This window comes from Sparus aurata, chromosome 9 (genome assembly GCF_900880675.1).
Source record: "Sparus aurata chromosome 9, fSpaAur1.1, whole genome shotgun sequence".
Taxonomy (NCBI): Eukaryota; Metazoa; Chordata; class Actinopteri; order Spariformes; family Sparidae; genus Sparus; species Sparus aurata.
The window spans coordinates 32,836,523-32,972,869 of record NC_044195.1 but is presented as its reverse complement, the minus strand read 5'-3'; the positions used below and the strand labels follow the sequence as shown (position 1 = coordinate 32,972,869).

At 43.9% G+C, this 136,347-nt stretch overlaps 2 protein-coding genes across 3 annotated transcripts; one reads left to right on the top strand and one right to left on the bottom strand.

Moving 5' to 3' along the window:
- The first annotated feature begins 20,577 nt into the window (after positions 1-20,577).
- On the top strand, positions 20,578-105,142 carry gli2a (GLI family zinc finger 2a). 2 transcript variants are annotated; one of them, XM_030429334.1, is made up of 14 exons: positions 20,578-21,112; positions 38,637-38,776; positions 66,683-66,788; positions 78,689-78,894; positions 82,136-82,345; positions 90,455-90,656; positions 90,765-90,963; positions 93,300-93,410; positions 94,084-94,224; positions 97,044-97,193; positions 98,444-98,608; positions 99,150-99,431; positions 100,460-100,826; positions 100,946-105,142. In XM_030429334.1, exons 2-14 carry the CDS (start codon positions 38,662-38,664, stop codon positions 103,249-103,251), a joined length of 4,560 nt encoding a protein of 1,519 aa, XP_030285194.1. In that variant the 5' UTR covers positions 20,578-21,112; positions 38,637-38,661; the 3' UTR covers positions 103,252-105,142. The 2 variants fall into 2 exon arrangements, with proteins under 2 accessions (XP_030285194.1, XP_030285195.1); XM_030429335.1 differs by lacking the exons at positions 20,578-21,112; positions 38,637-38,776; positions 66,683-66,788 and adding an exon at positions 70,647-70,730.
- Positions 105,143-119,633: 14,491 nt separating this feature from the next.
- LOC115587930 (sterile alpha motif domain-containing protein 9-like) lies at positions 119,634-132,199 on the bottom strand. Its single transcript, XM_030428071.1, has 5 exons — positions 132,001-132,199; positions 127,924-127,986; positions 125,929-125,991; positions 125,766-125,832; positions 119,634-125,573 (listed from the first exon to the last, which is right to left on the bottom strand). The coding sequence occupies exons 2-5, from the start codon at positions 127,944-127,946 to the stop codon at positions 121,056-121,058; spliced, it is 4,671 nt and encodes a 1,556-aa protein (XP_030283931.1). The 5' UTR covers positions 127,947-127,986; positions 132,001-132,199; the 3' UTR covers positions 119,634-121,055.
- Positions 132,200-136,347: the final 4,148 nt, after the last annotated feature.

Sequence of the window (136,347 nt, the reverse complement as noted above, 5' to 3'; positions counted from 1 at the left end):
GATCTGAGCCCTCGTCCTCCGGGAGATTCAGCCTCACCTCTTGTCTCTTCACCCTCTGCACGAGTGGTGGACTTGAGTTGTGTCTACAGTGTGATCGTGTCGTTTGTTAAGAGTCATGTCACGTGGCTCACGTCTGTTCGGCAGCACCTGCCGTATTCTTCATGCATGTTAAGAGTCTATAATTGTATAATTCTGATTGTCCATGATGTAATCTGTGCAGCAACATCTACTGCAACCAACAAGTTCTCACTCCCAACATGTTGACGCAGCAGCTCAAGTGTGTGGCGCCAGTGAAGGGCTCCAGGATCAAGTACGCAACGTTCGGTAACACTTTCATTTACATTTAGGGCATTCAGAATAAAGAATAAAGCTTACGTTGCGAAACGGTTGCAGATTGGTCAGGTTAAGGACGTTGGGTTAACTACATTCAGCATCATTTCACATAACATAAATACGTCACGTAAAGGTCAAAGTCATGTAACGTTAATGCATGCTAACTAACTTACGTAACACAACTCAAAACAAGTCACTCTTGGTCACAAACGGGACATGAACTCCACCTCCTCTCTCCAACTCCACCTCTGAGTTTTCTTGCTCTTTAAACTACTTTGGACAAGTAGAAGAGTGACTACAGCGTCAAACTTGGAAAGCGTAGGATCACTGACATGTCTGTGGCTGACATGTTGGTCAGTCTTGAAAGAGGGAGCCTTCCTCTGTTGCTCTTACTGAGGTTTCCTCCTCTTTTTCCATATTAAATGCTTTTCAGGGAGTTTTCCTCATCTGAAGTGAGTGTCTGACGATGCAGGGTGTCATATGATCTACCAGTCCAGCCAATATGATAAAATGTTGGCAGTTAGCACTTCTGCAAATGAGGAATATATTCAAATTTGGAAGTGTCATATGAACCATATTGACATTTATATATCACATCCAGAGCAACATTCAACATTTCAACATTTGTTCTTTCAAGGAGACCTCGGGACATTTTCCAGGTGTGTTTGTGTGACAAAAGCAGGTATTTTAAACCAAAACATGATCTTTTCCTCACAGTAACTAAGTGGTTTTCGTGCCTTAAACTAAATAGATAATAAACCCGGCGTTTTAATGACATTAAAAAGAAAATAGAACCCGAAGAACCGTCAAGTAACAACATAAAGAAATGTGGAAAACATATTCGTGGTTTAGCAGAAACTCACGTTGCCAACATTTATTTTGGAGATTGAGTTGGCTGTATGAATCCACTCGAGCCCCTTGATGCACATTTGTGATTTTACACTGAATGAAATAAACTTTTGGCAACCAAACAAAACACATTTTTTCAGGGGATATATATCGACTGGATTTCAGCCAGTTTACTGGGGGTGAAACAGTGTCTTGTTACTGTTGATCAACGAAACAACTTGTCAACTCTTTTCATGGAAACTATTTGTGCAGTGGGATGAAGTTTCAATAGGAACGACTGTTCCAGGTAGTTGGGACGCTGTTCCTGGAAAGACGCTGCTTTATAAAAGAAGAAAAAGACGCAATATATTTGTCATTGAGGTGAACAGACCACTAAAATCCTCAGCTGCCCGGTTGAAATGTGTCAGTATAAATATATATAAAAATCTTTTACAAACCATAATCCAAACATTTGAGATGTGCGGCGAAAAAGAGATGATGCTCTTGAAGTTGTCGTGTGTGTGTGTGTGTGTGTGTGTTCATACATGTAGTGTATTTGTGTGTATACAGTAAATGTGTCCGTCTGTGTGTGTGTGTGTGTGTGTAAACTTACACCTGTCCGTCCTCGGGGGGGAAACACACACCGCCATGACACTTCTCTCTGAGGAGTTGCTGTATATTGAAATCTGAAATATGTGTCGCATCATGAGCTAAACACAGAACAATGGCTTTATAATTCACATGTTATTGATACTACAGGGAGACACAGAGGAACACGAAGCTAAATAATAACAGTATAGAAGGTGTAAGCTGGGCGCTGTTTCACAGCAGAGACCTCTGTGGCCTCTCACACGATTGGAACAAAGACAGACTGCATCGCTGCTGGATAAAAAAACATACATTCATATCAGTCGGGATACATTTTTAAATGTATCACAGCTTTTGTCGGCTCTGGGAAGATGAAGAATACATCTATAATGGTCAACTATAATAGATAAGATAACCAGAACTGTGGCCAGAGATTATTCCATATCACTGATGATACTACGAGGACCCCTGCGGTAAATTCCAGCCAATCTTCTCAGAGTCCGCCGCAGTGAAACTAGCCCCCGGGGCAAAAATGACTCAAGTGGAGAAACAATGCAGCCTTGCCCCAGTATCACCAGTATCACCAGGACAGAGCTAATAGATAGCAGGTGAAGGATGAGAATGAGCAATGTCAACACTGCAATCGGAGCTCCCCGTTGGCAGGCCTCCAGACCTGCTTAGCTCTTCAAATCAAGTGGCACTTTACTGCTCCGTGATGCCAACATGTTGGAGCGGGGAGGGACCACCGAGCCCGCCGTGTAGCCGTCAGTCGGCCGTCTCGTGTGGAACACATTATCAAGTGAGTATGTGCAGATATTTGGAGACTGAGTTCTGACCCTGTCGCTCCCTGTGAGGACACAGCAAACTCAACAAATATCAGGGAGCGATGATGATGATTTGGAGACGACAGGTGGATGTTGGGGTGGAGGTGGAGTTTACAGCACGCTATACAAACAGCGGCGGCAGCAGCAGGTGATTTAGATGAGCAGGCAAGGCAGATCAAAAGACAGAGCAGAGAAAAGACACCGGATATGAAACCCTACTGCTGAGGGTGAGCGGGGTGTTTGTTACAGAGAGTAAATCATGTCCTAGTGTAACACCCAGGCTGTCTCCTGAAACTGACTCGCAGGAGGCATTTCATTGGATCAACACTCAAAAATGCTTAATACTAAATGTAGGTGACTCTGAAAGGGTGCCAGGAAGCTCAACAGGTCTCTACATATTTGAGGTATCCAAGTTTCTGAGCAGAGTTTAAAAAGCTCAGATTTAATTGCAAATTCTTGAACGTGTCTCAAAGGCCTTTTTACTTTGAAGAGGGAGCCAGCATCGTCGGAGAAGCTGACCGGCCTTCAGTAACTATGGAGGATCGAGAGAAGACGAAAACTGTCACTGGAAGGATTCAGAAAAGATGATGTTTTCCAAGTATCGGAGTCGCGCTGCTCGTCAGTGTCACTTTGGCGCAGGTATCTTGCGTACGCCGCACTGCTGGACGGGCGCAACACGCAACCATCGGGCTTGAAAAGAAGAATCAAATAGAATTTTGTATGTGCTTCTTGTTCCTGGTCTAAACTCTGGTCACACTAGAACAAAAAGATGATAAAATAATAAAAAGGGGGGACACCACAACGATGAGACTTGTGCTCGGTGGAGCGTGAACACAGATGATCACCTTCTGGATCATCAGATCGACCTACAAACATCGCCGTCCTGCAGCAGGACAAACTCTATCACGCTCTGTTACATCCACTTTATAAAGCGCTGCCCGAGGCCGGGCATGCATTGAATGATTTACATTATCTGAACTTGCCCCTGAGGACAACGTCGCTGTTTTCAATTGTCCTACATTTCCTCGTTGTCAGGGAGCCGATGCCCTCCATTTAAGGACAGCAGATCATCACCATGAGTGAAAACACAAAAGGACGTGAACTCTTGTACACGGGGACAGTTTTATCTTCAGCTCGGCAGAGGAAATCCAGAACATTTTTCATCTGCCTGTGCTCGAGTTACAATGTGTCCCTGCGCTCTCTAATCCACGTGTTTGTCTGGAACATGTCCCGCCTCGCAAAGCACACTATTAAGCACAATCAATCTACTTTGCTGAGAAAAACCCAGAGGACACGTACTGATAGGAGACGGAGGGTGAAGGTTGACAAGCAAAAAAAAAAAAAAAAAAAAAAAGAGTCAGTCAATGAAGACAATGCATGTGCATACACGAATGTATAATGCAGCTTAGCGCGACAGATTCCACTCATTCATCTCTTATGTTGTATTTTTAGAAAGGCCGCAAATCCTCTAACCCCTCCGTCTGATATTATGCAGTGTTGATTTAGGTGGATTTTTGGATGGGGGTTGGTTGCATGTGTGTGTGTGTGTGTGTGTGTTTGTGTGTGTTGTGGAGGCAACCTCTTATAAATATAATGGCAGAAAAAATTCACTGAGGTCATTTATGAGCACAGAGTTTGGAGCGGTGCAGAGATCACGCTGTCTAGACTCCGGTAGGGCTATAATGGGATTCGGCCAGATTACTGTGATTACACTTGTAGTTGTAATACCGGGCGGCTTTCTGGGGTAGCCAGGAGGCTTTGGTTTCATTCACGGATGCGCCGGGTCGAATTCCTCAATGGCTGGGGGACGCATTCAACATGCAGGGGAGGATTTAGCTTTTTCCTACTCTTATAAATTTAATCCGAAAGATGCAGCCACGGAAAGACTACTAGATCGTCAGTTTTCCAAAAGATTGATGGTGTAAAATCAATCAGCTGATTCTGTCATGGGTCCAGTTGGACCCTCCAGGAAGGTATCTGATGCTCAGTTCCACCGATATGTGTGCAAAAGCATGGACCAGCTGTGCAGATTAAAACTGACATATACACTGATCACTGCCACAACATTAACAGGACGAACAGCTGAGGTGAATAACATTCATCATCTTGATGTAATTCAATGTTCTGATGGGTTACCATGGCTACAGAACCGGACCAAACATCCAGTCTGTGGTCAGCGTGAGGTCAGAAAAAGATATTTTCAGCTTGTGAAAATTGAATTTGAATAAATAGGATTAACTTTGGTTAAGATTAGTGAAATATTGTGATTCTGGTAATATGTTAACTAAAAGAAAATCTGTTATATTTTGAATTTATGAGCATGGTCATGAATTTAATTGTAAACTGAACTGCTGACTGCTTAGATGAAGAGAATGGACAATTCATGCCCATAGATTACATTCGGTAAAACTCTTCTGTTGGAGCTCTGTTCAATATTCTGTTCTCCTCCATTTTATTGGAAAAGTGGGAGAAATATCAGAGACAGAAATCGATCAGTATGTTCAGGTATAATTAGAGATAAGTTAGAAAATGTCTGTATGGGTTCACATGTGAATAAAAAGCAAAACGTGTACAAATATATGTAATTCTTATGCGAAAATATTTAATCCACATGTGAAAGTGTGACACGGTAAGCTGGTTTCATTTTGAACTTTGGCGCTGGCCCTTTAAGGCCGAAGAGGACACTGAGCCACAGGTGGCATCGAGCCACTTCCACAGAGCACACATGACTCTCAGGTGAGCGACTTCAGTCCTGCCAGGTAAAAGTCTTAAGATAAACGAGGGCGTCCAGCTCCCAGAGTTCATCCTGCACGCCCACTCGCTGGCTGTCTACCTGTGCTGACACAAGGTAAACGGGGTTAAGACAGTCGAGACAGTCACTTGGGGAATGAAAGTCCCAGACGGTGCCCCAGTCTGGCTGATTCACAGCAGAGATGTCTATGACCTACATGTCATGTTATGGAGGGAGACCTGCTTACTCAGTTTTCAGCAGCTTCCCCTCCACGCTTTAAGGGGAATAACACGTCTTTCAGGACTATAAAAGATGTTTTGTTCTCAGTATTTGTCCTTAAAATACCCGGTCCCACACAACACGGCATATGTGGGCTCAGGTAATACAATACCAGGCTTGTGTTTTGTGCTCTGTGGATATGTATCAGATACCAATAGGCTCGCTTCAGTCACTGCAGCCTGATCTCTCTCAGCCATCAATCACAACAGGCCCTCAAGATGTTTTTTTTTTTTCCACCTACATACTTCACATGTAAAAGTTCCCTGAACAACACCAGTTAAGTAACGTGTCTCTGCAGGCATGAAGAGCACGATACACACGATACGCAACCCTGTGAGTGACATTAAGACGTGGTCATTTGGGACTCTGAGTGCGCTCTTCAAGAAAATCCCCTTTGAGACATGCTCAGATGCTAAAAGGTGTTTTTACAGTAAGGCTGAGCCTGTTGACAACACAATGGTTGTTGTCTTTCATCATCACTCACCTGTGTGACTCCATCACTCACCTGTCTGAGAGAGAAACCTCCTCCTCCACCCTCTCCACCCTCTCCACCGCTGCTCTTCTAATGGCACATCAAAGCACCTTAGCTTAATCACCAAAGCTGCAGCGAGAGACCACAACAAAAGCAAGAAACAGTGGGGAAACTCCCCGACCTTTGACCTTTTCTTCCCTTATGAGACTTCTCAAGAGGAATCAAAGCGCTCAGATGTGGCACACATGAACCCCTTATTTCAATCCCCAGCCCCCACCTGCCTCTCTGAGCTTTGGTTACATTTAACTGTAGCCGCCCCTGTGACGGGGGGCTGCGACGTGGAGTCAGTCAACGGCAACTGGATCATATCTGAGCGGATCCTCTGGAGGATACCGCCAGAAGTGGGAGGCAGAGAGTCTTAGTCCAATTTCCTTGTCTGTCTCGACGCTCGAGGTTCCCAGACGGTTCGGTCATAAGGAACAAACAGCCTGGTTCTCTCTGTTGAGAGGAAGCATCAGGCCGGCCAGTCACCAAGGTTTTCTGTGTAATACATAACAGGCCGCCCATAATAAAAACAGAGGGAGGAAGGCATGTCAAAAAAGAATGGCCTTGATCTGCTACATCTGCAGAGCGTTCAGGCAGCAGCGCTGGGACAGGTGTCTGAGAGCTCTCAGATGAGGTTCAGATAGAGAAGGCAGACACTCACAGGCCTGCAAAGACAAGAACACAGTGTCACTGGTTGACTGTCGCATTAAGGTTTGACTGTTGTCAGCCATGATGATAACTTAGTGCGAGAAAGTAACTGGATGCATCAGTTCAGGAGACACTACAGGAGTTTGATGCACTGAGATTTTAAGATTTTGGTGTGTTTGCTTCGATAAAAATGTCCAAAATACACATTTGGTTGTTTGTATTAGTAGAAATGTTATGTACATAAGCACATATTTAAGTAGATATCCTAGTTTGCATATTAAATCATACAATTTCAGAAAATTTGAAAAATAATATTCTTGATGTCAGTAATCAGCTGGCGAACTTCTCCACTACAGCAGCTCTTACAGACTTTCCAGGTTTATTCCTCTCCATCTTCTGAAGGTTTGTACTGAGGGGTTTGTTCATATAACACTCACAGCCTGATTTATAGAACAATATAGAACAAAATGGTGAAAGTTTATTTTTTATGGCTGTTGACAGTATTTTCTATAGTATGGAGTGAAACATGGAGATATCTAATCTTTCCTCTGTTAAAACTTTTGTCGAAAATAAAAAACTGTCTTAATGTGATGTTGTCATGATATCTGTCAGTTAATATTTTCACCTGTCCACCTGCAGTGTCCACTTTCTTATAGGTTAAACTGCCCAAACAGTGTGTAAAGTGTAAGTAAGCTACAGCCTGTGGAAAGACCTGCCAGAGGATCTGAGGATGACGAGATTTTGACTGTTTTCACATTTCTTATTTAATCTTAATTTCCCTCTATTACACATGATATTTCCTTTCAAATATATTTGACTCAAATGTGTCCTTTTATGTTGAGCACTTGTTTTTGATGTATGACTATTGAACCCTGTGTAATAATGTAAAACTCTGACAGGATATGAGAATCTTCACTTTTCACACTGTAAGTATATAATACAGTTAACAGTTTGTCCAGCTTTTTCATTGTGGTATCACATGTTTTACCTAAGTAAATAATCGGAGAACTTCCCCGACAGCTGGTGAGAACAATCACTCCATTACTTGGTCGGCAGAAAATTAACAATTGAAATATTTGTTGGATTCGTCCTCTCAGATGTGGTTCCCTGCTACATTTCTCTGTCAAAATAAATTGAATTCATTTCCCTTTTTAGATTGTTGGTTGACCCGAACAATCAATTTCAAAAGTCAAAGTCTTGGCCTCCAGAAACTTGGAATATGGTGATTTTGGGACATTTTGGCCTTCTTTAAAATAGAATTAGAGCCGCAACGATTCATCTATTAGTCACTTAGTTATCAGCTATTGAATTAGTCATCATAAAGTGCCAGTCAACATTTTAAACATGAATATTTCCTGGTTTCTTTCCTCCTATGACAGTAAACTGAATTTCTTTGAGTTGTGGACTAAAACAAGACATTTGATGACGTCATCTTTGACTTCGGGGAAACATTTTTCATCATTTTCTGACATTTCATAATAGATCAAATCAAATAAGTCAAATAAAAAAATCGAGGAACTGACGACCAATTATTGTCCAGCGATGCCAATAATTGTTAGCCGCCTAAAATAAATGTGCTGCACACGTTGAAGCTGGTCGAGGATGAAACAACAGGGCGGGCGGCTGAAAAGGCCGAGAAGTCCCAGAGAAGCGAAAGAGTTACAAAAAGGAAGACTGAACACCGGCAACGTGGGAGAGAGATGGAGAGATGAGGGAGAGTTTATTCCTCTTCCCTCATCTGCTGTCCTTTTATTCTCCGAGGCTCAGACCAGCGATGTCTATCTCGATCTGGCCTGCATATTTTGGACTGATCTTTCCCTGGGGTTCCTCAAACTGCCCCTCTGTGTTTGGGCAATCTTGAAAGAGAGCTGATAGTATTCAAAGTACCATGACAAGAGAGTGACGCACACAGTCGCTGAGTTTTATCTCCACAATCGGCAGCTGGGAGCGCGGCTTCAACGCATGCCCGCCGTCTCACGTTTCTGCGGCGGTGGCCCCAGATGCAAAACGGGCCACGAAAGCTGCTTCATAGGTCAACGGCTCGGTGATTTATGAGACAGTGAAGCACCGCGTTAGAACAATGCGCTGCACGGCGCGCTCTGGTGTCGCCTGAAGAGACGCATTGTAGGTCTTGAAATTTCATCAGCTGTATCTTTGTTAAACCGCCGCCCCCGAGCCACGGAGAGATAAAAAGACCGACTATAAATCACCAAGTCTTGCAGAAAGCCTCGAGGCCCAGTCAGCTGATAAGTTAATTATGTTAATGTGCCAGCGGTTGGTCTAATTTCAAACAGATTGTTCTAGTCAGAGAACAACAGGATGTTGTAATTCAGACCAACCAAGACGCTTTTATTCCCACTGCGTTACTGTCAGGAAAGCTGGCAAACAAACCGCCACACAAATCAAACTAAGACAGAGTGGATGTCACTGATACGGACAGCACCGCGATCACCGAGGGCTGCTGAAAGGCCTTCCACACACGAGACTCGTCATCGCTCCACGTGCCGCAGATCTGATCGACAAAGATTGTGCTTGTGTGATTGTCTCCTCCGCGGGTTTAAGTCAAATAATGAGACAATTTATCTCTCTAGATGTTTCAGTAATCTTGTTACAGAGAGTCTGAAATAGGAACTTTAATCAAATTTGTTCCATTTTGAGATTCTTTTCCTAAAATGTCACCAAAGACGTCATTGTACAGATGCAAAGGTTCAGCGTGGTTTCACCCCACAGCGGATGATTTCAGGCCCGGCTGGCAGAACTAAATGTTGGCATTTTGTGTTCCTGCACTTGTATCATATGAGTATTTCTACAATTTTTGTCCTGTCATGTTCACGTAATACGTTTATGAGCTGACTTTCATGTCAAGAGGTGGACAAGCGAGAGACCACCACTGTTGACACAAAACCCGTTGGATATTGGATTTTGTTTTTTTTCCTGTCCAGTTTGTGGCATGTGAGCCACATCATGAGCTTTTTCTAACCCTAACCGAGAGTTTCTTACGTCTTAACCTTGACCAAATCAGGCTACATCCTCCAACAACCACGCAACAACATCCCCGCCTCCTCACGACTGGACGAACAGCTCAGCGAAATGTGTTTCTGGAGACATTTCAGGTGAGAAACAAGCCATGAGCTTCATTTTCACATGACAATATTTAGTTTCTACAGCGTGTCAGAAGTTTCCAGAGGCGCCTCATCCCGCCTGATGCCCCACAGATGTGGATAAAGCAGCCGGAAATCAACTAAATGCAAATGTGAAGTAGGCAACGCGACGCCCCATCTCTCGTAACGTGACGTTCCACTACTAGAATGCATTGCACAGCTTTCTACGCAGGCAGTGAACGTAGGTGAAAGATCCTGTGGTCACGTATCTTGAGTCTGGGGGAGGCTGGATGGGTCGCACACTGGACTTTCCATCTGGACACGGTGGGATTGTGTCTGACCAAGTGTCAAGAGTGATTTACTGCAGTTATGTTACGTAAGGAGGTTATTAAACACGAGTGACATAACTTAAGTTACGCGACGTGAGCTTCATCACGTACGTAACTCGCGTAACGTAACTTACGAGATCTTAACGTAGTGGTTTTGGAGCCTAAACCAAATGAAACCACATCCGTTTGACAACCAATGGACGTGTCGGCTCCGTTCCCGGATGAATAGTACATGTACAGTAAACCTGAGGATGTGGGGAAAAGTGGAAAATTGCCCCACAGGCCCTGGACTCTGAGGAGGCCCAGGTTTTGCTGAGCACCAGTTAGTTTTTGGCAACTGAGTGATATCTAATTTGTTTGCTAATATACAGCAGTAAAGCCTTGGACAATTACGAGATACTGGGCCCCTGGGCACACACATGTTAAAGGCTCCCCACTCTTCCTACACGGGAGCAAGACTTTTCACTTTGCATCTGTTGTCGGTGCTTTCACATTTCTCTGAGGACGTTTTACATCTGCTTTTAGGTACTAAAATGATAAAGATGTCAGTGTTTATACATGTTCCACACTCGGATGAAGATGGAAGGGAACGCTAGTCATCACAGAGCGAGGTGAGATGTGATGATGAAGATGGTCGCTTAAAAACCCTGCTCCCCTTCGTCACCTTCACTCAGCTGGTCGGTCGCTGTGGGCCGGTCGGGGGGTTCGCGTCCGTGACCTCTTAGCAGGGTTATCCGGTTCACTCGCCATCATTAGACGGAGGAAAGCGTGCAGGGCGGTTGTGTCACACTATGCAATTTGTACAATTAAAATCTGTCCGCTGGAGAATGTCATGGCCTGTGCTCTAATGTGTGTTACTGTATAACGGCAACGCTCCTGGTTTGAATAAGTTATCTTATCACGCTGACATCTGACTTCCATTACAGGTTTTTTTTTATAAGTAGCAGTAATGTAAATAACAGTTATGATGCTTTTTAGGCTGTTTAGGGCGACTTTTAACTGAGATTGCCCTGACTTAACTTTATCCTTTTCAGTTTCTCCCTCAAACAAACCCTAATTCAGGGATTCATTGTCTTTATATCTTGAATACGTTATTATCGTGGACATGAGGTCGTGTGAGGTGCTGTTATTGTTGTGAGCTAGCGGAACTGATGCATATTAGATTATGCTCCAAGTCTTATGATCGAGCTACAAGGCTGCCAAACCATTGACCGCAGTCCGAGTCTGTGGGGACACGTCCAACCGCTGAAGTGGTAATTTTTCATGAGGTGATCGTGTCGACCAAAACAGGTATTTGAAACCAAACTATGATGTCTTCTTTCCTCTAACCGAGGTGGTATTTGTGCCTAAACCTTACCAGAGCATCAGCAAAGTGTTGTGACAAGAAAGAGAGAGAAACCTAAACAGACTTCAAGTTGCTACATAAAGAATCGTTACGCATGAACATATCTGTGATTCAGAAGATTGGGTTTGAATCTTTGTTTTAAAGTTACAATAAAACAGCTTTCTGCTCTTGGAACGGAACTGTTGAGCAAGTCGAGGACTTTACCAGGTGAAACTGACAGACCCACGCCAATCATCTTCATTTTTGAAAGCGAGGTGTTCATTCCAAGTAAAGAGAAATCCAGTGATTGTTTCCTCAACCAGGACTGTTTTGGTTGGCTGGTTGGTTGGTTGGTTGGCTGGCTGGCTGGTTGGTTGGTTGGTTGGTTGGCTGGCTGGCTGGCTGGCTGGCTGGCTGACAGGCTGGTTGGCTGGTTGGCTGGCTGGCTGGCTGGCTGGTTGGTTGGTTGGCTGGCTGGTTGGTTGGTTGGCTGGTTGGTTGGCTGGTTGGTTGGTTGGTTGGTTGGTTGGATGGCTGGCTGGCTGGCTGGTTATTTGGTTGGCTGGCTGGCTGGTTGGTTGGTTGGTTGGTTGGCTGGCTGGCTGGCTGGTTATTTGGTTGGCTGGCTGGCTGGCTGGTTGGTTGGTTGGTTGGCTGGCTGGCTGGCTGGCTGGTTGGCTGGCTGGCTGGCTGGCTGGTTGGTTGGTTGGTTGGTTGGTTGGTTGGCTGGCTGGCTGGCTGGCTGGTTACAAAAAAATACAAAAAACGGATGAACGGATTTCCACAACACTTGGATGGAGGATGGGTCTTGGATCAGAATGGTGCTGATGCAGATAAAGAGATGGATCCAGGACATCAGGGCTGTTTTTTGACATTTTCATTAATTTCTCAGAGAATGTTAATGGATCTCCATGAAGGATTATCAGGTTTATCTACGTGGTTTGTAACTATGAGTAAATGTAATTTGATGTGGATCCTAGATCTGATGAGCGTAGATTATAGTTAAGTAGTTGTGGATGATATCCAGTTTGATATCGGATATTGGATTAAGTTTGATTGAATTAAAGAGCACTGGTGAGTGACATTGTCGTTTTAACTGCATTTTTAAAGTTATAATTACGTTTTCTGCTTTTTCTCTGAGAGAATGAATAAATGTCTTTTTTTGTTTCATATTCTCAGATCCTCTGGTTTTATTGACATTCTCAGTCTGTGGGAATCCAGCGTGTCCGCTGTTCACGTCCACGCTGCCACTGGACCAAAAGACAAAGACAAACAAACGCTGGCCTGAAAAACCATCACAACATCAATATAATAAGCAGGTAATCTTTTCCAAGCCATGCACCAAAAAGTTGTTGTTCCACTGAACCAGCAGGAAAAGCAGATCACTGGTTCCTCCTAGTGTTCGGTCCGGGTAGTGCACCTGACACTTGGGACACTTACTGTGAGTGAGAATCTAAACTCAGCACAAACAGTAAAAGCACATTTATTACTTCTTATAAAAGAAACACTGGCTCCAGCTGTAAACTTTCCTCTAATGTGTGATTTTCTTGCTCCTCTTTACCGTAACAGCGGGGAAACTTTTTTACTGGATCATTTGGAGACATCACAGAACCCTGACCGAGTCCTCCCCCAAGAGAGGGACCGTTAATGTGTGATTAGTGGTCGGGGTGTGTGTTGACGTCTGATGCGCTTCCATAGGCTCTGCGCCGCACGCTACCGTGACTCTGAGAGCCAGACTGAGGCCGTGAGTCAGAAGACAGGGCACTTGCGGGCTGCTGCACTGCCGGCTCACTCAGCCAGCTGTGACTGCTGTGGTGAAGGCCTTGGCTGCAGATCGCCTGACAGCTACTGTATCTGCAGCAATCTGCGGCCGAGGAGTCTGGACCTCAAGTGTCCAGAGCGACGTTCTCATGGTCTTCAGAGGTGGGGGGTGAAGGAAAGTCCCCGACCGAGTCACGGCCTTGTAATTCTTCCTGTGGAGGGAAAGTAAAATTAGTGCTGGAGTCTTAAAACGTCAGAAAATGACTTGTTCCCACCTGCTGGATTCTTCAAACCTCAGACAATGACGACCTCTTGACCACATCTCCCAGTTAAGCCAACAAACTGCCCGGACCGGATGTTATAGACCGGCTCCTTTGAGGTTGACCATGAGTCACTGAAAGGGGACAACACCCTGCCTCCCCCCTCCCTCCCTCGGTCCCCTCCCACGGCTTTGAAGTGGTGGCAGATTGTGCACAAACAACATAAACCTCCCTGCGACAAACGCTGTGATTTACCACCCAAGGCAAGGAAATGGCCACTAAGACAGTTCCATTCAGTTTATAGGGCTGTTTTGTAGCCTTTCGTACCTCCGGACGGACACACTCTTTTGTGATGGCCACTTTGAGAATGCTGGAAATGAGGATTCCCAAAGCGGGAACAGAACAAATGCCCCTCCGACCAGGCACCTAGCTGAGGCTTACAAGCTCAGGACGAGTGTGTCACGACAACACTCACACTCTCAGCGCTGTGGTCGAGAGATCGGAGGGCCAAATGTCACTGAGATCACAGGTTAGGTGATCCTCACGTCAACACTGAAGTCCTTTATCTATGAAGTCCTACAGCTTGTTTGTTATTGGACAGATTGGACAATTTGTCACCAAGTCAGAATCAGCTTTACTGGCCACGTATGCGTGTTTGACTCCGGTTTATAGAAACAGACATACAGCTGAGAACGCGGACGACAAAAACAAAGAGTCTAGGTGAAGAAGGTAAATAATGAAGCACTAACGTAACGTAAAATGTTCCTGCGTTACTAGGACTTTCACCTTTAATACTTCTCTTGTTTCCTTAAAGGGGCTGTATGTAGTTTTGGAGAAGAGATTCAAACTCTGAATTTTAATATTTACAATATAAACGAGGCAATAATACAAACTCAGAAATATTTATCTTTTCCATAACTGAATAAACGAGCTGTTCTCAGGAAAATAAGGTCCCAGAACACAGTTTGACGCTAGAAAGGTGGCAGGGTCCGCCACATATAAACAAAGTAAAACCTTTATTCAGTTTGTTCAGGAATAAAAAATCATCTTTATCTTCTGATTAAAATGTCTTTGCACCTTTAAAAAAGATTGTGCATGCAGGACTTTTATTTGTAATTGAGTATTTTTGTTGAAGTTGTTGCAGAATATCTTTTGTAGTTACTGCACCACGTTTCTTTGATTGGATGATATTCATGAAGCGTGTTGGAGCTGCTGGAGGGAACGATCAGAGTTTAGGACTGAAGCACCAGAATCAAGAATTCAGGTCCAGTCAGAGGCTTTGATGACATGTTCATAAAAATCAGTGTTGGCTGTAATACGCTGTTTAAACTGTGAGTAAACTTTAATTGATGTGGTCAACAACGTGATGTTGGTGCCAAACAAGCTGCAATGTCTCAGCAGACCACGAGAGGGCAGCATTCTCAAAGAAATACATGCCACCGCTTCAGACTGACAGATCGACTGAGTGCATTTAGTGTCAACTGAATAAGTTTGTTTATCTGAGTACATATACTTTGAAAAATATAATAAAGGGGTCAGCAGACACATTAATAATAGTTTTCAGATTTGTTGCTACTTTTTGCTTTTTCTGGGGATGAAATACTGACAACTTTCTCCTTCTGAAGATGCTAATTATGCTTCAAATGAGACAATCTGAAAAGGAAAAACTACTTTTTGGTTGAACTCACAACTGAACGTCCACATTAGTTACCTGTGGTGACTCCAACAACAAGACAGGACTTTATTTTGAAGGGTCACAATTCAAAAAGGTTGGAAACCATAATTTGTAGAAGAAAAATATGATTGAAGGTTTTACGTGTTTTACATCCTCGTCTTCTCTGATCTCAGATAATATTAACAACATCAATTATGTAATAAGACAAGTTCAGAAATATTTCTTGCTTAATGTATTTCCAGAGCTGTATAAACAAGTTATCCTCAAGAGGGAAACAGGTCCTGTGAACGGCGTCTGAAGATAAATACAATCCGGCAAATATAAACCGTTAAACAGCGTGAGATTTGTTGTCCTGGTCCTTTAATTGTTTATTCAGTCGTGAAAATTAATCAGTCAGTTCTGATAAAAATATCTCCCCTAAAACTACATACTGCACCTTTAAACCTGATTGTTTGATTGCACAGCTGATAAATTGACATTGTTTAAGTTTATGCTACGCTGCTGTCTCGGCTCGCCTCCCTTGTAACGGGAACATTCCTGGTAAAATGTTGAATAAACTTGACTTTTGCTTTTTTATTTCTGCCGCCTGAACACAACCCGAAGCTCCCTACCTGTCTTAAAGACTCAGGGGCAGGTTGAGAAAACAGTGCGGCGCTGTGGAGGCCTCAGAGTGTGTTTGAATAGACCGTCAGGAGCCCGGCGACGATCAGATAAGAGGACAAAGTCTCTACTGTGCTCCAGCAGAGGGCTACCTCACCTTCCTCACCTCCCTCACCTCCCTCACCCGCTCCACAGGGAGGTGAGTGAAGTCAGCTCTGCTTTATTGAGTCTAAACATAGAGAGTGTTTTGTGTGTTTTCACCTCCGAGGGGGGAAATTTGTGATTTGGAGCTCTGTGAATATTAAACTAATGGCTCATTCAGACCAACACTGTCTCACTACAGAGTTCAGCTCACATCGTGACAACAACATTCAACACATGTCACAGATTTTATGTATATAATGAATAAAACAAAACGGGAAGTAGCGAAGTATAAATACTACAGTAACAAAGTATAAATACTTTGTTACTGTACTTTTCCTCCCTACATTTCCAAAACAGGCTCATAACTTACTTTGAATGCATTTGAGGGGAATTATAATTTTTTTGAATCAGTACTTTGTCTTTTTGTTTACTCTTCATCTGTACTTCTACTTGAGTAAACAGCGTGTGCACCTTTGCCACCTCTAGTAACTAAGTATATTTACACAAGTACTGTGTTTGAGTGTAATTTTGGTATAATTTCCATTTTTCGCTACTTTATTTACTTCCACTCCATCCATGAATGTTTTACTCCCCTAGATTTATTACTTCACATATTGCACGCTGCATGACAGCCAGAGTAACACACTTTTAATTCATATATTTTATCTTTAACTAGATTTAAAATAACAAAAACACTTTCTGGTCATCAAAGCATATTGAATACCAGATCAATACATACAAAAATATATATTTTTAATCTACTCTTACTTGTACTTTTCATACTTAAGTACATTTAATATCAGATACTCTCAGATTTTTACTGAAGTACTTTTCATACGGACGATACGGCGGTGAATGAAAATTGAGTTCAGACTCTCTCACAGGATGACTTTTAATATTTACCAAAGTATATTTGAACCCAAGACCTTTACTTTTACTCAAGTATGACTTTAAGTTACTTTAAATGACGAATAATTTGAGATACTCTCTTCTTTCCCTCACCCAGTATCTGCAGATTTAGACACGATCAATGTGTTAAAATCTCTTGTGCATCAAAAACAGTTTAAAAGAATTAACATTTCCGCCGTCGAGCTTCATGAGGCTGTGTACTCTTCAATTATTAAACTCCATAAATGATCGATAACCTTCCAGCAGTTGATCCTGTAAGCGAGATGTCGACCACAACATCATATTTAAATTTGCTTTTGATTATCCAGGAACATGAGTGCTGACTTCATTTCAACAACATGTACCTCATAAACATTTTGGGGGTGAAATAACGAGCCGCGCCATCGCAGGCCGCAGATGTTATCGCACAAGAATGTATGAGGTAACATGATCAAACCATAATCTTACGCTCTTCCCTATCAAACCTCACATCTCTGGCACCGGCAGCTTTACTGTCAGAGCTCTCTGCAAGTTACATTCTTCTTTTTCCAATCAGAACACGCTCATTAAAATTCCTGCCTGTAAGCCCGTGCGAGCTCGGCGGAGAAGGCCAGCGAGCCTGACACTGGCATTCACCCTCTTTTGAGGACGTGCACAGGCTCAGAGGCGCAGAGGTCGCTCATGTGCACAGGCGTGTTTTGAGAGTGGGCACTCAGGCATGATGCAGGCGCAGAGCGGAGACAATAGGTGGCAGCACCTCCAGCCCTCACACAGACAATCCCTGTGTGAGTCAGGAGCTTTTCCATCCTCCACCTCCATCCTCCTCTTTTTTCTGTCTGAACTGCTGTCTCACACGGAGACCATGAAGCAATCTGTGTGCACTTCACATGTGATTCTCCCGTGTTTAAAAGTCCGGGCAGATTACAAACTGATTCTAGGACTCATTCTGTGCATGTGTGTGCAAAAAACACAACACAAGGAGGCCGAACACAAAGACGAGCGAGCACAATGAGAGAGTGACTGATTGAGTCCAGAGGCCGTGAAGGGAAACAGCCTCATTCTGAGGACTTTGAGTCATCGGCTGCTCCTGAACGAGCTGACAATGAGAGAGAATTTCTTTCTCTCATTTATCTAATTGTTTGCAAATGAATACAAGACAAAAGAATGAAAGAAATGTCTCACACAGGAACACAATTAAGACCTAAATAAAACGTTAAAGGTTCATTTGTAAGAAATAGTAAAGAAAATAGATTTTTGTGTCTCAACTCGTCAAAAACTGACAATTCTGACCTGCAATCTCAAAGCTTTGTTATTTGACCATGAGACTTAAAAAACTCATCTTTAACTTTAAATACAGCTGTGATGGTTTCACATTGTTTAAAAGCACTACAGTAACTGTTAACTGGTTATTAATTCAATTCCAATGCCTCTACATGACCTACAGGAGCCAACGAGACCAGCAGCGAGAGGACGGGATAAATAGCTGTTAAAGTTGTCAAATAAATAAATAAATGTGTGTCACATAAAATGGAATTATGGTGTTCTGGAAAATATGGTTCAGTACAATTACACTGATTAATTAAGTGTCTTATGTGTTCGTAAACCAATCACAAGTCAAAAAGTCGCTAAATTTGTTGTGGCACCAAATGAAGAGCTGCTCGACTGTGATGCCGTTTACTGTGTGAAATTAGAACTTTTGATGGTTTAACTTATAAAAGGGTTTTAATATCATACTTCATATGATAATAAATGAAAGAGCAGAACCAAACCAGAGGACTTCACGTTTAAATGTAGTGAATTAATGAAAAGGGACATTTTTAAATCATCTTCAGTATCTTGAATGATCTGTAAGAAACTGTGTGTTTACTGCAGGTCGTTTTATTTATTTACTGTGTTTCTGTGTGAAACATCTTTAACTTTAATTTACTTGGTTAAGATACACGTTAAATATTCTATGTTTGGCTGCAGCAATGATTTGTCTTCATTTATATCTTGTGTCCTGTAAATCATTCTGGGTTGTTTCAACCTAAAAGTTTAAGTCGCTGATTGTTTAAATTCCTCTTTTGAGTTTTCTTTCTTTGTAAACCACAATTTAAAGTTTTAAAACTTCAGTTTATTTTAGATATTAAGTTGAATCAACGACACCGACGATCTTTACAATTAGATTTGATTTCTTCACTTTCTTCTAGTGTTTGCATAAAGACATTACATTAGCCAATGAGCAATGATTTTATAAAGTGTAGGAGTTTGATAACGACTGACTTCAACACTGACCTTTATCCTGGTTCCTTTTTTTTTATGTTATTGTGAAAAAAATCTCTCAAAATGTCTGAAAGTGTTTCCAAAAACATGTTTTCTTCTTCTTGTATTAAAAAGAAGAGTTTCACCTCTCACACAATGCATGCTGGGAAGTCTTTGGGAAGAACTCACAAGACGTCTGTGAGTTGACTTGTACGTGTGTGCTGAATTCATTAGAGTCACAGTGAATGTGTTATTACAGCATTTTAAAGGAGTGGTGCAGGAATTAAACAGATATTCATGTATACATAACATTTCTAAAGCCACATACAGACATTTCTGCTCTGTTGAAGCACGTTTGCATTATTACATCACCTGACAAAAAGCTTCAGCCTCGCCGTGAATCATCTGTTTTATGTTAATTCAGCAGAAGAACACGATAAATGTCCGTGATAAAGATGTTAAAGGAGGGTCCAGCTTTATCATCTGATCCTGACAGGACTGCACTGTGTCCACGTCTATTTTTAAAACCCCCCCATCACTTCACTTTTGTGCTCTTGTGTTGCACATTCCTCAATAATAAAATCACATCACACACACTCAGCGCTCAGAACAAAAAGGGAGGATCATTTTCTTCTTTCCTCTTTTACTCCCACATCTTCACTTTCCTGGAGAATCACAATAAATAAAAAAAAAACACAGTGACAGGTCGCTGGGATGCACCGGCACGGACAGGGTTACTGGAGGTGAATTACACATGAATCACATAATAAATGCTGTTTGTCCCGCAACATATCACCGCCTGCTGCAAACGCTGCACGGCTGAATAAAAGGTTCCAGCTAAGATGAAAAAAAAAAAAAAAGGGCAGGATGGGAATAAACAAAGCATGAATTATGAAGTTTGTTTGCTGACGACTTTTCTTTTTTTTTTCTTTTTTTTAAACCAGCAACCTTTAAAACTACATAACTACAGGGTCTGGGTGTATTTTGTTGATGAATGTGAGTTTGGTTTGTTCAAGATCTTAGAAAAGCCCTGATTATCTGTCCACCCACTCACAGAATCACTGCTCCTGGAGAACTGAAGGAGAAAAAAAAAAAGCACAATTAGAGCTGCAAGAAGTCTTTTTTTTTTTTTTTTGGTGTCCAGCTGCAGGAAACTTGATGAAACAAAAGCTTCTGCAGCATTTGCAACTGCAACAACTGATGCAACAAAAATGTGTGCGCTTCAAGTGTGACTTATAAAAACTCTGGCTGCGATTACGCATTCTTAACTGTTAAACCCGTGAAAAATCGAACAATAAATGAAACTTTATCTAACTTTTCCCCCCCTCCTCCTCCTCCTCCTCCTCCTCCTCTCTCGTCTACAACTGCTGGATAGAGTTAGCCCGGCCCATCTGGTGCAGCAAATGGCCCAACTCACCAGGGAGCGAGGGGAGTGAGAGAGAGAGGAGGAGATGGTGGAGAGAAAGAGCGGGGGGGGAGGAAGGAGAAAGAAGGAGGGGGGTCGGATTGAAAACAGATCAGCAGCCTGAAGATCTCAACACCACCGCATGTCTCTGCTGCAGACTGAAAAGCCAAACCGCCGCTCACTTCCAAACTTTTACGCAGGAAAACAGAAACAAAGCGTCTTTTTTTCTTTCCTTTTTACGCACCATGCGCAGAAGCACGCACGACCCGAGAGCGCACCTCAGGGGAGAAGATGGATTGTAAGAAAAAGTTCGAGTCGACTTCTGCTCCGCACTGAGAGTCGCTCTCCGGGACAAGACGAGGGGTTTGGAGGCGGAGGTGGAAGAGGAGGAGGAGGTAATGCCGTGCAAAAACTTTTTTTAGCGTTTGAGCGTCTCCGAAACTTTTTTTCTTTTTCATGGAGTTTCGCGTCAAGTCCGGAGAGGCTTGTTTACGCGCGGTGCCAGTTCACTCCTAGTTTTACGGGAATCAGACTCCAGGCAAAGTTTTACCTCGGACAAGAAGAGAACGAGAGAGAAAGAGAGGGAGAGAGAGTGGGAGAGCCTCGGCTTCCAAGTGGAAAAGACGCGCAGAGAAGGTAAGAAAGTTTTGTGGTGATGCTGACGGAGAGACGCCGCTGTGAGGTTTTTGTTCTGTTCGGTTCTGTTACGTCTTCTGTTCGGGTTGAAAGAGTTTCCCTGCTGCTGGGTTTCTCTCTGCTGCCCTGCGTGTCAGCGGCAGATGAGGCTCAGGGCAGCTTCACATCTCATTTGCACTTTGAACTTATCTGACTCAGGAATCCAAAAAATCTCGGGCTTGCAACTTGATCCATATGGGAAGAGATGCGAACAGAACCCTCGGCGCCAATCCCCCAATTATTATTATTTTGTGTAGCTTTTTATGCTTCAACACAAACTTACTTGTGTTCAGCTGTTTACCGAGGCTGTTTTAACGGTTAAATCTCAGATAAAAATCTAATTAAACATCCTGCAAATGTGACTTTTAAACTGAACTTTCCATCATTGAGGGAAAAAAAACACTTTTCACTGTTTTTTATTTGTCTTTTTAATTAAAATAACTCCACTGACACACACACACACTCTCTTCACTCCTCACTTCACTGTTTTTAATCTCTTAATGCAACAAAGCAAAGAAACAAACAGAGAGTGTGAGCAGCTCAGCAGCACATCAGCAGCAGCAGCAGCAGCGTGGACACATCCACTGTGACAGGACTGTGGGAGATGTGTACTTATTGTTGAAAGATTGAAAGTTTGCTGTTTGCTCTCCAGCCTGAGCGGTCAACAAACACTTGACGCCTTTGTGGGGCCCTTAGGCAGCTATATTTGCTGTTGGCTTTTCCTCCTATCTAACAGGCGCTGCTAATGATCTCCAAACTCATGTGTGGACTTATGAGTCCCACTTTTTTTTTTTTTTTTTGGGGTTGTTGGTTGCTTGTTTTTCGGCCTACATATCACTGAGAACAAGCTGTTTTCTTTAAGGCCCCCTCATTTCTTTTTCTTCCCATATAATTCCACATTTTAAAATCAAACGGACCCCCTTCTTTTTTTTGAGAGCATGCTGATGAGAAACAGACCCAGAAAAGTTTTGGGAAAAAAGAAGAAGAGCAATATAAATAAAAGAAGAAGAAGAAGAAGAAGTTTTGAAGAAATGCACAGCAGCGCTGGTGATCTTGAGTGTGTGCATGTGTGTTTTTTCCGCTTCACATGATGACAACCCCGGTCAGGGCTGCTGAGGTGATTTGCATGAGAAAAAAAAAAGAAAAAGTTTTAGTGCATTTGCTCCATTGTGAGGAATGGAGAGTTCCAACAGTTAGGGCCTACGGAGAGTGAAAGGAGCGAAGAATGGATGAGCCTATTCAGCTCATTCAGCCTCAGTTTTCGGGGGCTCCGCTCTGCTAGCGTTCAGGGACCCATAGTGGCCATGTCACTTTCATCTCCACAGCCCTGCCCCTGTTGTATGTCCGCCGCTGTAGCTCCCCCTCCACCACCACCTCCTCCTCCTCCTCCTCCTCCTCCTCCTCCGTCTTCACACATCGCCTCTGTGCACAGGCCCCACTTTATTGATCTGGTTCCTCTTTTTTTGTTGTCTCCTTTTTCTCTGCTTCTTTTCTGGAAGTCTGCAGAAAATTTAATGAACCAAATACTGGAAAAGGAGTGACTGTGTGTGTGCGTGTGTGTGTGTGTGTGTGTGTGTGTGTGTGTGTGTGTTAGAGAGGTAAAGACCAAGGAGGAGGAGGTGGAGGAGGTGGAGGAGGAGGAGGAGGGGGTGCAGCTTTTTTTGAAAGCAAATACCGATGAAGTCTAGCGTACAGGGGACAGAGAGGAGGGTTGGAGGGTGAAGAGGGTGAAGTCTGAGTGACTCTGAGGAGGAGGAGGAGGGGGGAGGAGGAGCACCCCACCACCACCACCACCCTCCTCCACCACAACCACCCACTCCTGCTGAGTAAACCCAAAAAGTTGAAAAAGAGGAGAGAATGCTTTAAACCGAGCGGAGACTCTGTACTGTACCGATGAAGCCATTCAGCCGCCTGTCACCTCGCGATGGCAGCCGTAAGAAAACGGGCCGCGGGTGGATGAGCGGGCGGGCGGGTGGGGGTGATTCTGAGGCCTCGGCGGTTTCGGCTGAGAAATGTTTGCACTGGAATTTAGTGGCTGGGGATGAAGAGGAGCTGCTGCTTTTTCCCTGAAGCAGAGAGTAAACCTCTGACCTGCTGCTGAACGCTCCGGAGTCAAGAGTCACAAACTTCTTTTCTCGAAGTAAGAGTAATAAAGTACAGGCAACATAAAAAGCTAACTGATGTCACTCTCAGGTCATATTAATAGAATTCAAAGACTATTAAAGTTAAAAGGTAGAATCGGTAGGATTTGTCCCAGCTGTTCCTGAACGCACCAGTTGATTGTTGAGTCTTAAACAGACACATGTTGGGTTGTAAAGCGTCCCGAGCAGCAACAAAGTGAGAAAATAAGACACTCTGCAGATACGAGACACTAACACACCGTTACTTTCTAAACATAATGTAAGACAAAGAGTTTTACATTAACTGAGATGACAGCTGATGATTACTTTCAATTTAAAGAGATTGTTTTTGGGGCATTTTTGCCTTTTATTGGATCGTGACAGATGCAGACAGCAACCAGGGGAGGGAGAGCGGTATGAGGTGCATGACAAGGTGCTGCGTGGTTTTCTTGCTTTCTTATTTATTAATTTGTTTGTGTTGTTTCAGTCACAACTTCACAGAAATAAATGGAAAATTCAGATTTGCTCATTTAACATCCAGTGCATCCAAAATGCCAATAAACTGAGTTAAAAAAGGAAATAACGCACAGATGACACAGAAAACGCAGGATATCTTCACAATTGAGAAGCTGAAAAAAGAGACTCTTTATTATTTGATTGATCGATTAACAGACTAATCGTTTTAATCCAGATTTGTTTATTTTGTCTGATCAACATTAAACTGTTAAAGCTGCATGGCGGTCACAACGGAGCGTCTGTAATCAGCAAATGTTTGCTACTTTTACTCAATAATTTACTTTGTAAAATTAAAATTTGAGAGTCTGTCAGCAGTGGTCGGAGTGGGAGCGGCTGTCACGGCGTCCTGGAGCTCCTCAGAGGAGGCCTGAGACTTCCTCATGCTCGGGGATGAATTGATGAGACTTTAATGGCCGTTCAGAGGGCTGTAAAAGGCAGAGACGTGTTGAGCGATACCGCCGCCGTCCTCCACAGTCGGGCCTGCACTTCAGATGGAGGAGAAAAGTGGGAGATGGCTGCTTACATTCATGTGTAGAGCCCTTCACTGGATCCTCGGCCGCAGGACAATCCCCGCTTGTTTTAACACCCGTTGTTTCACTCCTCCCCCTCGAAAGCGTCCTGTCCTTTCTCCCTCAAGTGTGTGAGGTTAAATAGGCTCACATCATATCTGGGTCTCGCCTGCTTCTCCCTTCGCCTCCTTACACTAGAGCAGAGTGGGCACTCGAAGCCCAGAACAGAACGTGAGGTCACGCTGCTCCACGGCTGCCTTCAAAAGAGCCCGTTCACACTGTAGGGCCTCTGAAAACACACGGCGACGCAGCCTGATGTGCATTTAACAAGCCGTGTTCGAAATAACTCACAAGCTCATTACAGACGGGTTGACCTCATCAATCACAGGAGGAGCTCCCGGTAGTCTGAAACAGAAACAACAACCGTCCTCATGACTGCAGAAGAAGAAGAAGAAGAAGAAGAAGAAGAAGAAGAAGAAGAAGAAGAAGAAGAAGAAGCTCCAGATTCTCCAAAATGGAGGAAAACTCCAACAGATCAGTTTGTACACAGCGCTCTCTGCGTGATGCACGATGTGTCATCGATCGGCTACGCAGCGCACAGATCTTCCCATCCCGGCCCGGCCCGGCCCGGCCCGACTCCTCAGCTCAGCACACACACACTGACTCATCGGAAACCCAATTTCCCCAAAGCGTTGGGGCAGTAACATCATCATTGTCTATCAGGCTTACAAAGGAACAATAGTGCTCGTAGCTCCGGGGTCTTCTGGGGGAACCCGGCCCAGGTCACCAGAGGTCACCTCATTTGTAGGAGGGGGGGGGGGATGGGGAAGCTAATTTCATTATCTCCACACAAGATAAACTCTCCGGACAATGGAGAGTGACGTGTTGTTGTGTTTCTGCCGTTACTTTTAACACAAACAGTCAGTGTGAAGGTGAAGCCCCACTCGTTGTCGTTGTCGTTGTCGTCGTTGTTGTCGTTGACCAATTCTGAATTTCTGAATCAGAAAGCAAAGTTTTTATTCTGACATTTTCCTCTCACATCACACATTCAGAGCTGCAGTGACCAGACAGTGAACCATGAGTCAGTCGACCGGAACATGATGATGAATTGTTCTTAATTAAGATAAATAAATAATTCCAGTTCATTTCTCGAGTTCCAGCGTCTCAATTATGTGAGACTGCTGGTTTCTTTAGTCGTCCATGATGATGAATGAGGTATCTCATGCTCTTGCTCAGACAAAACAAGACAATTGTCAGCGTCACCGTGGACTTTGGTAGATTCATCGATTAGTCAATAAGCAGGAATTAAATCTGCAGCATTTCTGATAAATGTACTCCAGTCGACACGTCGCTCAGAACGCTTTACAACACTCGTCACGTTCATGCAAAGCGAAGTGTCAGCTGGAGAAGTTTGGGGTTCGATATCCTGCTGCAGAAAAAGATGTCGAACATCTCATGGTCGTGGACTCTTGCTCAGACAAAACAAGACATTTGTCAACGTCACCGTGGACTTTGGTAGATTCATCGATTAGTCAATAAGCAGGAATTAAATCTGCAGCATTTCTGATTTCTGATTCTGCAATTAAATCTGCAGCATTTCTGATAAATGGACTCCAGTCGACACGTCGCTCAGAACGCTTTACAACACTCGTCACGTTCATGCAAAGCGAAGTGTCAGCTGGAGAAGTTTGGGGTTCGATATCCTGCTGCAGAAAAAGATGTCGAACATTTGCTCGTTCCAGTTGTTAAACGCGAGGATTTGCTGCTTTTATTTTATCATTTATGACAGTAAACGAAGAATCTTTGGGTTCTGATTGATTGTTGCGAAGACGTCACAGATTAAATGATTCATTGATAATATTATATCTACCTGCGAGTTAAAATCTTTTACATTCTTCTTGTAACACATGTAATGAACCTCTCAGTGACTGCGATGTTCAAATGAATAAATAGGCAATTTTAAGATGCACTTTTGATTATTATTTTAAATATTCTGGGACGGTTTGGTCGAATCAGCCCGTCAGGAGGAGAAGGATCGGTAAGACGATCTGCTGATGTTTATAATATCTCTAAATCATGTGCAGCTGCTGTGCATGAAGCAACTCTACGGGTTTATAAACAACACTTACTTTATGATAAATAATTTGCCTAATAACAATGTTTATAAAACATCTTGTTGCTTGTTGACAGTGAGATAAGAAGTTTTATTCATGACGGTGTTGCAGAGGGGTAATGATTTCCCTTCAGCGCATCATTATCACTTCCTCATCAAACACCCGACAGGCCTTCTTCTATGCGGCTGCGAGCTTTAGAGATGAACTGACGGAGGCTCGCAGACAATGGCGTATTGTCTGCGCTGTTTGCCACAGGCCCTAATCTGATGCAGAGGCAGAGATCGGGGTCTGACAACGCACTGCAGCCAAGCGTCCACAGAGAGAGAGAGAGAAAGAGGGGAGTCTGTTTGTGTTTCTGACTTTGGGGTTTGTGTTGGGAGGGAGGAGAGGGTGGTGGGTTTGTAAGTTATGATTTACACTACGGGCCCTCCCGTAGCTATAAAGCCGGGGCTCCTTTTTCTTACGTTTCCATACGACGGCAGATATTAGATTCCAAATGGTGCTGACTCTGCGCCAGGCCACAGTCTCCTCTCTGATAGAAGCTGGAGACAAGAGACGCGGAGTTAGAGTTGAGCTTGGATATAGAGACATGTGGTTGTCTTTAGCAACAAGCTCCGCAAAAACCTCCTCCTCCTCCTCCTCCTCCTCCTCCCCACACAACATGTCTGTTGCTGCCATCATCTCCAGCTCTCTTTTCTCTCCCCCCCCTTTTTTTTTCTCAGCGCAGTGGCTCGAGGCCAAAATGAGGTTTGCTCGTGTTTTGTAATCAGCTCATCAGAGAGAAAGTGGGGTGAATAAAAGAAAAACTGCGCCGGTCGTACGTGCCGGGGCCGTCTTTGGGCCCCCGGCTGTCTCAAATGCGAGACTGGATAAAGTGAAGGCTGCTCTCGGAGTGAACTCGGGGTGTCAACAGGTGGTCGGAGCGTAGCGAAGCATTCCAGGGCGAAAAGGTGGTGAAGACAGCAGAAAGTCTTACATGCATGTTATTCGCATTCTGGTTGTGGAGAGCCGTGTGACAGCTACCGAACTGCAGTTGGAAAACAAGTTAAAGAAGCAGGTTAATTTTCAGTCAATCTGCTGGTTGTTTTCATCTGTAAATGTCGGAAAATGGTGGAGAAATGTCGATGAGTGTTTCCGAAAGTCAAAGATGATGTCTTGATGGCGCTACTCGGGTGGAGGGAACGGTTTTATAACGTCGCCTGTGGCTCTGGAGGAGACATCTCAACAGTTTGTATGTCTTCTTTCAGTTGTCGGCTGTAGTTAAACCTCTTTTCTGTCTCCGCAATCACCTTCTAAAGTGTTTTAACACTCAGGATTTAGAAGAATTAAAGAGTAATGTAATTGCAAGAGTTAGTTTTTGTTGCACGTACTAAATAATGATGCTAATTCTGGAGGGTTAGAGGTGTCAGAAGGTTGTTTTTTTTTTCACTTAACTGCTTCACAGCTCTCAACCTGTCTGAGCAGGCACAGGTCATACTCTTTCCAAAGGGTTAATCTCCACCGTCCACGTTTTAAACCACCGTGGAGGCTGAAAAAGCTCCGCTGTGGGGCCAGAAAATGTGGATTTAGTGTGAACAGAAGGCTAAAAAATGGTGAGAAGAAGTCGCATTTTCAGATTTCAGTCAGCTCAGTTGTGGACGTGGTGACAAATTACCAGGAGATCTCACCTGGTTACATGCGCTAACAGCTGCTACTGACACTTCACAAGCCAACGCTAACACACACAATAAACCGACATCCCCCCCGAGAAACTTCAAGGGAAGTCCCCTCCCCTCCCTCCGGTCACCAAAGGCCCCGAGATCTGCCGGGGGACGTAAGCAGCAGCTGCCTCGCACGGGCCGGCCGGGATCAAACCGCAGACTGTCGACTACCGCGAGCAGTCCGGCTGCAGCGGGGAGAGTTCACCGCAACAATGTGGAAGTTTCACCGCAGTGAAACCTGAGTGAAGCACATGCCAACATCGATTTGGGCCAAACCTTTACAGACTGGCTCGTAGGCATATCCGCTGTGGTTCTGCACAGGAACACACACACACACACACACACACAAACACACACATGGAGGCCAGTCTTGCTTAAGTAGTTGCCGAGGTTATTGACAGCTGAAGCAGTCGAGAGTGAGTGCTAACAACACATTTAGGATGAATGACCCGGTCCAAATGCTTCAGAGAGGAAGCTGGCTTCAGTGTGGCACCGGTGACAGCTGTGACTTTTACACACACACACACACACACCTCAGTTGCATGGTCACAGGGTGGGTTTAGTGTTAAGTCAGCTGTTTTATGTCAACAATAAACACATGACTGTTTTCAACTCAAGACTGTTTTTGAGCAGCAGATGCTCACATTTAGCATGTTAGCATTAGCAGCACGGCTCTTTCCCAAAACCAAAAAATATCTGGGAAACTTTTTTGGATCGATTGCCGTGAAATTTTATCCAGATGTTCAAGGTTCGCCTGAGATCCTGTGGATTTATTTGTAGCGCCACCATGAGGATGACATGCTCAGTTTCTCATCCACACACGTGCCGCTCGACTTCGGTTTGACTCTGCAGGGATTTCCATCTCTATCAAAACAACTTTACTTAACTTAGCTTAACTTTGGCTGCTAACAAATCTCTGCAAATTAACTTTTAATACCTAACATTATTTGATATCATGTATTTAAAGACTTTTACTCGAGCACTACATGTTTGAGTGACTTTCTCTTTCACCAAAGTAATATTTTTGGATAATTTCTGCCTGTTAACTTTAAAGATTTACTCATAATTAGAGTTGTTATGATTAAATTTTCTGTCACTTCACTCATTTATTAACCAGCTGCACTCCTCCTCCTGCCACCACAGCTACTTGTCTGTAAATCTGTTAATTTGTAGGTTTTACTCTACTCTTGCTTCAGTATCTTCATCCCGCTGTAGTTATTTGATTCTCTGAGGGCAAAAAAAAAAAAACCCAAATTGCATCCACGTAGATTCCTCCCTGCCCCGGGTCTGTGTGTAGGCCGTGAGCTCCACATCTGTTTTCTGTTGGTTGAGGGAGACGAAGAGATCAACCACAGGATATTGCCTTTACCAGCAGGAAAGGTCAGGTTCAGGGGTGGGGTAAGAACTCATCCACAGGGCTTTTCTCTGCTGTTTTAGATGCCTTTTATATTACATCAGTTGTTTGCTGCTCATTACTCTGTATCTTCTGCAAAACCACGGGATGGTTGGGGTTTTTTGTTGTAGGGGGATTTGAGTCCCCGTGTGCAGATTGTTAAGGTTTGGAAAGGACAAGAGATTAATATAATAAAAAAAAAAAAAAAAAAAATCCTGGAATGTGCAGAGAAAATCTTTGTTAAAGCCCTCGTTTACATGACATGTATGAACAAATTTATTTCCGCCGGTTGCTGAGCCGAGCGAGGCACTTAAAGTAGAAAACCTGAGCCCTGGTTTTGACAGCGCATATTGTGGCAACACTCTGCTTGACTGACCCGAATCTATACGCGTGTGACAGCCTGTAGTCATGTTGTTTCAACCCCCTGAATCAGACTAAATGGCTAATGCGTTGCTGTCAGACCTCTCGCAATCTACCTCGTGACCTTTTCAGACCCGAGCGTCGACTCCTCGCAGGGGGAATCGTTCCTGCAAAGCCAAGTGATTCACCCGCGGAGAATGTGCCCTGTCCGAGTCCAAACTTGTCTTCTCCCAGAGGTGTTTGAAACTCGCCGTCCATTGCTGTGTGTATCATTCGTCAACAAAACAATGACATGCAGTCAGTTCTGGATTCCTTTCTGGTGATACTACGATTTGAGCAGATTCTGAGCTCTTGAAAGTTCATGAAAGTATAAAAGTTTGTGGCAAGGCGTCAGATATTGTCGGTGTCTCTAGATTTCGAGCCTCTGCTCTTAAAAGCTTTTCTTTAAACCTGCTACAGCTGTTTTTTCGGAGTGGATCGAGCTGTAAACACAACATTGACATTATATATTTCTTTTATGGGATGGCAAACGTTTTAGCAGTCTTTAATTTTCAGCTAGGAAGTTGTTGGATGCTAACGTCAGCTAACGAGTGATCGATTGGGAAGCTGTTGATCGACTTGCAACCAGGAGGAAAACGGCTGCCGTGTGAAAACATCTTTATCTTCTGAGGAAAAGTTTTTTGCTCTTAAGCTGCTAAATTCTTCACCTTGTTCACCAGCTAGTCGCTAACTTTGTCTGCCATTTGGTTCTGGGTCTTGGACTTTGTGTTTTAAGAGCATCTTGATGAAAACCGCCGCCTGCTTGGCTCGAAAAACAACACTATGAACCAAAAGAAATTGCTGAAAGATGTTAAAAAATGGTCTGAGGGATCTGCTTTATCAGGGTTAATTAGTTCATCTGGTAACTGTGGGTTGCCATAACATTAAGAAACTGCAGACCAGTTGTCTCTATAAACGCGAGACGATTCCAAAATGAACAGAGAAGAGAACAGAGAGTTTATAACAAGCTTTGTAAGTGATTAGAGCAGATTTCTTGCAAAGATTTTCTGGAACCTCACCACGACCCGAGGGGCCTGTTAACGTTTTCTTCTTCTTCATCTCGGCCCAAAAAAGGCAGAAATCAAAAACTTAAGACATTCAGAGGATGGAAGCTGGCAGGATTACAAGTTTCAAATGTGGTAAACCAGGAGGTGAAAGTTTTAGGATGTGGTTTTAAAAACTAGAAAATGTAATTTCTGAAGCATTGGCGGTTTGATTGCTGCCTGATGAAATGCTTTGTATTGGCGGATGTGTAGCCGGGAGCTAAAACTGCGTTGCCAGCTTAACTTAATATGAAGAAAATGAGAGTTACAGAGCAAAAACTGACTGTTTACTGTCTGAGCTCAAATGTACAGAGAGCGTTTTTATTAGTTTACAGTTTTAAGCGGACTTCAAGCCGGCCGTAAGCTCCTTTTACCTATTGTGGCTTTTATTTTGAAAATCCAGCTAAATCCCAAAGGTTCATGGTGGGCTTTTGTGTGTGTGTGTGTGTGTGTGTGTGTGTGTAGGTGTGTGTGTGTGTGTGTGTGTGTGTGTGTGTGTGTGTGTGTGTGTGTCGCGTCAGTTAAGAATCCAGCAGTTAACTGCCGAGTGACTCCTGGCTCAGACTGGTCACATAACAGAGATTAACATGAAGGGGCAAAGACTTAAACTCTGGCTCGTTACTGTAAGGAAAACATGACGAAACAGTTTGTTACAGCACTGAAAGTGCTTAACAATCGTGCTTGCGGTTAAAAGAAGTTGAAATGTTTGTAGATAACACCTCGAGGTTGCTGTGAGAGGAAGTACGCAGCAGGAGAATCACAGAAATCATCTGTGAACGCTGCAGCTCTCGGATGAAACTTTTCTACATTTGATTGAAAAAATGTTGAAGAAAAAACCTTCCTGCTGCCGCCAGGAGCTAAAAATGTGCTGTGTTGTCTAAGGAAGGAAGTATTTGGTTAGTGAAAAAGAGCTCTCATGGAGGGAACATTTGGTTGAGTTTAAATTAAAGGTTTCTCATCAAACTGTCGCAGAGAGCCCGGCCAAAGGTGGTTACCGCCGCCCGTGTGACGGGGAAAACCAGCCGGATTCTGTCTGAAACAGCGGGCCGCTCTCTGGATCTGGATATAGTGAAGGTACAGCTGAAAGAAGAAGCCTGTGTGGACTCCCTCACCACCTCCTCCTCCTCCTCCTCCTCCTCCTCCCCCCTCTCTCCTCCACCTGTCCACCTGTAAATTAGATCTGACGGTTGAAGCATTCCTCTTCAGTGTATCATCGTGTTTTAGCCTTTTGCCCACTTTGGCTGCAAACTGGAGGAAGGGTTGAGAAGACTGGATGACTTTCTACGGCTTGAAGGACAACAGCATAAAAGAAAAGAGTTATTCGTCAATGTAGTCATCTCTCCTCACAAGAAATCTCTTTTATGTTTAAGTAGATTGATGGAAGGATAAGTTGAGACAGTAGCAGCAACGGAGACAGTAGACGATGTTGCTGTACGAAGTTAAAGGAAATCCACTTTATTCCTTTTCTTCAATGTTTTATAGGTTCTTGTGCAGGTAAAACATCTTGAAAGTTGAACAGATCAAAGTCTGCACCGACGAAAGCTCCTTTCTCCCACAGGAAACACTGCTCCTGAAAGCCTCGTCAGTTGTCCCGCCTTTAATTCAGTGACTTTGTGACATCACACTACGTCACCATGTCACAATTTTCCATGATTTCTTCAGAGCAGCTAGTTTGGTACATGAGAATTAAATTAGCACAGCTGCTCTGTGTTGTTGTTGTTGTTGTTAGCAGTGCTGGTTCAGGTGTTCAGGCGTGTGTGAGCCGACCAATCAGAGGAGACGAGGGCGGTGCCTTAAAGAGACAGGCTCTAAAAACAGGACAGAATGAGGGAAATAATGTGTTTTTTGAGCATTAAAGAATGTAAAACTATTCTAGTCAGCAAAAACTGTCTCCTTTTAAAATATTTTACATTTTTGCTTAAGTTACGTGGACAACAAGTTAACAAGTTGGATTTTTCAGTTCTTTCTTTCACTAATTTAACAATTTAACATGATTTTTTAAGTCTGTAACATAGAATAAAAGTCCAAAAAGTCCATTTAATCAATTTTATTCCATTCTTTGTATGCGTTAATCCATGTGAACGTAGCATACGTCAAAATCTAAATTTTGATAAGAGCACTTTTTTGCAATATATTTGATTTTTGGATCATTGAGATTAAAAGGTATTAAAGTCGAGCACATCTTCAGAACAATTGGCAATTAAGAATAACATGTAAATGAACAAATTGTAAAGATATTTCCCTTTTAAACAAGTGTAATACTCAAGTAAGGTGAAAGTCTCTCACAGTTATAATTGCAGTATTGTAGGTGAGTAACAGACCAAAATACTACGAGCTGCAGGATGAAACAAATCTGAGCCGGTTTTCAAAAATAACTCATCAACATCTAAGTCTATGACGAAGACGCGAAAGTATGTAAAAAAACAAACCGTATTTTGGCTTTTGATGCTTGTTATGTTGACCTGCATGAGTGTCAGCGTCAGAAACCTGAGCGGAGAGGTCTGCAGGTGGCATAGGGGCAGGAGACCTCACCTATCTAACTCCACCGTGGCTGCCAAGTGAGCAGAGTGTGGGACAGCAGTTGGTGTGTGTGTGCGTGTGTGTGTGTGTGTGTGTGTGTGTGCTGCCAGGAAAGAGAGCCTACCAGCATGCGGATCACATTGACTGAAAGATAGGAAGGAAGAAAGTAAGAAGAGCAAAGCCTGGAAATCTTCAAAATGAGCGGCGGGGCCTCTTTTGATGTGTGTTTGCATTCCTCTCGGTGTTGGTGAAAGGCGAGCTGTTGAACGGTAGTGGTGGAGAGGAACACTTGAAACTGATCGAGGCGCTAAGAAAAACACACACCAGGTCTCATAACAAAAAAAAAAAAAAGGAGTCTGTGGTGGAGGCGGAGGTGAATAATCGAGAGAGGAGGAGGAGGAGTTCAAAGAGGAGACGCTGACTTTGTCTTGTTTTAAGACGTGTGCAGAAACAAGTGATTTTTGCACTGGAAACAAGTGGAAATCATCAGAACCTTCTTATGATTTGAAGGCTGACCTTGGCAGGAGAAGATACAACAGTGACTTTCTCCCATTGCCTCAGTCTTTTTCCTGTGCCTCGTGTGGTTAAGTGGCATGTCTGGTTGGTCCATCAGAGCGAACGGGCCGCTGGAGGAAAATCAAGATGCGAATATCTTCGCTATAAACCGTTTCTCTCCTCTCTCTCTGAATATTTGCCATCCTGTGTGTTAAACCAGCACAGAAAGCTGCTTTTTTTTTCTCAGCTATGAATCATCAAATAATATTCATCCAGAATAAACACACAGCCCTTTTTTTTCCTGACGAATGTATTAAATACATATTTCTTGGCATCTGTTTTCACTCACGGAACAGTCGGACCGGAAGTCTTGCATTTGGGGGGGAGGAGGGAAAAAAGCAAAACGCACGAACACAGATTCTTCGGGCAAAACCTCACTTTGCCTTCAGTGATTTATCGCAAACATTCAAAGAGATTTCTCGATGGAAAAACATCCAGTTTTGTGGCCGTGTGGCAGGAAGGAACAAGAACAAAGCAGCCTCGCTGTAAAACTGGTTTCGGATATGGTTAGTCTCGCCTTACCCATGGAGAAAAAAAGAAAAAGCAGCTCTGCATCGAAATGAACTGTAAATCATTTAAAGCAGTAATCTGTAAGATCCTTGTTTTTGCAGACAGACGTTGCTCTGGTGGTGTTTTTGCGCTTCACTTCCCAGAAATCATGTGGTCGTCACACAATGAAGCTGATCCTGGGTCAGCTTCTTCTACAAGAGTAAAACCTGTTTGTTTTGAGGCAACGCAGGTGAAAACACACAGATTCTGGGCTGATTATCCTCCATAAAATGTCTCGTTTTCGACTGGTGAAGAGAAAATGTCCAGAAATGCACATTTAGGTGTTTATCTCTGCATGTTAATGAGCGCATATTTAATTAGACCGCCTCATTTGCATGTTAAAACCATAAATATCAGAAAACTTGTAATACAAAAAATAACTGTTTTAATGTGAACAACCAACTGGTGAAATTTCATGCTGATATCTGTAAGTTAACTTTTTTATCCTATTGACCATTTTTGGGATTTTCCATATATCTTTAAAGTCAGTTTTCTTGAACTCTGAGCCCAAAAATCTCCACTTCAGTCACACTTACATACACAAAACCTTCAAGCAGCATCCATATCTATATTCTGAAGGTTTATCATAGAGGGGTTTGTTCATATATCATTCACATCCTGATTTATAGAACATTTTATAGCTAAAAATGTGGCGAAAATGGATGATTTTATTTATAGGCTGTTGAACAGTATTTTGATATCATGAGCTGAACATTTCTCAAAACGTAAAAACATTTATTTAGATCTATCAGCAGATATGAGAAGTCATCATCTGATGTCTTGGTGACTGTGCGTGCTGTAAAATGAGTAATCCTGCGCTGCTATCTCAAGTCTCCAGCCTGTGGTGGTCACATGGCGTGAGAGGCGGGGGTACGGAGAGAAGAGGGGAGGTGGTGCTGGTGGTGCTGGTGGTGCTGGTGAGGAGGGGGCTTATCCTGTTCGTGTAGCACCGGGCTGCCCAGCCAACCAGAAGATGAGAAAAGAAGTGCACCCTTGTTGTTTGTTCGCCTTTGGCCCCTGCCATCTGTCCTCGCGGTTCCTGACACCTGTACCAGCCTGTCAGAGCCGGGCTTCCCTGTCATCGGGGGCAACGCGGGTCCGGCCTGTAGGGAGACACCGGCTAGAGGGGGGTAATGTAACAGCTCTGCAGAATTAGGGAAAGAGGTGGGTGGGTGGGTGGATGTGGGGGGGTCAGGGTGAAGTTGGGGCCACTTTCTGGGAAATGAACTGAGAGCTACAGAGACAGAAGGGCTCGACTGTATGTTGTTGTTAATATCATGATATAACACGAGTGTCGACTGTCCTGGCTTTAGAGGTGATACAGATTCAGATGGATAAAAATGTACAAAGTGATTGTGAGGAGACTTATTTTCAGTGTGTGAGCTTTTATTGATTCGATATAGTCTAAAAAATATCACAGTGGTATTTTAAAGGTGCAATATGCAGGAAAAATGATCAACAAAATGTGATTGGATGACAGTTTTTCATGTGGTGTTGCGGAGGAATCTACTTAAGTTAGCATGCTAACAAGCTAGCCCTTGCCTGTCCCACTCCAGAGCTCCCCAGCACCCACACCGGACCGCTAACTGGACCACTAACAGCTAGCAGTTAGCGGTTATACTCTGGTGATCTGTTTCCCACTTTCTGTTTTGAGTTTGAACTTCGACAGGTTGCCAGTTCTTACATGTTGCACCTTTAAGTCCGTATCAGCCAGCTCGACTACACATCAGATCCAACAGCCCACTAAACTGCACCTGCTGACATGTTTTTATTATTTTTCAGTAAATGACCTTTACAGGTGCTTGTACCCCAAACCTCTCTTCATCCAAACATTGGCTCGAGGTTCAGAGGCAATTGGAAAGCAAATAGTTGGCATGCTGTAAAAGCGTGGAAACAGCTATTAATGTGGTGCCAGATGTTCATCAGACGCTGATGTTAAGGGGAGGATTCTCAGTTATTTTTAAGGGGGGCAGGCTGCTTGGAAGCCAAGCGCCGTTGCTGCGAGCACTGGTGTGTTCATGGGGCACATCTTATCTGGGCCAAGAGGGTTCAGCACCAAAAAGGAGCCTGTTCGCGGGCCAACTCTGAATAAGATAAAAGCCCATGAAAGAGCACATTAAATTCTATCACAAAGGTGATGTCAGAGTGACGGAGTTCTCCGAGACGAGACCCGAGGACGCTTTTGGCACCGGAAAAAAAAAAAGAAACAGATGCAGCCTAAACCTGTTAGTCACCCACCTCTAATCGGCTTACATTGGCTGGGTGACAGGCGACTGGCACCTCCGAAGGGTCGCAGACACGGCTGCTAATACACACACCTCACAATAACGGATGACATGTTGGATATCCACATGAAACCAAAGACAACGCTTCACACGTCGGCTATAACCAGATCACCGAGCGGTTACCTTTGACAGGATCATCCTCCGTGCTCATTATTATCATCAGCATGTTCCCATTCTCTCCAGTGTTACTGCAGGGAGAGAATGTGTTTTTAATTTGTTCCTTTCATCCTTTTTTTTTGTGGTCTTTCTTGCAGCCAAAAATCACATTTGTTTCCCCGTCTCGAGCGATATTTAATTTCCGGATTGCTGTTTCAGGGTGTTGTTTGTGTCCGTTGGGCACAAGTCAAGCCGTAAACACATTTGTTTTATAAGACTTTTATTTTAGAATGACTTCTTTGGTATGTTCGTGTAAAGTTTTAATCAGCCGACTTCCCGTCGCCGCCAACAGGTGCGAGCGGCGAACTGAAGCGCCTCGCTCGGATGCCCCAAAGCGTTCAGATGTAAAATGTTCTCTCGCTCTTCCAAACATGGAAAGGTTTTTTTCCCCCGTCCGCACCTGTGAAATATGAAGTCAACCCCCTCCGGTTGCATCCAGTTGCTCGCTCTTCCCATCATGTCATCTCAGCGCTCCGTCAAAGCACACAGACATTTTCTCACCGGCGTCTGAAAGCAGGTGGAAAAGCGATGACCTCGCTGGAGCGCGTTGGAGGGGCCGCCTCTGCCTCCCAGGCTGCCGCGGGGGCTTGTTTGTTCTCGCCAGAGGATGATCTTGTAGGTCCCACCAAGTCAAACAAGTGGCGCGTTGCCAAGTCATCGAAGCCATTCACACAGACGTGAGGAGGTTATTGACACAGTGTGTGTGTGTGTGTGTGTGTGTGTGTGGCGCTGAGAGCCACTCACATCCACAATTGGAACAGAAGAGCTGTGTGAACTCATTACATCAAACTGAGGAACCTGCGTGTGTGTTCAGGGCTGACCTGACATCAGTTAGTCTGACTGCATAAACACATACACACCTGTTATTTTATTTATTAACTATTATTAATATTATTATATATGGAGCAGTCACAGGGTAAACACTGTAATATACTTCAGTCTGCTAAAAAAAGGAATCATTTCACTCAATAATCTGGAGTTTAACAGAAAACCTGCAACATTTAAAATAGTTTTTATTTGGTTTAAAGGGACAGTTCACCCAAAAATCAAAAGTACATGTTTCTGTTTCTTATAAAAGTGTTTTTTATCCATCTGTGAGTTTCAGAGTGTTGGAGATTTCAGCCTTTTATTGAATGTAATGAACTAGATGGCGGCACCCAAAAACATACATTTAAAGAACTCAACATCGATGTCTCTTTTCAGAAATCATGACCCGGTTTCTCAAGATAATCCACAGATGTTGTTGTGAGAAGTTTCATGTAGGAGCTGTTTTTCGTGCCGTATCACTGGAGATCTATCTAACTCACAACATAGTCTGTGGATTATCTTCAGTATCTTGAGCCTTTTTTGGAAAGAGACGTCACTGTTGAGCTTTTAAAATGTGTTTTTTTTTGCCACTTTTAGCCTCCGAGCAGAGAAGAAGGCAGACGACAGCTGATATCTCCTTTTTTGTATTGGACTTAATATTATTTCAGATGTTAGTGTTTATTTGCAACCGTCCGGACTTTAAAATCACATCTCTGGTTCTAAGAAAGTTTGCACAAAACCCTGACAACACCTCCAGGCTTCGCGCTGCTCCGAAAGATTCTATAACTTTCATTTCTTTTGTCTCTCTTGACTCTCCAGGTCGTGACAGGAACCGGAGAGCAACATGGAGACTTCAGCTCCAACAGCCACAGAGAAGAAGGAGTGTAAGAGTTCAGGTCTGGACGGGAGCAGCTTCTCAGAAATCCCGAAGAAGCCGTCGCCCACCACGCTGACCAGAGGTACGGCTCTTTTCCAGCGTCGCTGCAGAATGATATTCAGTCAGGTCTTTGTTTGTAGTTTGCTGAAAGAGGCAACACTTCCTCAACACGCCTGTTCTCTTTTAAACGCTAGCAGCGGAAAGCACTCTTGAATCTTTGTTTTTCTGTAGGACCGTGAACTCTGCAGTGCAGTGAACTGAAACATCACGGCTCCTCACATAAGTAGCTGGGTGGCACATGAAAAGAGTTAGACCAAGAGACGGGGGCCGCGTGTTTCAGAGATGTCAGGGAATGGGTGATGAAAAAATGTTATAATGAGGCCGAAAGACCTTGTTCTCACCTCCCGAGTGTAAATTTCATGAATTACTAAAAAAGGGCTGGCATAGCAGTGGACAACATGGTGTATCAGAGGCCCGGATAAAGGCTGGATAGATGGGGAAGCACCTTTGAAATGCTAAGAAGATGTCGTATGACATTGTGGCGTTAGCGGTATCTCGGCTTAATGATGGGCTTGGTGGCCTGCCACGAGAGGAGCCGCGAGCATTAATTGTTTAGGGATGCGGGGTGGGAAAGTAGGACGTTTCAGTGCACCCTCGCTGGCACCTCCACAAAGAGCCACAAGTTTTTCAGACCAGCAAAGAAGAAGAAAAATATTGCACTTGCCATGACATGAATTATTCAGCCGTGTACACAGATATGACCATTGTGTGTCACGGAGGCTGTGGGGGTTGAATTTTCATAACCTTGCAAGTAGCGCGCCACTAATCAAGGGTTTACTTTGTGGTTGTGAGGTAACACGGAGGGTGCACGCTGTAAAGGGGTCATAATTAAAAGATGAGCGCTCATGTTTTCATTAGTGAATGTGTGATGAAAACTCCTCATAACGAGGTTTGAGGACTTGCTCGGGCCTCTGAGGTACACAGCGTTATAAATTACTAACGCCTGCTGGTGGATCCGGCTGGTGGACACTGAAACCCCTCAGGAGGACGCGCTGGCATCATCCGAGGGGCCACCGCAGGAACGTATCATTCAACTGGTTTTACAGTTTAATGAAGGGCCTGGTGGCCTGCCATCACAAAGCTCACTTTGTCGCGCGGGAACAGTGAAAGTAGGACGCTAGCAGGTCATTAGATAGTTTTAATGCTCCGCTTTTGTTTCTCAATTTGATTATTCCTTCTTTTTTTATCCGAGCCGGTCCTCACATTAGTATGCACGCGGAGACATAAATATGGGGCAAATGTGAATAAATCACGTAGCTCGGAAACATTCTTTGTAAGATGTCTCAGTTGAAGGTCCTCTTTTATTTGTTTTTTATTTATTTATTCCGAATTTAATCACGAAGTTCTCGAAAACCCTGCAGACTGCTTTATATATGTTTTTTTTTTTTGTTCACCCAAAAATTCAACTTTAGTCATTATCTCCTGATGCTCATGGAAAGTAAGCCGAGGTTTTACGGTCCACAAAACAAGTCTGTTGTAGCCGAAGACTCACCAGAAGTCTTCACCGCTCATCAGGGGTCCAAGTTACATCTTTGCAAACTCAATTTGGGCTCTCAGGGCTTCCATAGCTTTAGATTTTATCCAAGCCGAGCTGTGTTGAAATGAAACGTTTTGTGGACTATCCGACCGGACTTTACATCAACTTGGGGACTAAATGTCCATTATTGGGTGAACTGTTCCTTTAAGCTTGTAAACGAAGCCGCACCACACAATCGTGTAACTTAAGCAGAAACATCCTGAGAACATCTTGTTCGCTCTAATCCTTTGTGTCAGCTGGACAGGAATCTCATAACTGGTTTCATGAGAGCTCGCGTTGCTTGTGTTTCATGGAGACACGCTCTGCGCCGCTGAACCCGTCGGCGCTCCGAGTGCGAAGACGTAACGGAAGAAAGCGTCCGCAGGGTGAGATCCAGCGGTCCGAGGGGGATGCTGGCTGAGAAGACGGGGTCCGGCCTGTATGATCGGAATCTGCTGCCTTCTCAGGACCTTGTTAATGGTTTTAAATGAGCGCCCACATTTGGTGTGACAGCCTGCATCTGTCTGGCAGCTACAGGGCGTGCTTCCACAGGCTCGGCCCTCGCAACCCGACTCCCGGGCCCCCCTGGGATTTACGAGTCTGTGTCGGCTTGTGCTTTACCATGTCAGAGTAACATGTGTTCAGATTAGGTGCCCGCTACCAGGACTGTAAAACATCTCACGGTTTCAAAGGAATACCTGTGATTGATGCACCTCCCCCCCTCCTCCTCCTTCTTACTTCACGCCAGAGACGAGCGCGCGGACGCTCAGATGTGCTGCGTTTCCTCCTTCGTCTGAGGACGAGCGACAGTTTCAAACACGGAGCTGCCAACTTGTTGTTTTACGGCCCTTATTATATTCAGAGAAAGTTTGCCAGAGAGAATATTTTCCATCATCCCTCACTTGGGTGTTGACTGTACGAGGCCAGTGGAGCAGACAAGCTCGCTAACACTCTGATTATTTCTGCCCGACCGGTGTCTTATATTCATCTTTCTCTCGGGTTTGGCCGCGGCTTCCCGATTCCAAGCGGAGATTGATGTTCCTCAGCGTAAGAAAACACATTGTCCGCGGATAATTATTCACAGTTTGATGTATCTGCCGCAGAAACATCTCCTCACTTTTGCCAACACTTGCCGTCTCACTTATACTTTAAATCACGCGACTTTCGAGCCTTTTTCTTCCCGTGAAAATGGATCGACTGCGAGTCCGACTGGTCAGCGCAGCGCAGACGGATGAAGAAGAGAAGTCTGGTGTAATTACTCTCGCGGGGAGGAGAGCGATAAGAAGCGGCGTGTTAATCACAGCCATCACGGGGAAAGTCTGGAGATGGAGCTGGAGTCTGAGGGGTCTCCACCGGGGTCTCCGCGCTGGTCTTTCTCTGGAGGGTGCTCCGGAGCGGGTCACGGCCCCCCTCTGGCAGAGAAAAATGTCCCAGAGAAAAATAGACCCCCCTCCCCTTCCCGGCTCCCTCCCCGTCCACAGACCTACTCCAAAGGGACGGCCACTAATCTTCCTGAGAAAGAGATTTCTGCCTTTCTTTCTATGTTCCTAAATGAGGCTCTTACGCTGCTGTGGTTCCACAGAGAGGTGGAGGAGTTGTTGGGTGGGTAGGGGGGAGGTAAAGGGGCTCAGTGGCCTGGGTTATGCAGGGATGACCGCATTCATACCAGACCCCTGTGCCCCCCCTCTCATTTGGGTTTAACTCCTTGGCCCTCCACCTCAGCTGAATCGGGGAATTTACCTCCCGATGCCTGACGTGTGCAGCGCAACTTCACGTGTCTCTCCTATTTAAAGAAACGGCCGCAGATCGAGTTACGAGCCTGTACGTACAAGAAACGCGTCCCCACCGGCTCCAAACCCTCCGGAAAACATGTCATGGATTTCATTTTTAACAGCTCAGAGTACATCTCCCCAGTGCTCTCTATCAGGTGTCATCTACGGTAACATTTTGTAACAGCGTATCAATAAAAGCCTCTCCTGATACTCGAGAAGACCTGCGAGCAACAAGCTTACAGGAAGGCCTATTGACCAAGTCTCAGTGTTGTTTGTGTTCCTGTCAGGGTCTATATAGCTGCACACTGTCAGGAACTCGCTCCGTCTCCTCCAAGAACCACTTCAAGAGATATTGTTTCTTGTCCCGGAATCACTTTCAATTTATGGCCCTTTTTGTTCGCGAACTTCCAGCTTCATCGTCTGCAGAGTCAGTTTACACAAAGATTTTTTTTGTGCCCCGTGTGTCCAGAATGTGCTGAAACATGAAGGGAAGGGATTCGATTGTTTTTATGGATAGTTGAAGTCCTGGAAAAGTCTCAGTTTTCTGACTGTAATGCTTTGATTTACTCCACAACTCGATGGCTGTATAAAAATCCAGTTAGCATTTATAATCAGAGGCTTTAAGTACAAAAGGATTCCGGTTTATTGCAGGAAATAAACTCTGTGGCAAACACAAATGCATGATAACTACAATTCCTTTATTGTGCATGAACATAATTCACTATAAACTGATCAATATACAAGTTGTAAAGTTGGAGGTAGAACAGCTTACAACTAAAGTTTGCCTGAAAAGACGGACGAGTAGATGAGTCTCCGCGCCACTTAGCCGCGAGTTAGCATCCACAAAAACGCTTTATAATTCAAACACAGGCTATTTACTGACATAATTTATCTTGTAGAAAACACACACAGACCTTATTTCAGACATTTTACAGAAAACCTATCATAAAAAAAACTCATGTGACTTTGCAAAAATGCTTTAAAAACGTTAGCAAGACTTATTTCTGCAGCTCTCAGTAGCTTAACGCCACTAAAACAAGCTGTGTGTTGTGAGTTACTCTCGTGACAGCCTCGTGCTTTACTTTAGTTTTTGCCGTGATGTGTTTTAAAATAGAAAACGGTCGATGCAGCCGAGCCGTCAGGGTTGAAAGAATAAAACATGATGTTTTAATAGTGCGAATGTTTAATCACTGCGTCCCCGAAGTGGACAGATCTAATGTAACACATCCATTTTCTTCTTCGTTCACACGTTCATATATTCCCGGCCTGTCTGCAGTGAATGGCTGACTGTCTGTCTCTCTACAGTGCTTGCATTAATTCATGTGGCTTTTATAAACAGTTAACTTGGTTGCTTTCCAATTCACCCCTCCACCCGCCTCCACCCGCCTCCATCCCTCTGTACGTCTCTCTCTCTCTCTCTCCGTCTTATCTCCAGTTTCACTCTGTGCACTGGACGGCCAAGACTGGATTTAAAGATTAGATATGCTAAGTGAAAGCAGAAGGGGGACATCTTGTTTTTACATTGGCCCCGCGTAAAAGCCAAAAAACATAGGTTTCTGAGCCGGCGAGCGCTCGCTGAAGTTGCTGCCTTCATCATCGCTCATGACAGAAGAGCTGCTGGCCTACATACTGAAGAGGCAGCGCGCTCCTCCAGTGATGTCAAGCAATTGTTCACACGGGGGGTTTTTGAAGCGTATCCTGTCTGTATCATCACTCCATTTTCTCACACTTGATTTAAAAATGAATTATCCATAATTTCGCTGGATTCTTTTTCATGTTTACTTGAAACAAGCGAGCAAAAGAAAGCTGAATCCAGACCAGAGGAGTTCAGAGGAATTCTTAACAAGTTGAAAGCACCGCGGAGACGCGTCTTCCATGATTTTGAAAAGGAATTTCTCAAGACAAATGTTTATTTTAGCGAATGCTTAGAAGACAGGCGAGTATTAAGCCGTCGTCAAAATTGTGCTTTCCGAAGGCCGGTCGTCTTTCTTCCGATTGCTTCTTCTGACTGAGCGGAGGACTGACAGCTTCTGGCACGTCTCTAATGTGGTTCTGAAACATGAATCAGGCTCAAATGAGAGGACATTTCTGATATTGGTTGCTTCTTTGGAGAGCTCTGCCTTCTCTTCAAAGCCAGCAGAGTTTTAAAAAAAAAAGAAAGAAAAGCATCGTGGTATGCTTTGGGCAATGTCGGCGAATATAAATCTCTCTCCGTACCAGAGGCGTCTACGCACACAGGGCCCAAAGACAACATGTTACATTCCTCGCCGTTTACAAGCAGCGGGAGAGGAGGTGGAGGCAATATATGGATGCTTTAGGGGATTAACCAACACCCCCGTCCGCCAGCTTTCTCTCCCCATCCCTCGAGTCTCTCCCTTCTCCCTGGCTTGTACTTCCCTTTTTCTTTTTGTGCTTCATCCTCTCTTAAACAGAAAGCTCTTTCCCAGCATGCAGAGTGTAATCCATGCCCCGGCCTCTAAGACACTTCCTGCCTGTTTTGTTTGTCGGACTGATGGGAATCCGTCCAATAAGGTGCCCCGGCTCTCTCCTCTCTTCTTTAAGGTGTCGCCTCAGGCAACCGCTCTTTTTTTCCCTTTTGACGGGGAGAAGACGGCCCTCGTTATTAAAGAACTCGTTGAAAGTCAATGCCTTTGAGTTTTTCTATGCTGCAAACTCTCAATCTCCCTGACCCAGCGTAACCCCCTCGGTGTCCGTCAGAGTCCAGCCGCCGGTCCGCCCGCCTCGACTTACTTTCATCTGCCTAATGTAGCCCCGACACTCACAGTTCAAGTGAAGCAAAATAAACGTCCGAGGAGTTTAGACGTGGTAAAACAAAAATGTGTGCTAGCTGTAAACACGGGCGGGAGGCGCTTATGTAAACAGGCCCGGTTCCTATGGCTGAGTTGGTCCAGAGGCGGACAGTTTGTGGTCAGGCTCTTCCGGTTCGCGTCCCCTCGCCCCCCTCGCCCCCTCCCACACCGCCACCCCTGCTCGGCTGCAGACACAGCTGTGGTCGGCCCTCGTTGGAAGCGCTGCTGGAGGAGAAGAATTAATCACAGCGCTGCACGAAGCAAAAGAAAAAAGAAAGCGAGCCCACTCACCCCGCGATGGGACGCGCATGTCTGCAGTCGCTCAGGCGTCAGTCGAGGATCTGTCAGACAATAAACACCTCCAGAGTTTGCATCTGCAGAAATATCTCCTGGGAAAATGTCAGCGTGTTTCAAGACGTCCACTGTTAAAGGAAAAGTTCAACCAGAAATGAAAATGAAGTTATTATCTCTTCAGTCCATGCTGCACGTCAAGTTTTGTAGTCCACAGAACATTTCTGGAGCTTCACAGCAAAACGGCGTCACAACTCCTGAACAACTGAAGTAGCTGGAGACTAAAAATGTCTCCGTACAGCTCGTCTGCAATGATCCAAGTCTCCAGAAGCCCTGAGATCCAAATTTGATTTGAAAAGATGTCATAAACACCCTTAAAGGTGTTTAAAGTGGGGTGCACGCTAACGCTCTTAGCATAGCAGCTAAAGCGGAGATTACTGCGTAAATAAAATCTTTTTAACAAAAAGATTGATTGACAAGATACTTTTTACACCCCTGAGGCATCCCACTTCTTGCTAACACGTTAAGAATAGCAACTGCACTGAAGGTTTCTGATTTAAAAAGGTGTTAGCAAAGTATTTTCAAACCAATTTGGGTTTCAAGAGAATTGGACGAGGTTTAAACAACCTGAAACAAAAAAACGGCTCCACACAGCTCGTTCAGACGTCCAGAGATCTCAGATTCTTTTTGAAAAGATGTTAGAAATCTTCACTGTAGCTGCTTTTCATATCTTATTTATCAGTATTTGTGATTTGGAGCTACTACGAACCTTCACCTGTCATCAGATGATGACTGAGTTTTCACTTTTGGGCGGACTGCTCCTTTAAGATCCCAGATAGCCAAAGTTGAGTTGCGTCTCAGTGCGATCACTGCCAGCGGACAATTACAATTAATGTCCGGTGTGATTATGTTGTGTGTCGCTGCAGAAGACAAGAGAAAGAAATTGATTTTTGCCATCAGTGGAATCCTTCCTGAGGGAGACGCAGCTTCTTGTAATCACACATCTAAGGTTTCACTGCCTCTGCTAGCATTTAGCAATTAGCCTAATCACTGAGAGTCACATAGAGCCAGACTGAGTTCTTAAACACCACCTGTCAGCCGCTGGGGCGAACGAAATAAAACTGTCCGGGGCCAGAAACAATACCAGAACTCCTCCTGCCCAGTCAGCAGCTGGGTTTGCAGCGGAGGCGGAGGAATTCTATAAACATTTATGGAAAAATAAACCTTTACAATATATTTTCATGGCCACATCTCCAGGAGGGTGAATCCTTTCTCCAGACCGGCCGTGACAGCGCCACCCCCCCCCCAAAAGTGGCCTCATTCCAGGGACAGGACGCAGGCGGGTCGCAGTAAACCGTGCGACCAGCAAAAATAAGCAGCCGAGGTTTGCCTGAGTAAATACAGCGGACGCAGGTATAACAAACAGAAGCTGCCCACAAGTCGTCTGCTGCTGGAAAAAGTCCTAAAAACGCTGGATTAGAGAGAAAAACTGAAAGGCTTCACAAACAAATGTGACAAATCAAACTTGGTGTCATTTTGGACACTTTTTGTGTTGAGTCTGTTATAAAAAATCACAGGTTAGATGTAGATTTAAGGCAAAATTATTTAATTTCAAACCCAGGAATCAGATTTAAGGCGATAAGATTGGACTTGGAGTTTAATGTTTTTTGTCAGACGTACAGTACGAATGAATAAAAGGATCTGGACGCTGATTCTCCTCCACAGTTCTTCTCGTACTATTCTTTACTCCAGTATATATAAATATATTTAAAGAAAAGGATTTTCTGCCAGCCATAAGCATCCATTTGCCACAGTGTCATATTCTTTGTGAGAAAGTGCTCCAGGACTGCGCTACTATTAGTTACACTGCTCTGTAATCACAGCAAATCCTGTCATGAGGCCGTTGTAGGGTTGTCACGGTCCCTCGGAGAAAGAAAGCAAACAAAATGCTGCCATATGGAAAACTGATTTGTAATGTCGTTCATCATACAGCTGCAGGAAACATGCCGGGAGAAACCAGGAATAAAGACAAGTGGCTCTGTAACAGCTGGGTAGCAACAGATGATTGAGTGCCGTCCCTGGCAGCGGCTGGCAGGGCACTTATTTTATTTTTGGGGGGTTTTTGAAAGAAGCCGCGAAGGTTTTCTAGAAACAGGATGTCTGAGATTTGAATCTTAACTCACTAACCTAAACATTACATCTGCCCTTTGGCTGATACTCTCACCCAGAGTGCTTTACAGCGCTGTTTTTAGCTTGGTGGACAGGCTGCAAAGTAGAGACTGACTTTGTGTTTGTGTCTACACTTTAAACTGTTCAGGACATTTAAAGATGTAAGTAACGAGGAGGAAATGTGAACTGGGCGATAAAAAAAAATCCTGTTTTCTGGAGTTAACGTGTGATATTTTGGTCCAGAACCACTAAAACCAAGCATTAAACTGCTCATTCATACAATAAAAATGCCCTCAAACCATTTCCTGTCATATAAAAATCCATAACTGCTGAATTAAACTTTTGTCCGGAGATATAATTACCCTCCGAGATTCATCGCTTTTTGCCTCGGCTTCATTGCGTCAGTGGACGGAGGCGACTGTCTAATAAACAGTCTACGAATGAAAAGAGGCTGTTGAATGAAAGCCTGTGTGTGTGCCAGTGTGTGTGTGTGTGTTAGCATAGCGTGTAAGCCTGTTGTGTTTTGTTTGCCAGGTGATTTCCCCAACGGTGTTAGCTAAGCCTGAGAATTTTTGGCTGCGGCTTCAAAGAGCAGCAGGGTCGTCCCCCCTCGCAGCAGCGAATACAGACATGTTCTCTGCAGACGCGGCGCTGCATGCAGGCGGCTTGACCAGCATCTTCCTGCACTTAGATGTGTAAAAGTCGCCGCAGAGGACCGAGAAGATGCTTCTGTACCCGTTTTATTTTATCGTAGCATAATGAACACTTGTAGGCGACACAGGGAGACACTTGACTCTGGGAAACTGTGTTGGTAATTTTCAGATTAGATTTTCAGATGGGCATGTTTCAGAACAGATTACTCAATAATGAAGCTGAAAACTATCATTAGATTCAGCCCGGTAGTTACATTCACACACAGTCAGAGTGCTGAAGCTGCAGCCGTCGTATTTAGTTCCTCTCTTTCTTTATGCTATAGCTACGCCGCAGCCCGCTAACTGCAACCGCTAACTGCTGCTGTTAGCTAGCAAGCTCAGTTAATCATGCAGCTGGACTGAGAACTCTGAGCACCAGGAAAATGTTGGTGTTGTTTGTCATCAACTTCTTGAGGCACACAACGACTAAGGGCTAGCTGGTTAGCATGCTAACTTCAATAGATATCTCTGCAACACAATACATGGATGTTTTTTGACATTGCTGACATGTTTCACAGTTCAGAGCGGAGAGACAAAGAGTTTTAACACAGCAAATCTTATTTGACTTGTGGAATATTAAATCATCCATCTTGGCTCACTACATCTCAGCCTTTCTTCCCCCCCAGATGTGCATAAACTACAGGTTGTGAACTTCTTTCTAAGATACAAAAATGTGAAGTTTTCAGTTATCGTGTCGGTATTTGCCAGGAGAAGCAGGTGATTATCAGTAATCTGTATCAGCTGATAAAGATCCATAACGTGCACCCCTAGATCTCACCCTCTGAGCGTTACCAGATGTTGGCTGTGATGCAGAGTTTTTTGTTCTCTGCTGACCAAAAGCAGGAGAAGAAACGGGAGATTAAGCCATCGCCCTATTGGTCAGGCCTTTCACTGTGTACATAGAGATTTATGAGAACAACCTGTGTGGACTGCATTTTTTAAAATACAGCCAGCTCAGCATGGAGATGTTCTCTCACAGTCTCTTCATGTCTCTGGCGGCTTAACACAGTCTGTCTGCAGATCGTTGTCTTATCAGAGATTACGAGGTTGGCATCAGCTGTCATGGTAAAATATCGTACTGTCTGGCATGTTGTTGCACGGTGCCTCGTCAGTAAACACACTCAGCTGCTAATAGATGCACAACGTGGCAGCCAATGCACATAACCCGCACATAGCTTTGTTTCTGTTTGTGCATTTTGCAGTACCATGTGCAGCTCAGCTGGAAAAGACACATATTCTAAACATGTGCACTGGCAGGACTCTGCGTGCATATCTGCGTTTGCTTTTTGCATGAGTGCAGAGAACATTCTCCGAGTGTTCGCCTTGGCAAAACAGGTTTGAGATGCTTAAGCAATAAAGGTACTGTAAATCCTCTTTATTCAGCGGAGTTGTAGTCTTAAGAGAGAATCTGGCCCGTCTGAAATTCCCACGGAACAAAGAGGGAGACCGGGGGGGTGGGAGGGTGGTGGGTGACGGAGAGGAGAGCGAGGGTGCTCAGCTGAAGAGGGGGTATTGTTTACATATCAAGACACTTCCTCTAACTCCCAGGAAAAGCAGTAATTTACCTTGCAAGGTTTTACAGTTTAATTTCTCCATTGTGCTGCGGGATAACCCTTTAATTACAGAGGAGGAAGTAGCCCTAAGCCCGGGGACAGAGGGTGAGGGCTCACAGAGAGCCCCTCTCCACCAGCCTCGATCTGGATTTCTCTCTCCCTCTTCGCCCTGGCCATTTTGCCTGTTCATTAGCACTCGTGGGGTGTCTGGGCGCTTGCCAATTAGCACTGCGCTCCAAATGATATTTCCTTCCGTGAGGCCAGACCAGCTCGACTGGTGGAGACTTATAGGCGTCTGGGTCCGATGTACGAGGAGGGGGAACTGGGGGTTGGCACAAGCTGCCAAAGCCCTGTGGACCCTCACCCTTTACAGACTGAAAATCACTTCATAAAATCATCCCAGCGTTCGGAAAATTTAATGCAAAAACCATCTCATAACAACTTGGGTAATTAACATGCAGACTTGCAGAGTAAGGCGTAATGACAGACGTGAGCAAATATTGACCCAAGTCATAAATGTTCCAAGAAGTATGTAGGGTCAAAATATATGGATACTGCGAAACCCTCCATCAACACGTTATTAAGTTGTGTGTTCAGTCTGAATAAATGTGCAGAGGGTTTGGGGGGTTTTCACTCCTTTTAAAGGCACTTTAACTTGAGGTGACAAGTGCCAGAAGCCTTAATGGAAGTTCATTTTTCTCAAGACGTTTTCACAAGATTAAGGAAAAAACTCTCGGGCTCGTTGGGTTTTATGGCAAGTGAGATTACCTCGAAACAAACGAGGTGAAATGATCAGCTGATCGACAAGAAATCTTTTAGTTTCAGCTTCTTATTGGGAGGATTTGCAGCTATTTTGTGAAAGATCTTGACCAGGAACGTCTGAAAATAATCTTTAATTATCTATACAATCATCTACACAAATGGGACCATCCCATGAGATCTGGCACCCCGGATCGAGGACATCGATTATTCTTGTTTGCACGCCAAAAAGTGAGCAGAAAGACTTTGTGAAAGCTTCATTTAGCATCATGTACGGCTTCTTATTGCATTGTCAGAGTGCTCCGAGTCATGCGAGGGAAGCTGTTTTTGCAGGTGTGCATTAAGCTAAGTCAATACTAGACAGCTTGTGATTTTGTGAAATGAGCCTTGTGCTGTGTGTGTGTTATCCCGACTGGTTAGCGTTTAGCTCCGGCAGCTTGTCGTAGCTGTAGAGACGCTGTAATTGCACCCAGAACTTGGCGGTGTGGCAGATGGAGTAACAACAATAATACAGGGCTTTCACTTTTTTTTTTTTTGGGTGACTCACCTCGAGTCGTCACACCAGGACGGGCGACGGGAGAGCGGCTCGCAAAACTAGTTATGAATATTTACTACCAAATTCTTGCGGCGTTTTTCAAGCCGACGGATTAGATTTGTGTTCCGGCTTTACGTGTCGCCTTTGTTACTCGCTGGTAACTCAATACTTTTTACACGCTGGCAATTTGCGCTGCAATCGGGAGAAGGAACGGGGGTGGGGGGCGTTCTGTAGGCTCATGTTCAGCAAAGATCGCCTGAGAAATATTTTCCTACATAAAATTATTGCTGGAGGCAAAACCTCAGACGGCTAACTGAACATTTCCAAATCGTTTAATGCAAACGATTCTGGAGAAGCATCCACTGCAGCATATTCTGAGACTCGATTCTTTCTACAATCTGTACGTTTATTAACCTCCGTCTCTCCCTTTCGTTCTCTAACTTTCTCCCTCCCTCCCTCCTCCCTCTCCTCTTCACTCTGCTGCCACACAGTTACTAGCACCATTAGGCTGTCATAACACGGCACATATAACCTGAGGTGATTCCAGGACTGAGTGAACCGAGCGTCCCTGGGGCCAAGGCGCTGCGGCAGCCAAACAGGATTGCTACCTCATGGTCTGGGGTGATGGGTACCACATGTAAGCAGAGGCAACCGCTGGTCCTAATAGGAGCTGACAAGTGGCGGTCTGACAGCGGGAGATCAGATGGCGTTACCCGGCCTATCGCTACAGAGACAGAGCTCCGTTTCTATAGGCCCAATGTCAGAGTGGTCTGCTTTAAATAGAGTCTTTGTACAGAGGAAACACTCGATCACGGCTCGCCTCCTGTTCGGTCTCTCCATCAATCTAGACCTACACTGGGATTCATATGGTCCCTGGTCCTTAACTAATCCTTTTAATTAAAGGCTCCTGTCGAGTTGTCGACCTCTGGTAGTGCCGTAGAGCTGTTTTTCTAAGAATGGGTCCCTGTTTTGTTTATCTCACACCGTTGTTCTGATGGACAGGTGGCTGTAACACACCGAGATGTGCCATCAATTTGTTCCTGGTGGCCGAGGGAACCCCCGTCTAAAGAATCCAATACCTTTTTACTTTTGACGCAGATTTAAAACCAATGAAATCTGAATGACTGTGGGTTTATTTGGATCACTTTATATTGGAGTCAAAATGACCCCAGGTGGTTTTACCATGTCGGAAAGACACAAGTTATGTTTACTTTAAATTACTGAATGATATCAGAATCAGAGGATGATAAATAAGCTTTGAATTACATTATTTGGGTCCCAAGTGAGTGTGAAGCCCAAAAAAAGCTCGACACTCTGGGTATAACATGACCCGGATCATCTGCAACATATGCCGACGACTTCCAGTTTAGCGCCCGGCTAACTTGCGTGGGAATAAAATGATTTGATCACACAACTCCTCTAGACTCTCCAAATGTTTTCAGACCAAATGGCTCAAATTCTCACAATGTAAGACATCTTTCTGGGCCCCTGTGCATCACATAACAATGCTAATTTGAAAGTCGTCACCAAAGTCTGGCGCTCTGAGGGTTTTGCTCGAAACCCAATTAGCCACAACTAGCATAACACTACCAGAATCTCAGACTGAATGGACGTAATGTTTGTCATCGCCTTTCTAATCCTATTTAGGCAGCATGATTTTAGTTTTGTTGTTATGGATCATGATTGCCAAATGATTCATATCATTTGTTTTTCTGATGTGGTTGCTGTTTGGTGTCTAGGCACAAATTCTTCTTGGTTAGGCAAAGATTGCAGTCATGGTTAAAGGAAACCAAATTGAACTGTTGGTGGTAAAATTGAGAAATGAACAGCGGTCTCCAGCGTCACAGTCACTTTGTTCACCGATCCGTCCAGCCCAACCTCCTCCCATACGATACCACGGTCACGCTATTTCTTCCTTTTATTCCAGTAAACAATCATAATTCACATGACTGTGGGAGGTCCCGGTCAGACGTCTAATCCTGTCGCTTTACCCGTCAGTCGTTCCTTCACCTGAAGATCTCTTCTCGTACTGGAAGTGTCTGTTGTGAAAAGTTGGCACGCAAACGTCCGCAGAACTCAGTTAAACGCTCCTCCTCGCCCGCTGTCACACTTGCAACACCACACAAGAAGACATGCCATCACCGATCCATGAGGGAATCTGAAAGAGTCACAGCTTTTATGGAGTGTCGACTGCTATCGACGCCTGGAAATAGGACAGTGTTGTTTTTCTGACACGGTGCGGCTCATGAAGAGGCTCCTCAGTGTTGGTGTGTGGCCTCACATGTATGATGAGTATGTTGGATACAGATGGCTCTTCTTTGCAGCTACAGTCTCAGGGCGGATTACAGAGAGGATCTTGTGGGCGACTGCCTTACAGAGATGGTTGGAAACTAGTTGTTGCATGCTGGTAAAGGGACAATTTACCCCATGTCAGCCAAAGAGATGTCGCCAGGATTTAATGTTAGCAGTTAACCTTTCTGTAAACCACAGATATGTCCAAGGTCAACATTTGTTTCAAACGTGGTGCACCATGTGTCTGTTATGTGTTTACTAGCCACAACGGTGGACATCTTTAAGGACAACTGGGGATATTTTTAGCAGGAAGTCGGATCATCTACATCCCTTTTCCAAACCCTAACCAAATGCTTTTTATGCATAAACACAGAAAGTCCAACCTAAAGAAAAGTTCAGCTAACATTTATTCTGGCGATTGGTTAGCCATATCACCACACCATGTCGTAAGTACCACATGCATGTGCTAGGGGCTAGCTAAGTAGGCTAGCTAGCATTAGCCGAGGAGGACGCCATCAATGTTTACATTCTGTGCTAGCAGGAGTTCGAGTCTCCGGTCCATTAGTAGATGCAGACTTCCTTCTGTGCAGGAATACCATTGGCAGGCAAAGTTCGGTAGAAAGAAAATAGCTCAGACATGAAACTGCACACAAAACATTTATTTTTTGAGCACCGCAAACCGAGCGCCAGCTCTTTCCACGACACCATCTCTAGTCTCACTCAGCAACACACACCAAAACAATCTAGATGGGTAACTAACTCTACAGGTCAGACGAAAAATATGTATTTACAATCTTGTGGTTAACTGTCCCTTTATTACATTCTCTCCATCTATGCCGTGTGTACGTGAAGTCGCCAAAGTCACAACTGCCTTTTCTGGAGTCATGAATCATCCCCCCCTCTCTCCTAAACCACAGCACAGAGTGCCACTTCACATGGTGTTTGTTGTGAGCGCTTAATGTGGTCCATTTAAAGAGAAGATTAAGAATAATACAGTGGCAGCATGTGGCACCCTTTTCCCCACAGAAAGAACAAGAGTTGGTTGATGGAGATCACAACTGCGCCACATGTGGATCATTATGGAGAGCCAGGCGGGGACTGTTAAACGTTCTCTGCGCTCTCAGATTGAAGCTTTGAAGCGAGGCGGAGGGAAAATGCTGTCTAATCAAGGGCCTCGCAAAAACAAAAGCCACAATGCCTCAACTCTTAAGAAGACCATCTCCGACCTTAAGGAGCCAGATGGTTTGTGTTTGTTTGTTTCTATTGAAAGTAAACTAAATAGTGCAAGAATCACATGATAAGTCAGTCTGCAGTCATTTGTTTGTTTAGCGAGCACAAACTCCCGCTGGGGATTTTTTATTTTTTTTTAAAGACATATAAATCAACATTTTCTAGGTTTAATGAATGGAAATTCAGCACTGCAAACAGACTGTGAAGAGGGTTTTTTGAATTAAATCAAGATAAGTGTGCACGACTTTACCCAGGATTTGCTCTGGAGCCTGGAGTTTGGCGCGAGTCCACGCTGTAATTGTTTCACCATGCCGCCGCTCAATCGGCCGAGATAGCGTTCGGCGCTCCGTCTTATTTTAGCCCTCCAAAAAATGTCGAGGTTTTGACGAAAATCCCACTGTTATCATCACTGTTGTAGTCTGAGTAAGTGGAGCTTAACTGACAGTGTCTTCAATTTATTCCCCAAATGTTTCATTTCGTGTGTTGATGGAAGCTCTCTGGCAGTAATTCAGTCTAGGAATGGGCTCAATGACAGAGTACACTCGTTCAGTACAAAGAACTACGGTCCAAAGTGGTCCGAGTCCAAGTTTTGGTCCCGGAACATGGGTATGTTGTAATAATACACTTCAGATGTTATATTTAGGAAGCAACAATGTTTTAGTTTTCATTGTTTAATGTAAAAAGATACACTGCCTCCAGTGATGTCTGTCAGTGGCTGAGTTGCATTGTGGGTAACGTAGGCACCAGGTTTCGGAAAGCGAGAAGCCGGAATGTTTGGTTCTGCAGTATCGATGTCGATAATTTGTTTTTAAACTGTTGACAATGAGTCCAGCAGCGTCATAGGTTTGCAATGCCAGCCCAGTTCACTCCATTTCAAAACCTGGTGCCTACATTACCCATAATGCAACTCTGGAATGTATTTTATCTAAACTGTCCCAGCCCGAGTCTGTCAAACTCTATGGTCTAGTTTTTAATCTCCAGGCTCAAGTTGAGGTTGTCGAAGCTTCTCCGGAGCTACATGACAATAATTAATTAATCGTCGGCGTATCCCTTTAATAGTTACACAGTAGAACAGTATTTATAATCAATTTTAGGTGGATTTTAAGGCTTTATACCTAAAATAAGTCACTCACTGAGTCACTTTCAGCTTTTCTTCGGTCGAGGCCTTCCCCTCTGTAATCACGGCTCAGTCGCCTTCTTCTCGTTTGGCTTCAGGTTGCACGAGGAGACCGAGGATAAAAAGCGAGTTCAGGCTTTAATCAAAACCTGCGTGCTTTAGCTACGTTTTCAACTACTTGATTGTATCGCTGTCATCGCCGTTCCCATTCTACCTCTCATTTTTCTGTGACCGCCTCCCCGAAGCGGCCTTTTAACTTTCCGACGTGGAACTGGCTTCTTTTATTTTGACATCTGCGCGCTTCGACGCATTAGCTGAAACGTCGTGAGGGTACATCTGTGTAGTTTTGAGCAAATTAACACACAATGCAGTCCAGATGCAGAGGGAGCGTTCGCTATGAGTCAACGGGAATCCAGTGGATTAATATGAGTCAGTTCCTTTATACGTCTTCCATGTGAGCGCTGTGAGCTTTACGTCCCCGTCGACATAATCAAAGGAGTAATTTCAACCATCACCTGTAATTGTTACATCTTCCAATTAAAGCTTCTTATCTGACAGGTGGATCTTTTGTGATCATCAGTGGGCTTTTCTTAGCTTTGACGGACGCTGAATAACTTGCATACAGTCCCATATTGTGTCCGGGCACCAATTATCATAAATTGGGACGTTTTATTACAGAAAAGAGAGGAAATCTGTTGAATTATTATCAGGGAAATTGCTCTATTACAAGTCTGTGCTGTCGAGAGAGGATGTAAGTCAAACAATTATAGTTTTACAATTTATAGTAAATGGTTCGGCTCCAGTTTTTGAAGGAGATCTCAACGATTCAACAAAAGTATTTCTGTTGAAATAACAAAAGCAAAAGCAGAAGCAGAGAAATCCTTAATTTTACTCAAGTAACGGCGCGTTTCATTTGGTCGTCTGTTCCTTTAAGTTTTAGGAGAGAATCAGTTAGAGAGGAAGCAGATTATAATGCAGAAAAACTAAACAAAAAAGGTGCTTGGGGTGATTTAAACTATTAAAGTCGCAGTGTATTTTACTTTTTTAATCCTCTGAGTCATTTTAGGCAACAAAATATATTATTAAACTACAACACATCCTTTATTTTCTGTCTTATTCATGTCGAAACAGGATAATTGTTATCCAGATAATAAAACCCACATGAGTGAAAGTTACAGAACCGCAGAGCAGCTTGCTCATGATGGAGAGCTCCTTCCTGACTGTATCCATTACGGTGTTTGTCAGATAAAGGAGATTCCCCCGCTGGCTTACCCCGAGGTGACTCAACGCTCTCCGTGTCACACAAGGGAAGCGGCGTGTCGGCTAATTTTATCACACAATGCGTGCTGTTTGTCAGCGCGGCTCTGGTGACAAATGATTCCTTATCTTGAGGGCTGTTGTTTGTTGTTGCTGAGTAATGTCCCGGCCACTCGCGCTCTCGTCTCTGGAGCCTTCAGAGGCTTCAGCCGGCCCCTCTGTCAGCCGTCAGGAGCCTCGTTCACAGAGCAGCCGCGAGCACACAAAGCTGAAGGTGCACAACTTTCTCCGATTTCTGCACAATCTGTTTTTCTGCGTTTGCCGTTTCCTCTCCAACTCGAGCTGTTTCCAAACAGTTCGCTGCATGGTAGAGTAACAAAGAGAAAAACTACTTTCCTCTTTCGATGTCACAAATCCCACTCCTTTGTAAACGGTTTTGACCTTATTGCCAGCGAGGGACTGATGAAAGCGACGCGTGTTACTCACAGGGCCCCGTGTTTATTTGACTGCCATACTAGCATTAAGGCAAAGTAAACAGATCAGCTGCCCTCCAAGCTGCTTTCACAGCGCTGCAGGGAGAGAGGCGGACCTAACCTGGTAATAAATGCACCGCTGATTAATGCCGTTTAACGCTGATATAGAGAGGGATTAAATGCATTTTTATATTTCAGAATAATCAGCCTTTGCATCTGGAGAAAATGTGGAAAAACCGATGGCTGGGACGAGGCAGAGAAACATTAAAATCACATGTTTTGTGACCCGACAGATCCCGGAGGTTGTGGCCCTCGTAATTCATGCCATTGTTGGCTCCGCATCCTCTTCTTCTTCTTCTTCCTCTTCTTCTTCCTCTTCTTCTTCTTCTTCCTATTTCCTTTCGTCTTTTCCTCAACCCACTCACTTCACTTCATCCTTCGCTCTGCTCTGAAGCCAGCCAGTCTTATTGATTGTTTCTCCAGCCCGTTCTCAATCGACATCGCGCCAAATGCAGCAGCCTGGTCAGTGGCGCTGCACGTTTAAGCTTGACACTGTAGCATCACTTGTATATAAAGTATGAAGAGTCGGTGGTTAGTCTGAGTGTTTGGATGGGTCACGATCAGGACTTTTCCTCCGTAGACAAGTGTTCATGTCCCGTTTGTGACCACGAGTCAAGAGTGATTTGTTTTCCCCTTGAATTATGTCACATTTGTAAGTTATTGTATGTAAAGAACGATGTGTTATGTAGGGTCACGCCACACTAATGTATCAGTTCGTGCTTGTCTTTTAATTACACTCTCAGGTGTTTCGTTCTCTGGCGTAAAAGCTGACAGTCTATTAAAAGACGGATCGCTCTCGAGTGTCAAGAAACTGTAAATTCGAGACACCTTTTCACAAGATGTTGTGTTCGTGTTCGGGCTGATAATGCAACCCAGAGCAGCCTGCGGTGTAAAACGCCAGCCGGCCAAGACACACTTGCTGTTATAAGCATCTTCATTCAAAACTACGAAAATATTGAATATCACACAAACAACCGCTCCGTCGTTCTCTTGTAGAACACAGAACCCTAAAATTAGGGTCACAGAAAAAAGAGCAGGGCGGCACTATCAGACCGGGGGCGGAGGCCCTCTGACCTGCTTCACAGCTGTTTCTTGTTAGTGCTTTAAAACAAATTCCCAGAGTGAGATGGTTTCCACGCTGAATCCTGCCCTGAAGAAAGAGGCCAGACCAGAAGGGGGTTTGTAAGACCCCGCTGCTGTGTGTATGTGTGTGTGTGTGTGTGTGTGTATAAACAGCCGCGTCTTAACGTTTTATCTTATCGGGATAGATGACCTGCGAGCGCGGGGGCCTGCACTTAAGATGCTCTGCCCTGTGTTATGAACGCCACCAACAGTCGGCTGAGTCCTCAGAAAATCTCTCAGCCCTTAACTGAGCTTCAATAACACTCAGAGGAAGTTTACAGTAATTTAGTGAGAGTCGACCTTTGATTCAACTGTTCCTGAATATAAACAAACGGAAGGCTTATCTCGGGTCGGTGCATTACACAGAGTACGAAGGAGAGACTTCCACAACATGGCGGGGGGAAAATGTTTTTGACGGTTTATTCTCACCTGTCAGCGGACTTTTAAAATACTAAGAGTTGGTGTGCTTTGTAATGCAAACACAGGCGAGGGGAAGGCAGAGGGATGTTCTCCGTGTCCTGCCGTTGAGTCTGAAACGGGCCACATGTTCCTGGAGCTGCTGTAAACTTTGCTGCTATTAATGTCACGGAGGAACTAATGGATATCGGTTGTTTATTTAATCAAACCTCCACGCTGATAAACACTTTTAGGGACATTAATTATGCTAAAGGTCCCTCGAGAAGAACTTAGTCCACTTGTGTTGACGGTGTCTTCGCTGAGACCGCAGACACATCTAACGCGGCGGTTTGATGAGGACCAGGCCGGGTCCGCCGAGGAGATCCTCCCCAGCCTCACCGCCTGGGCCTGGAGAGACGTCTCCCCGGGGGGGCGCCTCACCTCAGCCTGACCTCCAGCTGAGACGGCTTTAGATTGATGCTCGCTGCCTCCTTCTCCCACACATTGTGTGCTGTTTTTGGGGGTATTTCCTCTGCCTTTCCCTTCTCTCGGTTTAAAAGAAGAAAGCCCTGCTAACAAGTCCGGGAGTCGGGGGGGACGGGGGCGAGTGCTGAGCTTGCGTTGAGGATGTCGTCATAGGGCGCTGAGGACGCTCTTTGTGTGAACTGGCAGCTTCTCCGTCAGCTGTGTCTGAGAGGTTAAAGGTCGAGCGGGGAGACAGAGGAAGGCTCTGAGTTCCCGCCGTTTGAAGTGATTTTGGCTTGATTGGTGCGTTTACACTTGCCGGAAACTGGCAAGCGATTGCAGCTCCGAGAGAATGTGGAACAGATTGATGAAGTCACAGATGACCGCTGCAGAAATCACAGAGAAAACTCAATAGTGTCAGTGGACTTAAAAAGGAAGTGTGAATGCAGTCTGCATCTCCCCCGTACTACAAAACTTCTCCTAACTTTCTTTTGAGTTATAATGACTTGATTTTCATTTTTTAATTTAGATGGGAACTCCCTAACTTGCATCGTCCTGAAGTTTATTCTTACCAACCCTACAACAAGAACAAACCCGGTGCATTAATTGCTCGATCAGGCCTACACCTGCGCTCTAAAGAGGCCGGGCGATAAATCAGACGTCTGCACGGGAAGCTGATTATCCTGACACCTCATCAGTCTTCACGGAGAGGCCCACCGCCTGCCACAGGGAGAGGCTCGCTAAGCCCGGCTACCTGTATGCTAACATCACACAGCCAGCCCTGCTAAATGCTAACGCTCAGGCGCGGGTGATGCATGGCGGTCATTAGGACGTGATCCCCCGGTGCTGCTGCTGCTGCTGCTGCTGCTGCTGCTGGACACCAGTGATTACACCAACACCTCTTGTAACTCTGAGACCCGAGTGAAGATTTTGTTGTTTGGCTTTTAGAAAAGTTCACTCAACTATAATCTCAGAAATGCTGAATTTTAAAGGGAAATCACTGACATTGACAGAAGAAAGACTCTCCTCAAGCCTTGCCGCTTCCCTTGGTACCTATTTTACACTGAATGGACGTTAGCTTCACCAGCTAATGGCAACCCAGGTGAGATAAGGTCGTGGTAGCACTCGGGCTTTAGAACAATTAGGAGAGGCGGTGCGGCACCTCGTGGCCCCGGTGATGGATCATGGATCATACTCGCGGTGGGTTCGTCGGGGTTGACTCTGAGACTGAGGAGTGATTGGCCGAGGCGCTCGTACAGATCTGACAGAGACTGATCGCAGAGGGGGGGAGAGTCCAGCTGGGTCTGAGCGGGGACAGAAAAATGGAGGCAGCTACACAACCAGCACACAACACGTCCGAGGGGACGGATGAGGGCGACGTTGTAGCGAGATGTCAGCACAGGCGCGAGGCCCTCATGGTTACCCACCTGTTCAGATTGTGATCTGACACCGACAACCACACAGTTCGTCAGAAAACCACCACGAAAAAAGAGGTTATCGTTTGAAATCTTTTCTTTTAGCGTCTCTCAGCTTCTTGTTTTGGTTTAAAATCCCACAACTTTGGTCCAACTTTGATTTGAAATCACCGTTTACACTCGTTTACAGATGGTGAACAAATTGGAGACCAGAGCTGAAAAGAGTGTTGAGTGAGTGTGTATCAACAAGAGACAAGATAACCAGTTCACATTTCAGTACTTTAAATATAGGTTCTGCAGCCGACCCGACCGACAGTACCATCCCAAAGCATCAGTATTCTGAAGGACTTTGCTTTGGCTCGTGTCCCACAACTAACTTTCAGTTTTGGGCCTCCGAGGGGATAAAGTTTGGGCACCTCTGGCTGAAACGAAGCGACACAACCGCTAATCTGAGCATCCAACGTCAGTTTTGGGCGTTTCACAGTTGCGTGCACGTACTATAGAGGCGCATCCGTGCTGTTAAAGTGTTCAGGGTCAGTACTCAGCTCCCCCAGCTCCCGCACCACGGTCTCTTTACAGCGCTGACCCAAAACCTCTGGAAAACAACTGTGTCCGAGTCTCCGGGGAGCGAGCGTTTGATGTGTGTACATCCTAACATACGCAGACTTTTGCTCCAGTTCACAGGAACTAATGAATTTCCGCTCGAACCATCTCGTGTCACCACAGAGACCGATGGCCTAATCCACTTACCTTCGGCCCAAAATCCCACTATCAATAAAAAAGGTATCATTTTACGCTCCCTGAGGGCTGTTAAAAGTAAAGAGCCACTCTGTTAAGACTTCCTTTCATACATGGCGGCGGTTCCGTGCTCTCCTGTAAAGCCCGTAATCCCTCTGTCGCCATCACTCGCCCATGTACTGCCCTGGAGGGGAAGCGACGTCTTGCAAAACTAAACCTGCAGGTCTCATGTTGTGTGTGTAAGCGCAGGATTCCCGGATTAGGCTAAACATACACTTTTTTTATTAACCTTGGAGCACAACACTTGCCGTAGTGTGTTTTGTGCGTGTGTGTGTTTAAGAGAGGCATTTCTGTTCAACCTCAAAGTAGCACGTTTGTGTTTGTCTCAGTCGCTCTTGATGATTGCTTACCGAGAGTGAAACTGCAGAACAAATCAGTGTCTGTGTGTGTAATTGTGAGTGTGTGTGTGTGTGTGTGTGTGTGTGTGTGTATGCATGCTCATGAGCATTTGTGTATAGCCGTTGGCACAGCGCTGTGTAGTTAGGACGCGGGCCAACTTTTTCTGCTGGAATTTCCTGTCTGAATTGAGCACCCCCACCTCTCCTCGTCCTCCTCCTCCTCTGCTCTTCACTCCTCTCTCTCTCTCTCTCTCTCTCTGTGCCTTCCTCTCTCGGCCTTTTCTCTCAAAGCACGACAAAAGGCTTTTTTCTTTTTTTTCTCCCCCTCCCCGAAATTATTCCTGGCCTGGCCCCGGCCTCTCAGGGCATTATTATTATCGTTGAGTACTTCCTCGAAGACATGAGCCCACTCCACTCTGCACTTCAGCGTGGTCCTGGTCCGGGGCTTCATTTGGACATAATGAGAGAGAGAGAGAGCTCTTTCCTTCGTCTCTCTCTCTTTCTGAGTCATGAGACTCGGAGGGGCCTTTGTTAACATCGAACACCTGGCATTGTCTTTAGTGGGAGATCAAACCAGGGCTTTAAGATGCAAACTAAAAAGGGGAGAGAGAGAGAGAGGAGAAGACGTCGGGGCTCTAACCCTGCTGCTCGGCAGGATGTTTGGCACGTCTGGAGCCTCATTATGGGGGCGAGCGGGGCAAAGATACGTCGAGTCTTAAAACAAACACGTTATGAGAGATCAGAGCAGATACGGTGCCTGAAAACAACCAGTTAAAGGTTCCTGTGGGCTGGATTGATTTATGATATTAGATTACACCGACACAAAAGCCCCTCAGTGCGCGCTGCGCTTCAAAACGTTTGAGCGCTTTCCAAGATTTACTACCCGGACTAATGAGACTAACAGATTACACCATCACCTCGCTGAGTTAGCCACCCTTTACTAGGTAACTAATTCTGTTTCCTAACTTTTTGTCATCCTAACTTTAGTATACCGTTGGTATTTTAGGTGATCGTAACAGGAAAGAACGACAAACCTCAAAGTGAGACGAAAAAAAAGCAAAAAAAAATTGATTTCCTCCTTTTTTTCTCTATTTTCTGACATTATATAGACCAAATAATGTGTCGATTAATCAAGATAATACCAGGCAGATAATGACAATAATCATTACACCAGGGATTTACTTGCTTTTCATGTCCGCATACACATGATGGCTGCATCATGAATCAGGTGGTTTCCTCCAGTTGCGTGTTAGTATATCGGTAATCATGTGAAGAACTATGTTCAAGACCGGCTGGTTATCTGTGCAAATATGTGTTTAAAAAGCAAGTTTAAAGATACCGTGTTAAAAAAAGTTTCAAGAAGTCCAGTTTGAGCCATATATCCATGATTTTGGAGACATATCGGACACAAAAAGTGATTTTTACAAGCAAGGTGACCATTTTACACTCCGTCTCAAAGTCACATCGTGTTGTAAAAGTAGAGGCAAGTTGTTCTAATGTCAGTCGCTGTTTTGGAGATACAGTACGAGGCCCAGGGTGGAGTAACCCTGCATGCCGGCACACCCAAAGGACTCAGGACGGCGGTAAATCAAGAAACTGAGGCGTGTGAATCGCCCCGACCACGTACCTGTCCGTAGTTGTCCCTGCAGCCCGGGAAACAATGCAGCTGTCTGGGTGATGGAAGGGCCTGTTCAGCCCTTATCGCCCCCACATCCAGCAGCTCCAAGCAGGGAGAGGGAGGGGAGGGACTGAGGGGGGGGGATCAGCCTCCGGGGCTTCTGTTTGGATGTGTTTATTTCAGTGTTTGTGTTCTCACTAATGGGCCGATGGAAATTTAAGACCAGTCATGAATGCTTCTGCATCTGCCACTGTCCTGAGCAGGCATACGTTCATATAAGTTACTTTATAAGGAGTAAACTGAAACATAAAACTGCAGCACAGCACAAGTGCAATGCAAAGCAATGAGCAGATGAAACAAACCCGTCCTCGGTTTGACGGTTTAATTCACAAACTCTCCGTCTGGTCCAAAAGCAGCTCTGACTCCAGCACAAGCTGGCTGTCCATCAAAGTCTCGTCTCCTCGTCCCGTGCCCTCCCCGCCCCCCACCGGAGATGTGCCAGGCAGCACAAGCAGGGGGCACCTCGCAGACAAAGACCGAACTTCTGGCTCCACTTGTGAAACAAAGCTCAAACTCCTTTTCCCAGCTCTCACTCCCTCTCGCTCATTTACTGGGCGCCTCTTTTGGCTTTGTAACACACAAGTTGACTCGGAATTGGCCGCCTGTCTCGCGCACAAAGGCGAAGGGAGGTTCGCTGGCGGAGATCCAGCGGCCGGAGATCTTGATAGAAACACGAGGACGAGTGGAGACACCAGACGGAGTTTCTTACAACTCACTTTGGATCCACAGACAATTTTTAACTGGACATTTTTACTGCAATGCAAATCTGCCCTCCTAATCAAGATTAACTTTTAAAAGTCAGGTGTGGTTTTACAAATGTAAAATTCAACATAAATAACTATTCTGTTATAAGTTTAATAAAAAAAGTGAATGTTTTTATTTATTATTCCTCCTTCAACCTCACAGAAGAAGAAGAGGAAAGCAATAAGTGCAATCGCTTTCAAGATTACGATTGTTTAGTATGAGCGGGATGATAGTTTGATATTTAATGGCAAGAAAAATTAAGAAAATTGATTGATTTGATTACAAAACAATAGAAAAGCAAAGTAAACTCTACAATGTGCTGGTTTTTACATCTTTTTACATTTTTCTGTACAGATACTTGTTGAAAAAAAAGGCTCTGATTTAACTTCTTTACTCAAGTAAAAATAAGAGTACAGGCTCTGAAATGTGCTCGAAGTATACAAGTAAAAACCACTTTCTCCTCAGAATCTGCTCCGTCATCGTCGGCGGTGTCGTCTGGTTCAGTTTCATGTCACTTCCTTTGTCACCACACGCCTCCTTACTCATACTTTCTCCCAGTTCTCCCTCTCTGTCTGTTTCTGTCATGTAACGTAACGTAACAACTGATTTCATGGCGACGCATCAGTAACGGAGGCCCTGCAGTTGTCAAAAAAGGAAAAACAATCATTGTTCTTAAATTCCTCACGGTTCAGAGCCGCCCTCAGGTGAAACTCTCCTCTCCCAGTCGTGTGTAATCCCAGCGGAATTAACAAAGAACAAGATGGCACAACGATGATTACCCCAGTCATAGTAACAAAAGGCTCAATCAGGGTTAAGTAGCAGTAATGTCTGTCTTTGTAAACCGGCATCACCTAAAAACAACATGCAGCATTCTGCTGTAGCCCGCAGGCACGGAGTCCTGTTACGCCTTGTTTTCACTGCAGCGCGTCAGAAAACCCCCGAGGCTCCGACAGGAAGGTGTTCAAAAATGTCAGCTTTGACAAGAAAAGCCAGACTCACTGCACTTTATATGCAAATGTACAGTATTCAAAGATAAAATCAGCTCAGCGGCAGGTTTTGGATCTCATCGTCTCCTTACAAAATACAATATTTAGGTTTTTTGTTCATGTCTGTAAAACTACTATCAACAAAAAACACTTTCTGTACAGATGTTTCACATTAAAAGCTGTCCAGTGGCTGAATGAGCGTAATGAATCTCTTTCCTGGCAGGATTTTATTGTGAAAAATTATTAGGAAGTGTTTCATTGACGGCAGCTTAACAGCGATCAAAAGAAAAACTATAAAGTGGAATTGATCCAAAATGATGAAACTAGTATTTCTCTAAAAGTGGAACAATCCCAAGTTGCATTGTGGGTAGAAAAAAGAAAAGTAGTCTGTTGATTTATCATTGCACTCCCATTATAACACTGTTTAACTCATTATGAAGGGTTTAAAGACAAATGATCAAAACTGATTCAGAGATATCTTAATTTTCCTTCCAGGTGTTCTTCCTCGCTTTTACGGCCTGTTGCCTACATTACCCACAATACACCTCATCTTAACATGCAGCTTCCTCTTTATATTACTTCTCAAGCACAGTTTAATGTGTACAACTGGTGGAGTTGCCCTTTAAAATGGTACTCATTGCATACTGGCATCGCATTGGTGCTTTAAAAAAAGGCCGTTATCACTCCGTCCCAGTGGTCCTCTCTCGGATAGCGATAACGATCTGCTCTCCGTGAGCTTTGACCTTTAACCCCGGTGGTCTGCGCTCTCAGGTCATCCCGGGTTTACTCGACCGTACAGCCTGAGAATCCTAATGGCAACCAGGGATCAACCCAGGGGGATTAGCATCGCTCTGCGCTCTCCGTCTCTGACAACCAATGTGCTCTCAGGATACTTTTAAACTCATTTGGGTTTTTTTTTTTTCCTCTGTTTTTAGTTTCTTTCCCTCCGTCAAACATGCAAAACTGCAGAGAGAATTAGCCGGCTTCCTGTGTATGATTAAAGCTCTCCTCCTCCTCCTCCTGGTACAATAATGTCTCCTACTCAGCGGTTGTAATGACAGCAATTAATGAAGATCGGCTGTGTTGTCTTAATGAGACTTCCCTCGAGCCATCAGACCATTTATGGCAGGAAATGGCGGATTCGTGCATTCTTTGTCTGACACATAAAAACACATTCATTGTTGTGTAAACCCCGCTTTGGTCTCGTCGGATAGAGAGAGCCATTAATGAACGTACAGCTCTCGGGGCAAAAGCCACAGACAGTGTGGAAGGTTTCAATTACTGCTGGATTACGGGAACTGTAAAACGGTACAGTCGCGTCTCATGCTGCGTTCAAGGCACTAGTCAGGAACTATAATTCAGCCTCGGACATTATTTTAGAACAGCTCTAAGGAGTGTCTCATCGCTCGCTGTGTTTCTTGCTTATTTTCTGACCTTGTCTCTCTTCTTTTCTCTCGCAGGCGCCCACCACCTCTTCCCCACGTTTCACACACCCATCCCCATCGACATGAGACACCACGAGGGCCGGTACCATTATGAGCCGCACCCGCTCCACGCCATGCATGGGTGAGTACCGTCAGACGTCACGAGTTACTCTGAAATAACAAAAAAAAAAATATGATCTTCCCCAACAAAACAGGGGAACCACAGCCGGGCCGGTCATTTCCCAAACCCTGTTGTGCAACCAAGCATTTTTTCAAAATCCACAGAAACTCATATTGAATTCTAGCGGAAAACCCAAAGTTTCCAAAGATATGATGGCAAGTGACTCCCAAAACAACATGACTGTTGCAGCCAGACCCGTTTGGTTTGGTTTAAGAAAACATCGTGGTTTAGACTGAAGTAAGTGTAACTTTTATAACTAGTTCACAAGCGAGCGTATGTCTGTAACAATACGTAAACTAAAAGTTTTCACTGGTCTCCTTCTTCCCCTGACTTCCTCCTTTGCAGCTGTAACAGTAACGACAGCCACTTGAGGTCACCAACCAACAAAAAAAACATAAACATGGGTTGTAAAAAGCTGCTTTCATAGTCGACATATAGTCATTTTTCTGGACGGAGCACTTGTTGCTTCACTTGGTGATAAACCCTCATAATGTGCCAGAACAGAGGGTCAGTTGTTTTTTATATTCCCCTTGAAACCCTCAAAAAACAATTGTTATCCGTTCATATCCAAAAGAAACATGTCGAAAAGCAAACCCAGTCATTACAACATGAAAAATAAGGCTCAGTCCGACCCACAGGGATCGTTGTTTTTTTTTAATAATCTGGCATGTTGCAGCGAAACATTGTGGGATCAAACCTCAACTCAGATAAAGTTTGATCCACTTAGATTCTTTAATATTCTCTGCCAGGTCAGATTGGACCTGGAACACCACAGAGATAAGACCTGCAGAATCAAATCAAATGATAATATTTGGTTTTGTTGCGTTTATTAAGCTGTTTTTGAATCCTTGTTCCAACAGAGAAAATGACTCTATTTATGAGATATTTTGACTTGAAACGACTATAAAAGGCTGCAGAACAGTCCACAATCCCACTTGAAGTTTGGAGAAACTGTCTGTAAATAATGTATGAAAAGCAGAGGTGGCTCAATGTGATCTGTGAAGGTCAGCTGTCACTTCTCATTGCTTTCTCTTCTCGGCTTCTTCCCATTTACCGGCGCTGGAGGAGGACGGGCCGTCTCTCTCTGAGCCTCAGCGACCGAGCCAAGTTCAAATACATCAAAGCCAGACGAGATACACAGAGCGAGAGGGAGACGGAGATGAAGGGAGACAAGCCACATTAGCACAATACAACAGGCCGTTAACATTTCCTCTCCTATCTCGTCTCCTAACGCTGAAACGAGGAGCTCTGCCAAGAAACCCCGTCTCCGGTGAAACAACCTCACCGAGAGAAAGACGGCGTCGTAAGAAGCTCGTAGACGCTTCATTACATATTAAAAATGTGAACTCGCAGTATATTTGTTAGGATAAATAGGTTGCCGGTCCAGTTCTGCGCTTTTTCTTTTCAAACTCGTGTCCCGAGCTGACCTACAAAGAAACACTAATCTATTTTCTGACTTTATTAATGTGGCATTACCATAAAAGTCTGGCCTTTCCTCACACCGCCGGGCCTTTCTTGCGCTTATCTAAAATATTCGAAATCCAGCAAAGGGAACCCGAGAGTAAGATCAATAGAGGTTTTGTGAGAACTGTGCTGTTACATTTAAATTCAGCAAGATCAGGTGATACACAGCGGAGGCAGAGCTATTCATCACCTGCAAAGCGAGGGAGAGGAGCGGAGGAGGGGGGAAGTGTGGCCGTGCACCCGGCTTGTTTTGATTAATGTGATGTGACTCTGACAGAGTGCTCCCACTAATTCATCAACACCTTGATATAGCTGTCTTCTCCGCAGCATGCGCCAAATTCACCTAATTACGTGAGTGTCGTCCCGGGGAAATGGAGCAGGGTGCCGGCGCGGGGCGCTTGGTGGCAGCACTTCGTCAGAGGCCGCTCGCCGCGTGTCAGGGTTGTACTTCCTGTCTGCAGGACGGCGCTATACGGAGCGCCCGTCATCGCTGTTTGCGTGTAACATAACGAGGGCTGCGGGTCAGTCTGTCACAGCTGTCATAATGTAGATCCTGCAGTTCTTGCTGCTTTGTTATCTGCCTCACGCCCTGTGTGACAGTAAGAGAACAGACTGCGGTGTTCAGGAAACAACCGCAACCTTTTTTAATATTCATGTTTTATGTTTCTTATCACTACAGGCTGTTTGATTAAGCTGAAGTACAAAAAGTTTAGGGCGTTGGTGTTTCCTTGGCAGACTAGAAACTACTCCACAGACTGACCATGAACACCTTAATGAAAATAATAAAAATCAGTGCAGCAGAACCAAAGTTACCGTCTGTTTGATTTAAAGGGATATTCCGGTGTAAGAGAGATCAAGTTAGCAGACCGCTAATTTACGGAGTTTTATCAACCTCAGAAACGACCGCACGACAACAATACACTGCAGTAAATGGATCCAAATATAAACCGCCACCAAAAAGCCACAAATAATGCTCAGAACAGCACCAAACTTCAGCAACAGTACAAATAGGGTCTCAGCACATAGTCCGGGGCATCTAACCTCCGCTAGCTTAGCTGGATTTCTACTGAAAAGCTGACTAAATTTACCACTCTTCTGCAGCAGCTTCCTGTTGACGGGAAGTCCCGACGAGTCGATTACCGAGTGCAGTAGAGTTCCGCGGCTCATGGATGAAAATGTATGATTATGACTCCATGGAAAAGCAATCAAAGTTCATATGTGTCTTACCTGCCAGTTTATAACAGTTATTATCGAGAGCGGACAGGGAAAAGAACGGAATTGAGCATTTCTAACCGCACTCGGTAATCGTCGCGTCGGGACTTCCCCGACCCGGAAGCTGATGGAGGAGAGTTGAACTCTGTTTTTAGCTTCAGAATAGAAATCCAGCTAAGCTAGCAGAGGTTAGATGCCCCGGACTATGTGCTGAGACCCTATTTGTACTGTTGCTGAAGTTTGGTGCTGTTCTGAGCATTATTTGTGGCTTTTTGGTGGCGGTTTATATTTGGATCCATTTACTGCAGTGTATTGCTGTCGTGCGGTCGTTTCTGAGGTTGATAAAACTCCGTAAATTAGCGGTCTGCTAACTTGATCTCTCGAGAGGGAGTCTAACACAGTTTCACGGTGATTTAGACCATGGATTAAACTTACACCGGAATATCCCTTTAATGCCATATTCAACCCCAACAACAGAGATATGTCTTACAGACGTCCATAGAAAAAAGTTGTGAAGTCGAATGTCGAAGTCTCGCCAACGTAACTTCTATTTAACGTCCTGACGAAGTTGGCAGCGTAAAATCTAAAAAGTGACCACCAACAGGTCCGGGTTTGGTTCTGGTATGCTGGTAGTGGCTCAGCAGCCTCAAACCACCCCCAAAAATGAGCCTGCAGATCTCTGGTAAACTCTGGTTAAGCATTTTTTTTTCCTTTTTCAAACTTATGTGCAGCTCAAACAAAAAGCCACAAAAAGTCTTTGTACAACTCTGAAGATCTGTAAACAGGCTGTGATGTGTGAAGACAGAGCGTGGCGCTCCTCTGCAGGCTTCAGTAACCTTACACGATGTCATCTCTGCGACATACGGCCCGACGGCGCCGAAAGCCAAAAATGTTGATAGCTGATCCAAATGGTCAGACTCAAAGGCGGAGAAAACAGCTTGCTGTCACGGCCTCCTGCTGGCTGCGTCACATTTTCTCAGTGATTTCTCGCTAAGTGTTGGTTGTACTTGGTGATAAACAAAAAGAAAATGTGTTTGATGGCTGCATAAAAGGAAAGCTGCAACTACCATCCTCCTTCATAGAGCTCAACAGTGACAGTAGACTTTTTGATCAGCTCCAATTCTGTCAGCGAATTCTCCATTTTTCATTTTTCTTCAAATAAAGCTGATGTCATACTGATTTGCAGCTTCTACAGGAGCGTGTAGCATCTTCATCTCGTAGCTCGTGGTGAGTTTATCTTGCATTTTCACTTCCAGTTGCTCCCTGTTGGGCTCTTCTCTAAAGATGTGACAACAAAGGTTTGAATGGACAATTTAGTCGTGAAATGAATCAAATGAATATGCATTACCAGGGTCACAGCGCGAGTACATCATGCATCACTGCGTACGCCATCTTTCAGCACATTTCCAAGTTAAAAGTAGAAACCTTCCGGCTGCGGTCTCCCTGCCTTTCACAGATTTAGCATTCCAGAGAGCAGAAACATGCTGTATTCGAGCTGAAGCACATTAGGAAGAGCCTCTTGTCGGGGTGACAGTAGAACTTGGACTTTAAGACAGCACTTATGTGCGGCATATTGTGGAGTCGGGCATCGCCTGGACAAACCCACAAGCCAGGAAAGCCAGCCGGCGTGCCAGCATGTTTGACCGGGTAATTAGCATCCGAAATCCAGCCTTCCGTTCCCAGAACCTCAACGACAACGCAACGGATGAGAAAAACAGATCCCCCGCTCATTCCACAACCCGTATTTATGCTTTTTGGGAAGCAGTCGGGGGGCAAATTGCAGCGCTGAAAAGTTGAAATATGTCCAAGGTTTTTGTGTGGCAGAGCTGTGGCTTACACCGCCCCTGTACACAAACAGATGTGGTCCCTCTCAGCAGGCAATCAGCCTGTTCAAGGCCCGGAGCCCCACACAGCACGGAATGTGTTGATTAAATACAGTTTACAGATCAGCCATTTGGGTTGATGTTGTTTTTTTTCCCTTCATTGTTTTGGTTTGGTTAACATGGAAAGGAGAAGGGAGGGGAGATGAGAGAGGAGGTGGGAGGTAGAATAGAAAGGGGGGGCATATTTTGACTCCGGTTCCGACCCGTTTGGCTGTCCGTGGTTTTGACAGACATGTTGTTATCTTGCGTTGTTGTCGGGTTGGCTCCGGCCGCGGCGCATCGTCACGGCTAATGTTTGAATTTGGATGCTCCCCTGAGTTACGGCCAGGAATGCGCCGCCGAGAAGACAAGGGAGCCGTCAATCAAAAGACTGCAAAGTTGCAAATCAATAGCCGGGAGGTTTCAAGCTTTATCGCACGGTCTCAACGTAATTTTCCTGCGCTGGAAAAAAGACTAAATGGTATGTGACAGCGAGGGAGCCGAATAATGGATAATTACCCTGTGTTTAATCCTGTCTCATTTAAGTAAATTATCCCATCGTCTGACTTAGTTCTACTGGGCCTCTCCTTTGTACACAGGCCTCGCTGCTCGGGCAGTACAGTATCAAGTTGTGTCCAAAATCCTCAGCATCCTGATCAGGGCCCCAAAAACAACCGAGGCAGGATCTTAGCGCGTCCCCTGTGGGGCGGCGTGGTGATTTATCTTGATCGCCTTGGCTGCCCAGAAGTACAGAAGGGAGTGTGTCACATCATAATTCATCCCACCCTGAGCCAGTAGGGAAAATGCCAGAGAGGCAAATTCTGACTTGTTGGTCAGCCAGGAGGGCAGCGGAGGCAGGCGGACGGACAGAAAGGGAGCTTGAAGCTGGAGCGTGGCTCCAACGCCTCGCCTTGAAAAACGGGTTACGCGGGCAGCGACTCGTGGCAGCTGAAGATGGATCGTTCTCACAGTCGTCGCTTGCAGAAAGACCCATTCAAACTTTGAGAATTCGCGCTATGGTAAAACTAGATTGTTGGACTTTCATCTCTGAGGCAGCTGATAAGTCTTCTGAGGCCAGTTGGCGACAGGGAATGCAGTACCGAGGTGGTTTTCTTGTCAGGGTGTTTCTGAGTCAGCACAAAAATGACAGCTAACTAGCTACGGGAGCTATATTTAGCAGCAGTTAGTGGCTACTTTAGCAGCAAAGCTACGGGTATCTGTCCATCAGGAAACACCGTAAATCACCTTGGCACTTTAACTGGCCTCTGTCGTTTTCAGAGCCCCCGATCCAGAGGAGTTCACCGGGAGGCTGCTAGTTAGACGACGAAGTAAAGCCACCTCTCCAGAGCTGAGGGGCAGAACAGCTGACAGTGTTTTCTACACAAAACAAGAATCCAGTTTCATCCAAATCAGAGAATGAAGTTATAAAGTTGTTATAAAGTTGTGCTTTTGAATGACCCCTAGAAACACTCGCAGATGAGTCATCAGCATTTTATTGTGTCCAGGAAAACAGAATTAATAATACAGAGGAAACAACAGTTTTTTGCCATTGTCAAGCATATAAGTGAGATATAGAGCAAGACGTATGTGATCAGGACAAAACATTGATTTTGACCTTATGGGGAGATGATTCAAATGCACTAGAGTCCTTCAAACCTGTCTAAGGGCAAAGGGGAACACATCATGATGAATTGTAGGAACCAGCACACTTTCTGACAGTTTCTCCACAAAGGTTATTCCTGCTGTTGCTCTTGTTTGTACACTTTTACAGAAATCCTTGTGGGAAAGCTTGAGAGTTAAACACAAACCCATCCTTATTCTCACCCCTGCACACATGGCCAGTCGCTGGGGAAAAAAAAAAGCTTGCCTGATTGAAGATTTTGGGGGTTTTTTAAAGAGCGATTACGGACGCAGCCCCCTGAAAAAGATGTCAGGACGGCAAATGTCGTCCAATCGTCCTCCATAAACCAAAAAACTTTGCCTGAACTCTTACTGCGTTGGCTGGAATCCATTTCTCTGCATCTCACTACTAATCATGGTGCAATCTTGCCCCCGCCAGCGATCTAATGTACATGCTCTCTGGTATGCACTTACTCACAGGGTTACTCATATGCTCGACAAGCTGTGCCATGTCCAAATCACTTTTTCTCACAGCATAGTTTTAACAATGGAACAACAGAGGAGCATGTAATCACACAGTGCAGAACACAGAGACAAACAGCAATTACCTCGTTGAAAGCATGTCATCTACTGACTCGTGACGGCTTCCCGTCCCTCCGTCTACACAGATTTCTCCTCAAGAGTCTCACAAGGACAAACTTTTCTGCCACTTTTATTTGGACGAATTAGGAAATTCTGATCCGTATTTTTACCATTTCTCAGTTTCAACACACTGCAGTCGCCACCCGTAGTGTTCAGGTATGATGTAAGTTTCTTTAAATGGCTCTCCCAAGAGCTTCCCCACTCAAGCCTCTGGAAAACACACTTCAAGTAACATCTTGTCAGAAAGAGGGTGGATCGACAAGGCTTCAATAATGTAACCTGCCAAACAGGACTGTTATTTGCAGCCTCCTGACAGGCAGCAGCAGTAAATTTCACCTTATTATCGCGGCCTCGTGCACTCTCCTGGTCGTTTTGAGTGATTTACAGCGGCTGCAGCGATGTGTGTCGACACGCCGATGTTTGTTGATGGATATAGGATTTAAAGTGAGATGTTGCAGAATGGTTTTGGTCGAGTGGTCGTGTTGATTTCAGTTTATTTCAAACAAGATCAAACGTGAAGTTCTGATTATACTCACGATCGTAACACAGTGGTCTTATCGACAGCCTCATCGGACTAATTGGGAAGGTATTTTTTTAATTTGTTTCAAAGTCTGTGGCTGGAGATGTTCCTATGGGCTTTTATTGTCAACAAATACAGTGAGACTATACTGTGCTAACAGGCTCGTTGCTCTGTGCCATAGAGCTTCATTAAACTGTTGCATCGACATTTTACGACTTTTCTATGAACACAAACACAATACAGTGGCGTTTATTTTGACTAGATCTTACAAACGCTGTCCTGCTGCCAAAAATACTCCCCAGAGCACCAAATGTGTATAAATCTGCAGGTGAAAATAGTCCCAAAAAACACAAATTACTTCTGTCTGGTGAGTAAATTTCAACCCAAGGATGAATGCCAGAATAAATGCTAGCTAAGTACATTTCTGCAAAAGTGCAACGCTGCAGAGAACCCTAAAAGTATTGAGAGATATCTGCGTCTTTTAATGGGACTTGATGACAAAATAATTATACAAATATACATTATAATGATTCCAGCCATACCCGTTAAAGATGCATGAAAAACACCTGAACTCTACACACCTCTTATGCACGTTCACGCCTTGGAGTAGGGTGTCCTGATTCTTGTTGGGAAAGCAGAGTAGGGTGAAGCTTTGGGGGCTACATGACCACATTTTGAAGTACTTAAATGTTGCATTCCCCCCTTTATATGTCATATATGACGCTCCCAAAATGTAAATAAAGTCCAGCAGTGAAGTTGTAGTTGGTGCCGCTCTGCTGCAGACTCGGACTGTTGGTGTTAGCACAAAAAGCACTGCTAGCAGCTTTAATGATGACTTGATGAAGCCTGAAGTTGTGAATGAATTGCTAATGTACACGCTGTTTTTATCTCCATCAGATAAATGGCAAATGAACTGTGATAATATCAGAACACAAGGCCGTCGTTTGCACGAGTAATGTATGACGATACAAAATGTTAGAACCGCAAATTATTTTCTCAAAACTTAAATGAAATCTGGCACCAATTCGGATCCATTATTAAATCACCGTCAGTTCAGGATAGACGGAAAACAGGAACCATTACAGTCTAGATTGTGCGATATCTTGAGGCTTCAGCGACACAGTGGGAATCCCGGGGTGTGATTACTTCGAGGAGCTTTGAGTCTGATAAGAGAGGGAGCCAACACGAGTGCCAGCTTACCCAGGTATCCCTCAGTGAAGCACTAATCTGACCAGGCACTGCCAAAGCTCTCTGTATGCCGCTTCGAGGCGGACCGAGAGAAGCGTGTTTTTGTGTATGGAGCGTCTGTTTCTTCTCACTTCTCCCCTCCCGCCCAGAACAGAGGGCTCTTTATGGCTGTTTGCAGGGGGAAGAGTGGGCCTGACGGCAGAAAGTTGGCCCTCGGACAAGGCCAGCAGTCTGCAGGCGCTTACTGGAAATGGAGCGAGGGCCGACGCTCTGGGTTGGTTGGCTCGGCCCGAGTTGGGCAGGGCCAGGCCCGGAGCAGGTTGGCGTCCGCACAGAGACGGTGAATGAGAGTCTGAGCAGGGAAACTCTGGAGGGGGGGGGGTTGGTTCTGCCAAGGATTCTTGCTCGGTCTCAGGCCCACCTTTCATAGCCGGAGCCAGAAACTACAACCTGGACCGGTCACACTCATTTTATCATCAGAGTCAAACGATTTGACAACGCTGACTTGATTCCTTTCAGACGTAGAGCGGCGACGATTAAGAGGATTAATCTCCCACAATTTGGTTACTCAATAAATCATTTCAGTCGTTTGAAGCCAAGAATGTCGAAACTTTTGCTGCTTTTCTTGATCATTTATGACAGTAAATAAAGAGTCATGTGGTTGCAGACTGTCTGTCGGACATGAGAAGCAATTTTGCAAAATTTTGGGACAATTTATTAACATCTCAGCAATTTAAATTTGAAAACAATCTGCAAATTAATCGTCAGTGGAAAGAATTATTAGTTATTTTAGATATTAATTGATTAGTTCTCATCTATCAAATTAATCTCCAAGGATTTCGATAAGCGATTACTCATTTTGAGCCTTTTTTTTAAGAATAAAAAGTCCAAATTCTGTAAAGCCAGCTTCTTAAATGTGAGTGCTTCCTGTTTTCTTTCCTCCTCTTTGACGATAAACTGAATATCTTTTGGTTCTGGACAAAACAAGACTTTGAGGCGTCATTTTGGGACATTTTTCAACATGTTCTGACACTTTACTGACCAAACAGCTCTTAAAAATAATCCACAATGGAAAAATAATCGTTAGCTGCGGCCTTTTCCTTTCAGATTATCTATTCCTCACGCCCTTTTCTCACACATACACATACATGCTGTGTACCCAGCATGCAGTAAATGCTGCCAAGAGTCAAAACCACACATATAAACACTCGCGTGTTCGCAGCCGCCGCGGAGCTGCTAAAGTGTCAGATTTAAAGCATTTTGCTCTCAGACGCTCATAAAGACAACAATTCTGTTATTTTTATTACATTGTAGTGGCGTGCACGAGTGTCGCTGTGGTCATTTTTTATTATTTTATTTTTTTGTTGCTCAGGATTATGAGCCAGATTGAAGCGACACGAGACGTTTGTGATGTTTGACAGATTCTGGTGCAGCAAAGATAAACTCTCTGCATTTATAATAAAAATGTTGAGCTGACGGTGACGCGACCTCAGACTTGAATTCCTCTCTGAAAGGAGGCCGAACACTTTACTCACTCGTTACTCACTCGCATTGTGAAAGATCCTCCTCGGCCCCCACCGACGGTGTTACAGTGAGTCAGTCGTCTGGTCATTTCTGATAAAAGGAGGACATGTTTGCCTTTTAAAGGTTCCGCTAATCCCCATTTAGCTCAACCCTCTCCCCTTCCTGGCTTTAGAGAGATGGACTGGTTAGTTTGAGCTGCTTCCATCTGATACTTGTTGTATGAGCACATTATCCAGTTTCATCAACACGGTGACTGATGATGTCTCATTTCCTCGTTCATCCTCAATCGTTCGTTTTACATAATAATGAAATATCAGATGTATCCAGTTAGTTAAAGGGGAAACTAGTATTTTCAAACCTGTATATGTCCTATATTTACATGTTGGGGTGTGAATGATTCATATTTCCTGAAAGTTTAGGTAATCTTTTGGGGCGACCGTCAAAGTTATGTCCGCTAAAAGTGCCTGTTTTTGTCACTGACAGGCTGAAGTTGTTATTGTAAGTGTCGGAAATTATTCCTATGAAGTGTCATCAGAGGAGTAGTCTGTACAATCTAGTGAGAGTTCATGAAAGTCAAGGAAGTGTGAGTCAGAGTTGGAAGCTTATCAGTGAAACCGCACACAGGACTTTATTTTTAAAGTCACGGCTTTAAAAGCAAAACTGTTTCTTGTGCAGAAAAGATCGAAGAATTGTAACTTTGCCGGTTGCAGGTGATCCACTGGAGCGATTCGGAAGCTTTTACTAAATTTATTAATTCACACTCCAAAACATGTCAAACAATAGAGCCCAGGTTTGAAAATACTAGAATTCCCCTTTAATATTTCCATCAATATCAAACACTTCCTCTTACAGACGTGTCTGAGCCTCTCCTGTCTTATAAAAGTGTCATCTTCTGGGCATGGTTTTCTCCCTCTTCACCTCACAGTTTCAGCTCTTGTCATTCAGCCCTTTTCTCCTCTTAGTCATCGTTCCTCGAGCTTCGGTGTCTTTTGAGGGCTGAGTTTCCTCCAGGTGTTCCTACCACACACCGAGGGGAGCGACGGGCTGCTTATCAGAGCCGAAGCGCACGAGGTCGACATAAGTACTAGTGCCCCTTCAAAAGGGTTGCGCCACCGCCAGCGGCCAGCAGACGTTTTTATCTCAAGTTCAGCCCCTTTGGGGTTATTTTGAGAATTACAACACCCACTCGTCTGTGTTTCTGCAAGAAGAGCCGCCTGTTACCTGCCAGAGATGACAAATTTTCCTGTAAAGCCTGATGTGACCGGCAGGCTGTCGGAGAGCCCTCAGACGACTGAGAGACGACTTCTTCTCTTGCCAAAGTTGGCTGAAGGCAGCTACTTAAAGTCGGGAGCATCCGGTTGCGCTCTCTTATCACACACACACCTTATAATACCTGGTGGGGAGACAGACCCTGTAGGTTTGCCCACCCAAACAGAATCAAAAATAATAATACTCCTCCTGGTAGCCTCGCAGAGGAAAAGCCCTCGGTCTCGACATGTCTGTAGCTCCGGGGCTTAATAGAAGAAGGCGAACAAAAGGGGATTATTATGTATTAGCTGTGGGACAGGGGAGGGGAAAGGGTGTAAGTGGATTGAGACGGCAGACACTTTTGTGGAATAACAGAAGTTAAGGCTTGTCTGCGAACATACCAGTGCAGATCACTCATGATGATAAGCGAGCACAATGCAAGTAATCAAATTAACAGGCCGTCTCCACTCGCTCCATCGCCATCTATGTTTTTTGTCTATGATGCTCATCCTCCTCCCTTCACTTCATTTTCCATCTTTCTTTTACTGAACTAAACATGTATTTTTTCTTCCTCTCCGCAGACCTCCAGGACTGACGGGCAGTCCAGTCATCTCAGATATTTCCCTCATCCGTCTGTCGCCCCACGCGCCGCCCGGGTCGGGTGAATCACCGTTCAGCCCTCCGCACCCCTACGTCAGCCCCCACATGGAGCACTATCTGCGCTCGGTGCACAGCAGCCCAACGCTCTCCATGATCTCAGCGGCCCGAGGACTGAGTCCTGCTGAGGGTAAGATTCAAACGCTGCACGTAACCCTCCGCCAACTTTAACTTTAAAAAGGTTTTTCTGGAGCCTATTTGACGATTTTAAAGTTCATTTAAAGTTCAGATGATCGTGCAAATGTTCCCACTTGAGTAACACGGAGTTATGTGGCAGTTTTTAAACAGAACTTGAGACTGTTTGACTTCACTGCCTCCGTGTTTTTATGTTTGCTCAACATGAAAAGTCAAATTTCTCCCTTCTCTTTTTTTTTCATAACGCTGGTTTGCAGCCATCCTAGTGGAATCATTCTGGAAGATAATTTTCTTGCACAAATTCTGACTGGCCGGTAACAAACGTATCAGACTCTACACTTTCCTTGATCGTGTTTTCTCCTCACACTTATATCAATCCAAAAGCTCTAACCCAGGTTGTATTCATGTCCTGACATCAGTATAAAGTCAGAACTGGTCTCTCTTCATCTCCAATCCTTTATAATCCACATACAGAAGAGTATATTCATCCTTTGTCTGTTACACCTGTAGACAAATACAGTGCATCAACATGACTTACCTGTGACAAACCCCGTCATAAAACACGAGACGCTTCTCACTCACTTGTAACTTCAAATGCCCCAGCACATGTGTTCATCCATAAACACTCTCAGTGAAGTCAGGTTACCGTCACCGTCGTGCATTTTGCAGGGTGGAAACTCTCCGTCCTCTGATGATGTATGAATGCAGCGTACACAATCCGAGGAATAAACTGAAAGTGATGTGGAAAGTCTGTCGCTGCAGCTGCTCCGACCAGTTAACATTAAGGAGGTGAGATTAGAGTTGAGCGGGTTTAGAATTTATGTGTCCTGTTCACCATAAACCGACTCTGTCTGCTCGGCTGCAGACAGTTTACACAGTCGCTAATTTAACCGTCGGTGATAATTAGTCTCGCACCTTATACATTCCCCTACGTACGGCACTGAAGCACATCGAAGTGTTTTTGCATGTGTGTGCATGCTGGTGATTTGCAGGCGTATATATCAAACGTATTCTTAGCTTTCTCGCTCATGTGTATTGAATGTTTGGGGCAGACACAAACAAAACCCTGCCCCTGTTCAAGCAACAAAGTTGGAGTAGTAAGGAGCCACAGCGCTTCAGCCGGCAACGATAAATCACCAAGCACGCGCTGCTGGCAAGCAATGCCCCCACCACCACCACCGCCACCGCCACAACTCGACCACCTCCACCTTTCAAGAGAAGCAATGCAGAAGAGATGCTGTCACTGATAAAGTGGCAGGGAAGTATGGCACCAAATGGAGGACAGCCTGCAGCTCTGCAGAACATAAATAAAGTCTGTGGAGGCAGAGCGCTCAGCGAAGCGTATGTAAACCTCTGATAGGGATACCTGAGTGCCAGGCATGTGTTGAAGGTTGTTTGTGAAACCTCAACCGCTCGAGGAATACTAAATAAATTACCACGATCCGCGAGAGCGACGCCGAGTTAATTTTGATTTATTTCAACCAGATTTCACCGCCTGGCAGGTTCAGTGATGTTCACAGCTTCACCTTCAGCACTCAAATACTACACTTAAATACAATTAATAGGAACTTTTACTGTAGTTGAGGATTTCCATATCAAGGTGCTTTAACTTCACATGTTGCACCATCATCATCAGGTCAGCATTTTTACATCACATTCCCATCATCAGCCTCGTGCACACTTTGTGTTTAAGAAGATGGTTAACACGGTAAAATCAGCATGTTAGCATTGCCACTGATGTTAGCATAATGCTCAAACCATCTCTGCACCCCACAGAGCCACTAGCATGAGAAGCTGTGTCTGAAACCACCCCTGTTTAACGAATAGTGACCTCAAAAGTGAGTAGAAAGCGTCCGTAACATGGACCGTTTCACTGCAGTCCATTAAAACTGGAAAAACATGGCTGCTGCTTCTCCCCGGCGTAACCTTTTGTGTGCGGTTCTATCGGGACCAGTGGAAGTGTAGTGTCCCATCGCTCTGTGTTCATAAGCGAGGTCACACATGCACCAACACACTGACACAAAACGCAGCTCTTGCGGAGGAGGTAACGTGATCTGGCAGCCGTGGAGAAACCAAAGGAATATGGCCGGGTCGCTGCTGCTGGAGCCCAAAACGCGCTGCCTGTGGACTGTTACTGCAGCCATGGCCTAATAGGTTCTGATGGATCCAGATTTTTTGTTTAGTGTGTGTGTGCAGAAGGTGAAGGGGAGGCCGTGGTTTTGCTCCCCCCCCCCCCCCCCTTCGATATCCCACTTGGCCCCCGCCCAGTGATCCCAACCCCCATTTTTCCACCAGCATGCATATTAATCCACCCCTGTCCCCACCGCTCACCCTCACCCAACACCGGGGGAGGAAAAGGGAGGAGAAAGGGCAGGAAATGGAGGAGAAAGGGGGACACAGGCACAGTCCAATCCATCTCTCACTCTTATGGTTTCTGACACTTTTAAATGTGGCTTTACTGGGTGCAGGTGTTAACACATTTTACGTCAATATTACCCTTTGCACACGCGGCGTTTAAGGCTTCCTCAGCATTATGAGTGCATGTGTGTGTGTGTGTTTGCACCTGCACACTGTGTTGGACTTCAGCCTGTCAGACTTAACACACACACACACACACACACACACACACACACACACACACACACACACACACACACACAGAGAACAGCAGAGGAGTGCAGGAATGTGGTGTTCCTTCTCTCTGTACCCCCTCCTCCTCCTCCTCCTCCTCCTCCCATCGCTCCCTCTGCTTCCTTTTACTCCCTAGAGATATTTTCCCATAACCCAGCGAGCCTCAAAGACATCAGACATCTTTTATCAAAAGCCTCTCGCCCCGGGGCATGCACGCAAGCACAAATCTTCAAATCTGTGAAGCAGGGCACTCTTCTCCTTTGTTGAGTCCTTCTCACAACCTTTTCTGGTCTTCTTTTTGTCGTTCTGTCTCTGGATGTATCACACGTTTCACGGCCGGAAAAATGAAATCAGAATGTGTCGAGCGTCACTTCGTGGTTCGTGACCGCTGATCGTGTAAAATAAAGTAAAGCCAATGCAGAAGTGGCTTTAAGCTGCAGTCTTTCTAGTGGCCAGTAGGGGAGCACTCCACTGGTTGCAAAAAGAGGCTGATGTGTGTAAGCTTATGAGAAAATGACCCTACTTCTTGTTTCTGGTGAGTTTATGGTCTCAATCTTCAGACCTACACAGAATTAACTCCTCCTCTTGCTCCCATTCTTCTGCAGTGACCCACGAGCACCTGAAGGACCGCGCCCTGTTCAGCCTCCCTCCTCCACCTCCAGGAGCCAACCCCACCGAGTACTACCACCTGATGGCCAGCGCCAGCCAGCGGAGCCCCTACGGTGACCTGCTGATGCAGAGCAGCGCGGCGGCGGCGGCTGCGGCGGCGGCGGCGGCTGCGGCCCATCTACCAGATTACATCAGCCCCGTTGACGGTGAGGATGAGACTCATTCCTGTGTTTGTCTTTCGACGTACAAAAATACAATTTAAGATGTTTTCTTGAACACGATCTGTCCGGGCGATCATTCATTAACGCTGAAACACACGCATGTCTTTCATCCCTGGCAGCCAAACTTTACAGCCATCTTGCTCTTTGTTCTCGGCACCGGGCGTGTTGATACCGTCCTCTTATTCTTTCTCTTTCATGGAAGAGTTCCCCACATCAAAGCTCCTGCAGCTTAGACGTAGCATGGGGGCCACGGCTAGTTGAGTGTTGAGGGTGCATTAACGCTAAAAGCCCCAAGGCCAGGAGCTCATAAAAACACGTGTAACCTCGGAGTCTCTCATTCTGACGGCGTTTCAGGTGTGTAGGTGCTGTTATTAAGAGTAACGTCCCACAAAATAGATCCAGGGTGACCATAAAAGGGCAGCGTGGAGAGAATTGGCCATGTTACATGTTCGACATGTTCTCACTCCCAAAGGGTCGAATACAGCAGCTTGGTCAGTGGCCTTAAGCTTCAAACTGTGAGACTGCCCCTCCAGAGAGCTCTGCAGGAAAGACTTCAGACTTTCAAAATAAAGCCTGCTGACAAACAGTTGACATATTAGGACATGTAATAACTTCTGGACTGTTACGTAACAGTTTGGTTGAAGCCCTAAACAGTCATGAGTCAAACATATTGTTTCTTCCTTTCTCTCTTTCTGTGATAACAAGTTATTTGTTTCATCATCACAGAATAACAAATGTTGTCCCGAGATAACGAGACAACGTTCTCGAGAGATCTCAAGAAAACAAACTGTGTTCATGTCGTCACAAGAAGATAAATGTGGGTTTCCAGAGATAACGAGATAATTAAGTAATCATGAGAAAATGACCATGACATGCACACTCGTCTGTGACATCACCGCATTAACTTTTTATGAATTTTCGCCCATTTGTAATCATTATTTCTTAATCAAACGTTCTTAGATTACATCAGTTCATCAACAAGGATTAAGAGGGAACAACCTTTTGTTTTTTCTTGTGATGCCAGATTCATTCATCTCGATTTCTCGGGGTAACGAAGCTTGATTTTGTGTTTTAGATCCCAAGAAAACGTTCTCGTTATCTCGTGATTATGACAAATAACTCGTTATCTCAAGAAAACAATTAAATGATATGTTCAACCCATGATCGCTTAGGGCTTCCGTAGTGGGGCGGACCGGGTTAGGTTTAGGAAAAGATCACACTCAAGGTTGAAATAATATTCTGCCCCGCTAGATACGTAAAGTATTGGCCAATATACACCCTGTTTTTGCGACGATCCCCTCTTTTTCTCAGATCTTTGTACTGCGTTCGTTCAAGAAATGGCGCTGGATGAGAAACTTCAGTGTCAAACTGACCAGTGTGAGCGAGAACGGGCTTCTCTCTCTGGTCCAGGCAGGGATTAACCTTGTGGGCTGCACACGGTGTCCACTTAAAGGCGGGGATGAGGCAGCTTTACACCAACACACATGCACAAATACACACAGCAGCGCACACAAAAAAAAAAATTTAACAGCCGGGTAAATAGGCAGGCAAATGCTCACAAACTGGTACACGTGTTTGCACACAAACTCACAGAGACCGGCCTGTTCTCTCATGCCAGTTAGAGCCTCGGCCCTCTATCAAGATGACGGTCAGGCACCAGAACAGACGTTTGATTTCAGCAGAGAAACGCATCCAAGAAACCTTCAGCCCTTATGAATGGGGAATAGAAAGCGCCCAGAGTGGAAAACTGTCCGTGAAAGTCGGCCTTTTCGATGCCTGATAATCAAACACTCCCCTTGGCTGCGCTCTAGCTCCCTCGCTCTTTTCTTTCATCCCGTCCAACCACCCACCCTGAATATAAAAAAAAAAGAAACCCTGCCCCGCTGCTTTCACCGCCGCGGTGTCGCAGTCACTGCATGACACTAATGCAGGCGTCCTCACGCACAGGTAGAGGAAAACACAACAGCGAGGGGGGGAGAAGAAAAAACTGCATCAGATACGGGATCGCTTGGCAATCAATCTTTTAAATTACCTCAATCACTTAGCTAAACACGGCGGTGCTGGAGGGGAAGGGTGAGGAAGGTTAGGAGGCCTCGCAGAAACCTCCCCCTCCTCCAACCACCTCAGTGACCGCCGCTGTGCAGCCGTGCCCACACTTGTTTGGCGAGGGCTGTTTGCTCAAATAGCCACGACTCCCCCCCCCCCGACTCCCCCGCTCCCCAACGCAGCGTCCACACTTGCTGCCACCATCCCGGCGGCTTTTATTTAGTGTTCTGCGATGCTGGGAGTGATGTGGTCAGGTCTGGGCCACTCTGCCAGTCTGGAGGCTCTTCCACTGCGGCCTCCAGACACAGGGCCCATATTGACCGAGGCGGCCAGCTAATGGTCATCGCGGGCAGCCATCGGCCCGAATCAAAGGCTTCTTTTACTGCCAGAGCGTGGGGGGGGGGAGGAGGAGGAGGCGCGGCGGCGGAGGTGGCAAATATGTGCTTCATCCCTTGCCGTTAGTTTTGGAAAGCGGCGCAGATAAAATCCATATTAAAAATCAATTTATGCACTAATATTCAGCGGACCCACCGCAAAAAACTGGGAGCCCTCAGTGAACCCATAGTATGGCTCCTCACCCGCCTCCCCCCTCCTTCCCCGGTTATTCCCCTCTGGATAAGTGAATTCCAAGGCTGCTGTGAGGACGTGTGCTGGTGGAAAAGTTGTGGACACGAGCGTCAGTGAAGGTTTTTTGACAGGTTTTGCAGGTCTTAGCCTTCCACTTTGTGAATTTTAGGAATTACTGAAAGGCAAGTCACTTAAAAGCAGGAAATTCTCTCCCAAATACAAGTAAGACAGCGTTTAGAAGTGACTTTGTGATCTTTGACTGCCCTCGTTTTTCTGTAAAAGATCCACTGGGTCTTCTTCTGGGTTTTCCCCCCACAATCAGCCAGTGACAGCATGATGGACAGGACTGTTAGGTAAACAGGCTGGGAAGGCCTCGCTGAAACGCTCAGCTGCTTCTGTAAGTCGGCGTCTGTGTCTCTGGTGGGTTTCACACATTAATCACCGTCCTTATCTGACAGGAGTGACGGGGAGACTGAGAGGAACCGGCCGGGCTGAAACAACACAACTACATTTTGCTCCAAAGACACCCTGTTAAACAAATATCAGCTTCAACAAGTCATTAAATCAATTGTCTTGTTGCTTTTTAAAGACCGTGCAGCGGTTTAGGGTCATTCCAGTTGGTTCGACTCCTGCACGAGGCTCGTGTTGAGTTATATAAGTGATGAATCAGACAACGCTACATGTTTTTGTTGGTTTCTGTGTACAATTTGTCATAAACTCTTGCAGTGTGGTTCAGCCAAGTGAAGCATAACTCAACCATTCGTACCACCAATTACAATTAACTAAAACAGGCAATAGAAGAGTTTATTTTTCCTTCAATGCACCATTATGAAGTAAATATTGATTGTGCAACGTAGGCACAAAATCTCTGACTCGTAATTATTCCGTCTGCGATCATGTTTCAATTGTAGATTAACAGAATGAATAATGTGACGTTTTTGGTCGTTTCTACTCTGGGGAAAATGGAAACCGCGTATTTGTCATTCAGTCTCTGTTCTTCAAGAAATAAGCGGTGGATGCAAAGCAAAATTGTAATAACTGCGAGAAAATCTGTGATGAAAAGTAGCTAGCAACCAACAACTACTGCACAGTAATAGTCATTACTAAGTGCGCGCCTCTTTTAAATGTCAACTACACAAGAAAAGTTTGTAATCAATACTTAAACACCTCCACCTCCTCCCAGTTGTCATTAGTCTCCGACATAAGCAACAAAGACAAAGAAACGTTAATTTGAACGTTAATGAAAAGGCGTTAAGCTGGACTTGGCATTAACGCCGGTACACTGAGGATAAATAAAGTCACATTATGGTACTTCACATTGGGAGGCATTCAGAGGACTGTTTGTATATGAGTGAGCAGGTATGTAAGGGGCTGGGTGGGCGGAGAGAAATATCAGAGCGGCGTGCGGGGAAAACACCGAAGCTCCCACGACAAAAGCGGCGGCCAAAGTAAATGTCTGCCATCGGGGAGAAAAAGATTTCAGTGTTGATGCAGCGGAGGGAGCGAGCGAGATAGATCTGTGTACTGATGTGGTGGCGAGGACCGAGGTGAGGGGGTGAGGAGGGGGAGAACGTTCCCCTCAGACTGCATACACAAACACTTAACTATATGTTGGTTCGTGAGCACATGGGTGGAAGTGTGTGCATAAACACACACTGGCAAACACAACGGCGGCTTTGGGCTGGACACTGGGGGCTCATAGAGGATTGAGCACGAGCCCCCCTCGCTAATAAAATTCACAGTGTTAGTATTAGTGAGATTTAGCAGGGAAAATAAACATTCACCCACTCCGGCTGGCTGGCTGGGTGGAGATGTGGAGGCCCCGGGGCCCTGCTGGCCCTGTGCAGCGCTAGAGAAGCTCCAGATCATCACGGAGGCGGACTCTGCGGAGGCCTGCTTCACCCGAGTCAAGGTCGGGGGTTGACAAGCCAAAGATTATCCACCGAGGCCGACCGCTCCGTGCTGACTGCGTGTTTTCCCTTCAGATGATGATTTTAAAATTCTTGGAAGCGAGTTTGAAAAACATAAAAGCCTGATTCACACCAAAAACAGTAAAGATGTTCACACGAGGCCGCTTTCTTTTTAAGGTCAAGATAACTACAGGAGAAAAAGGCCACATACCATTTCTTCCCCCCCCCCCCTCTTCCATGTGTTTCGGGTCGGGACGACACTGAGAAGCTCGCTGCTTGTGGGGATTAGCACAACCCTCCAATTAAAGTGTTTTCATTTTCCACAAAGCCATTTCAGTTAAAACAGCACCGGCAAATGCCTAAAATAATCACACACACATTCCTCCCTCCCCATCCTTTTTAATACTCTTTTTTTTTTTCCTTCTCTCGACTGTATCGATGTGCACTGGAGCGCCTGTAATTATGACTCTCTATATAAATCCAGATCCCACAATTACAACCAGCCCACGATGCAGTCGCACACACACACATAGACACACACACACACACACACACACACGCCGCGTTACCACATACTGCCGCGCCGCCTCGGCCTGTGCAACATCTGTTTTCTCACTCCCTGCCGGAACCTGCTCGCCCTTTCAATTATAACCAGCACCTATAAAACACTCCTTTACCAAGTGGTGAGAGTGTGTGTGTGTGTGTGTGTGTGTGTGTGTGTGTGTGTGTTAGATCGATGACAATCACCGAGCTAAACAGAACTAGCTTAGCAATGCAGACGTTTCATCTTTAATGCTGCAGGCGCGCTGAATTCCTCCAAGCTGAGTTTGATGTAAAGATGGAGGAGGCTGTTTGACGGCGGAGGGCGGAGGGCGGTGTGTCCGGGCACGGTGCCGAGGAGGGTGAGGCAGGCGCCAGGCTACCAGGCCACCAGGTTGCGAGGCCTGTTTCCTGCTTTATAAAAAAAAAGGGGGAATATTAATACACTTATCTCCCATTAAATCTGTTGGCAGCGCTGCAGACTCGCCTCGCTGCAGAAATAACAAACCCGGCTGCAGCGCTCAAAGAAAACAATTTGACTTCAACTGTAACTTCAAGTATTTTAATTACATGCGATTTTTCCGTCTACTTTTAAAGGTTGAATTCAGCGTAAAGTGTCTCATCTGCGATGCAGAACTTTTCTGTTACATTACAGTAAAAGAAAAAGGTGTTATTGATGACATTCATCTTATTAATGTGGTATTCCATCTCCTGTTCTGCAGCTTTCTACTAGATTTAGTATTTTCATCTACATAAAGATGTCAATGTGACCTTTAAGGGAAATTTCTGCAAAAACATCATGTGTGTCTCTAGTGTTTATGATTGACACATTTTGAAATGAGTTTAGATCTTCAATCAGTCTCCTGCAATAAATCAAACATCCACACTGGACAATATGCCACTTCAAAAATAAGTTTGAAACATCAGCGAATATAAGTTGTTTCTTGCTTGTAACAAATAAAATTTGCCTCCAAAATGGTCAAATTAATCCCGGTGAAAATGCTACTCTCCAAATAAACATATCTTATTTATGGTTTATAACTTGTTTGTATGTTTATAGTACTTTGAGCTTCTTTTGAATAAAAATTATACTAATGCTAAGATTTTGAGTTTTTGCAGTATAGACATAAAACTTGAATTAGATGGAGATTAACATGTGATTTAAATACTTAAAATGAGTGTGTGGAGCAATGACTAACTTATCCGAGTGACCTCCTTGTCCATGACGCTCATGTTTGTGGACGACGGTTTGCCTTCACCTCCCTTCTCCTCCCCTCCTTCACTCCATCCTCACTCTTCTGTGTAGTTAACCAAAAGATGACACATTTATTTATTAGCCCTAAAGTTGCACATTCCCGAGGAACGTTTGTTGTTTTTGCCAACTCTTTCATTCACGTCTCTATCATCTCCACCAGGCCCCCAAACTACTGTCGTCTGAAGTTCCCGGGGGCCTTTTAACTAAGTGCATATGCCTCTGCTTTACGACTTGCCACCTCCAAAACATAATAGTTTTGGAAGTAAGGTCCTGGTTTATGGCTGTAGGTCTGGCGCGGTGATTACGGCGGTGCCTGGATTCATTTGGCTCGAGGCGTCGCGAGAGTCGGGGATTGGTTTCATATTGACAGCGGTGGCGGTGACGTGCAGCGAATGTGTGCTTAGGTGAGTCGTGATGGGCCTATTACGAGTTTCCTGCCTCTCACGCCTCCGGTAATGTCCGCTGTAAGACCTAATTACACGTGTGCAACAAAGACGCACAGGCCGGCGCTGCTCTCTGTCCCGTCACACCGCCAGGCAGCACCTGTTGGACACCGAGCGTCCGTCTCCGTCTGCGTGGGAGCTGCGGCGACATACCTTTGAAATTTTAAAAGAAATAAACTCACATGAACGACAGACCATCAGTACATGTGGAAAAATAAATCACCTTCCCTTCAAGTTCATGGGAAAGTAGTACCCTCCATCATTTCCCTGTGTTTTCTTCTATGAGATTGAGAAAATAATGCCACAACCAGGTCTAGTGGGAGGCCGTGAACTCTACCTCTGTGACTTGTTCTTTTTTTTTAGTTTTTAATGGTATTCTGAGATCAATTTGTTTAAATTGCCTCCATTTAACTTAGCTCAAGTACAGCGGTCTGAAAGAGATCGCTATCACGGTAATTACTGAGAATGATTGGGGGGCGATTCATTATGCATAAGAGGATGCGAATGTTAAATAGGGGGTGTGTGTGTGTGTGTGTGTGTGTGTGTGTGTGTGTGTGTGTGTGTGTGTGTGTGTGTGTGTGTGTGATGCAGGAGATAGAGCATAGCTTAGCATGGCTGTGACCTCCACGAGTGCGCTCAGGGCTGACTGCTGCTTCTAACGTGGTCCAGGCTAACCGCTGGTTTCTATTGAGGCCAGGAAGAGATTTAATGGAATTGCGAGGAATTTGTTCACAAAGCGGGAGTTACTGCCATTGAAGTAGCAGAGTGCCGAGTAGAGTTGGGCAACGTACCAGATTACGGTGGTCCTATCCTGTACTGATTTACATTAAATCTACCAGTGCAGGTTTCTGGTGCCTGTGAGCGCATCTTTACCAACTTACCAACTTACCAACTTACCAACCTAAGGATTTTTTAAATAAAGCCAAGTACCCACAGACTGTTTCCTAAATTGTGGAGACATTTAAATAGTGAAATAGTTAGGGTCTGTGCTCACAACTGCCCCGTTTGTCAGCATATGAGTGAGTATTAACACGTCTACCCTGAGGAAACAACTGTTCAAACATAAAATATAATTGAAATCTAAAGAGTGTAGCAGGTGTGAAAGCCAGGCGACCTGTAGCAGCCACAGCTGTGCTAACGTTAGCATGCCTGCAGCCAGCGCTGTGCTAGTTCCTGCACAGTTGAACCTTTCGACATTACTTTGATTCCGCTACTTGGGATTTTCAGGTTATCTCCAAAAACAACTTTTCAAGCTAGCCAATTATTGACATCAGTTCCTAACCATGATGCCGAGATGTCTGACGTCGTCTCTACTGTGTCTCTTTGTGTCCAGTGTCGCGGTTCTCCAGCCCTCGGCTGACTCCCCGACTGAGCAGGAAGAGGGCGCTGTCCATCTCCCCGCTGTCAGACGCCAGCATCGACCTGCAGACGATGATCCGCACCTCGCCCAACTCTCTGGTGGCCTACATCAACAACTCGCGCTCCAGCTCGGCCGCCAGCAGCTCGTACGGACACCTTTCAGTGGGAGGGATCAGGTACAAAGCACATGCAAACACACCTGCCGATTATAAAACACACATGATAGCACAAGAACAGAAAACGTTGGTTCAAATACAAAATTAAGTGACTTCTGTCCTTCTCAGCCCCTCGTTCAGCTTCCCCCCTCACATCAACCCCGTGGCGTACCAGCAGCTGTTGTCCCAGCAGCGAGGTCTCAACGCCTTCGGCCACACGCCGCCCCTCATTCAACCGACGCCGTCCTCCTTCGCTGCCCGCCAACACTCCCTCACCGTTTCAGCCATGACCACCTCCCACAACAGCTCCAACTCTGAGGCCAACCAGGTAGGATGTGAATGTTACACACAATATCATATTTGAATACTGAAGCTCTCTTTACAGCAGATTAATTTTCACTTTCATGTCGCGGATCAGATTTCAGAACAGTATGAACAGCTGCAGGCTGCGTAAACCTCAATCATAGCATTATAAAAGTATGCAAAACTTGATACTGAGGCAGATAAATGGGATGTTATACGTTAAAGGGAAATTTTGCCAGTGTTGACATGACAACATGAGGAGAGAATCTTCTGTGTACTGTAAACCAGGTAATTTTCAATTACCCTTTCCCTCCAATCTGATATTAAGTCCATGTCACCGATATCTGTCTCTGTTCGCAATCAAAGAATATATAGATGTAGAAGTCTTTATTTTTGTAAGTACAGGCGCACTGATCTTATTCACGCTTTCGTACAGAAAGACGGCGTCTTTATTCCAAGGAAACAGTCGATGATAGTAACTGACCAATGATTTTACAGATGTTTTAAAAGATCTGATGTGGGCAGTGATTCGGTGGTTTTGGTTATGTTGATAAGAACCCATAAAATCGTTTTTTATACATCTCTGTGCAGTTGATCGGATGAAGATCTGTGCCTGGTGTGAAAAGGCTTTAAGGTGCAGGTATCTGGCGGCTTGTTATAGGTGTTCTTCAAGAAAATGTTACGTTTTTCAAGGAAAATATGCAACGTCACGTAGTTATGGACCATATTGGTGTAGAGAAAACGCAAACTTCTGCAACGGAACTTGCAAAAGAAGACGGGCAGGTAGTAACTTCATCCTTCTAGAACTAGAAAAGGTAATTTAATTAGTTAGTTTGATTCAATCAGTTTACCTGGGGGTGCTGTACATAACCAAAAGATGTCTTTGACGATGTTAAAAAGACGTCCAGTGGAGAGCCAGAATCACGTCTTTCAGTCACTGTCGAAGTGACGTCCTGACAGGGGTCAAAATTAAAAGTCTTTACAATAGAAACCTTTTTAACTTTAGTTGTAGCTTTTGCTGCATGAAGTAAAATTTGGGCGTCATAAAAACTTTCATTCACGTCTGTAACTGACTGTAACGACATTGTGTGGACACTTGGACATCAATAGCGAATGCTCAAAAGACGTCAAATGGGACGTCGTCAAAGAACTGATATCTTTTGGATACGTCTGTACTCAGCGGTTATTATTACAGTGGGGAAAACAGTGTATCGCTGACAGCTTCAGATAAAAAACTCCACTAATTGTTGCAGCAGTTTCTTCAGAGTTCAGGACGAATGAGTAAATGTTTCCTCAGTTTACAAGTCGTCAGGAATGAAGTGTTTTTTTGCACATTTTCTCAGGTGGGAAATATGCAGGAGGCTCCTTCTCAGTTCCATCTGTCTTCCGTCCTACCGTCTCCTCAGCCTCTTTATCAGCCCACTGTATACACCGCAGCCACGTGTAATGTAAACTTCCCACTCGGTGAATCACTCCTCACGCTGCTATCAGCCGCCTCCGGCTCCGTTTCAGCACGTTTTCTTACTGACACACACACACCAAAAGTATCCGAGTATCCAGAGTGTATTTGCATCTTTTAAACAAGACACACCCCGATTCACACTACACACTCACTCGCTCACACACTCACACACATTCAGCTTTATTTCTGCAGTGATCAGAACCATATTTCCTTCCTGGTTTTCTGCCAACTGAATGAATCATCGAGGCCCCCAGAAATGCTGAGCTGCACCGTAGCGTCTGGGTGGGATTAAAAGACCCCCCTCCAATCCTGGACCCCCTCCAATGAGCCTCAATTTACACACACACACACACACATACACAATAATTTATCAGCTGCTTTAGATTTTATATCTTTCCTTTCTTTTTCGCCCTCCATTAGCGCTCGAGCGGGGGCCTTATGTGTCTGCGTCTCACTGTCGTCTTCAGAGTCTGTCGGCAGATCAAAGCTCGCAGCCCCCACAAACCCCCGACCCCGCCGCCCTCCCCCTCCGCACCGTGGGTAATAACTCCTCTTCTTTCAAATTTCTTTTTGCGGCTTCGGCGATCATAAGGCAGTCTAAACTGTTTAGTCTCGGCGGCGGGTCCTGGTCTGACGTACGGGCCGCGGTGCCTGGCGCAACCAGGACTCCACACAACTACTATCCACCCAAAAACAACTGCGCGCCATCTCTCTGACTCAGTTATCTGAGTCCCCTCCGCCGCTCCGTGTGGCAACCGTGGAATCTCGTGCTCAGCGTTAAGATTTCTGGAATGATTCAGCGAGGGGTAACGCATGAGCTCATGCAGAAAATGATCTCTGCCACAGCAAAATCCCCTCATCTTTCTTTAATCTCGTGTCTGTTCGTACCCGACCCACAGAACGCCAGTGGAGACCCGGCAGTGAGCAGCACAGTCAACCCGCTGAACACCAAGAGGTCAAAGGTGAAGACGGAGGCAGAGGGTCCGCTGCCCATCTCACCGTCCTCTCAGGTAAATCTCATCCCGGACTCCCTTTAAAATATGTACAATTTTGTGATCTGTGGAGTCAGGAGAAGCTTTATGAGCCGTATGAAACACCATCTCTGATGAATTCTGAATTATTTGAGCCTTCTTGTTAATTCGGCAGATGTTATACTTTATGTTCTTTCTTTCTTTGAGTAAAAAATAAACCCCGAACAAAAGTAATCACTTGAGATGGATTTTGAGATGCATATTAATGATCTCTCCCAATTTCAAAATCTTTGTTCCTTTCCTTAAATAAATTACTTCAGGACCTGCAATGACCTTCAAAAAAATCCTAATCTTTCATTCATCCAGCCTTTATTTATACACAAGAGCAAAAAAAAAAAAACTATTTGTGCTGAGAAGGTATCTTAGTTCATTCATTCATCTGTAGTTGCTAATTCAGCTCCAATTGATTATTGGTAGTGAATAAATAGTGGCTTTAATCAATGACAAGACGTGTTGTCGCGCAGTTAGATCAGGCAACAACTCATTAGGATGAAGAAGCCGATAAGATAAGAGAGATGCAAAACAGCACTGAATGCTTCTTTAACATATTGACCACAGATTCAGGTAAAAGATGTTTTTAACTCCAGTCGTTTGTACTCTTTAGTGGTTTTAACACATCTTCTGATAAATTGCTGTCTTCCTTTTTCTCCAGGACCACGGTGGAGGGATCTTGGACCTGAGTGAGGATCTGGATAAAGACGAGTGCAAACAGGAGCCGGAGGCCATTTATGAGACGAACTGCCACTGGGAGGGCTGCACCAAGGAGTACGACACCCAGGACCAGCTCGTCCATGTGAGTGATGGACCCGTTACTGAACATTAATCTGTGCAACGTACACCAGGAGCAGTCAGAGCCAGGCAGACAGTACACACACACCAGTGCTGATGCTAACCAATACTGAAATACTCATTCCTAATATTTGAAAGAGTTTCAATACTCATTTCCTGCAGTAGCAATACTTTCAAACCAGCTGCGGTTTCTCACTTTCTCTTTTCTCTGACAGAAAGTCGACACACATCTGCCTGTCTCATGGTGTGCTTCACACACAGTAGACAAGCCGTGTTGTATTTATCTTTTAATACAAATCTAAATTCTTGTAAAAACATTAATGTGCACATCGTCATCGTCTTAGTTACAGTGATCGGTCCCTTAACACTGGAAGTTTTGCTGAGAAAACACAAACTGCCCCATGTGAAGTTTCATCTTTCTGTTCTGGACACCGTCACCGTCATTATTAGTTTTCCTTTTCTCTGTTGTGAAATTAAATTCCAAACGATGCCGTCAGAGCCGCAGAGAGCCGCATGCTGTTGTGCAGAAAGTGAAAAGTTCACACAACTCTTCTGCTACTCGTTAAATCCTCACTGATTGAGTCGCGTCAGAAAGCTGTCCAGTAACTGATCCCTTCCTGTCGGGGCTGACACGCGCTTCGTTAATGAGCCTGCCGGCTCTCGCCAGAACTCCAGCCCAGGCCTTGCAGCTGTGCCCCCCGTCCCCTCGGTCCCATGACCCCTGACCCCTCACCTCTCACTCCTGGCAACACCCCCAACCCCTGAAACCCAGAGGGCCGACCATAAATCCATCGTCATGCCAGAAGCTCTGGAGTTATAGAACCTCGTGCTCACCCCCCTTTCTAGTCCAAGTTCTCTTCTTGCTTTCCGTCAGTCATCTCAGAGCGGTGGTGGGAGGGGCGTGTGTCACGTCCACATCCTCAGAGACCAATAGGAGGTGGCGGTGGTTTCTATGGGCCGCTACGTGTCGGGACGAGAGTTACCTTTATGAACTTCTGCCCGACCTCCAGCTCCCGAGCCACAAGACTCTGTGAGAGCTTGGCAGGATTAGCGAGCAGGCTAGCAGGGGCTCGGTGGTTTGATCTCGGGTGTGGATGGACAAAGTGAGGCCAACACATTCTCGAATCCTCGCAGGGCTGAGGGTTCTTTTTAAAAGGTCTCTGCTTTCTGTCAACTTCACAAAAAAACAACCAGTAGTTGCCGTTTTTTTTTTTTTTCCTGACAGCGTCTCCCTGAGCACGTCCAGGGTTTCACACAAGCTTCTCTTAATATCAGCAGAAAAAACACACCTGTGGCTTTCCTGGCTTCTGCTTAACCAAAATAATCCAGTTTCAAGAGCCCCCCTGAAAATTATGGATTTGCAGCAGCGTGTAAGCTGAAAATAGAGGCCTCCACTTGTGTCCGCTCCTCCACCTTCAACCCAAAATAGATCTCAGCAGAATCGCCGACCGCTGAGCTTTTTCGCTGGTGGAGAAGTGGCCACATAAGTGCAGCATTGTGGGCCGGGATGTCCTCAGGAAATGAAGTGGTTCCTCTGGGTGTGTGGCTATTTGCATGTGGTGCACGGGATGAGAGTTTTCAAGTGTGTCTGTTCGGAAACAGCAAGTGTGTTTGACGCTGACGGACATTTGTTTTATTTTCAACAGGAACTTATAAAAATACTGGAATTATACTAAGATGTATACGTTTTCAGAGAACCCTCTTTTTAGAGAAACCTCTGAGATGTCACATTTAGATGTAGCTGCAACAATCAATTGATTACTTTACAGATATTAAATTGCCCATTTTGATAATTGATTAATTAGCTTGTGTCATTTTTAAGATGAAGATTCCATCCTCTTAAAGCCACATTATTTACTGTTCTACCATTTAAAATAACATATTAAACATTTTGATGATGACTTGTATTAGGAAAAATGGTGCCAGCTGTTCTTGCACCATCCAACTTGTGTGTGCGAGTACGATCTCCTGAGTTTATGGTGCAACATCACACACTAACAACTATGCTGGTGAAAGTAGATCATGTTTTATAGATAAAATGTTTTCTTGTTGTCACTCCGGCTGCTCTGACTGGGAGCTCTGAGGACTGGCGAGAGCTTAGCAACGTTTTCAACTCACTAGTTTTCTTAGCTGATTTCTTTGGATGTGAATACTTTCTGGTTTCTTTCCTCCTCTATCACAGCAAACTAAATATCTTTGAGTTGTGGATAAAACAAGACAGTTGAGGACGTCATCTTTGGACACTTTTCAACATTTTCTGACCAAATCACTGTTCAGTTAATTGGGAAAGTAAAAAAAAAAACAATGGTTTAATGTAACTAGCAGACTAGCTGATAGAAAATCTATCCAAGCATCACACAGGAAACTCTTCTCCCCCCACTGACTTCCTGATCCATCCAAAGTCAGAGGAAACAAAGATAAATACTCTTCCTGAACACTTTTACTGCGATCTGAAGAAGTTCCTGTTCCTTGAGAAAACCAACACACACACTCACACACACACTCAAACACACACAAGCCTGAAACAACAGCCACGGTGCTTTTATAGTTTTTGTCTCCTGTTGACAGATGCATAATAACTGTCAGCCATAATGGATGGCACCGTCACTCACAATGTGTGTGTGGACACATGAAAGAGGGAGAATCTTCTGGTGGGAAAAAGACAAGAATTTGCTGACTCGTTTTTAGTAACACACACACACACAACACACAAACAGGTGCTCACACACATTCACTTGGTGTCTAGTCACCACTTCTGTGTCCCCAGACGACGTATGTTGTGATACGTTGTGACGATTGACCCGGATTGAATTGTCCCCGCAGCACATCAACAACGACCACATCCACGGTGAGAAGAAGGAGTTCGTGTGCCGCTGGGAGGAGTGTTCGCGGGAGCAGAAGCCCTTCAAGGCTCAGTACATGCTGGTGGTCCACATGAGGCGTCACACGGGGGAGAAGCCGCACAAGTGCACAGTAAGAAGATTGTATACCTGTGAAACACTGCAGTGAACTGTTGTTGGAGGGACAGATTGGTCAAAATCAACGCCAACTGGCTTTTTCACTGAGAGGTTAATCCCACGTTTCCCACGATGCAGTAATGTGAAATAGCAGAGCCCTTGATTGGCTCGTTTATAAAGAGAGCTATGCACTGATTGGACTAAACTTTCAGCAAGCGTGTCTGAGATGAAGATAATGTTTGACTGCAGGATCAACCTTTTCTCGAAGGGACAGCGAGAGTCTTTCCTTCTATAAATACCTTCAATTCTGTTTATTCAACAGACATTAACAACTGTAATCTCAGATGAACGATTTGTCAACAATGCGCACTATCAACTAGTATTTTTGATAGATGACGAGTCTGGTATCCTGTGAAACTCTGGTATTAACAACCACTCGAAGAAGAAGTCGGATCTTACTCGGCCACGTTAGCAGCACTCCCACAAATACTGCAGAAAAAATACTCCATGTGATTTTCTTTGTGCTGAGCGCCAGTGATATTTTCCATGTTGATAAATCTTGGGGGTTTCACTGAAGCCTTCATTTGCTGTGTGAAGATCAAATCGCGGGCCTGTTTGCCGCGCTTCAAAGCCCGCTCACAGGCTCTTGTGAATGCATTAAAACAGATGACTTGTGAGAGAGGGAGAGTTAAGAAAGCTGATTGACGGCGTGGGTGTGTAATTAAAATCTGCAGACAAGCAGGGGGCCGTGGGTCCTTATTAAGACCACGCCGTATATTCTCTGCACAAATCCCCACACGCATCTTCTCACAACACTCTCCTTTAAGGCTGAATCCTCTGACTTCTGTATCCAACTCCTGAGCTCGTCTAATTTGATTCTCTTTTAATTTCAAAGCCAATTACGTTCACAATGACTGCTCAGAAGGAATACCAAATTATAGCTTGTACAGTACAAGTGAATACAAAAAGCTAAACACAGACTTCTCTTTGTCTCAACAAAGCAGGCCAGACAAAGAGCTCCACCACACCTCACACTTAGTTTAGATATTTCGCATAATGGCCCTTTTTACCAAAGTGTAGCACTGCTCTGCTTTTGTGTGGCACGCCACAGTAGGTGGGCACGAGTCCAAGAGTAGATTACATTCGAAAACTGAAACACACACAGCTTTTTTTCCCCTCTCTCTACCCAGCTGCCGACAAAACAACAGAGCACTCAGTCAGTCAGTCTTACTGTCCGTCCGTCTGTCTTCTCTTGTGTCTCTGCAGTTTGAGGGCTGCGCAAAAGCTTACTCCCGCCTGGAGAACCTCAAGACCCACCTCAGGTCCCACACCGGGGAGAAGCCGTACGTGTGTGAGCATGAAGGCTGCAACAAGGCCTTCTCCAACGCCTCGGACCGGGCCAAGCACCAGAACCGCACACACTCTAATGAGGTACGTTCACAACACACACACATGCTGGTCAGCTAACACACCTAGTGGGGTTTTAGGCATTTGAGCAGTGAGGGATTGTAACTTATTTGATTGTTCATGTTTTCTGCTTCTTTTTACTTCCCTTTCACCACAGTTCTGAAGGCAATATCAGCATTTTCACTCCCCTACATTTATTTATTTACTTGAGTTACTGGTTACTTTACATAGTGCAGGCTACATTATCATTTTAAATTAAGCAAAGGAAATATTCTGAATATCAGATCTGATAATTGGCCAGGCAGGAAACTTGGGAATCCATAGTAAATGTATATTTAACATTTATTTTACCCAGGCAGTGACATTGAGATTAGAATCTCTTTTACATGTGAGACCTAACCAAGACAGGGTAATCAATTAATGGATATTAAAAAAGATCAGCACTTTGGCTTTGGTGTAGAATGAAATCCTCAAAGTAACTAGTCACTAAAATTTTCAAATAAATGTAGTACAATGTAGCAAAAATCTAAATCGTATCATCTGGGCTTTTAATCCCTCTTTGCAGAAACCCTACGTATGTAAGATCCCGGGTTGTACCAAGCGCTACACGGACCCCAGCTCTCTCAGGAAGCATGTCAAGACGGTCCACGGCCCCGAAGCCCACGTCACCAAGAAACAGCGAAGCGACGCACCGCCGAGACTGCAGCCGCCCAAAGGCAACGGGGAGAACGAGGCGAATTCCAAGCTCAGTGCGAGAGGCGTGGACGGCAAGATTGAGGCCAACAGCACCTCTAGAGGAGTGGAGGACTGTCTGCAAGTCAAATCTATCAAGACTGAGAACTCCATGGTGAGTCCCGATCGCTTAGATAACAAACAACCCTTTTTTATGGTTCATGAAAGATGAACTTAACTTTTCAAGTGCCACCTGTCGAGACATAACGAGAATATAACTGCATGGCTTTGGAGGAGAAGGACACTCATTTTCTTGCGGTTTTCCACTTTACTAACATTGCTATGAGATCAAATGTTAACTGCTGGTTCTGCCTGCATCCTTCCTAACATCTCTGGTTGTTGCCTAAACTTGCTTCTCTCAAGTTAACCTTCCTAATGGACAGACTTCACTGAGGTGAGCACTCAAACTATCTGTGTCTTCTTGCGACTCAGCATGGGAGGTGTGCGATTGTGTCCTCATGTTTCGTGCTACATAGTTGAATTCTTGCATGATCTTAAAAAAAAGTACCTTTTGCATGATCAGGACACGATTAATTGTATATGGGATGAACACATACACACTCGACCATTTAACTGGATTTTCACTGGCAGTCGCCCTTGGCTGTCGGCCGATGATAAAAGTCATTGTTGCATTAATATTCAAAGGCTGGGACTGTTTTAGAATGTGTGCTGAGCAAATAGTGCCAGTGTCAAGCTGTGATCAAGACTTTAGTACATTTCCGGCCAGTTTAAATTACTGTCGCCGCTGTGCTAGATTGTTGCTCACAGAACTCATCTATTATCTACTTGTTTTCTTGTTGTAAATAAATCAAACTCATCCATAGTTAATGAGATTATGGAACTATAGGCCTACATTAGTTATTACAAAACACCATCACAATCAGAATTTTTTAACTGTTGTAATTATTTCATATTGAAGAATACATAATGGAGTTCTCTGAGCTTGGCATGAGACATTTATTATTTTATTTTATCCATTTCTATTATTTAATTTCATTTATTTTTTTACACCGTGTTTGCCAGTTTTGCAGAACATTCATTCACTTCTGGAAAACTAAACAGTGTACCTCTATCATTTATAAAAAAAGCCTTTATGGTTTGGTTCATTACATTTACATCAAGTTCCTCCCTGCTTTCCTACAGACGTATCAGTCCAGTCCTGGCGGCCACTCGTCATGTAGCAGCGAGCCGTCGCCTCTCAGCAGCGCCAACAACAATGACAGTGGGGTAGAGATGGCCATGCACAGCGGGGGCAGCTTCGGGGACCTCAGTGCACAGGACGAGTGCCCCATGGTTGACTCAACTGTTCCCGCTGGAGGGCAGCAGGCTGGGATGGGGCTTCAGTTGAGGAAAGCCGTGGGCCATGTTGGCGCGGTCACCATCAAGCTGGAGAACATCAAGAAGGAGAGGTTGAAGACAGTGAGGGACTCCTGTCCCTGGGTCAACTCTGCACCACAGCCACTGCAGGGCCAACGCATCAGCATGAAGCTGCCTCCCATACCTGCAGTCGGTAAGTGTGGAAGGGTCCAAGAAATCCTTTACTGTGTGTTGAGGGTGGAAGATGGCTAATTGTTTTTAATTGTTAATTAGCTGCAGCCAATAAGTAATAATGTCCCTTGCATCTGCCAGGTTCCCTTCTGGAGAGCTCCAACGTGATGAGTAACCCCGGTTCGTACCCTGGCCAACGCATGGGTGACCTGTCCTCATGTGAAGTAACACTGCTGAACCAGCTGAACGAGCGCCGTGACAGCACCACAAGCACCCTCAGCTCAGCTTACACAATGAGTCGGCGCTCCTCCGGTATTTCACCCTGCTATTCCAGCCGACGCTCCAGTGAGGCGTCCCAGTTTGGCACTAACCGGCACAACAACATCAGTTCTGCTGACTCCTATGACCCGATCTCCACTGATCTGTCTCGCCGCTCCAGTGAAGCCAGCCATTGCGGCGGTGGTGGCGTCAGTGGAGGAGGTCTCCCAAGTCTCCTTAGTCTGACACCAGCGCAGCATTATCGGCTCAAGGCAAAGTACGCCGCTGCCATTGGTGGAGCTCCACCGACTCCTCTCCCCAATATGGATCGAATGAGCCTGAGGACCCGCATGGCACTCTACAGTGACTCCCAGGAAGGCTCGTCGCACCCATTCCACCAGCCGCCTTCTGGAGCTGTGCCTCGGCGATGCAGTGATACTGGATATGGCATGCAGAGCATGATGCCCCATGAGGTGCCCAACAACCTCCCTCGCCGTGCCAGTGACCCAGTGCGTCGTCCGACACTGGACCCACTTTCCTTTCCAAGGGTTCAGCGCTATAACAGCATGAACAGCATGAACCCCATGAATGGTCCATCAGCTGAACGGCACCAGGCGCTGGCTATGCAGGGATACACTCGCTCTGATGGCAGCTTACAACGCTACCCATTCGCCCCCAGACCGCCAAGCATTTCTGAGAATGTAGCAATGGAGAACATGGCAGTAGATGGGATGATGATTGGGGGGGAGCAGACCGGCGAGGATGATTTGGTGCTTCCAGATGATATGGTACAGTACCTCAGGTCCCAGAATTCTGGTCCTGCAGGCCACAACTCGGGTCAGGTGGACTACCATTCCAGCAATCAGACTCAGGGCTACCAGACAGGCATGGCCCCACCAGCATCATTTTATGCTCAGAGGAGGATGGCGATGGTGGATGCCACAATGACTCAGTCAGGTCAGGACATGCAATCATGCCAGCTGGGTCTTGGTGGCTCCCAGCAGCCCTTCTCAGCACCGTCGGAAAACATGAACAAGAACAACATGCCGGTGCAGTGGAACGAGGTGAGCTCTGGGACTGTGGACTCCACAACCAAGCTCTCCAAACAGCAGCATCCTCTCAGGGGGAACCTAGCTATTGTTCAGCAGAGACACAATTTTGGTTCCTTCCAGGGACATGGTCAGGGCCTGGGCAGTAACCAGCAGGTAGTGCCTATGAGTCAGAATATGTCTATGCAGGGGTATGTGAACCACAACAGCCAGAGGCTGATAAACATCTCTCACCAGCAGCATCAGCAACAGAGGCAATGCAACAATGTGAACTTTAGTGAGCAAATGAGTCCTCAGCAAGGGTTTGGCCAAGAGGCCATCCCCAATTCTCTATCTGGGAGCACAAGCGTTAGACCTACCCGGAACAGTATGGCAGATCCAGAACTGCAAAGTTACAGAGCAAGGACACAGGCTGATGGGTATTCTCATGTGAACCAGGTGGATCTGCAGCAGAATTACAGTGTTGTTTCCCAGCAGCAGCAGCACAATATCCATCACGGAGGCAGGGGAATGTTACAGCCCAGGCCTCCCGCAGAACCCAAGTCCAATGCAAGACAACACACAGGGTCTAGCATGATGCAACCGAGCCGAATACCCAAGTCGTCCGATTTGAGCCCCAGTCGTGCGACTGACACCTCAGAGGCGAGCCCAAAGAGGCCCAGTGGGTCAGCAGCCCACAATGGTAACTCTGAAAATCCAAACTCTGCTGTGTTCTACACGGCTCAGGTTCATATGTTTGAGCCAACTTCTGCCAACTTTGAGGCCCCCATGTCTCCCTGTGCCAGCCAGGCTCCTGCCAGCAACACCACTGCTGCTGCCAACATGGCCTCACCAGGAGTCAACCTGGTCTCCAGCAGCACAGTGGATTCTTCCACTGGTGGATCTGGTGGCACGGAGCATGCCCAGATCGACTTTGACACCATGCTCGATGATGGGGACCACTCCAGCCTCATGTCAGGTACCCTGAGTCCCGGCCTTCTGCAGAGCCTCTCCCAGAGTTCCTCACGTCTCACAACCCCACGCAATTCCGTCACCCTAGCGTCTGTACCGGCAGGGATTGGCAACATGGCCATCGGTGACATGAACTCTATGCTCACAGCATTGGCTGAGGAGAGCAAGTTCCTCAACATGATCAGCTGAGAGCAATCAAACACTTCTCATCCATCCAGTCTTAACCATGTCTACATCAGGAATATATGTACTAAACAAGAAAGCACTGATTGAACAATGCAAAACTGGCTTTTTCAAAAAAATGTTCTTCATTGTCCATAGGAATATGCTTATCTTGTAATATTTGCTTCAGATTATAATATGCTACATTAAGATTTTTAGTAAGTATAACTAGGATCAAGGACATTTTTTCTATCATTATTTGTTAAAAAGCCATACATTCTACCTACAAGTATATGATAGCCCAGGGTATCTAAATCCATCTACAACCAATTGCCATTCAGTATTTTCTGGTGTAATAGCCCTTTACAAAGTGGTGCACTGAGAGCAGTTCATCAAGGTTACCAGGAAATGGAACAGACGTGTAGATAACAGATACTATTTTCTCATGAAGACCTTTATGTGTATAGATTATACTGTATGGTACTTGCTTTAAGTTATGCTATAGACTTTTGTTGGTTAAACTAGGGCTGTCAACGTTACAGTAACATATGAACACCTACCTACATCAAATTCAAAAACATAAATGAATGAATGTTGAATTGAACTACAGTGAATGTAGAGACCTCCACTACCTTTTCACTTAACTGCCATAGTCTGAACCCAACTACAAACTGTGCATGTAGAAATTAATAAATGCTTATTACGGGAAAAAAATTACATTGTATGTACAAAATGTATGTTTCTCCATTATCTATTCCAGCTATTGGTTTAACCAGTGTCTAATAAGTAAAATCTGAATAAAGTTAAGATTGTCATCCATATAAGGACCTTTGTCGGTAACTGGAAGCCACTGTATAACGTTGTCAATTCAACTACCAAAGTAGTGCATTGTAAGATTTATTTAACTTAAAATTTTATTGGCAATCGGACACAGACACCACAGATATCAGTGATGGGTATGATGCTGAAAATCGGCCCCTGGTAATCTGCAGAAATGGCGTCAAAGCTCAATGGCAAATCAAACAATTGGTTGCTGGAATCGTATGTGTGGTGTATGCACTAATTTTAACTATCTTGCAGAACAGGAACAAAACAAAGAAGTGCGTTGCAGCAACCCGTCTTGTGCCAAACTGGTTTTGTGCCACTTTCAATGTCAGTGATTTTAAAATGAAGTTTATTTGAAAATGAGAAAATTTTGTTTTTTACAAAGTAAACGCTATTATGATTTTTTTCCTGAAATTCAATTTGTAATTGAAAAAAAAATGGGTGACAAATTGTAATTTACAAAATTAAGAACTTGACAGCCTTAGTTTAAACACATGGTTGTACAACGTTATGATCCAGAGATATTTAGTGCTTTTTTGATCATGGTCTGAACTCCTGAGGATGGTACTGTACAATCAGATTTCCTTCTTTGCCCTCTGGATCTGAGGCATTCGCTCTCCATGGTCCCATCTCACAAGGGTAAATGATTGAAAAGGACAAGGATACGCCTCTGTGTTAGTCTATCAGGGCACATGAACCCCTGTGTCTGATGAGGAGCGTTCTCTAAAAGAATATACAAGTACCTCTGTGTGTTCTCAGCAGAGATCAGATCCTAATTAACACATTCATACCACCAACCCCCTTCGCTGCACTCCACATTTCCCCTGGGCTCCGGATGAACTGCAGAGAGTCCAGGAAGGGACACAGACTTTGAAAATGAAATCCTGTTTCGGACAGGATTTGCGAACTAGTCCTGCAAATTCCTCAGTTTTATTACGTTTGCTGAATTTCTAAGTAGCCTTTAAAATGTTTGTGTGTATGCTACCATTCACTTTTACTATGCTCAGTGTGTGTGGGTTTGTGTGAGTGTGTGTATATAGCTTTTGTACATTTCAAATAAACTATCTCCTTTTTTTTTTCTGTTTTAAATCCCCGCATTGTGTCGTCTTTGATATACCATGTCTGTGATCCCTGGAGGACACGTGAAAGTAGGGCTAGCGTGCTACAAGTGCAATCATATTTGACATGTTCTCAGACTGCTGTCAAGATCGGCTCTCAAAGGGGTAATTTGTAAGATGTAGCCAGAGTTTTAGCTTAAAACGATCAAAAAGTGTAAAGAAAGAAGAGTGTTGACACTGTGTCACGGACGTCTATTTGCTATCTTGCAGGGATAGCTACTGAAGAAAGCATGCTAACAAGCTAGCCCTGGCTAGCCTCTCAGCTTAGGGATATATGTGGGAGGCTAGTTCATTACTTGTGTGTAATAAGTAAACAAAATACACTCACAGAATCTCAAAAAAAAGAAATATTCAAGATCAAGTTAAATCTCGCCATATAAACCTTTGTCTTAGCTCAGATTTCAGCCGTCATGTTACGGTAAAAACAAGGCACCTTTAACGTAAGTTGCTTTAACATAGATACACATGTCAAATTAAACCAATTTTGCACTCTCCTTCCTCTTGTCTTGGATTCAGGTCTCTTTAGATTGCCCCATGATAACCACGGTGCCTGTGCTTCAATAATAGAGGAGCAACGTTTGTTTAGCTTTGAAGCCCCCTGTCTTTCCTCTGCATACATTTGAGCATCTTTCTTGATGCTCTGCTGATGAAAAGATAATGTGTTGGATTCAGTATTTGAGCTTTTTATTCATGATTCTTAACTCTGCATACTAGAGCAGAAGACGAAGGAGCGAGCAGTCTGAATACCCAGGTGAAAAAGGATACTCCATACGCACAAAACGCACACAGAGCAGTTTCTAAACTTAGATGGCATGTTGTCCAAAATTAACAGTGGCAGGCCGGCCCTGAAGAAATGGGTCTGAGAGCAACATAAAACAGGAAAGAGGAGAAAGAAAAAGAGGAGGAGGGAGGTGGAGAGAGCTGCTGTGGAGTTGAACTAGTAAAAAAAAAAAGGTGGGAAGCAAAGAGTGAGATTAAAGAAAAAGAAAAAGGAGAGGGGTTATAAGTAAAGATGCAGAGTGCAAAAAGAAGGAGACCAAATCATTTTTTAATTTGACAGCAAATTCAGCAAGGGACTGGTTAGAAGTGGAGCCCGCTGATTGCTTTTGCCACAGGAATTCCTTATTCTCTTAGAGAGAGGATGGGAGAAAAATAGCCCCAGGGTAAGGAGTCTCACCAGAGAGGAGAACAAGAGGTTAGTGAGGCAGAAATGGGTGATTAGACAAAGCACACAGATGAGGAGAGATGGTGTGTTCTGAAGCACACGGCTTCATACAGTAAACAGGCTGCAGACGTACTGTACAGTGCAGCCAAAGTAAAAGACATGAACCGGTTTCCTTTACAATGCTTAACACTAAGTTAAGACTGGCTGTTAAAGACACCTGCTGTCCCCAAAGACTGTATTTCGTATGATCAGGAGAAATACAACACAACTGATGTCGAGTGAGAGCTGTGTTCGTATACTCGGCATGAAGTCAAACATGTTCCAGGTGGGTGTTGGACTCCACCAAGGTCGTCCCTTGTCCCCACTCATGTTGGAGATCTGTTGTGAGCAGCATCCAGCTCGGGTACCTCAGAATTGCGTCTCCATTTCTTCTAGATGACCCGGTTCTGACACCTTCGTCGCTCCGTGACCTCCAACAGGCACTGGGGCGGTTTGAAACTGCAGGACGAGGATCAGCACCTCCAAGTTTGAGGCCAAGGCTTTCTGCCTTAAAATGGTAGATTACCAACTTCAGTTGGGGGTGAGCACCGGTCCCAAGTGATGGTTGGAAGTATCTCGGGGTCTTGTTCATGAGTCACATGCCACCTGTGGTCATGAGCTGTGGGTACTTATCAAACTGATCATTTTAATTTCCAGCTAGTTTCTGTCTAACTTCCCCCTCAGCAGGCCAGTAGAGTGAAGTGAGTTGTTGCAGCTATATGAAGATTTTTAAAACAAAAATCACTCAAACAAAGAATGTCAGGAGCATTTCATTTGTAGACTGTCATCTGATGAAGTCAAGTTCGCTCTCCAAAATGAAATATATTAAAATACTGTCTGTTTATAAAGATGCACAGTCATGCCGTTGTTTCGTTGTCATCCGAGATCTGACAGATTTAATGAGTAGGGGAAAGGACAGACCATCTGAGGAATCCCCTTCCTTTCAGTTCAGCTGTTCCTAAGTTTGCCAACATCTCATTGTTGGGCTTTAAAGTGCTGTCGCCTGTTAAGAGAAAGGCATTCAGAGGCAGTCAGCTGTTGGTCCGTGACATTCGCACCCTGCACCATGGCTGCTACCAGACAAAACAACATGCGTCAGAGGAGCAGAAGGTCAAATGGATGAAAGATTGCCAACCTCAGCTGACTCACAAAGGAACAAATGCAAAGCATGAAGAAAATTAGATTGTCAACATTTTTCAGAAATATCTAGTTTAACATTTACAGTATCATGACATACCACCACAAACTGTACACGTGTGACGGATCCAAGCCCACAAAAAAAAGCGGCACCGCATCGTGAAAGAAGCATCTGTAAAACAGTGGACACCCCCACAAAATGACTGAGGCGTTTGGTGCCTTGCTCAAGTACCTCTGCAGTACCCTGATTTAAATGAGCAGCACATTTGGCCACGCAGATTGAAACTAAGCTGTGCTGATTTGCTTTTCCATGAAACAGTTTTATTCTCCCCCATGAAATTGATTCTGAGCTCAAAAACCTGAGAGTAAGACATTTTTAAAAGTCAGTGTTCAGCTCTCAGTGTTTTTGTAGCTTCCAAATGATTCTCTTTAGTTTCTCTCGTCCTGTTTGTTCTTTCAAACGTCGGCTGTGTTTTACCGTTTCATCTTGTTCACTTGCAGCTGTTTTGGGAGTCACTGCTGGTGAAAACACAAACCACTTTGTTAGCGATGATATGGGGATTGGGACAAACGCATCATCGGTTTAACACACACCCTCAAGCAGATAGTCCAGTTGTGGTGGAAATGCAAATCCCAGTCGCGCCGAGTCAAACCGAGTCGATCCAGGCTGGCAGATGTGATGGAGGCATGTCTGAACCTGCGGTTCCTCTCGTACCGAGCAGGATTACTATTGCAACAACACATCATCAGTTGGGTAAAACTAACCTTTCTCATGACGGTCTAATCCCAGCTCACGTTTCCTATTCGTGGGTGAACAATCCAACACTTGGTGAATTCTGCTTCACAATGATAGGAAGAGCCGACATCGAAGGATCAAAAAGCGACGTCGCTATGAACGCTTGGCCGCCACAAGCCAGTTATCCCTGTAGTAACTTTTCTGACACTTCCTGCTTAAAACCCAAAAAGTCAAAAGGATCGTGAGGCCCTGCTTTCAAGGTCTGTATTTATACTGAAAATGGAAGCTTGTCGATGATAATACTGTAATATTATACAGAAATGTAATGTAGTAAATCTATTACTACAGTAATACTTGTAATCCAGCAGTTTGAATATCTGATGATCCGATGTTGACCCTTTGAATGAATCTAAACTGATTTTGGTAACAAATTGGTCCTAAATTCAGTTTGAAATGCTTCCTGATGGATGTGAGGGGATTTTGAAGAGGTATCGGAGTGTGTCACATTTTGCTCTCTGGCCTTTCAGGTCAGGTCATCATAATAAAGCGATTCAGAGGCTGAGGCCGTTGTGCCTTTCTCCCCAGGCTTGGCTCGGTCTTTCATCAAAGGCTTCCTGCATTGAGCTCCGAGATCAGAGAGACGTGACCCGTGTCTGAGTCAGGGTTACCTACTGCTCCAATAGAGCTCTGGTACCATCCTGCTGCCGCTGGCCCAAGGGCAGAACGTGCCCCGCTAAACTGTGGAAGTGCAAGAATTATGATCAGCTCGCACAGTGCCTAGGGGACGTCTGTGATGAAGGCCAGCATTGTGGCCTTCCTCGGGGGTGTAGGAGTCCCGGGTCAGTCCCTAACCCGGATCGTGACCTCTCTTAGGTTATCCTCTTCAACCAGCCAGACTGGAGGTCAGATGCTCCGAGAGCTTCGTCGTGAGTAGGCCGCTGAGAAATGCCATCGTTTGATTGAAGTCAGGCGGATCTTCTGATTAAAGGCTTATGTGAGCGAGAGTGAGCGTTGGGAGTCGATGACCTCGTCTTTATGGTTTTTCTTCCCCACTTTTCCTTTTCCTCTTGTAACTGGCAGAAAGAATGTCGACCCATTCATCTCTCTCACCCACTGCAGCCACTTTTTCTCTGTGACATGAACGGTGTCACAAGTCGTCCTCATCATTGAAGCATGATTGTGCATCAATCGCCAAAAAAAACGTGTGGAAATGTCTCCACTGCTCAGTAAAAGACGAAAACAGGCTCCTTAAAAAACACCACATTTTTGACACCACCAAAATAGATCTTTTCCAACTTTTATCAAATGCTTCAATATTGATATGGACCGTCTCTGATTATCGTGACCAAAATAATTCATAATGACGATATAATCATGATAACAATTGAAATCAGGCCAGGCCTGTGTGGTTAAGGACATAGAACAAAATCATTTGTCTCTTTTGGAAGATAAAATACCAAATAATTAATACTCAAATTCTAAGTGAAGGTAGTTTGTATAGAGTTTGTTGCCATAATTAAGAAACAAAATGAATACAGAAAGAGAAATTACACTCTATTACTTTCAAACTGAAAAAAGATACACAAGTTATTGTGTATTTCATCAATAACGTGACACCGCTGATATTGTGCCAATATTGTTGGGATGACTGTTGGTACTTTCACAAAATATTAAAAACACAATGAGATCAGCAATGTGGATTTAATGACAACATGGGTAAAGACAAGTGTTAGAACAAGTGGCTCAGACTGGTAAGTTCAGAGAATGACATCATTTTACTTTAATAACCTTAAAAGCAGGAACACGTACGACATACCATGACGTCAATATATCCAATATGACACTTTATATATTCTTCTTGTTTTTCTTTTTAATTTCACTTTATTCTTGACATTGCACTTAAAGTGTTGCGCAGCTCTTTTTGAACGTACCCATTGTTAAAGACTATCATTGTGTAAACATATCAATGTGTTGAAGGTTTTTGAACACGTTTTGACTTGCTGTCCTGCCACTGGAATAAAACGTCTTTAAAATGTTCCCTGTATGCATTAAAAGGTTAAAGATACATCTGCTATTGCAGCGAAGAAAAATGTTCTGGGTCGAGACCGCAGGGAGTATGGGCAGGTCCGTTTCTGCTAATGTTCCTTTGGTTTGGCTTTCGCTTGCATTTTCTTCGACCCAAGAACCTCCTCGACCCTCTCTTCTCGTCTCAGCGTAGCATTTCTGCTTTTTCTTGAGCAAACACACCAACAGACCAGAGGAGGTTTCCCCACCCTAAACCTGAACCCTTGACCTTGTTTAGGGTTTGGGAGACCTGATGCTGCTGCGTAAAAAGCAGTTGTGGATGGAGGAGTGTTTTCATATCCACAACACTGTAATTATGGAGTGGAAATGCCAACTAGAACTAAGGTTTAAATAGCTGAGCACAGCTGAGAGACAGTGGAATTACAGAATTAACCTGTACAACCTTGCAAACAGATATTTTAGCGTGTTTCATGTCTTTAACCACACAAGACTGGAATCCTTTAAAACGGCTCAGCGCTGAGATAATCTTCATACCCTCATAAATCAATGGGAAAAAGAGGATTTTGGTGCCATAAGGCATTTCAAAAGAAACTAACCACAGCACATAAGGTTTTGGGGTCAGTTACCTTTAACTGCTGCGAGAGTCCCAGCTGGTGACTCCAGTTTAACATCTCACAAGTATCAGATATTCACCCGTCTTTTCCCCCCTCAGGGCTGGAGGCAGGAAAAGGGGGTCTGATGCAGCAAAAGAAATCAGCCCAGACAAAACACAGATTGTTTCCTTCCATACAATGCACAATGGTCCACTTGCCAAATAAAGTTCCTTTTTTTTGTGCACACACACAGCAGGTCTGTGTAGAACGGTAAACCACTGTGACGCTGTTAGGAGGGAACAAGTGTTGCATATATCCTGGACATAATGTCGGGCAGCACGTGGGATGTCGATGTCTATATTTAAGGAACAGCTGCTTCCCTCCTTCTGTGTCATCTTTGTGTTGTTTTAAACCTCTGGAATTTGGCGAAACTGCATCTCAAAACAAACATTGAAAGTTGCTCATGAAAGGTTTTTCTTTAAAACCATTTCCTGGAAGATAAAATTGTATACACCTTAAATATCCCATGAGACCACCAGTCAAGTCAGTGAGCTTTATTTACTCAGTGTTGTATAATGACAATTAAATTACCTCGATTTTAACGTACTTGTGTGAGGACTGATCAACACTTTATATTACGTGCAGTTTTATTAAAATATGAGGGATTGTTTCTGGCTGTAATTATTCATATTTATGCACATAGAGCATGTAAACGTTATCTTGTTGACCACCTTTACATTCATGATTATCCTGTTTCTAATATTGTATCTATGGTTTCACAACTAATGCAAAGCAGCTCTGTTTTCAGTCCATGATCTGACTGTCCTTTGGCGCCTTTGGACCACAAAGTATTCACTCATTAAACCAAGAAAACTTATTGCAAGCCCTGATCCTCCATAAATGAGTGCCACACACGTATTTGTCCTTCACTGCATCGTTATGAAATGACTGAAGGATAAAAACACTCTCGACTTTGCTTTTAGTGTAACTCAGGTACAGCGCTCAACTCCTCGCCGATATCCCGGCTTTTAGCACCCCTAAGTGTCAAAATGTCCCATTTTAGGTGACAATGGATTATCACACGTCTAATCTCCGGCTACATGGGTGGGGGTGACTAAGAGCATCATTTTGACTGACAACAGAAACACTCCTGCTAAATGCTCGAATATCCAACATGCAGCTGCACAGCTATTCTCAGCCAGACCATCGCCCTTGACAGACTTGAATGTGGATCAGAGAACACTGATCTAAGTGTGGACCACCAATGCAAAAGCAAAGCATGGTTGTCCAGTCATGGTAAATCCATCGCTAATCTTTACATGTCCGAGAAACCTGCAGATTTGTTCTGTGACACTTGTGGTCCTGAAAGCTTCTCCTGACTCGACTCATGTGGACTGAACGTAGTCGTAGCTTTCTGCTTTTGTTCAAAATGAAGAATCAGACTTTTGAGCCATTACAACAGCAGACAAAATATCGGTTTCCCTTCTGAAGCTGAATTGTGTCATGGTTTTAGTTTGGTTATTGCCTGTTATATTTTGTAAGAGTCTCCCCACGAAAGGGTTAAAGCAAACTGGTCTTCGGTGTCCTAAAAAGTGGTGGTGGGAATAAAACCCACAGTACACCTCAAAACCCAGAGGTGAAGTGGGAGTCAGTGAACAGGGGTTAAACAAAATATATGGAAACTGGCCAAAAGAAATCTCAAACCCACTCGACCAAGATCTTCACCAAAATAGAAAACCCAGAGGGCCAAATGATGGTGTCGACTCCCTGAAAACACAAAACCACCTGAACAGGTGAACTGCAGACCCTCTCTATAACCTCCCTCAGCTGACTGATTGCAGTCAGCTGAGGGAGAACATCACAGGTACACCCAATGGCTTCTGATTACCTGTGACCTAGATTTGGAGAAATCCCTGTTCACATCAGGATCTTGGGGAATCTCTGATCTGTCCATAACAGGTTCAAATCCAAGACAGTTACCATTTGGTATTCATATATTGATGCCTAAATCTCAGGAAACATTAAAGGTCCGATAAGCAAACGTGGAATCAGATCACTGAATAAAGACTCGACAGACTAAGTGAAAGAACGATGGGAAGTCCAAACAAACTTGTACCGAGCTTTGTTGCTGGAGGGAATGTTTCAGTATCAGTATAACTTTCTCATCCCTATATCTTGGACATATCCCTGATGAGCTAAGTAAAAATGATGTTTACCTCTTAAAGATTTTGCTGGCCTCAGAGAAACTGCCCTACTGCTGGCCTCTTTGTCAATATTGTTAAAGACTTGCATCTTTTACAGCAGAAGACTGGTTTACATTCAGCCAATCAGACAGAATGTTCACTCTAAAATAGGAAATTCACTGTTTTTACAATGTGGACAATGTGACAAATGTTCACAAATAAAGAGTCTTCTTATGTGCATCTTAGTGGTTGTTGGACTTCCTGACTCTGTGCTTTTCCAGACAGTTTTCTTCGTCACCTGTTGCTCGTCAGTTCATTAGTCTTCTGTGTCTATTTCCCCCCTTTCAGTTGCCGGACTGATTTAAAACCTGCTTACTAAATCCTATATCCCATTTATCCTTCTTTTCACAGTTTACAGATAACTTTTCATTTTGTTTTAAACATTCATTTGACGAGATCAGAATAGATATCAACATTTTAATAGTGTTTTTATTAAGCCTTATGAGTGGATGACAGGGAGATCTCGGTCTGACCTTTTTTCCTCTGAAGTCCAATGTTTGAACAAAGTCTCAGAGGAGGGGAGGCTTTTTGGTCCCGAGCCAGTTATTCCAGGGAAAAATCCACAAGAGTTTAATGAGAAGTGCATACGGATGTCAAGAGTGTTATACAGAATCTTTTGAAAGTACTAATCAGACACAGTGAACCAGACATCTCTACTTGTCTTGTCCTGCAGAGACAAAACCAAAAAAAACTAATCACTTGGAGTTTTTTTTGTATTCATTTTATTCTTTAACAAAATGTAAAACACACCGCTCCAGTCATCAAAAGTCATAAGTGCATTTTTCCTCTTTCAGATTAGTCTTGTTTTTAAATCCAAGCGGCCACCAGAGCATGAAAGCCACTGACTGACGGTCTTGATGGAGACGTCATGTGAGCTGGCAGCAGTACAGGGCCGCCTCTGATTGTAAAAGCTGTTCCCTGTTCAGAGTGAAAAACCTGCTTTGTGCTAAATCAAAAAGCCCTTGCTGGTTTTTCTATTCTCCTCCGGCTGCGTATCTCTCTGACAGCGGTTCCAGGAGCCAGACCCTCGCCACCACCACACTTCCCAACCTCAAAGCCCCCCGCCCGCCTCCGCCTCTCAGTTCTGTCCATTAGCAATCCAGAGGGGGAGGATTGGCTGAAAACAAACAACAACAAACAAAAGACCAAAGTGGGGCGAGGAGTGCGGACGGGGGGGTGTAGAGGGAGAACTTCTGTGTGAAATAATTGCGAGGAACAATTTCAAACAGATGTCTGTTTGGACTTGGCCCTGGGCTCGTGTCCCCGTTAAATATAGTGATTTGATTGGAAAACAAGCAGTGTGAGATGGGCTGGCAGCCAACCGGACCATTCGGGGGCTCTCTAATGACCCCCCAGGGTCGAGGGGTCGTCGGAGTAAAAGCAGATCAGAGAGGATGTGGGGCCGGCGGCCAGGACAGGGCCCATAAATCTAGCCCATTCTCAGAGGAAGCTATCTTTTTTCGCTTGCCATCAGAATTAAAATACAATCACAATCGTCACATTGTGCTCCCGCCAGAATGCAAAGGTTATAATTCAAATCTAGCAGACAGAACTGGGAGGTTGGGTTGGGTGGTAGTGGACTTTTGGAAGGTCAACAGGGTTGTGTATTTTAGGCTCAATGAGAACTGCTGCTCAGGGGGTTGTGGGAAAATGTCCTCCCACAGGTCCATGTATTAGAATATTTGGTTGGTTGAGAAAGCGTGACATTATTCATAAAAGCAAGTGTGACAGCACAATCTGTGGCACTAAGTCATATAAATGTTTATTCCAATCCTCTAAGTTCACAATCACAGCAATAATGTATCATGAATGGGACGCATTATTGCAGTGGGAACATTTGTGAAAGCGAAATCTCTGATGGCATAGCAGAGTTTTTCTTCCAATTTTCAGCCGGCTCAGCTTTTCACAGATGTGTTAATGTAGGCCGGACAGCTGCACTTTATGGCAGAATGGCGCAAGATGATCAGGATCATTTTCATCCCCGCTGACCGCTGAAGGAACACACGTGCTTTTCAGTTCGTCAAAAATAAAAACTTCATCGGGGCTGCCAAAGAAAGAGAGAGTGAGGAAGAATTTTTATTTCTTTCCCGTAACAAAGGGCTTAGTCAGACTTGACTGTGAGCTTAGATTGAGTGTCTCGCAGCTCTGATACGCTCTCTACAGGGGAGGAAGTAATGTGTCAGAGCTACACTGACACACACAGGCCACATTTTGTAAAGTTTTTAAATATCTAGATATGCCTGTGCCTGTGCTTAATTTCAAATCACCTTCTTTATGAATATTCATCATATGAATCTAGCAGACTACTTTGTCGATTATGGCACAGATGGCCACAAAAAGTGTTTAAATATTTTCCTTTTAATACTAAAGAGAACAGTGCTGTTTTATGATTAATGTAAGGATTTCATGGAAGGATGATGCTGGAAACAACTGAGAATGTTGTCACTGATTAATATCTATTAACTCAATAATTCAGGCAGAAATGTTCACAAATGAGGTGATGTTTTAAAATCTTATGTTCAAGTTCACCTTCTTCCTTCTTCACTCTCTGACTCTGTCCTGGAAGTAACAGTGACAGAAACCTAAAGGAAACATAATGATTGGACATTTGATCACATTACATCATAGCTTGTCAATAGTTACACTAAGTTAAATTTGTTTGATGTCTCACATTAGGCTGATCCAACCAAGGCATGCATTGGACTCAAGATGACGTTATGATAGAATTAAAATGAACCAGAAAGATTGAATATTACATCAGGTTAAAAGGGTTAAAAGATACATCATCAATATGTTTATAATGCTATATTATGAGTGAAAGGGTAAAATGTAATAGAGCTTAAAAAGATGACTATTATAAATGTTGTCTTTTATTTTGAAGCTCTCATGGTTGTAACAGGAAGTTTAATTATGAATATGAGAAATACTGATCGCTCATTGGTCGAGGAAACAGGAAGTACTGAGCTAAGTTTTGGTAGCTTGATGGAGTGCGTCAGAAAAAGTTGCAAAATAAGTTTGTAGTTGATATCTCAAACTTTCTGCTCGTCAGTCTGGGTCAGGATAATAAATCTAAACATTTTCTGTGAGCAGCTGAAGATATTTCTACTCAAAGTGTGTTTAACAGTTGTTCACCTGTTTATATGTGCTCATTAGCATACCTAACGTCTGTTGTTAGCATTCATTAGCATAGTGAACGGACTCTTAGCCGGTGCATAGCTAACCCAGCTAACAATTTCTGAAGTGGAAACCGTGAAGTTTTATCAGAGACTGTTACAAGCTGACACCAGAGGATGAAGACAGCACTCAGAGTTCATCAGAGGATGGAGGAGAGACGTAGCTGTCGTCGGGAGCCTGGCCGCCATCTTGTTCGTCGGGGCTGGTAAACCTGCAGACTCATAGCACCTGCGCATTGTCCACACAACAGTTTTTCCTAACACCAAAAACAGCCTTACTACCATTTCATTTTGTTTATTTTTGAATTTTAAAAAGGAATAATGAGACATTAGCTATGTTTAAAAATGTTTTATTTGTGTTTTTGGTAAGTTATACGTTATTGAGCATAGTTTATAGTCCTAAAACCTGGAAATCAGTTTGCATAATTTCACCTCCGTTCCCTCTCTCAAATTCAAAAGTTGTTTTGTTTTACAACATAAAAATACATAATTGAACGTCCCATATTTTAAGTATAAAACGCTCATGTGTTAACAGCGGTTCCTAACAAGTAGCCTATCTAACTGAGGCTAACGTTACAGAGGTTGTCAGGGACATTAGACATCATCAGATACTCACTAATCTTAACTAACCCGACTTTAGTGAAAAGCTATTCTAACTCTAACTTTACAATATGTAAATTGTTTACAGAAAATGTGTATTTTAATTGTGTATTATGCGTAGTGGTGGCAACCACAATGTTTCTGTATAACATTAACTTTTTACCCCTAGCTAATTTATTTAATCTTTGAAAATCACAAAAGCTGTGTTGAGTGGATCATAAACCTGTGTTAGCCACAGAGTTTATTTTTGGCGATATTCCAAAATCAAATTCAAATATACAATAGGCTTTTTGTTGAGGGAACCACGGCAATGCTAACTTCTGGGTTAGCCTGGAAAAATATGCATTAATAAACAGTTCTGTCAAACATCAGTCTCAAAAAGCTATAGGGTGGGACTGATACTCCTTACGGTTATAGATGTGTGCTTTGTGCTAATGTTACTTGGTGACAGTCTGTTGCTCCCGTAATAGAAAGCTGGGTTACGTCATCAGGAAGTGTCGATAGAATCGCGCATTCTCAGAGTGGAGCATTTTTTCTTTTCCCCAAACTCCACATCCATCCCTGGAATTCACTCTTCCTTAAGTGAAGAGACGTGTATCCATATTTTCTTCCAAAGCTATTTGGTTTCCACACCTCTCTCTCACTGCAATATACTACAGGTGGGACACACTTACCACCAGAATGACCTTTGACCCTCAAAAGATGACCCTGTGAAGATTGTATTCAGCCATGTGTTGCACCAACATCTGACTCAATCCATCTTGACTGACAAAAACTGAAACACTGAATACTAATGACTAAGTTCAATTTGATTTGAGATTTTAAATGTATTAAAGTACTGTACCTCAGAGGGACATGAGCCTTACTTGAGTACTTCCATTTTATGTAACTTTATACTTCTACTCCACTACAATTTATAGATAGATATAATTCTTCAACTAAATCTGATAACTTTGACTTCTTTGCAGACTCAGATGAATTAAACAAAATATATCTACACTAATACATCATAATTTATTTGTTAAAGATAAGACTTTATTCATTGAGGAAATTCACTGTGAATAACCCATAACTTTGAAGCCACATTAATGTCATGCACATATTAATGCATGAGTAATTTTTTAAGCATTATTATCCAATGGACAATTCTGCATAATGAGTACTTCAGTCAAGGTTAAATGTTGGAGGTTTTCTTGCAACACAGTATTTCTACACTGTAGTGTTGCAACTGTCACTTAAGTAACAGATCAGTACTCCATTTTGTAATGTTCTCAGATCAGGCTCACTAAGGCTTTCACTGATGAAATGGCATGAATATAATTGAGCAACTTTTTGAAATCACAGGCAATTCTATCAGCTTTCAGATTTTACCGTACTGTATCTGCAGTGCATGAATATTGTGTCCTGTGCTGAAGAAAATGGCATTAAAAGAGATCTTATTCCACTTAAAGACAAAGATATTGTCTTTAAGTGGAAAGATGTTTATGAACTTTTTGGTATGTGGCATCTCTCCTCAAATCTGAACAATCTCCTATAGATGTTTGTAGGGCTGCAGCTATCGAAACATTTTGGAATCGAGTATTCTACCGACTGTCCAATCGATTAATCTAATAAAAAGTAATTTTGCATTGTTAAACAACAATACCAAATAATGCATAACGAAAATAACAGGCCTGTTAAATAGACTAAGCAATTGGCTTTTATTCCTGAAAATCATACAGGTATTTATTCCAACTGTTCCTAACACCGGGAGTAAAGGTGTGTGTGTGTGTGTGTGTGTGTGTGTGTGTGTGTGTGTGTGTGTGTGCGCACCCGTGCGCGAGGGAGAGTGAGACAGACAAGATTCTTGGCTCTCCGTCATCGCACTGACTCAATTCTGAACGTAGTGGTGAGTGTCCACAATAACAGTCTGTGTTGAAAAATTGAATTATTATTGCTCTAGATGTTTGTCACTTGTTGAGCCAACTGCCTCTTCAACATCAGTGTGTTACAAACTGCTGAGAATCTGCACTCCGACAGGCCAGAAAGAAACATACAGTCAGTAACAGGATACACACTTCCCTAATCATCATGACCCTAAAACAGCATCAGCAGCATTTGCAGGATGGAGTTTGTGCAAGTCATATAATGGTCGTGGCTAACTGAGAACCAGAAAAAAGGGGGGGATGCATTGAGATGTTAAAAGTTCAGAGCTCAGATGGCACCATGAGTCACTGTCTGTCATCTAGGGCGGTGGAGTTCCTCTGTTTGGTGACCCTGTGGTTTTCTATCACCTGCCACTGGGCTGCACCAACCTCCTCCACCCTTAAGTACACTTACACCCATCCGTCTGTTGTTATTTGCTGTAATTGAGTACATTCTAAAATGCATTTTCACCCTCTGAACTGCTTTCTGCATCTCACGATTAGTGTCCAGTGGTTCGAAAACCAAAGATAATTTAGGTTTTCCTGAAATGAAACCGGCTTTTATTGCGTTTTTTTTTTTTACAACAGTGGAGCACAAAACACAACTAAATGTTACTGCTCTAATGTTATATTATGGGCAAAAACACAAAATAATTTCTGAGGTTATGGCGCCCTCCAGTGTGTGATACCGCTAAAATTATCCTTACATGGACATTGTAATGTGTTTTGTTAGTCAATTCAATTTACTTTGGATATTCAGTTTTAGAAAAGTGATGTTTTTCGTTATGGTTGGAATAGATAATAACAGCTAGTGCGCATGGTGGTAAATTTAAAATTCTCACATGGTCAGGTTACAGTACATCTTACATCTTTATTAGAAGGTGCATAGCTCAATGTTTACCATTGTTTTTCATGGAATGAAAAAAAGATATTTTCAAGAGAATCATTAAAGTATTGTAAGACAAAATGACAAAAAATAACAGCTGTTGTGTTGAAAACGTCATCAGTTGTAACACAATTGGGAACCAAAAACACACAAAATAGAAAAAACTAAAAGATACATTCAAAGATTATGTAAAAGCAAACCCATTTCATCATATCATTTGTATCATTAATGGACAATGCAAGATTAAGATACATATTAAAAAAAAAAGTAATCACACATTCTTACGTAGTAGTTGAAGTACACATTTTTTTTTCCAATGGTAGATGTATCATAGAACATATGATACAGATCGTTTCATTTCATGGAACAATATTTTTAAACTGCTTTTTATCACCTTTTATCATTCAGAGGATAATGCCACATTAAGATAGTTACAACAGGAGATCAGAAAAATCACAAATTCTTACATAGTTGTAAAGTACACCATTTTGTTTTGTTTTTGAACCAAAAGTAAAAGTACAATAGAATGTATAATGCAGATAATTTCATTTTACGGAACAATATTGTTTAACTGCTTTATAGCACGTGTTCAGTAATGCAGAAAATAACAAAAGGTAAAGCTGAATTCATTTTCAAATGTCCGATAAGGTAATTGTGAAAAAACATACCATATCAACGGATAATGCAGGATCAAGATAAATACAAAAATAATAGATAAATCAGAAAAATCTAAAATTCTTACCTAGTTGTTAAAGTACACTATAGGTGCAGCAGAACATGAAAATAGGTATCTGCTGAATTCACTTGAAAATGTTGGATAAGTTCATTGTGAAAAAACATATAATTTTCATAATTAAAAATGATTAAGAGACACATTTTTATTTAAGCAAAACATTCAAAGGTTATTTAAAGCAAAATTGTATCAACAATGAATGATGATGGATCAAAGGTATAAAAAAATCTTACGGCTGTAAAATTTTTACAGCTGTAAAAGTTTTTCAAAAGAAAATGTTGAAAAGAATGCATAATGCAAATCATTTCATTTCAGTTAAATCACAACATGACAACTTGTAACAGCTGGGTTTGTTTTAGGATGTCACAGAAGTGTGAAAAAATTTTTACATTTTCATTATTAAAAAAGGATTAGATTTTTCAGACTTGTGAGCTTTCAGAACACATTTCGGTTTAACATTTTAAAGAGATTTGATTTTAATGTTATACTTCCCCTTAGTGCAATGGTATCAATACGGTAATGAACAGTGCCAAGGGAACAGGCAAACATGTAACAGAATGACATTCATTCAACTCAATCCCTTTCAAATGTACACAGGGGTGTCTAAAACAGATGGATCCACATGTTCAGCTGAAAATACAGCATTTTCATAATTTAGTTAATGTCAAGAGCAACAGGGCCTCTCATTGAGAAACCTAGAAAGAATAACACCTTTGACCCCTGGGCATGACCACGAAGCTCACTTCGAAACACTGGAGCGACTTCGACCTTCAGATCTGGGATACAAGTATCTGCCAGTATCATGTTGTCCATTACCCTGCCACTGACCCTGCAAAGGAGCTCCTTCACCTTCTTCTCTTTCCAGATTCTGCCATTTTCCCACATGGAGGAAAACTGCTCAACCCTGATGCACTTTTTGATTTCTCCAAGGGGTACCAGTCGTTCATAGCCCCACTTCTTCCCCAGGAAGAAATGGATTACGGGCCTCTTGCCATTGTACACTTCCTTCATCACTGCATGATAAGACGTCCTCATCTGTGAGATGTAGTTCCCCAGACTTCTACATGCTGGACTATTCTGGCCCTGCTCTGGCCACAACAGCACAACTGCAATGAAGTGCAGAGACAAACTATCACTTAATGGGATTGGCTCCCGCAGAACTTGGCAGAGGAGTTGCATTAGTCTCTGGTATGGCAGAAGAAAGGGTGATTCCAGTTTCAGACAACTCAAAACAACATTGACATACAGGAAGTTGATTTTCTCCTTCACAGTCAGGTTATGACGAGGTTCAAAAACAAAATCATACTGTCTGGCAATCCTCTCCATTATTTCAGGTGGAATACCATTTGAGAGAAAGCTCAGAATCCCAGAATAGGTATCGGCTTTTTGCATCTCCAACTTTTGTCTTGTTTGGTGTAGTTTCAGCATTGTCTGCATGGTTTTGTACCTCAAAAGATCTGCAGAATCTGTCTTGCAGAAAACCTCTGCATACTGTCTAAAACATCTGAAAAGCTCATTTTGGGCTACTTGATCACGAATGTCTTTCATTCCAAATCTGGTTCCCAAATTAACAAAGAAATTGTCAAGGAAGTCAAAGTTAACCTTCATCCTGTATTTGAGGTTGTAAAGTAAATCCTCAAACTGTCTGAGAATGATGTAATAGGGTCTGTGTTTGTTGCACCGATCAGATCTCTCTACATCCTGAAGTTTAACATTCCCAGAGAGAACTTGACTCATAATGTCATGGCGGACATTGTCAGAAGAAAATATTGGGGTCTTTGCCATAACCTCAATGACAAGTACTCCAACCTGAATCTCTCCCAGGCACCCTGATGTGTTGAAAGGGTTGTTGTCTGTCTTGATTTTCAATCGCTGAAGTGATTCCTGCTTTGCGAGGCTCTGTGTTTCCTTGAATGCATCTATTGCTGACTGAGCTATTTTGAGAAGGATGCTCAATTTTTCAGGACTGATGGGCTCTTCTTTGCCATTTGCAATGGCATTCTTAAGCTCATGCTTGATGACCTGTGCTGATGTGTCTGCCATATATGAGCTGTCCTTGGAAAGATCTCTTGCTTTCTTTGCCCAAACTTTTGCCTCTGAGAAGCCCTTCTTTTTTAGGTAATAATACCTGGCTAACAACTGAGAGATAATGGCATCTTTTGCAAATCTTTTTGATGCATTTTGTAGCACCGTCTCTTCAAGTCCTGGGGTTTCCTTTGCAATCTGTTGAATTAATGGAGAAAAGTCAGATTCCTCCTCTAATGAATGGTATCTCTTTACCAAAATGTGGTGAACATCTTGCAGGAGTTTGTCTTTTCCTTGTGTGCTTTCATAAAGCTCGTTTGTGGTCAACAAAAGGTCGGCAATGTCAGCTTTGCGTACCTTGTGTGTTGTTATAAGTTCCTGCAAACAGTGCTTTGCAATACTTGAATGGATCATTTTCACAGCTGTGAAAACTACCTTGCCCTCCACTGAGCAGCTGGAAATTAAAGTGGAAAATTTCCTGAATCCGTCTTTGACTTTGATGGTTCCACAAAATGGTTTTGGTTGAAGACCAAGAAACTCCTCACATAGCGAGACAGAGAGGGAGGCACCCTTGCAGTATATGTTCAACACAACTAAAACTGCCAAGAGTTGTGCATGTTTCTCATTGATGTCAAAGCTCTTGAGGGTCTTGCGGGCCACACCCTCAACATACTCAGTGCTAAAGTTCTTCTTCATGATCATAAATCCATAGAATGTTTTTTGAGCGTTCTTGTGTGTTTTCTCTATTTCCACAAGTTTTCTATCAAACTGTTCCTGCTCCTTCTCAGAGAGATCGTTTCCAATGAATACTGTGTCTTCAGTTGCCTCAGTGTCTTCAGTGGACTCTGATGTCATGCAGTTCAGGAGGATTATTTGTGCAGACTTGGACTGAATGTCTTTCTTTGCACATTCTTTGTCAATGACCTGTTGCAAGTCAAAAACTTTTTCCTTATCATCAAAGTCATCTATCATCAGCAAAACGGGGACCCGTGGTACTTGCTCCTCATGGTCATACATCAAAAGTTTGACCACTTGCTCAGCTACCTCAGTGAAATCAGCATTGCAGTCTCTGAGGACAGCACAACGGAATTTGTCTCGAAGAGACCATAAAGTATGCATGGCCAGAGTTGTCCCACCACATCCAGGTACATGCATGAGGTTCATTAACACGCAGGCTTTTCTTAGGGAGCACAAATCAGGTATGATTGTGTTCATGATGAAGTCAAACTTGTCTCGTTTGATGAATGGTGTGGACCCAGGCTGCTCTGAGAAATAGAAATTCCACCATGATACTTTTCCTCCTTTGTAGAAGTTCTCCTCTATTTCAATGTTGTCCTCGTTTCCTCCCTCACATTGGTTCACGCACAGGACTTCTAAGGTCTTCAGGCTACGCTCAACTTTTTTTTCAAGAACGACTTTGCTTCCTCCACCGCAGGGTAGGAAACGGCACGATCTACGGTTCTCTGACAAAAGGCTGAGAATAGTGCCATTGACTTCAGCAAAACTGAGCTCATAAATGCACCTTCGAGAGATGTCGATTCCGAACCGAGCATTGATTAGGTCTCTCCAGGAGGTAAATGCTCTTTCATTGTCACATACACAAAGAATTTGCTCTGTGCCTTTGAGCTCCTGAAAGAATGTACTGAATGTCTCAACAAGAGGGTCCATCTTCTCACTCACTGTTGACAAAAGTAAGAAGATGACAAGAAATCTCTTGTTTGGAAGCACATCTTTCCGACACAAGAACGAAATCACATCTCGGATGGAGGCTCCCTTGTCCATCAACCACTCGTCTATTTCTGACGGTACCTCATCCTCAATACCTCCATTGCAGAATACCCAGCTGGTATTTCGAGTTAATTCTAACTTGTTTGCAATGTCCTCAACTCCTTCTGTGATTTTATACTTTGCTGGTAAATGGACACTTACTGTACTCTGCTGTTCAAAGTGACACTGTAATCCATGTTTAGCTGATTCTGGATCAAAGTCTAAAACAGCTGTTGGGTTGAGTTCGACAAGAAATCCCAGTGATTCCAACTGAACTGGGTGTGATTTGTTAGTTATGATCACATACCGCTCAAAGTGTGACTTGTCTAATGAGAGGGAACCTCCAGTTATCATCTGACTTAATCTTGAGCCTTGAGTACTGCTTTTTATCACATTGAGGTGCTTCTCTTCAGATTGTTTTCGAAGTTGAGTTAATTGTGCTATACGATCAACAAACTGGCTGTATTCCATCATAGGTTTGGCACCTGTGGTTGGTGCGAGGAGATCCCTGCTGCTGCCTCCATCTCGGACAAATAATTCTTTCTGTGGTTTTGTTTCAGGTTTGACTGTTTCTTTACCTTTTGCTTTTTTCTTGGCTTTTTTTGTGTCCATGCTGGAAGTGTGGTAGATGTTTTCTCCACAGATGGTTGAGTCAGGAACTATGTCCACTTCTATCACACATTTGTCAGATGATGTCATATTCTTATTTAGAACACCAACAAATCGAGGAGGTTTGATGCAAATTTGAGCAGTCTGTTTGTGTTTATGCTCAAAATAACCATTTATGGCAGATTTGAGTTCATTAGCAAAAGCCTCTCTGTCCGTGACAACCACTCCCAACACTTGACCATGGATGAATTCTGGCTTGTCCCCAATTCCAAAATGTATGGTGCCATTGGTACGGCTGTTCATGCAGGCAGCTGCAAAGCGGATTACCTCATAAGTGAACTTGTTCATTTTTGTTTCATCCGTTGTATTGATGAAAGCTTTGTACTCGTGGCAGGGTTCAATGAAGTCTGAGGCACCAGATTCTGTGATATCAAGAATGCTGCTCTCCATGTATCTATATGGATCATGGTATCTACGAAATGGATACGGTTTACATGGTCTTCCAGGCTGATTTATGCAGCTGGCTGGTTCCTCTCTCTTTAATTTCACTACCTCATCTCTGGCATGAATGATAAGTTTGGCTGGGCCAAAGGTCACACCCATTGTTCTTAAGTCTGTTGCATCTAAAAGCAAAAGACTGCACCCATTAATGTCCTGCTTAAACAGTGTTTCTGCAACACTGTCATCCACATTATCCAACTTCAGAGCCCATTGTCTCACTTGATGTTTACTCCAATCCTTGATGTCAGGTGACAGGTCCTCCTCCTGACTCTAAAATGAAAAATAAAGTTATTTTTCCTTATCTTCCACTTAGATCACTGCACAATTACTATTTCTGTCAGATGTGATGTATTTAGTGTCAGATGTGGTAATGCACAATATAATAAAATATCTCGTCCCGATGTCCATGCAGCCTAATGAATGGTGCTATGGGTGCATCTTTCCTTAAAAGTTGTCATTTACCTTCATTGCGCCTTGATCTGCCATACCATCATTGGCTCCCACTTTGCACACATCTGGGTTGCCAATGCTACAAAAGTAATTTAAAGAGAGAAATTAATAACAGAGGACTAGATACTATACTGCTTGGCACTCAATCAGAAAATGTCATTTATTTCAACTTCACCTCAATTTTTCCTGATCGTCCATGATGGCTGGCTTACTTTGCGCAACATCTTGACTAGTAATACTGCAAGATAAAATATAAATGTGAATACATTGACAAATTAAAATGTCTGAGCACATAAACTAGATATTGAACCTCAATACTAGGGCTGCCCTCAAATAGTCGACCAAGCATTAGCCGACCAAAATTTCATTGGTCGATTGGTCGCAGGAAAAAAAAAAAAAAAAACATTTGGAGCTGTGTCTTGTCAAAATTAAGTCAAAATCTATGTGACTGGCGGCTGGCCTGTGTATAAAAGGCTGGAGGGCTTTTAATTTGAAGGGCCGGATACAGGAAGTCATGACACTCACCCGCTGTCAGTGTTTTTTTTTAACACGGCAGGTCCCTTCGACATCGCAGTTAGACAGTTAACAATTAATAGCCAACCATGTCGGGAAAGACGTCTAAAATATGTGATCAATTTGAAAAGAAGAAGGATGACCCCAAGAAGGTGACATGCAAACTTTGCAAGAACTCCACTCCTCCATGACAAACCCGAACGTATGAAAAAAGAGATAAATACATTTTATTATTGTTGTATTGTTGTATGCGCTAGTATTAGACTATTCGTGTGTACTGGGGAAGCTAAATTATCCAGCTCACTGTGTTTTAATTATTGTGTAAATCTCTCTACAGGCGCATCCACTTTACTGCGGAGATGACATATTTTAAAAAAAAATAGTAGGAGACACGGACGGACAGACGGTCATCAACTCCGTCAACCGGGGGACGGACGGACGCTCGTCACTGTCACGCGCGGAGTATAGCGGCGCAGCGCCGCTGTTCCACCGTCTGGGGAGAACCCTGATATATATATATATATATATATATATATATATATATATATATATATATATATATATATATATATATATGCGTCGATTAGTCGACTAATCGCTCTAAATGACGACCACTGGTCGACCAAGAAAATCCTTGGTCGGGGGCAGCCCTACTCAATACTTCAACCAACCATCAAAAACAAAGCAAATTTCTTTAGGCCTTTGTTGTAGCAAAAATTTGGACTTGTTAGTCTTAAATGTATCTGATACTAGTAATGGCAAATGAGAAAATCCTATTCTCACAACTCATCAGTGACCATTGGACCAATCGTACTGAAACGTCATGATCTTCTATAGGTATCTAAACAAAAATTTAGCATGTTTACATGTTTTGTTCAGCAAGATAACCTTCCAAAATGAACACCACTTGATGAACAATACTTTGATTTTTAAATGCAATTGAGCTTGGTCATGGCAGAGAAGGAAGGGAAGAAGGAGTGGCGCTCACCTAGATTCCGAGTAAGGACTCTTATCCTTTCTTTTATTTATGTGATGGCCTGATCACATGGACATGAGAAATGTGAAAGAACCAGTATGGTTAGCCTAGACCTAAAAAAACAACAACTTCTGCCAGTACTGTCTGTGCCATGACAACTGTGAAACAAAGCCATCACAATAACTAGTTTTATACTCTAGCCTTGATGGCACCATAAATACTGCGGTGTCTATGTTTCGCTTGTTATCACAAATGAGATGTCAGCCAAGAGAGACGCCTATTGTCTCATTGTATTACCAAACTGTAACTGGCACTGGAATATCAAATAAAGTAAAACAGATTTTAAAAAAAAAAACGGTATGGAACAGTAATGTATTAAATGTGGAAAGACCTGTATAGCTTTTTTTCTTTCTCTTCTCTCAGTATTTGTTGTAGTTTCTATGATGTAACAGGCTGAATTTACTATACATGTGTGGATGAATGCAGTTGAAACAATTCGACAGTTTTACAACACTTCCCCACACTGCAATTATATTCCCCATTTAATATGTTTTGCAGAACTGGACTTTTGGTCATATGAGGAAATCATCAGTGTGGTTCCTGAATGTTCCTGAATAACAAAGGACTAGATACTATACTGCTTGCACTCAAAACAGAAAATGGCATTTATTTCAACTTTACCTTAATTTTTCCCGATCGTCCATGATGGCTGGCTCACTTTGCGCAACATCTTGACCAGTAATACTGCAAGATAAAGTATAAATGTGAATAAATTGACATGGTAAAATGTCTGAGCACATGAACTAGATATTGACCCTCAATACTTACACCATCCATCAAAAACAAAGCAAATTGCTTTAGGCCTTATTGTAGCAAACATTTGGACTTGTTAGTCTTAAATGTATCTGATACTAGTAAATGGCAAATGAGAAAATCCTGTTCTCACAACTCATCAGTGACCATTGGACCAATCAGATCTTCTATGGATATCTAGACAGAAATGTAGGATGTTTACATGTTTTGTTCAGCAAGATAACCTTCAAAACTGAACACCACTTGCTGAACGATACTTTGATTTTTAAAGCATAAATGCATTGCCAAAAGTAAAAGCAAACGTTATGCTATAAACAAACTATGTCATGGTTGCAAGACCCCAGTTTCACCACCACTAAGCTCTCTCATACACTATACTTAACACATTGTACTATGAATACATCAATCTACACACTGGAAAGATAAAGTAAGAGTAGTTTGCAACGAAAGACAAATTAAACTCTTTCTGTGGAGGCCATGGGGGATAATAATTATCATCATCCCTGAAATACATTGTGTACTATATACATGTCTGTGTCTAGAGCTCCCTGCATGGCTGTTGGCACAACATAATGATGAGGGTAGATGGGACTGGGCTTAGTCATCGCAGGTGGTTGAGTGGTTAGAGCGCATGCCATATACGCTGCCGACCCAGGTTCGATTCCAGCCGGAGGTCCTTTGCTGCATGTCACATCCCCCTCTCTCTCTCATGTTTCTAATCTGTCTACTGCTTAATAAAGGTGTCTATGCCGAAAAAAATCTTTAAAAAAAAAGAGTTATTAGTAGGGATGCAACAATATTCGGTATTTTACCAAACCGTTCAATACGCCCTGTTGGGTTCAATGCACAACGGCAAACAATGGCATTTTTGGTACGTTTCCCCGTCACAAAACTTTATCAAAACTTTGTGCAGCCGCGCATGCTGCGTGATCCCCTCAGGAGCAGAGGCATGAGAGCAGCACATTGTTCAGGCTCAGTGCCATGCGCTGCTCATGCCGCCTTCAGAGCCAATCAGAACGTCCCTGAATTTACTAGGAGCCAATCAGCGCTCTGCATGCAACTGTTGAACGGCCCTCCAACAGCTGTATGTGACAAACTCGGAAAAAAACACAAAACGAAAACAAAAGCAGCGGGCTGCTTCATAGCGAAAGACATGCAGCCGTATTCAGTGGTTGAGGACACCGGATTTCGCCACATGATGAAAACAGTTGAACCTCGTTATCATGTACCATCCCGCAGCCATTTTAGTAGTAAAGAGATCCCAGAACTTTATGAAGTATGCCGGTACGAAGTATGCTATACTGCGCCACTATATTCATTTTCAATGTTAGCTGCTTTATAGCGGGTGTTTGTGGGCTGCCGCGTTCTTCTCGTAAAAAAAGCGCCCCCCGGCTGACGGTGACGAGCGTCCGTTCGTCCATCCGTCCACCCCCCGGTTGACGGCGAGGAGCGCGGGGACGGACGGACGAACAGACGCTCGTCACCCCCGCTGACGGCGATAACGACCGTTAAGATATTGAAACCGTACCGTTACCGTGGCCCAATAACCGTGATGCATACCGAACCGTGGGAAAACTGTACCGTTGCATCCCTAGTTATTAGACACAATGGTCACAAAATGTCATACCGGATAACTGTCCGGACCTCATGGTGAAATGTAAAAAAGCTACAAAATAGTTGAAAAGAAAATAAATTAAAAAATCTCTGTCCCAGGCATTATTGTATGAGTGTTGCCTTTGATATATGAAAATGTTACAAAAAATTAGACATCCAGTGGATTGTTATGCTTTTAAGCAGCTCGTCCCAAAACTGGTATGTCAGCCAATGTCATCCGGGATAACAAGCAAACTGGAGCAAATTTATGGGGCATTATGGGGTACACATTATCAGACAGGAAGTTAGGCCATCAGGAAGACCCGAAAGGACCCTTAAACAATGGTGAAAGGTTAATAAGTCTCTCTTAAAATGTGCTTTATTTACTCTTTTCAGTCACTGGTACACTATGTTGTAAAATCCTGTGTCATATGGGATAATGCTAAAAAACATATATAATGTTGATTTTATGCAAATTTGTTTGTTTTATGTGAAATTATATACTTTAATGTTGAGGGTCAAGTTTGCAGATTTCTATAGGTAGCCAAAACAACTGCCTGATTGAGTTTCAAACGGAGTTTTGTCATACTGGGTAACGATTTTGTCATATAGGATAACAGTTATTTTCTGTTACCCCACAGTGTCATCTGTTATACAGAATGACCCATATTTGACAGTAGTACTGTTTTATGCTTTTATTTGTATAATTTCCATTCTTATTGTGATATGAACACATTATTATGCACATTTAAATTTATTGCTGGCATATTATATTTCATAATGGTATTTTTAAGCACTTTTTAGTATTTGAACACTTGCTTAAAGTTTTTAAAATATGTTATGTGTCCCTGAGTCGACTGTCCCGCTGTTACTCTGATGTAAACATGGATTATTGATGAACATCAATAATAATTAGGTTGTGTAAGGATGACATTTCAAGTGGAAACATTAGGTGTCATACCAAATAACGATTTCAGTCAGGTGGGATAACGCTGATTAAAATGCCTTAAAATGCATAATTTCATTTTATGTAGTTGAGAAAACAATAATAGTATGATGCCAAGTACTGTTAAGGATTTTCAGACATTTTGCAGATTGAATCACTTTGCAGCATTAAAATGTAGGTGAGAACTTGAGCAAGTGGGGTCATGTCTATAGAAAACACATTATAATGAAAAAAGGAATTGTCTAAGTTTCATTTTCTGAGCTTTAAATATTGGCAACTGTCTTACTTTACATATTTATGAAGCATTATTGACTTTAAAAGTTCTAATATAATAATATTTTGAAAATTCATTAACGTTATCCGGTAGGACATTTTTGACTGGTGTCATCAAATAACTCTAAATTAAAACACATAAAATACATTTTTTGAAAATGAAATTTTAAAAATGACTACATAACATCCTCATAAAAGGTCAAAACTACATTGATCTCAGTTTTAACCTATTTACATTTTTGGTCAACTTAAAACCTTATTGATGGCCTGATCACATGAACATGAGAAATGTGAAAGAACCAGTATGGTTAGCCTAGCCTAACCTTCTGCCAGTACTGTCTGCGCCATGACAACTGTGAAACAAAGCCATCCCTATAACTAGTTTTATACTCTAGCCTTGATGGCACCATAAATACTGCGGTATGTCAATGCTTTGCTTGTTATCACAAATTATATGTCAGCCAAGAGAGACGCCTATTGTCTCATTGATATACAGTATTACCCAACTGTAACTGGCACTGGAATATCAAATAAAATAAAACAGATTAAAAAAAAAACGGTATGGAACAGTAATGTATTACATGTGGAAAGACCTGTATAGCTTTTTTTCTTTCTCTTTAGTTAGTATTTATAGTAGTTTCTATGATGTAACAGGCTGAATTTACTATACATTTGTGGATGAATGCAGTTGAAACAGTTATACAGTTTCACAACACTTCCCCACACTGCAATTATATTCCCCATTTAATCTGTTTTGCAGGGAACCAGGCTCTTGGTCATATGAGGAAATCACCAGTGTGGTTCCTGAATGTGGTTTAATAAAACCAGGAAGAAGCTGTCCAGAACTGTCAAAACTGTTCAATTAACAATTCTATCATATTGAAGCAGACAGAACTATCAGAATGTGAATTTATATTTGATTAAGAGCTGTTTTAATTGCTATGGGTGTGATAAGAATCAATGTGATGTTAGAATGGAAACAATAAGTTATCTCTCACACAAACTGAAATCCTAAAGTCAGGTGTAAGACAATAACCAACTAACCATGAACCCTTGTTCATTTTGTGATAAGTTCATTTCCATCAAGCAGTGCTCATTAAAGAAAAACTGTGGGCTAGATAATACACACTTACCTTGCCTGGAAAATTTCATCGAGACTCGGTGCTATTGATTGTCCTCCTCGCTGTTTAAGGCTCAGGTCTTCAAACAGGGATGATGTGACAGAACTTTCCAGGAGACATCTTTATGTGCTTGTTTGCAGAGAGGAGAGAGATATCTGTTCTGTGCCGGTGCTATGCGGAAGATAGTAACTCCCTCAGTGGGCTGTCTGTTCACAGGAAATGAAACCTAAGCAATGCTGTGTGTGTGTGTGTGTGTGTGTGTGTGTGTGTGTTTTGGTTGCTTTGTTTAAAAGAAACGATACCAGAGATCGCTGACTTGTGGCTGAAGTCAGTGGGTATGACAGGGAACGATGATGACTAGTCTGTAATGTTCCAGGTACATCAGTCACATCCCTTTGAGCTGCTGGGAGGAAATTGTCTTTACTAAATTAGCGTTCAGCTTTAAAGGGATAGTTCATGTTTTTTGAAGTGGGATCATATAAAGTACATATCTATAGTCGATCCGTTTCCTACCGTAATCACCGATCAGCACAGCCTCAGTTTGGAGAAGCAGAGAGCCGCTCCAGCCCAGACGCTCAGCTTTGTACTGCAGTGAACGGGTCCAGATGCAAAGTGAATTTTAAGCACCTAAAACAAGGCTCACCTAAAAAAATCTGTATCAGTTCAAGTGTACGTTGTATAGAGAAAATTCACACCGCTTTACATCACTGTCACACTGCCCTTTCTTTTGGAACTACATTTTCTCAACCTCCGTATCCCTACGCAGTTGCGCTAATTCGTAGAGATACGGAGATTCTACGGTCTGTGTCTATGTCTGAAATTGTTAAGTTTCGTTTTTATCGAAAGTAAACCGCTTGTCCAGCAGCTGGGCCTCGCTCTGTATTTCGCCACTCGCAGATCACCTGTTGCCCAGTTGTGCTAATTCGTAGGGATACGGAGGTTCTACGGTTGAGAATATGTAGTGCCAAAAGAAAGGGTGGTCTGATGGCGATATAAAGTGGTGTGAATTTTCTCTATACAAACGTACACTTGAACTGTTATAGATTCTTTAAGTGAGCCTTGTTTTAGGCGCTTAAAATTCGCTTTGCATCTGGACCCCGTTCACTGCAGTACAAAGCTGAGCGTCTGGGCTGAGCGGTGATTACGGTAGGAAACAGATCGACTATAGATATGTACTTTATATGACCCCACTTCAAAAAACACAAACTATCCCTTTAATGCACTAAATGGGTAACATTCACCGAATACTTTATGCTTCTTTCTTGCTTCGGCCAACCAACCCAATATTATATTCCGGAAACAGATCTCAGTAAAGTATCAAACGCCCAATATTACAGAAAGTTAGTTTTTTTGTGTGGTTCCATTCTCATTCGTTTTGTCAAAATCCTGCTACTAATTAATGACAACATTTGTGAATAGATTCTGAATCGTGGGAGATAAAAATCTCAATTCTTATGTGAATTGGCTTTTTTCTACCCACCTGGTGTTTATGTGGGAGGGAGAGAGAGCTTTGGGAGAGCTCAGCTATTTCTGTGAGAGTGCTTCATTGCAAAACTTTATCAGTGGCTTGAGGGAAGGGAAAATTTAGATTTATAGCAGACCACACCTCGAGCTATTGCTCTCTGAACCTTGGATTTATGAGATACTGAGCTGGATTGTCTGAGATGAACAGAACAACAGGCTGCTTGATGTTTACAGCTGTTACACAAACTGTTGATTAGGCCATATTTCTTTTATAGTCACTGTTACAACAGGCACTTTCATATACTGTACCTGCATACAAAAGAAAACAGTGCAAAATACTTTATTTTGAGCAAAATACAATCATCATACAGCCACAGCAGTCAAAATAATCTTCCAAACTTCAACGTAGTGTCTGTGTTTAAACATACAGAAGGCCTGTGTACGTAAATACCTCACTTTTGTTGAAGCCAATCTTGACTTCCCCAGGTTGGTTGATGCGAGAGAAGAGTCTGACACTGGATTGTGAACAAGCTGCAGTACTTTATTTAACAAAGATCTTTGGAGAACACCACACATAAAAGATATGCATTCGAGCTAAGCGCCCTGTGTTCTGAGTTCGGTCAGCTGTGACTCTGGGTTTCATTCTACGCGCTCCTCCTCTTGGGCGATCCCCTGAGCTCTTACCATTGGATAGTTTTACTCCTTCCTTCTCTGTGATTGGCTACGTTCGTCTCTGGGGTACGTCACTCACTTTTGGAGCTTGTCCTGCTTTCACCCCAAACTGGTTCGCTCCGCTTTGCTTCAGAGCTATCTCTTCTAACCAGTTCCTATTCTGTATCTTTAGCCTTCAAGGACGCTCTCTTGTTTTTCTGCAGGTTTATACAATTACACCTGCAACATTATGTCTGAAGATATCTACTGTTCCTGTAACTGTGCGTTCTTCACCCTGAGTCACCCCCTGCGTCCCGTGTCTCATGAACACAGTGTACTTTCCCATTCCACTGAATTTCTTCAGTCCACACATTATATTTCATCCTCATAGAAATGGCTCAATATCAATCAAAACAGAGTGAAGCTCCTTTCACATGTAGTTGTGATAAACCCCTAATTAGCAAATTTACATCATTCAGTAAATATAGCGATTTTCCACACTTTTACCTAACTTAATGTCACACATCATCGCGAAAATAGTCCTTTGTAGAATATGCAACAGAAAAAGTCAATACACTACATCACAGCATTTCATATTAAGGACAAGCATGAAATGTATAGGGCCCTATGAAATCCGTTTTATTTTTTCCCAAATTCCGTTTTATTTTTTCCCAAATTCCGTTTTTTCCGTTTTAATTTTTGGGAATTCCGTTTTTTCCGTTTTAATTTTTGGGAATCCTGATTTACTCTTATTAAACTACTAAAAACAGTGTGTTTTCAATGTAAATAACTCAAATGTACACAAATTAAATAGAAATTACCTTAAATTAATTGAGGGGACAAACATATTTCCTCAATACTGTACCGTACAGTACAGTAAAGTGCATCAAAAATATTTTGACTTCATAATGTCTTCATACAGTAGTATATTTTGTGTTTTTATGGGTTTCATTGAATAAAAACATGGTCAGCTCTCAGGCAGATCCAGAAAAGCCTCCCAGCCCAGGCAGAGTCAGCTAAGATGGCTGTGGCTAACGGGGCTAGCTAGCTAACAGCAGCTACTGTTGGCAGCAGTTAACAGTCACTCTGGTATTATATGCAAATAATATGAATCGGACAGTGGCTAACTCTGACACATTACACCTTTAATTATGATTTCTCAGGTCTGCTTCTTTGCAAAACAACAGTGCACCTGACACATACAAGTCGTTCGGGAACTGCTCGGCTCTGTACTGAGGGGTAAATGTCAAGTTTCTCAGCTTTTTCGCCGACAAAGACGGAGCCGTGGGCAGCCACTTCGCCATGCTTGCAATGTTTTGACGGGAGAGCTCAGTCTGTGGGGAGGGGGGCGGCGGCGACTTGTTGTGCCACCTAGATTTGGTTCCCCCCGTGCAGTTTTCCCCAGACAAAAGTTCCTCTTCCACACGAGAACAACATTTCAGTGAAATTATGTCAAATTCCGCGATATTCCGTGTTAAAAAGTAGATTACGTTTTAATCGGCCAATTCCGCGATTCTGTCCGCAATTCCGTGATCGCGGAAATCATAGGGCCCTAAATGTACATGTACTTAGTTGTTTGCATCTTTTGTTACCGTGGTTACAAGCCTGCTCGTGCATGGCAGGCTCCTCTGTGGGGAGGGTCTTTGAAGGCAGGGCTGCAGTGCAGCAGAGAGGAGGAAGGAGGGACCTGGGAGCTGTGATCATTCAAATATTCTGGCCAAGTCCACTTTTTTCTCAAAACTCCAGAGTGCAGCTTAAAGTAACAGATCAGAGTACTTCTCCTACAACTGCAATTTTGTAATCTTCCCAGATCAGGCTCACTAAGGCCTTCACTTTTGAAATAGCATGAATATACTTGAGCAACTTTGTGAAATCACAGGCAATTTTATCTGCTTCTAGATTTTACCATACTGTATCTGCATTGCATGAATATTGTGTCCTGTGATGTAGATAATGGCATCAAATGAGATCTTATTCCACTAAAACACAAAGATATTAAATCTGAAAAGATGTTTATGAACTTTTTGGTATCTGTGTGGCATCTCTCTTCAAATCTAGACAAACGATCTCCTGTGGATGTTTGTCACTTGTTGAGCCATCTGCTTCTTCAACATCAGTGTGGCACAAACTGTTGGGAACCTGCATTCTGACAGGCCACAAACAGGATACACAGCTCCCTAATCATCGCTGTAACACAGCATCTCCAGCAGCCCTGCAGGATGGTGTGTGTGCAAGTCCTCGAGG

Excerpts from the sequence above, each read along its gene's own strand:
- gli2a (XM_030429334.1), top strand. The coding sequence starts at position 38,662 with ATGGAGACTTCAGCTCCAACAGCCACAGAGAAGAAGGAGTGTAAGAGT. Across the intron at positions 90,657-90,764 it reads CTTTCAGTGGGAGGGATCAG|CCCCTCGTTCAGCTTCCCCC; the intron begins GTACAAAGCACA and ends TGTCCTTCTCAG. Across the intron at positions 94,225-97,043 it reads CCCAGGACCAGCTCGTCCAT|CACATCAACAACGACCACAT; the intron begins GTGAGTGATGGA and ends TTGTCCCCGCAG.
- LOC115587930 (XM_030428071.1), bottom strand. The coding sequence starts at position 127,946 with ATGGACGATCGGGAAAAATTAAG. Across the intron at positions 125,833-125,928 it reads GACGATCAGGAAAAATTGAG|CATTGGCAACCCAGATGTGT; the intron begins GTGAAGTTGAAA and ends TTACTTTTGTAG. Across the intron at positions 125,574-125,765 it reads CAGATCAAGGCGCAATGAAG|AGTCAGGAGGAGGACCTGTC; the intron begins GTAAATGACAAC and ends TTTTCATTTTAG.